This window comes from Typha angustifolia, chromosome 7, assembly GCF_048772165.1.
Source record: "Typha angustifolia cultivar Huaian chromosome 7, ASM4877216v1, whole genome shotgun sequence".
Classification (NCBI taxonomy): Eukaryota; Viridiplantae; Streptophyta; class Magnoliopsida; order Poales; family Typhaceae; genus Typha; species Typha angustifolia.
This window is the reverse complement of record NC_133245.1, coordinates 4,015,677-4,149,692: the sequence shown is the minus strand read 5'-3', so window position 1 is coordinate 4,149,692 and position 134,016 is coordinate 4,015,677. Positions and strand designations below refer to the sequence as shown.

The window sequence follows — 134,016 nt, the reverse complement described above, 5'->3', positions numbered from 1 at the left end:
TGGACAGTGGATGACTCAACAGTACTGTTGGTTTAGAAAAGCAACTTAACACTTAAAGCAATTGCCTCAACAAACATTTAGCTCGATGATGTATCCAGCTTGAAGTTTAAATTAGATGGCTATATTGATTAAAATTCGACGGAGTTTTAGTACATTTGTAGCCGGAGGAGAAGATTGACTCTGTTCAAATGATTAAAAAAGAAAAGAAAAAGAAAACTCATTACCGTCTTAATTACGAGTGCGTATAATTGGTAAGGAAACCAACAAGAAGCGGAGCGGTTTCGGATTCCAGAAGCTTTTTTTTCTCTCAATCTTGTTTTTCTCCCTCGTCTTTATCTGCGGAAGAATTACTATTAGCGTTTTATTCTCTTCTCTTGTCGCCTTCCCCAATTGGAGCAAACAAACCGTGATTCCTTCTAGGGTTTGGGATCCTCGCGCCATAGTGCGGCCATGGCGTCGTCGGCCCAGCTCCGCCTCATGTCAGATCTCAAGGCCATCAGAAACGAGCCCCCGGATGTTCGTATTATCCATCTCCGTGTTGGTTTGTCTGAATTGGATCGCTAGACGTGCGAATTGTTCTTCGTTTCTTTGGATTTTAGTGAGAAGTGCGAGTCTTATGGTATTGGTTGGTTGGAATGGTAGGGATGCAGTGCGAGCCCCTTGTCTGACGAGAATTTGTTCGTTTGGAGCGCGACTATCTTTGGCCCCGACGAAACCCCATGGGAAGGTACGATCTTTGTCGTGTTTTGATGTGTGTTTTTATATTTTTTTTTATTAAAGTTGGTGTATTTGGTTTGGGGAATTGAAGGTGGTGTTTATGGTCTTCGGTTGACGTTTGGAAACAATTACCCTGAGAAGCCTCCTCGCGTGCGTTTCACTTCCGAGATCTTTCACCCTAATGGTTAGTTTACTGAAACTATGAGAGACTTTTTAGTGGTATGGGATTGAGGTTCTGTTGCTTCTTAAATTTTTGGTGCTTTTGTTTCGGGTTGCTTTACTCCTCAATCACATACTTATTTTGATTTAAGAAAGCAGTATAATTACCTTGCAACTCAATCTTATTTCACTTTTTTTATTTTCCTTTTGTTAAGTAATTTTGTTTACAGAAAATGTGTGATGGTTGTGCCTGTCTAGGATTAGATAAACGAATGCAATTTTATCAAAGAAAAAAAAAAGATAAACGAATGCAATAATGTAGATAATTCTGCTGACCAACTGGCTTCCGTATTACCTGATTTGGCTGCGGATACAAATCAGATGCCAATTTAGAGGGTGTTGATTTAATGTTTGACAATTAGTCGTAAGAATCTGTTCAGCTTTTTTGGAGTCTTCTCGTTTTGAGTGAAGCTCAGTGGTGAGCATAAAGATGGGTTGGTAATCATGTTGTATATTGCAAGATCCTTGGCTGTATTTACTAGGAGGATAGAACTGGTTTATTCCCATTTATTACCCATAGCATCTTACCAAATTGGTTATGGCTAATCCAATATATATGGAGAGAAATGGTGGGTTTGAGAAAAGTTAAAAGTGCTTTCGTCTCTCTGTTATAGGACAGGGGCAGAACTATTATTCTGCCACATTCCAACAAATTCTTCCATCTGCTGCTGCACTAGATGGCTAGAATAACCAGAGCAAAAAATTTTTATATAATCCTGTTTAGAGACAAGTTATACAACCCTAGAGGAATATTTTTTAATTTCAACTTTCAAGAGCTTTCTGATGCTAATGGATGTTCCTACCTCTAGCTCATTGTAAAATCAGTTAACACAGTTTGATAGGGAGATATTTTCTAAACAATTATAATATTAGCCTAATGTGTAGGGGATGTCAACATGATTTTGCTTAGCCATTGCATCGGTTATTGGACTAGGTAGTCATTTCAGACTACATTAGGTTGGTGGGTTGCCTCAACCCTTTGAGAATCCTCAAAAAGAAAATAATAATTTCTTTTCAACCTTTGGACTTTCCCAATGTAACTCATTAACTTCTTAAATCTTTAGATTTTTTTCAAAATAAATTTTGGACTTCCTAACATAACTCCTCAACTTCTTAACCTTTGAACCTCTTAAAGAAGATTTTTGGTCTTCCCCCTCTTCTTTGTGAGGTTTCTAAGGGTGTTTTTGTTTGCTAGATAGTTAAGCTTATAAAATGCCCCACTTTAGTGAAGTAACTTTTTTCTTTCAATAAAGGAAGTCAAAGTGAAGCTATTTTCGGTAGGTAAAGAAGTCATTTTTTTAAATTTATTTTTGTAACCAAATATAAAAGAATAGAAAAATTCTTGAAAATGAGCACTTTTTTCCCTCCACTTTTTAACAACTAAACATCCTTTAAAGGGGAATTATTTTGGAAGGTTATCAAACACTTTCATTACCACATAGATCTCTCTTTACTCTTCATTCTACTCTACCCCCATCCATAATCCTTGTGGGTCTTCACTTTTTATCTCCTCTCCTCACTCCACTATGCCCCCTCCCCTTTTATCTCCTCTCTACAAACCTCCTATAATCTTTTGGGTTTTTATCAATACACCTTACCACTCTCTTTGTTTCTATGTATTTACTGTTGTCTTAAGAAATTTTCAGCAATAGAATGAAGGTTATTGGTGATCAGAGTTGAAGTCGATGGTAGGCTAAACAATATTCCTCACATCGGATAGGGTGAGATCCAACAATACTCTGCTACTATTTATACCTTATTGTGGTCTTAAATCCTATAATCAGCTATGAGTTCTGCAAACCATAGTTCGAAATTTCGGTTTTGGTTTTGGTCAAGTACACTTTTGGTTTCATTGTATTTGTGTCATACTTCTTTTGCTAAATAGTTTTCTTTAGCTTATTTCTTGATGCATCACACAAAATATAATAACATTTAAGTAATGAGGTTGATATTGAGTTAGGTACAAATTGGATTCAAGTAAAATCCAACTTAGAATTAAAATAATACATTAAATAAATTGTTATTAGAGTTTTTTCGGTTGGATGCTAGTTTTGGGGGGCATTTTTTGGATTGGATGGCTCAAGAAGCAAAACGTTTAAATATCTCGGTTTCGGATGAAACTTCAAACCATGCTTCAAACCTAAACCTATTTTAGCCCATTTTGGTTGATCTATGTATAATTGTCGATCCGTTGTTCTCTTTGCCTATATATCTTTTGGTTATAAATTTCAGATTTGCTGGTTTGTTAAGTCAAGTTGAACTGAAATTCATCTTGCTTATATTTGAATAGGAGACTTTGTGATTGTTTGTTGCTTATGTTCTCTGTATCGTTGAATTATATATTCTCCAATATTTGTTCACAATTTTGAGTTGCACTAAATTGGTTTCAGAGCTACATTTATCCTTGGGTTTGTTTGCTTGTAGGCATAGTTTGCATGCAGTAGTTTTTCTTTTTGCATCAAATTGCACAACAGATCCCTGCTCTACATCTAAGTACAAGCATATTCATATGCTTAAATATATTTTACTTGAAATCATTCAATAGGTCTATAGGTTAGTTCAACATCAATTGAGAACATGTGTGGTACAAACTCTAACCTAGTAAATATTGTAGTCTAGTTATAATAATCCCTAATGTTTTAGGATTTAAGGGGTCCTTGGCCCCTTAGGGTAAACGTCGCTTCACCTTTGATCCTTGTAGAAGATACTATTGGGGATGTAGAAGGCCAATTTCTACTCATGCATCGGATCATGTATGTAACCCAGAAAGCATCATCTGAGGACTTGTGACTTAGGTGCAGTCTTTTCTGCACCACATGCATTTAGATGGGAAATTATGTTCAGTCATCATTGATAGCGGAAGCATTAAGAACTTCATGTCACAATAAATGGTGGACAAACTTAAATTGAAAATTAAGAAAGTGAATAATCCCTATAAATTAGCATCATTTTAAGGTTGAGGGCAAGATCTTGGCGGCTAATTAATGTCTAGTGGAAAATTATTTAGAAAGTCAGACATTTCATGATAACAAACACTTACACTTTCACTAAGAACTAACTGAGAATCATTTTGCAAAACTAGAGTCGTTGGCAACTATCCGTTGAGTCCATTTGAGCAGGAACTATATTGATACGTTATTTGATTTGTTGGCAAAATGGTACATTACGAAATATCTAAGTCCACTTGCCGTGCCAGCTCTCTTGACACCAAAGAAATATGGGTCTTGGGAGAATGTGCATTGATAGTTGTGCTATTAATAAGATTGCTATCAACTATATGTTTCCTATACCTAGGCTTGATGACATGTTAGATATGTTTGAGTGGCGCGAAAACCTTTTCCAAAGTAGATTTCAAAAGGGGATATCATTAAATTAGAATACAATCTAGAGATGAATGGAAAGCAACTTTAAGACTAGGGAAGAATTATATGAATGATTTGTTATGCTATTTGGTATGTCAAGTGCCTTTAGTTTTAAGGTTCCAAAACTTGGTATTAGGATTGGCCGTTCGGAAAATCGATGTGTATCGGCCATCTTAGCTGTTCATATCGGATTAGACTATTTTTTAATTACGTAAAATTCTAAATATTATTTAAAAATAACAATTACTCATATATGAAATCTAAAAGCTAAAAAATGTATTAAGTTACTTAATTTTGATAAATATTGAATTGGCTCTCTTTCTCTTTCCCTCTCCGTTATTGCCAAGATAAATTTTTTTCCTTCCCCTTTCTCTTTACTGCAGCAAGCCAATTTTTTTTTTCATTTCTTCTCTCTCCCTCCTCTTCTCTCTCTCTTCCTCCCTTTCTGTCTTACTACCGCAAGGCAATTTTTTTCTTTGAATTTTTTAATTTCTTCCCTCCTATCTCTTTTCCTCTCTTCCTCCTTCTCTCCCTGCTCTCTCTATCTTTTGGAGGAAAGAGAGAAAGAAAGAGAGAGGGAGGGCTAGAGAAAAGAGAGATAAAGATAAGAAAGTGAAAAAAATAAAAAATACTAACCTGAGGTCGCCGAAGGTCGAGATTGCTGAATCTTGGTTGTATTATATTGTTGGACGTCGAGGTTGTTGGGATATGTGTTGGTTGCCGCCGGTAGGGAGAGAGAGAGAGAGAGAGAGAGAGAGAGAGAGAGAGAGAGAGAGAGAGAGAGGGGGGGGGGGGGGGGGGAGCCGGAACATCGAATAATTGATGTCCTCAAGTTAGATTTTGATCGGATCTGAGAACAGATATAAACTGTTTTAAAAAGTTGGGGGCCATGGATCAGAATCGACTGAAACTTAAAACTATGCTTAGTATCTTTATGCACACAATGAACCAAATCCTTGGACCTTTCATTAGAAAGTTTGTTGTTGTATATGACATTTTGATCTACAACACTTGTCCCCTAAATCACTTGAGGGAAATATTATATACCTTGAGAACAAATCAACTATATGTCAACCTAAGGAAGTGTACTTTTCAGATTGATAGTCTCATCTTCCTTGGATACATAGTATGAGTAGAGGGTATCAAGGTTGGTCCTTGCTAAGGTGGAAGCTATTAAAACTTGGCCAACTCCGAAAACATCATTGATGTTCAAAGTTTTCAGGGATTAGCTTCCTTTTATCAATGATTCATTCATAATTTAGCTCTGTGATAGCTCTTGCGGCTGACTGTTTGAAGGCTAGCATATTATAATTAATTCTCAGATAACAAGAGCGTTTAACCTGTGAAGGCTAACATGACAAGTGCTTGTGTCCTAGGCTCTTAGCACCTCTTGACTTCAGAAATGTTTTGGAAGTCAATTGTGATACCTCCAACATAGGCATAGGTACAGTCCTTAGCCAGGAAGGATGACATATAGCGTTTTTTAGTGAGAAACTAAATGATGCTGAAAAAGATATTTCACTTTTGATCTTGAATTCTATGCCATTGTTCAAGCATTGAGACATTTGAGACATTACTTGATTCAGCGAGATGTCATACTTAATTCTGACTATGAAGCCTTGCACTAGATAAATTCACAAAGAAACCTTAATAAGTGACATGTAAAATGGACAGCTTTCTTGCAATACACTTTTCATCTGAGACACCATCCCATTGTAATTAATGAAGTAACAGATACTTTGAGCCATCAATCTCATTTGTTAGTCAAGATGTGAATATAAGGATGATCCATATATTGGACTTATATTAGAGTCATGTCAGATTGATGAGGTAGATCCAACTGCTGAATTCGTTGTCTAGGAGGGGTACTTGTTTAGAGGCATATGATTATGTATTTTTGTTGGATCACTGAGAGAGTTTGGTTCATAAATTACACAGTGGAGGTTTAGGAGGTTATTTTGGCAAACGTAAGATGCTCGCTTTAGATCGAGAGAGATACTTTTGGTCAAAAATGCGTAGAGATGTGGAACAATCTGTAAAAGGTCACTTGGTCAATCTTTCAAAAGACACAAAGAAAACACTAGTTTGTACACCTGTCCCTACAGCCCTTTGGGAATACATCACCATGGATTTTGTGCTTGGATTGCCCCGAACTGTTCGTAGAGTTGATTATGTGTCTGTAGTTGTGAATCAGTTCAAGAAATAGCTCATTTCATTGCATGCCAAGAGACATCCGATGCACTCTTTTAGCAAACTTATATTTTAAGTAAATTGCTCGTTTGCATGTCATTCCAAAATCATTCACATTAGATATAGATACTAAATTTTTGAGTCATCTTTGGAGGATATTTTGGTCAAGGTTATGGATTAAATTGCAATTCAGAGAGTTACTCTTTCACAGTTTGATGGCCTTATGCATTTTCCAATCAAGTTGGGTTTCTTTACATGTTGCTTGTCTCTGATTTTATGTTAGACTATTTTCACTAGGATCTCAGTTATTCTTATTCAATGAAGGTAACAATTTTTACAAATAGGATGACAATAATAGTGAATGTCCACATAATCTTGAACAGCAAAAGTTGCCAAGGATTAGGTACCATTTATTTCGCTCTCTTTAATGTAGGAAAATGCATAAGTAGATGTTTATGTTGAGTTCTGGCATAACCTCATAATCTTCAACTTTGACAGTTTATAATGATGGCACGCTTTGCATGGATATCATTCAGGATGCATGGTCTCCCTGTCACAATGTCTGTACAATATTGACATCTATCCAGGTTGGTCTCTTATACCTTGCAACTCATGTAAACTCGTCACTCTGTTTCTATGCATGTTATATGTGTCTGTTCATGTATTGAATTCGTGCTTGCATGCTTCTGTTTGGGTCTGCACCTGAACGCATACTTATGTGTGGAAATGCTTGTGCTTGTGTTATGTGTGTACGCACTGGTGAGTGGGGCATTTCTGTGGTTGGTAAAAGAGTTTTTGACTGGTAATTTCTGCAGTCACTTCTAACTGACCCAAATCCTGCAAGCCCTGCAAATTCTGAGGCTGCTCACATGTTTCAGCATGATATTCAGGCCTACAACAAGTATGTGAAACAATAATTTTTTTAGTAATGTTTGACATAAAATTTAAAGATTACGTAAAATTGCTTATATCTTTGGATTCTAATTCATATTCTTTCAGGAGAGTCCGGCGATGTGCCCGTAAATCAATTGAATCTACATAGTTTCAGGTTCTGCAGTAATTATCTCATGCTACAGAGAGTTCTGTTGTTTTCATTTTACTGTTGTCATCAAATATTCTTGTCGTGTATCGCATCAAGGGCATCGTCTCCCTGATAATATGACGATATTGGTCTATTTGGAGTCTTATAGTAACAAATTTGTGTCTTCAGATGTTCACCAGGAGACTGTTGTATCAGTAATCACATTAGCTGGTTATTTTCTTGACTAAAAGAAGTACAAGATGTTTGGACTTAATGCTGATTGCCTCGTGTGATATAATATGTATAATTTCTTCTATTGTTGTTTGTAACACATTTAACGTGATATGATTTGTACCACTGACACTTCAGGTGAACGCATTTCTCCAATTCTATGGCTAATGCTCTAGCATATATAATTCTTAGCCATATTCATTCGGCTATATTTTTGCAGTCATTTCTGTCTCACAGCAGCACATATTCCTTTTCACTATCAATTTCTTCTATCTTAGAACATTGTCACACCCACTCGATCCATGTATCAAAAGGATGGCCCTCTCTTGCCTCGGATTTTGAGACTAATTTTTTCTCCTCTCTTGTCTTACATTGGATCTTCAATTACCTCATGAACGTAACGAGGCTGTTTCGTCTTCTATAATGTTGTTTACTTGTGTTTCCTTGGTTTCACTATCCAAGTGCACTTCCCCTTTTTTGGTGTATGTCTGCAGGTCTGAATCGTCTGATTACTTCTCTCTGGTTGCTGCATAAACTTCACATCTAGTAGAATTATTGCTTCGATTTTTACAATTAATTTCATGTCAGCAGCTTTGGTGAAAAAAATGCGTCAGGTTACTAATTCAACAATCAAATACATCCCAGTTTCTGCCAAACAGAAATCTCTGCAATACCAATTAACTAGAGGTAGCATTACCAAGTTTCTTTACATAACTGGAAAAAAAAAGGAGTGTAATTAGTACTGAAGAAGAAATATGACACGTCACTGTGAGCACTCATATCGACTATATGTACTCCCATCTGCACCTTGGAGCTTCTAACCTAGCTAGCCATGGCAGCAAACACATCACGGGCCAAAGCGATACATACCGTTACTTGTAAACTGCCCTTCCATTAGGAAAGTGGCAGTACTTGGTGGATGGAAGCTATCCATCACAACAAATTGCATGTCTTCTGATGGTTTCCAATGCCGCTTCCTCTGGTTTATGAACCAGTTGTTGATCTGCTTCTGGTCAAGGCCTGTGGTTTCTGCCAGTGCTACCTTCTCTGTTTCCTGCTTGGCAAAATAGACGTGTTAAGCCAGGTCTTTAAATAGAATCCTAGTGCCACAAGGAAGACAATTATGAATACATTGTTGGTTCGATTACCCAACAACTTGACTTTCTAGTTCGTCTTGTTATTTAACATAATATCAGGGCATCAGTTCAAACCACAATTAATCCCCTATAGCCACGTCTTCTTAATGTATCTATCATATGCCAACAAGCTGTGTACAGAAACCTCATGTGAAGGAGCATATTTAGTTTATGACATAGCTGTTATCTTAAAAACTTTTTTGGATAACTTGATCATATAACAAAACGAAGTCCTTAAAAAAAAACTACTGCTAATATGTCGATATGTTCGACAGATTATAAACATGAATCTTTTCTTATCCAATCTCTTGCTAGGGTGGGTGATCAACTCGGCCTGCAAATTTATTGATCTCTCAAAGAAAGATGAAAGCTGCAAGTTGTTAAGTAATTTGAAATGGTTACACAAAGGGACATAACGCAATCTGACAGAAATACTGTACTTTCTGTAACTAGATTTATATCTAAGGTGCTTAAATCTTGTCCTCAGTAGATCTTACATTTGTGGAGTATTATCCACTAGGATGCCTTTAGTTATAGTAGTAATGCCATACTACCAGGTAGTACCTCATAACAAACTCAATATCCCAACAAGCTCTTGCACAAACTCACTTACAAAGGAAAAAAAAAAGGATTTTGTTCCCGAAGCCTTCCTGCCTTCATCAAAGAGGTCATCCTTACATGACCAAAAGATTCATATCTAATTAGCCCTAGACCTTAGACACCTTATATGAGCAAAGAGGAGATATATCTTTTTAGAGAGAGTGAGAAATGGGAACTTAATGATGTCCCAATTAAACCAATGTTGCTAGAATTTAAACCTAGAGATACTCTAAAACATAAGCACCCACAAGCTAAGTTCTATCCCATTGGCGAGCAAAGAGATAAAGAAATTGTCAAAACTATCTATCATACCGATGGATATGGCCATTTGTAGTGCAGCTCCCACCAGCTGAGTAGCTTCTGCCTGGCCTCTCTTGGTAACTTTCCTTTCTTCTTCTTCTTGGAGAGCTCTTGCCTAAGGCTGCCTAAGTAGCCACTGTACTTCTTCAGAAGGTGGTGCTTTAGCTCTTTCTCTTCTGTGCGAGGATCGATATCCAGGAGTTCGCCTTCTCCTCCACTTGCTTCTTGGTCCTCTTTAGATGAACCAACAACTTCGCATTTCTCGTCTGCAGGTTCCACAGGAAAATATCTAAAATGTTACAGGATGAATGAAAGATTAAAGTTGGATGCATTTGCCCTAGAGTTAGCTCTAAAATAAGCTTAATACTAAAATTTTGGCAAGAATAGTAAGTATAATGTAGATTTCACGCTTCTTCTCATTGCAAACAGACATACATCAAGTAAGCAGCTTTATTCGTTGAGAATAAACAAGGCGAGAGAAACTAGTTTAAGCAGCAAATCCATGGAATTCAGTGTAAGTTGTTCATCCTATTTCTGACTGAATCTTTAGGATATATTCACTAGCTTGAATCATTTCGAGATTATTCTTAGGGATAATCACGACAGACTATGCTTAACATTAGTCTGTATGAAGATTTTAATGCATGAATCGAAATACTCCACTTTGCTGAAGTGCATTACATGGTGAAAACCCTTGTCCATTTATGAAAACTACCTCACTTAATTTACATGGTACCTTCATTTACAAATAAGGCAGTATCTGGAAAGTACCTTTCATATCAGAAATAGTTTGAACATTAACATTTGAGTAGATATAAATTTTTGTATAGATGAAGGGAGAAAAGGAATCGAAAAGAGCAAACTACTAGCTACACCCTTACCTAAATTACAAATGCTAAGCTGAAAGCTTTTAGAAATGTCTTTATAAATAGTTGAGACTCAAGGCTTCAATGATTCTGGTTGTTTTTTAGTATCTAGTTGTTATCGGCGTGTTCTCATGTGTTTGGGTTCTTTTGCCTAATAGAGGGATCGATATTTTTATCTTCTTCGTGATATCATTCAGAATTTGATATCCATGGTGATAATGCTGAATGCAATCAGGAAAACAATCCAAGGGCAGCATTATCTAACATAGTACCACAGTTGGTAGAAGTAAAGATTCCCAAACAGTAGAGAAGACTCTGATACTTCTAATTGACTAAAACCCTATAGTTGGAAATCAAAACCCAACAATATATATAACAAAATAAGGTCTCTTAATACCTATGATGTTATTACCACGGCTCCACTATGCTCGTGCTGTGCATATCTCCCCAAGCACTACAGCATGTCTCTTTTTGAGGGGATCTAGCCCAGAAATAGTACACTATATATGCTACTAGTGGAAGTAGCTATATAAACTGTTCCCTTATGGGGTAACACTAGATATGTAAGAACAGCATCTCGTGACTTTATATATATAGACTTGTATTAATTATAAATCTACTATGATCTATGTGGTGTAGAGAGAGAAGAGGGTGATAACAATACCATATTAAGAAAACAAAGCTAAGAATGGTACAATTATTCTCGAGGTAGGACTCTCCTTGGAACCCTAAAAATGTCGCTTAGTGATCATCTGTCAGCACCGAAACCGTTAGCTTATTGCGCACCATTCTTTCTTATATAGAATTGAATGCTGTAATTAAGATTGTGTCCTAAGCCATTTGCCTAGTGAAAATGTTTCAGATATTGAAAGAAACTAAAATAAACTAATCAAGTAAGGAAATTAATGAACAAGAGGTAGATATATATATATATATATATATAAATTAGTGTTAACTGTAGCCTCGTGATAAGTATTATAGTACTGGGCTACTATTGTCCCACCCATACATCCTATCATCATGTCATCATATAGTAGTAACAAAGCAAAGGAATGTCTCTATAGTAAAAGAAGGTAAGATCTAAAGCAGTCAAGGCTTTCTTTTCTTTCCATTCTCGTAACATTATATACATACGTACTTGCTTGACGACTACCATTTTCTAGCTATATCAGAACCCTAACACCACTGCCAGTCAGAAATATCCTACATCTTTTATGTAGATATTTACAAGCTCAAAAATTAACGTAACTAGTGCGATAAGTTAAAGTTCAAAAGTAAAATCTGAGGTAAAGAATAGATTAGAAGTACCACTAGTGAGAGAACCGAGTTGGGTCTCCACCCTTTTGAAGAAATCAGCTGCCTCTTGGATAGGCCTCGTTAACTCTTCTTGGTACTTCACCAGCATATCACAGTATGCCTCCTATATCACAATTAACATGTATCCACATTAGCCATGACACAGTATAAGAGACCAAGATGGTTAATTATATATGTATAAGAGCACCATGAATCGATCAAGCTCAGGGTCAGATGAAGACTCGTGTCGGTGGCTACATGGATGCGAATCGAGTTCTCGGGCGATGGTGGAGAACCGATCGACGACCGCCGGTGGCGCTCCAATCTAGAGAGATGCTAAATTTTTGTTACTACTAGGAGAAGAAAGTTAGAAAATTTGAGAGGTGGAATAAATTGTGTAACCTTTTGGCAGTCCATGTAGGCTCCGAGAAGGGTGGGATACTTAGGGTGAGACATGATCTTCGCCTTGATTGCATCGAAATCTTCGCGTTGTATTGCTTGCCTTTGAGGTAGGTATTGAGAAGATCCAGCCTCAGATTTAAGTACTGGCTGAGTTAAGAAGCTGTGCTGATTATAGTACTTAACCTGTGGAGAATTTGGACCACTTGGATTGCTGCTACTGCCCAGATGGGATAACTCCTCCATATGTTATCCTTGTTAAGAATAACAAAGCCCAGGATTATTCAGAGTTGGAGGAGATCAGAGAGTAGTAAATGGAATATGGGGCGATGAGAGAAGGGAAGAACTCTATAATACGAAATAGACCCAAGACCAATGAAGAGAAGGAGATGCAAGGGGAAAGGGAACGTCTCTGGTGGATTTCCTTTTCCATGTCAAATCAAGTAGATGGAGGAGATAGGTATTACTGGAGGTGAAGTTACTGATCAAAACCAACAATTAATTCTAAAGAAACCCCCCTTGTAAGATTTATTTTATTTATTTTATTTTTTGACTTAGAGCTGAGATCACAGTTGTACAAGATCAAGAAATACTAAACTATACAAGATTCATGTATTTTTTTGTTTCGTTTAATCGATATCTGCTTGGCATTTCTTTCTCTCCTTTTTTGGGTGGAAATATCATTGGGAAAGTAGAAGCTTTCAGTGCTATTTGGTATTTAGCAATTATGAGATTAAGGTTTGGCTGATGGAGTACTAAAATGACTAGTGATCCTAGGACACAACTATAGTGATGCAAGCTAGTACTTGGAGGGCATATGGAAATGTTATGCAAATAGTATGACTCTATATCTCTTAGCGGCATAGTTGATATGGAGTACGTATCCTGGTTCTCCTTTTTGATGTTCTACATGATGCCAAATTAATTCACATGAAGGTTCTTAATGCAATGATCATATTGGTGGAGTGAAAGAATACCTAAATTAGGTGTCACCATCCCACTAGAATTGTATCCTAACAAAACTATAGTTTGATATATACATGTAATTTCAATTCAATTGGACCTTACAGTTTGACATCTAATAAATTAATCTAGAAATTTAAGTTGATAGAGAACAGTAATTTTAACAAACCCATGCTATGTGAGTGAATTTTCTAGTCATTTCCACTTGGTTTTGAGTTGATATCAAACATATGAGCTAGTTATACTTCGCAATATGTGCTCCAAAATATTTTGACATCTATTCTCATTGGCAAACCATGGGTTAATCGAGAGTAACACCTAACGTATATGGCCATAGGACATAGGCTGGGCTACTTTCTTTCCTCTCTATATATATTCACAATACTGTTGACTATGCTTGAGATTCCTCTCCTAATTTAAAAAAAAAAAAAAAAAAAAAAAACTCTGCACCTCTAACCGGTGATATGGACACAAGATTCTCTTGTATTAAGACTAGACTGTTAGGATTGAAATGCCAAAGGAATAGATAGAATGCATTATGAACTGAGTTCTCGACTGATAGAATCAAATGCTGAAGAATAAAGCTTCAGGTAAATCAATGGGGTTTGAGACAACTAGATGCAGTTAACAACTTGGATGCGTACATGATCAAAATGTATAGGATTAATAAATAATATAGCCTGAAACCCTTCCCTATCAACAGTACAAAGATACGTCTATATATGTCTGCTTGTGATCTATACTTACTTTTAAGAAACTAGATATTTGAGAAAGATTATTTACTGACCGTAGCGTAGGCATGAAGAAGCCAGTCCTTTTTCTTTTTTTATCATCTGTACGAAAGAAGTATATCTAATGAATGCAAAAGAGACGATAGGGTAAGGGGTGTCTTCTTTTTTATCATTTGCTCGAGAAGCCACGCGTGGCATGTCAACTCCACCTTTAAAGTTCATCCTTCAAACCAAAACCAGTTTGCGAGAGAAGAGAGGAAAGGAAAAGCAGCCTGAGAGCGGGGTTTTGATCGCGTGATTCGCGGGAGTTCTGTTCGTCGGGTCGCTCGCCAATCAAATCCGAATGTTTTCTTTTCTTCTTTTCTTCGTGGCTTCTGCTGCAAAGAGACCCACTAAGAACGCTGCAGCACACAATACGTACCAAAAGAGACCATGGAATGGAGCAAGTCTACTCACCTATCAACTGAGGTTTTCTTTTTTCTGGGAGACTATTGGAGGTCTTTTCACACCAAATGTTGTACTGGATTGGACTCGTCTCTCTTACCTTGGCACCTGGCCATGTTTTGGCACCAAAAAGTCTTATGCCGGATTCGGGAGGGCATCGGACAAGTAATAGACAGAGTGAACACCTCTTACGTTCTAATAGTTATTTCTTATGTTCTATTTAAACCTTAAATAAGCTTAAACTTGGAGAGTGAGTCTAATAAAATGACTCTGCTTCTTAGGTTATTTAAACCCGATCATTCCAATTTGTGCTTGGGCAGTTTCAGGTATGATTCGGCTTTTCTTATCAGCTCTTGTTTTATATCATATTAAACTACGTTCGCCTTATTTATAGATTTTTATTTGTGAGATAAATCTTATTTATAGATATGTAACCACAACATGGATCTCTGTTAGAAAAGTGAAACGGCATGAAGTGATTCTATGCAAGGTGAAAACCACAAGGATTGATTTTATCATTTTACCTTGAACCTAATTTCTTCTTCTTTTCCTAAGACCTCAAGTAGACTTTTTTTGTTTGTAGCTTAAAGGGCATGTCATTTTCCTCCCAGAAGGTGGCTTTCATCTGGGACCCTTTTGAATATGGTGGGACTTGTGTTCTTAATGTCATTCTTTCAACTGAAAAGTGGGATAATTTAACCTCAACCAATTCCCTTAATTAGCAGGTTAATTTTTAATATATATAGGATAAATTTGGAGGATTAAAAAATAGTTCCACCTTGTCGGTGTGCACAGTGGAGGCTTTAAACGCAATGAAGGAACTTCTGTAAGGTTATTCACGTAAAATAAAAAAATTGAGAAGTGCATACACATGAGTATTTGAGCAAACACATTTAAAATCCTCAACTTTTGTATCACAAAAAAAATAAGGGTACGAAACTGTCGAACGCAGATGATTAGTATGAATATTGTAACCGACAAGCATTTGATTGTGGAATAATTAAGCATCATTAGTTTTACTCTTGAAAGGACACAATTTTTATAATCAGATATTAAAAGATATATTTTAAATTTATTATTTTTATATCATATTAAATATAATTATTATAATCTACTATATAAGTTTATATCTAATTGCTCGACCTAATCAATCTGAGTAGAGCCGGCACCAACTTATATCGACTTATAAAACCCACATCATATGCATAGATGGGAGCATCTACACGTGTGTATGTCCGAGGGTAAAAACAAAGGAATAGTTACACTACTATACTAGTTTAAATTCGAGCTGCCGATAGAACCAGCACCTACTTGTGTCGACTCGTATGTCCCACACCATGGATGCAATTGGGAGCACGTACACTTTGTGGGTCGAACGAACTAATTAGTGGCGGTCAAATCAGTGGGAAAGTTGATTGGGATCACAGGAGGAGGAGGAGCAGAAGTGTAAGGCCATGCATGTTTGGGAGAGGACGGCAGGGCCACGTTTCGTTTCGTCAAAGGGTGGCCGAGTACGATGATTTATAGGGCGTCTGAACTATGAGATGGCTGCTTCAGTATCAGAACTTATCCAGTATAAAGTGGCAAAGTTGTGGTGCTTCTGCTTCAACTCCCTTTTTTTTTTTAGAATTTTTATTTAGTTCTTCTTTTATATAGTATTGGTGTTGAGAAAAGTTTGTACAAAAAGGATATGTAACGTAAGATGGGGATAATGATGCAATGCGAATAATATAGAGTCTATTTAATTAGCTCATTTAGTCTGTGAGTTCGAATGAATTAAAAAACGAATATGTCAACAACAACAATAAAACATCTCAGTGTTAATGTTCCCAGCTTTTCTTTTGTTATGCCAAGAATGGGCCCTTTTCTTTTGTTTTTGTTTTCCTTACAGGCCGGCCTTCCTTTCTTAACACCCATCGGCCCCCCTTCATAAATGAATCCATCCAAATGGGTAATCTACCATTAATTTGAAGGTAGGGTTTGTATTGTAGTAAGCCAAAGAGGAGGAGGAAAGTGAGGGAAATTACTTCGATGGTCATATCATTTGCAAATCTAATTACGAGAGACATAACCACACTGCTATGCCTAGGCATGACACGAAGCTAAGCGGAGACAGTGATGCAGGATAGAGAATATCCTTTCCCAATCAAATCCAACTTTAGGAATCGTCAAAGAAGATAGGGATAAGATTTGGCTTCCTAAAGAAGAAAAGTGAGTAGATTACATGCTATATTCTTAGGAGTGGGTGGAAGTCTCCATGAGTGTAGAGCTAGCCCACGTAGCTACCTAGGAGGAGATCTAGTGGGGATGGACCCATTAGTTATGTCTTAGAGAGACATAACGTGAGCGTGATGTTCCATGATGTCATTATCATTCCTTTCTTGATCCATACGAGCCTCATTATTTTCCTCAGATCTTCTAAATTCTTTGTTCTTTTCCTCTCCCTTTTTTTTTTCCTTCTTTCTTTTCTTAATAGAAAAAAGAAATGGTTCTATTGACCTATCACCATGATAGATCTATTTGGTTTTTGCTTGCAAATCCTAGCAAAGGAAAAAAAGAGGACTTCCACGGAAATTAAACATCTAAGATAATGTATTAATAATTGACGTCCATGCAGCTGCAATGCTGCATGCATGCAGGACAAACAAAAGGCCTTTAATTAGTTCCATATGTGAGAAAAGAAATACATATTATGCATGCAATTGCATAGCGATATGCATATAACCTTGTAGATAGATATATTATAACATATATATGAGTGTTCCGTCCTTAGAAAAGATCCATTTTCTTTGGTTTCCCATCAAGGGTAACATTCTACAGAAAGAAGTATATATAACTGGGCTTAGTGCATGCATTCTTCTGCTTAGTGTTACTTCTTCAAATTATAGTACAGTGTAGATAACGGTATTCGATCATCATACTTCAACTGGCGTGGGAACTTCTAGTTCTTGAAAAGGCTTCTAGAATCACTTTACCTTCCAAAATGCGGGGCGGAAATGGCAAATTTAAAGGAGAAACAGGAGCAAAAGAGAGATAAGGGTGCCATGTTGATACGATATATCTCCACAATAATTAATGATACAATATATATACATGATGCTTACGTAAATATCTAAAAAGGAGAAAAGCAATTAGATACCCAATTAGCAGTAATATTTGGATAGATTCTAAGTAACTCGATCTTAAGAGGAGGTTAAGTAAAACACCATGATTTTATTTTTATCTTTTGCGGAAGTATTGGGATTGGATTATATCATGAGTAAAATTCTCATTTGATGCTCTTAATGAAATGATTCTTATGGGAAGTTAAATTATGTGTTTCAATCGTGAATAACATCTAACAGCACACAATATTGATCAAATAAGTTTCTCAAATACTATCAACTAAACCATCTGAAGGGAAATTATATGTATCTTTTCCATTTGCCATACAGAAATGATCAAGCAAACCTAGTAGCACTATGTGAGTAAGTCTGCAAATCTAATAAGTTGTAAGTTTCCTTTTGTACATCAAACAAAATATAGACTATAAAGTCTCTGAATTATCGTCTAATAATCTTAAAAACCATGGACATACATATAAGCTCCCAATCACTAGGTTAGAAAAGTGAGGTATAGGGTATAAAGAAGGTCCCCTTCTTAGCATGCTGCTGAGTTAGTAGTACTGATGATATTAAACTCACTAGGGCTTGGTGCCACCATGAAACCGCCGCCGCCGCCTCCGCCGCCCTTCGGTTCATCGCCTACGGCAGTGATCCTCTTACACGATGGACACATTCTAAGGGTCGGCGGCGGGAGCTGCATATGTAACAGCGACGATGTAGATTTGAACCCCTTCAGCTCTTGCAGCTCTTTATGCAGTCTCTTGTTCTCACTGTGAAGTGTCTCACACCACTTCCTAAGAAACTCATAGTCAACTTCTATCTGCTTGAGCTTAGTCCTGTGATCCAATACAAGTGGTGTTCATGGTTAATTATATATATAACGTTCTTATATATATGTTAGATATAAGAATTACAAGAACTAAAACTGATCATGCATTAATTTACCTTGCTCTCCTATTTTGGAACCAAACTTCCACTTGCCTTGGCCGTAGGTTCAATTTGTTTGCTAAGTCCTCCTTCTGCTTCTGCTAGTAGAAATTAAGCAACGAAAGGAACATGAATTAGAACTTTTTTTATCTTATACTTGATCGACGATCAAAACAAAATAAAATCAAACATGTATAAGAAATTTAAGGATACAAACCGGATTAAGAGTAATTTGCTCCCTGAAACTACTTTCTAGTAGGGCAGTCTGCTCCTTTGATAACCGTAGCTTCTTCCTAGCACCAGCCTCCTCCTCCTCCTCCTCGGCTTCCTCGCTCCTCGCTTCGTTCTCGCTCTTGGTCGGCGAGACTGTTCGACGTGGAGAAGGTTGCTGCGCCGCCAAACTTATGTCGGCGGGGGGATCTATCGCCTTCTCCGATCCGCATGCGGCATCGGAGAGACTTAGGGTTAGAGAGGGCTCAAGAGGCATCAAGCTTGAGGGTGAAAGATGAAGTTGACATGACATATATCTTCTTCCCTGGTAGTTCAATCCAAGAACAAGGCTAGTTTCATGATCATCAACAGAAGTCTCCATGGTCGCTAATTCGATGATCTCCGAGTGATTTGAGGTGGGAATAATATTGGAAGAATTAGAGAGAGGTGGTAGAGGGAAGGGAAGGGAAGGGAAGGGAAGGGCAGGGAAGGGAAGGGGTTAAGTGAGGTGAATTAAGATTGATATGACATATAAACTGACGATTGTTGGCAAGAAATTAAGTGTAAACCACGTGTTAGGACGGCTAAAGAGAGATTAATTACCAAGATTATTCACTTAGTCCGCGGACAGAATCTAAGAGAAAATATTTGACTACGTGGATTCACATAAAATACAAATCAAAGGGATTTTTTTTGCCTAATTCAAATCCCACCTAACTCTTTTATATTAATTCCCTAGGTAACTTTATCTGTGGTAACTTGGACCATATGAGTGTAATTAGCTCTTTATAGCCTCTTTTGAATTGATAAAATGCCATTTGTATGCTTTTCTTTTTTCTTCTCATATTGCAGGATTACCTATTTTTTTTAATTTTATTTATTTTACACAACTAATCGAATATATTAATCAATACCTCATCAAATTAATTACTACTGTTGTATGCATATATAAATTTCTTATTTATTATGTACTGATTTCTTAAAGTGGACAAAGGAATGTGATCAACACTTGGAATGTTTATTATCATAATACTCTTTGGTTAGGTGTGTGGAGATACGCATTGACTTGATCACATGATCACTATAAGACAAAATCTAGTGTCATGCATGATTAGATGTAGATTATAACTAGTTAACCAACGAGATAGAATACAAATTAATGAAATAGTAAACTAGCTAATCAAGAAACGGTTTCAATTAATTTTAACTAGTTAACCTCCAAAATCTATACATATGCATCATTTTCCATTATCTAATACTAGAAATTATTAATGGAGTTATTGCGAGTTAATTATGACTAGTATAAATTATTCTTAGGTAGGACATGGTGTATGACGTCGCAGAAGGGAATGTCTTGCACGAATGGCCCACTAATGATTTGCTTCCTTGGAACAAACTTTTTGAAGAAGCTGAAAAGTGCAATAGTTAATTATTGGGTTTTTTAATCCTTTGTATCTTCAATCAAGCAACATTTATTCATATTTTTTTTTATTAATAGAAATAATGCAACACTAATTTGAATAGTCATTGGAAACAACTTAACTTATAAGCAACTAAATTTTTTTTCTTAAAAAAAAAAGGTGTTCATCATACTTTTAAGTAGGAACATGCAAAATAATGAATAATTTCTCAATAGATTGATCTTTTTACAAACATAATATATATGAGATAGAGTAAAAGAAAAAAGAATATTTTAATATGGCAGTCTTGCTGGTCTTTGAGTTATGATATATCTCTCAATATTCCAACATCCATGTCAAAGCAAACCTCTTTGCTTGTCTTCTTGTCCTCCTCATGTTATACAACCATATCTTGACTCATGAGATTATGATCTTTCTTAATAGTGGTGATAAGTTGTTAAAATTAATATGATTGGGAATGGAAATGATTGAGCCATTGTTTTATATTATGGTTGGATCGCTAAAAGCCACCGACTTTTAAAAAGCTAGGGGGGCTAGAAGGGCCTCCATTGATTTGGAACATTCTTCTTTCTTCTTCTTCTTTTATAATTAAAGAAGTTTATAGATAATAATTTAGATATTGTGTTAATTAACGTTTATTCCTATCTTGAGATGGAGCTTTCATAATCTGATCTTTTGACTCTCTCTTCTCAGTATATCTTAGTGAAAGTTATTGTAGATATGAGTAAAAAGGGGCAGAGATTCGGTGTAAGCTGATTCGTCTGAGTAAGTCCGAGCATGTTGTTGGATGCTTGATAATGCATTAGTTGTACGCAACTAATGATTATGACCGTGCCTAAAATTGAATACGAGGGGCCGATATAGAGTATATACTTTTAGAACCGTTGAATGCATTTAATCAATGCGTTGATGCGTACCTAATAATATATCCAGATTAAAATTAGCTTGCAATATTAAATCTTGATCATCAGTTAAAATAACTCCTCACTTATAAAATAATCGAAGTACTCCTTGAGTTAAATATCCAAATAAATAAATTAGATATAATTAGGAGCATGAAGATATTTTTTGGAATTTCATATTTATTGAATTTTTAATCTTGTAGAGAAAGCTCTTCTTTCATATTCTTTTTTTTTAAACTTTCTCATCCAACGCTCTTCTAGAATTACTATGAATTTCCATCAGCATTCTTGACCTTTAACAAACAAGCAAAGAAAAAAAAATAAAACAAAAAATTACACACACACATATACACACAATCCTTTGAATACCTTATATTTAATTAGAAAGGTCAAGTTTCCAACCAAACTTTATCCCTTATTCTTTTCTTGTCAGTGATCAATGCAAATTTTTCTTTCTTCTTCTTCTTCTTCTTCTACTATGTTCTTTCTTTAAGCTTGTCGTTCTCATCTTTGTATTACTTTAGCTTACATTTATATTTATTGCCCCCACTTTAGTTTTTCACCTTTGATTATGATTCTTTCACCAAAGGAGGATTCATTCTTAATTCCAAATCTTTAAATTGCGTGTGCAATTTACTCCTTTGGGCTAAGTAATGGAGCTTTTTTCTAATATAAAAAAAGGTGTGCATAAAATATTATTTATCTGAATGGCCCACTAACAAAATTTATTACTAAAAAATCTATTTTATTTAGCTTAACTATTATATCATAAGTCAATAATAAAATTAATAAATTATTTAATAATTTACTTAGAAAATAAACCGTTGAATAGATCGACAAATTAACGGTTCATAAAATGCTGAGCAGTCTAGCGACATATAAAGTATTTAACACGTAACAAATAAACTACTCAATCATATTATGCAAAAAAGATAGATTATTATTTTTTTTTAATAAAATACTGAATTATTAGCATTTTATAAGTAATGAAACCCTGGAACAGTTCAACATTTTTTTTAAAAAAAAATCTTTAAATAATGAAAACTTTATAAACACTCCTTTTGTAAATAATTTATAAAATTGAAAGTGTTGGTAAGTATAGCATCATTCTTTAGTTATGCATCAAATCAGAGATGGGTTAATGAAGCGTCACTTTAGTATTTATTGAGTTACCCAAATGTCAAATATGCAAAAAGCCAACTAATTGGCTTTGCCAAAAGGAGAGACCGAAAATGACAAATGAGTTATTGACTTCCTTCTTGCGTTCCATCACTTTTATTGCTACGTTTCCTATTCAGAGGCCAATCAGCTCTCCCATGGTGATAACAAAACTCCTCAAGAATTGTTTGTGAATCAATACATATATATATATATATATATATATATATATATATATATATATAATTTAAGAGTCAATTATAGTTTACTCCTATGTGATTAGGCCTAAATTTACTTTGTAGTCTCATTTGTATCATCTTACATTCTTATTGTAATATTTCAATTGAAATCATTATTTATTCTATTATAATTGGCTAATTTTTTTATTAAAAAAAAGCTAATCTATGAGTTGAATTTGAAGATACTTATTAGAGATAAAATTATACATAATTAGATAAATTTTTCAGCATAATTAAAATAATACCGATAAGATTTTAGATGACAAATATACGATTAAAATATATATCTTTATTGTCTGAAATCGGACTAATATTATTTTAAAATGTGTTGGAAATTTTGTTTAATTCTTTAAATTTGATCCGTAGATTAGCCAAATACGATTGAATTAAGAGTACTTTTAAATATAATTATAAAACGATAAAGTAATACAAATAAAATTATAAAGGGATAGAAATAAATTTAGACAATGAAGGTAAAAATAACCCTAATTTAAATCATATATATGGTAGATTGTTTTTAAGATAATAAAAGTAAAAATACAGTAACAGAATGATAAAAACACATATTATAGGGAACTAAGGATAATGAAAGCAAAAGGTATGCTATTTTCCTTTTTGTTTGTAAATTTCTTGCAATCTTCCTACTTAGTGTGATGTGAAAGAGATTCACATCCCATTCCATTATGGCATGCAATACTCATCACTGCCCATCTCCATCATCAAATCTCCAAATCTTCTGATGGCCCCTCTGTTAATGTGCTCTTTAGGCCTTAATTATCGCCAATACTCATCACTTGCCAATGCTAAGAGTCAAGTCCAAACTCTTTAAGAACATTTTGAATTCTTAAGAGTTCTTTAGTGAACTTAGTTGGTGAGAGGTTAAGCTGCAGAATTCCTTCGTAGATCTAGTTAAATAAACCATAGTTTAAGATTAAGGTTAATTAATCAAGGTAATAATATGGTAGTGTGGTATGAAAAGTAATAATCAAAGAATTAGTATGCTTAAATTATGTGATCATCCATGATATCATCATTCTTTTATTCGGATGGCAGAGTTGGTAGAATTTATTTATTGCTTTAGTTAGCTTGAAGTTAGATTGTAATTGTAGGGAGTAAAGTCAACCATAAGGTTGCTGAAATATAATTAGACCAGCAAGGAATTAAATGAGCAAGTTTAGCACGCTAAGATGTTTTTTCTTGATTAGTTTAGGGCGACTATCAACATTCAACGGTTGATTTAGATCAACTAACTTATAAATAACTTCATCTGATTAATCTCTTTCCTATTAAGAAAAACAATCATTTTTTCACCTACCTTCTTTAAACTATTTTAATTACCGCCAAATCGATTAAATCAGACTAATCACGATTAAAACTACACTTAGATAAGTAAAAGACTATTTTTTTTTCCTTGTATAGATTGCTTAAAGAAATTTTAAAGTTATATAATGTTACTAATATCATAGTAGAAGAACAGAAAACTTAAATTTGTTGTAAGAAAAATATCTGTGATAAATATTTTATACTTTAACTTTAAAAAAAAGAAGAACATTTGGTTATGTATGTGTGTTATTTTTAACAAAATTATGTGAACAGTATATCAAAAATTAACCATAACGATAATTTTGAAACGGTTAAAAGATTTTAATTGGTAAATATGATATTTAGAAAATATATAGTTGACAACTATGATATTTTAAAAGTTTTCAGTGACAATTATGCACAAAAAAAAAAAAAAAAACTTTCTTTGGAAATATGATATGCAAAATGATAATGTAAAAAAAATGGTTAGTTTGGAAAACAACCAATGCCTATAATTTCATGATTGATTGTGAAACATGTTAAGTTGAATTACAAAATGATCCCATTCTCGAGAGTTTATGTAGTATTATGTTGCTAGATGCCTCGTACCACTTCACCATCCTCTGAGGGGACTAGCCCTACTAGTTCACAACTCCTTTATATATATATATATATATATATATATAAACTCTTTTCATAATGGCCACCGAGGTCGAGCAAGTGCTATTCAAGAAGAGAATGATAGAGGCTTGCTTGCTGCAGCATGGGAGCCCGCCATGGTTGGTCCTACTAGCTGAGGCTTGGGCGGTGGACTAGGGGTTCTTTTAGCAAAAGAACACTCTAAGGTGGCGATAGTAGTTAACTCTATTGAGTTTGTTAGGATTCTTAAGGTCTAAAGATTTTGACATTTGAGGCTAAGAAATTTTATTGAGGAAATTTTTAGTCTCTATTTTTGTTTTGAGATTGTAATTTTTCTCATATTTATAAGGAATGTAACTTTGCTACATCTCTATCTCAATTATTTAATATCTCGCACCTCTCGGTAGTAATAAAAAATAAGTATTTTACCCTTATTTTTTTCTCTTAAAATTTTGAATAAAACGGTTGTAGATGGTCTAAAATTGACCGTGTGACATTTTTTAGTGAAAAAAAATATATAAGGAATAATAATATAAGAGACATTTGTTATATACTTAAGAAAGATAACATATCACAAAATATAAATAAGAGATTATATATGAAAATGGGCAATAGTAAACAGGTTAAGGTGTAATTAGCGAACCCAATAGTGTCCGAAATGGACAAGGGCTTCAGCTAATCCAGACCATATAAGGGGGTAAGCCCATTTTAAATTTAGAAGCCCATGAGATCTTAGACGGTGGTAGATCGCCTGCATTTAAGATTGTAGGAATTCACTATGTCATCCCATCAATGGGCTTGGAGTTGGCTGATTATCCATCCATTGCAAGGTCGCCACGTGTATGATCTGAAGAACATCCTCCATTTAGGCACTTCCGCGTTTCAGACTACCTTTTTAACTCGCCTTATTCAGTTATTCCTATTTCCCTCTCTATTCCCAATTCGAAGAATAAACCGGGAAGTTATGCGGCTCCCTATTCTAATCCTCTCCTTGTGCCTTTCTCTCTCCGCCGCCTCTCCCCACCCTTCTCCTCGCTCAAAGAAGCCCCAATTCCTGGGCTCCTTCGCACAATCCAAGCCCAATAAGGATTCGGCGCCGTATTCCTACGAGACGCGCTACTTCCGGCAACGGCTCGACCACTTCAGCTTCGTCGACTCGCCGGACTTTGAGCAGAGATACCTCGTGGGCCGGGCCGATGAGTGGGGCCGGTCGGGGCCTATATTCTTCTACTGCGGCAACGAGGGCGACATCGAGTGGTTCGCCGCCAACACTGGATTCGTCTGGGAGATAGCGCCCCGCTTCTCCGCCCTCGTCGTCTTCGCCGAGGTAATCTTCCAACGTGTCGTTTTTCGTAAGAAGCCTAGTAATGATTTTTAGTACTTGAACAACTTGACTAGGCCAAGGTAAGCAAGATCTTTGTTGTAGCTAAGATTTATGCATAAAATTTTCCATTTTCCTTAAAGTAGCAAGCTTTAAGCATTTTCTCTAAAGAATCATGAAATGGCAAACTTTTCTTTGTTTCTATTAAGGTCCTGGCTGGTACAGCCAATTGAATTTTCAAGATTTGTATACAAAGATTCCTGGAATTATGCCATTGGATTGGGAATTTGCAGGCATTATGTAATGTATAGAGAATATGAGCTGGTTACTTGTCTATTACACTTACATGTTTACAAGGGGAAGAAGCTATACGCTGCTCAAATAACGTCTCAGCGATTAGGTGATCTTTCTATCAAATGAAGAAAAATTATTTTTTCTAATTACATGTCTGGGTAATGAAAATAAGTAACATCTTTTAGAGATCCACCTACTTGTCGACTTTTTTTGGAAATGGTGGACCGAAAAATATTTTTGTATACAATAAAAAGTTATCTCATGAAGAGCAGTATAGTTATGGGGTTTATACCAATATAAGAAAAAGGTTCATGTTTACAATGAACTGAAAAATCGTACAAAAGCTCTTGAAATAAAAAGTGTTTGTTATTCTTAATATGCTCAGGAAAAAGGGCCAAGAATGTATTGGCATTTGCTGAGGTGCCCCCTTTTTCTTCCAGATATTCATTATTACTGTAATTTGTTGCTGGCAGCATAGGTACTATGGCAAGTCCATGCCTTTTGGTAGCACAGAGAAAGCATATAACAATTCTGAGTCCTTAGCATACCTCACTGCCGAGCAAGCACTTGCTGACTATGCAATACTTCTTACCGAGCTTAAGAGGAACTTGTCATCAGAAGACAGTCCTGTTGTGCTTTTTGGAGGCTCTTATGGTGGAAGTAAGAATATTAACACTGCATTTTATTTCCTAGTGGAGTGGTTGGGTCTGTGGAGGGGAAGAGTTCTTTTTCATTATCTTTCTTGATTCGTGAGAGCTATTGAGTCCGTGGATTTTAAACCTAAGCTTCCTAACATGGAAACAGTGTTGGCTGCTTGGATGAGATTGAAATATCCTCATATTGCTATTGGGGCTCTTGCCTCCTCTGCTCCCATTCTGCAATTTGAAGATATCGTCCCACCTGAAACTTTTTATGACATTGTGTCAAATGATTTCAGGGTCAGTATATTCAGCATCTTGTACTTGCGTGCACATAGTTTAGTTTATACTTGCTATCTTTTTTCATCAATGTCTGTAGTATTATGATTACATTGTTCACCTGGTTCCAGCGAGAAAGTGAGAGCTGCTTTAAGACCATAAAGGATTCTTGGGATGTATTGGAATCTCAAGGGAAGGGTCGCGATGGGCTTGTCAGCCTGAGTACAACCTTCCGCATGTGTCGGTAAAATCAGTCATTTACTTATCTTCTGTATGAAGTTGATATTTCCTCCTTTTATGACTAGTAGGGAATGATGGGTTGCAGGAATTTGAACAATACAGAAGAACTTTCGGACTGGTTAAACTCTGCTTACAGCTATCTGGCTATGGTAGATTATCCATATGCTTCTGACTTTCTAATGCCTTTGCCTGCAAACCCGATAAAGGAGGTTAGCCATCTGGATAACTGCAAGAGCTGGCTTAAGCATTCTTTGCATTTGTTAAAGACTTAAAAGTTCAATAGAGTTAAATTTGTCCATTTCAACAAAAATGAAGAATAAGACGGACGATAGATTATTTCTGTCTTCTATGAAACATAATAGAAAAGCAAGGACCTAAATCTTATGGGATTATATGTTTTGGATTTTGAGAAAGCGTTATATTGCAAAATATCGAAACATTGCTTTAGGACTACCATTTTTTCTCTCTTGTTTAATAAAGGCCTCTAAGCAAATGACTTTTGGTTTACTTCTTATATTTTCTAGATTTCATGCATCTCTTGTTTTGATGCATCACTATATACTTTTGCTTTAGGAACCTTGTCTCTAAGTCTTAACTACTTTGCCCTACTCCTGAAGAAGTGATGCCACATAAGCAGGAATGCTTCTCCAAAGGATAGTAGCATGATAAAAACCATGGTTCGAAGTATTGGACGATATTGATATTATCAATTAGGGGTGCCAACAGGTTCTTTGACTCGTGAACCATTTAAGCTCAACTGAATATTAGCTCGAGCTCTAAATGAGCCAAGATTGAGCTCAAATTTTGTGTTCATCAAATAAAAGAACCGAGCTCGAGTTGGCTCTGGCTTAGCTTGTATATATGACATAACATATATTTATAGGAAAATTCGTATTTAACATCCTATCTTTTAACTTATTTGTGGTTTTACACCCTCTATTTTCAATATGTGCAAATTGAGCTGTATATTTAATAAAAAAATGTGTAGAGAACACTCAGCTGTTAGATCTGTTAGCTAAACTTTACTAACCCTTTAGATTAAGTTAACTATACTAAAAGAATTATGAAAAAAATCATCATCCAAGGTATACTCAATCTTACCCAAGCTATATCCAACCTTACCCAAACTATACCTAATCTTATATAAGCTAATTTGCTCTCTTTCTCTTGCCTTGGGTTATCTTGTCTAAAGAAGAAGAACCAATTTAGTACCCTAAAAGAAAGAAGAAGGAAGCAAGAGCATTTTAGTCTAATTTGCTCTCTTTCTGTTGCTTTGGGGTCTTTTGTTTAAGGAAGATGCAATCCCATGCCCTAAAGGAAAGAAAAAGAGAAAGAAGGATATTTTAGTTATTTTAGGAAAAAATATCTGTAGTTGGTGGAATATTCTCTTCTTATGTCATTTGCCCAAACGATATTAGTGTTAATCTTACCTAGGATATTTTCTGTAAATATTTAATAAAATATAGAGCTTGATATGTAAATATTGAAATTGAGGTTGTCAGTTGCAAATAAGTTTAAAGATAGAGTGTTAAATATAATTTTTTCTATTCTATATATCTAACTTTGTTTCTTATGTAACCTCTATTTATCATCGTCAGCATTCTCGCTGATGATGATCTCCTCGTGCAATTCGGAAGTGTTTCGGTGTTCGTAGGGCACTCGATACACTATGAGGTGCGGTGTTAAATCTAGAAGGTGGGACGTCCATACACTAGGACCTTTGGTTTTGATACCAAAACTGATGCAGAATGATAGTATCAACGGAGGAGAAGAAGACAAACCCACGGAATCCACTAATGGGCTATTAGAATCAAGGTTTTGAAACTAAGTATCGGGATCAAGATTGGCTGTTAGAGAAAACAATATGTATCGACCGTAACAGCTGTATCGGTTGTATTGGTCACCCGTATCGAATCAGAATATTTTTATTTACGTAAAATTCTAAATACTATTTAAAATGCAAAAAAATATATATATAAAATAATAGAAAAATAAGAAATAAGAATTAGTCACATATGAACTCTAAAAACTAAAGAAAAAAATTTACTCAATACTATAATAAATTTTGACTTGAATTAGACAAATTTTTATACTTATAGATTATTACTACGAGAGATCTCTCTTCACTGAAGTTCTATGGCAGTAAACAAAAGAGGAGTTAAAAAGTGAGTGAGAAAGAAGGGAAAAAAATGAGAAAAGAAAATTTTATCTGAGTTCACCAAAGTGTGAACTAACCAGAGGCTTACTAGAACGGCCGCCAAATGGACTTAGTGAAGTGTGAGAGTGAGAGAAGAGTGTGTGTGAGAGATAGAGAGTAAAAACTGAAAATTTGAAAAGAAAGCAGTTGATGATATCAATTTTTAATGCATCCTGGGTTAGATATATCTTAGATTCAACATGAATCTTAAAAAAAAAAAAGTTCAGCTAATAGTGTTGTTTTCAGCTGATACGGTTGAGTTTCAACTGATTCGGCCAATACGACCTAGACAGATCGACCGAAATTGGCCGATACTGGTCGAAACTGGTCTGATCGAGATTGGTTATGGCTGATCTGACCTGAGATCGGCTGATTTTAAGATCCATGGTTGGAATCCACTAACAAAAGATAAAGAAAAGTATATAATATCAAACTATTAAAATGTTCATTAATTCCAAATGATAATATAACAAGCCATTATATAGGAAAATCCTAAAAATGACAAAAGGCTAAAAGGCCCATCAAGCAAAAAACTAAAATATCCTCATGGAAGAATCTCTTCCTCACGACTCGTGGTGACCAAGCGTCACCGGATGGGTTGCCTTTCTGTATCCGCGTGAGTACACATGCCTGAATGTGGTGTTCGCACCGTAGACTATGTAAAAATCTGATTAGAATGAATGATATCTCTCGTCTATATGCTGCTATATATATATTGCAGCCTAAAGTAAAATATGTTTAACTTCATTATCATACCTTTTCAGCTTTGATGAAATTTACCTGTTCAGAATAACATGCAGTTATCCAAGTGAATGGCATTTACCGCAGTATCCTCATATGCCCTTAATACATGTATCTCTTGAAGTTTTATGGGATCAAAGTTCTTTCTGGCCCTATCTCAATATTCCATCATTTTGTTCAGGTCTGCAGAAAGATTGACAGTTATGCTGATGGGCGAAATATAATGGAGAGTATTTATGCAGGAGTAAACATCTACTACAACTACACAGGAACTGTTGATTGCTTTGATTTGAACGATGATCCTCATGGAATGAGTGGTTGGGGTTGGCAGGTCTGTGTTTACAAAGAAAATCAAATTAAAACATACTGACATATTTGAATCTCGTCTGAAAATCACCTAATCATCTAATATGAATGATGTATGATGTATATTTTGTTTAAAAAGAACATGATGTATTTTTCTCATACAGGCCTGTACTGAGATGGTTATGCCTATGTCTTCCAGCCTAGAGAATAGCATGTTTCCTCCATTTAAGTTTGATCCTGCTGCTTATCAAGATGACTGCGTTCAAAGCTATGGTGTCAGGCCAAGACCTCAATGGATTACAACTGAGTTTGGGGGCCATGTAAGTGATATATATTCAATGCCTGTTGTCAATCCTAGATCTGGCTTTTCCATTTATTCTTTGACTTAGAAATTGAACTTTTCTATAACTAGTTAATTTTTAATTTGGGGAAAATCCTGAACTCCATTTGAGACAGTAGCTTGCCATATTCACAGAAAAAATTATCAGAAGATTGACTGAAGTAGATCATAACTCCAATTTGAAGCAACTTTTTCTCGATTGTTCTAAGCTATGCTGTGAGTCTGCAGCTGCAAAGCGGGTTTATGGTTTCATCCTTGTATGAATTATTTTTGGAATCAGTTTAGTATTGTTTGATATTTGAAAAATCGTTGGATTTTTCATATCTATATCCTGAGGACAATCACTTACAGTAGTTGATCCGGAAAAGTTTTTGTACTCAGATGTATGTCTTTCAGTTTAGAGGAGTTTAGGTCCTTAAGAGAAATAATTTATGCTAGTTGGATTAACCCAACTCGAGCACCACCTTAACTGCAAAGCATATATCTCCAAAAGTCAACAAGATTATTCCAATTGACTTCTTTTTAGTTGTGGTGGAAAGAATCTAAGATGATTTTGCGGAATAAGTATTAGCACTGTTGGTATCATCCATGCCTTTCTGACCGAAAGGAACCAACAGATGCAACCAGTTTCTTGATTGCTGTAGTACTAACTCAACTACAATGCACATGTAGATTGCGATTGAAAAGTATATCAGTGAAATATAGCTCCCTTCCCCGAATCATGCCATCTCATTTTATATCATAGATCTGTCGACAATAGTGCCACCCAGCTACTGCTAGAATAAAGAAATGCCCATAACAAAGTTCTGGCTTTGCATGTGCTTGAATATCTCTCAGTTTTTTGTATGCTTCTCACATATGCAAGTAGCTACTCTTTGGCAAACTTGGAAGGCAATAATTTTGTTCTTTTAATTTGTGAAGGACATTAATACAGCATTGAAGAACTTTGGCAGTAACATCATATTCTCTAATGGACTCCTAGATCCTTGGAGCGGTGGAAGGTAAAGTTCTACTGCTACAGGTTGCTTCTTTTGTTTTTACTTCGTATCTCACTTTTGAATGTTCGGAGAATCATACCATTCTCAATATTTATTCCAGTGTCCTGCAGAACATTTCTAAGAGTGTTATCGCGCTCGTAACTCCACTAGGTACTTTATTTATACTTATCTATGTTCTACGATGATCATACTGCTTTCAAAATTTTATAACATATTCAATTTCCGTATTAATAATATTATTATCTTTTGGCAGGAGCACACCACATTGACCTGCGTCCTGCGACCAAAGAAGATCCTGATTGGTTGGTAAAACAGAGAGAAACAGAAATTCATCTTATAAGAGGTTGGATATCTGATTACTATCAGAGATTGCCTCGTTCATCAATGTAATTTTGAGAGTTGGTCTCATACCTTGTGTGATGAAAAATTAATGAATGGTTATCCACAAACTTGAATGCTAGAAGCACAAGGAAATATCTTACATGCTCTAATGTTAGTATATCCACTTTGATCTACTGCAGCCTGCAGGTCAGTTATATATATTTTTTGTCAGGTTATTTGGAAAAAATATTATAGGATAACACCAATAAGAAGCAGCCAAATGTCTTTTGAAGTAGGACCCACTTTACTACATCTACAGTTCCTTTTTTTTTTTTTGCATAGATAAAAGTTATTCTCTTTGGATACCTTTTGCATCGATGGATAGATTCTTTCTGGATAATCCTATTCTATGAATAGTGGATATATTATAGGATAACTACGCTTCAAAATTCAAACAAGATACATCCTTCATTACCATTATATTTTTCTACACTCATCCAGATAACATATTGCTCATCCCACCATTATTAAAAGGCCATAAGAGTCTGAATAATTTCTCATTTCAAATCATTCAGACAGACCATTGTCTCTACTCTCGTAGAAGAGTCTCAGCCGGATAAGAGAAGTAACAGAGCACCCATGCCCATTTCTTTAGTCACTGGAATCTGACAGTAAACACCAACCAAGAATGGTCTTGTCAGCTTTGGGCCCAATGGAACACTGACAGGACCATGTTAGGGCTGAGTTGTTAACTGCTGGAGGAAATCAAACCCTAACTGTCCAACTGTCGGCTGTAAGCTAATTACATACCAGTCGTTTACTAGCATAAATCCAAAGTGCAAGAATTAATGTAACTCTGCAGCGTGTAATTAAGTATTAATTTTTTTTTGTAGGAATTTTGACTGCTGGATTATTTGGCAGCTAACTACCAAGTACTCTTATCTGTAGTAGATTCCTGCATGCAACCAGGAATGTAGCTTATGATAAATACTCGGGTTAATTACATTTAGACCCTACCACCAAACTACTGCCTATTTTTATATATAGTCTCAACTATTTAATCTCTCACATTGTCAATATGCCACGAAAAATAGACAATAATTCAGTAAGTCTACATATAATTATCCTTAAAAAGATCTTTGCTTGATGTAATTAACAAAGCCAACATTATTCTAAACCCATGTTTCCATTTTCTGAGCTTCTCTGTTGAACATAACAATTAACAACAGAAGACAACCACGGGATGCATGATGCGTTGATGCATGCAAATTTAACCCACTTAATTAAAACGACAAGGAATTAGTGAGATAAAATGGATGAATTAATCCATATAACTAATAGGGCCGTTGGCCAATTATATTCCCAGGGGGATCGTAGTTACAGGTGACAAAGATATCGCCGTCGTCGCACCTCACACGCGCGCACCCCACGCGCGTCGACTCCCTCCACACGACCTGGGTGTAGTGCCCGCACGCCTCCCCGTCCTCGCACGTGTTGCCGCGGTAGTCGTAGTACGGGCGCTCGGACACCCAGTCGTCCACGGCTTCCGAGGCGGTGAAGTCGGCGCCGGATCCCCAGAACAAGTTCTCGCCGTAGGGCCCGTCCGAGTGGACGAGCCGGCAGTCGGATCTCCGCACGCTGGCGTAGTACCGGGCGTACTCGGCGACGGCGTTGCTCCAGCGGAGTGGGGCGACGCCGACGTCGGCCCGGGCTTCGTTGTGCGCGTCGAGGATGGCTTGGTGGGAGTTCTGGGCGTTGGTGGTGTGGGGGGTTGATAGGATAAGTGCGCAGATAAGTGGTAAGGATAGGATGGGTAGGCCCATATCCTCCGGATATATTATCAAGTGCTATCTACGTCTCTCTCGTTCTTTCTCTAGCAGTGAAGAGAGAGAGAGAGCTATGGGCTTGTGGGCATTGGGTATATATAAAGATGGAATGAGATGCTAAAAGGACATTAATAATTTGTGACCATGCATGAGTAGAAAAATGCGGAATTTTCATATAACGCCCTACATTTTGTCAACTTTCGTGCTTAACACCCTGGCTAAGTTATTTATATAATCCAACTCCACCTTTCTACCTATAATTTTTTCATATGGCACCTTATAATATCTTATATAACCTAAAAGAACACCGGAAAAATGATTTCGAAACATTTTAGAATTTATTAGGCCTCCATGGGTTTGTTTGTGTATAATTTTTTTTTTAATTTTATGTGTACATTTTAAATACAAATTAAGTACCTTTATAATCTTACTTTTTGTTGTTTGATAGTAAAAAAAATAGATAAAATTATAACGATTACTTTGAATAAGTCTATGTAATAATTAATATTAATTATTAAATTATAAATAAGTATATTTAATAATATAATTTTAAGATTGAAAAGACTAAAAACCCCTCATAAAGATTGTATCTTATAGAAGTGACGAGGGCATCAGATGGAGAAAGATTTCTTGATTATTTTGCTCACAGAAATCTAATTTAGAAAACAGGAATAATTTTATTTATAAAATATATTTAAGATAGATTTAATTTATGAATAAGTAGATCTTATACTAACGAAATATTTTTTTTTATTTTGTTAGAAATTTGTTAGTTTAAATAAACTCCGAGTATCATTAAACAATAAGTTATAGGGAGAATAAGAGGGATCAGATTATAAATAACTCAAAAATTAAGTGTTAAATCGTTTGATAATTACATCAGAAATTGCCAAACAAAACAGGCAGGAGATATTAATTGGCATCCAAGGCATAGGATGTCTTCATGAAATTATGATCACATGGAAAATGTCGATTCAGTCCAAATCAAATTAGGTCTTTTTGGATGTATAACTTTCTAGAGCGTCCACTTCTCCCAAGTTGATATTTGTACTTAAAATGCTCCTAAAATCTAATTAAATATTAAAATTTCATCATTCCTCTGGGCTGAAGAAATCGATGTGTCTTCTCATCCGTTGAATTGCTAAGATTATATATTATAATTGATAAAAAAATAACTTGACAGTATGTACATCAAAACTATAGTTTGTGAAGAATATATACGTGAATATAAAATCTAGAAGGACATACATACATACATACATACAGGAGATACACCCAAAAGAAAAAACCCATAAAATTATGTGGAAAGCTGGTGTTAGATAGTTAATAAATGAATGCTTATATTTCTCCTTGATATTATATTTTTTTTGTTTGGTTTTTAATTTTGGATGATAATTGCAACTTATATGACAACTGTTCGATTGCAGTCACAGCCGTCGTGCTCTTCAATTATTAAAAAGGCTTCCAAATCTAATTGGATAATAATCCACTTTATTACCTCTCTAACTCTAACTCTTAACTCAAATTCATCACTAATACACTCTTAACACCGGCACGTGAAAAAGCCTCCTCTGTTATACTGGCTTCAGGTAATCTTACCTCGTCTTTTAGTCTTGGAGTTGGAATTTAAAAATACAAAAAGAGAGGCATTTATATATAAAAAAGAGAGTAATAGTTTCATAGATCTGATTATAATTAATTTACAAAACTCTATTGTTTTAAATTAATTACAAGTTTTTAATTGTCCGAATTACAAGATCGCTGACAAATTTTTTGATTTAATTAGTATCAATTAAACCCTTAATCCCCGCACCATTCCAAAGCAAGAAAGATACGGAGGTAACCACACCGGCGGTTACGCCTTCAGACATTGGAAGGGAAAGTGGAGTCCAAATCGAGCCTTCCGTCTATCCGCAGTAATCCTTCCTCTCCCTTTCAAAATTCTCTCCCTCTTCCGCTCCTCGCTCCGTAGTAAAAAAAGTCGACTCCTTTACAAGAAGAAAGAGAAAAGAGGAAAAGAGAGAAACCCCCACTTTCCGAAAGTTGAAAGCAGCGGCCAAAGCCGAGCCCGAGTCCATCTCCCTCGCACTTCCCCTCTCGCTCGTCTCGCCGATCTAGGGTACCGGCTAGGAGATGGCGAGCCCGCGGCCGAGGGCTGCGATGGTGGCCGTTAACGGCAGCGCTGAACCCTCGGCGTCGCTGGACGAGGCGATCTGGAAGCGCCTCAGGGAGGCAGGGTTCGACGAGGAGTCGGTGAAGAGGAGGGACAAGGCCGCGCTAATTGCTTACATCACCAAGCTCGAATCCGAGGTTTCTTTTCGATTTCTTGCTTCTTGTGTGTAATCTTTACCTTTTTATTGTCGCTCTTCTTTGGTTTCTAGGGTTTCTACTAGCTCTATGGAGATATTATGAATTCGAGATATAGCTGGGGTTTAAGAGAGATATTTGGAAATATCTGAAATTCTCGTGCTGCACTGGCTAAATCAGTTGCTTAGAATACTGTTACTAGCAAGTAGATTGTAGCGAATTAGGATTTCGTGATAATGGAGAAAAAGTGTTTTCCTTGTCCCACAATTATATAACATTCTACTACCTAGGGCAAACCATGTTTTTACATTTCATTTCGTATTTCATTTCGTATTGCAAATTTCTCTGCATTAGGCAGTACATGATCTCTTTTAGCTATTGCTTTCTTTGTTCAAGGACATTGTTTGCTATGCGACCTTAGGACTCTATCAAATTTTTATGTGTTATTTTACGTTATATTATAAGAACTTTGGTAATAATACAATTGTTTACGGTGTAGTTAGGTGCTAGAAATTGATTGCTCTATAAATGAAGTTATTATAGTGCTAATGTTCTTTTGCGATGCAAGCTTTATTATATAAAGCTCATTCACCTTATCTTCGAATATAGCATAGTGGAGATCATGGATTAAAGTTTCAGCCGATCTTGATATGGATCGAGATGGGCATCATCGACTGGTTTCAGGTCAGTTTCAGCCGAAACAGATCTTTGTCAAGCGTTTTGGGCTGAAGCAGCCCATTAAGAATTGATCAGATATAGGGGATCCAACCTAGATCCGACTCGAGGACCCAGACCTCCTTCCCAAGCCATTTCACTTTCCTCTCTCTATTTCTCTTTTTTCTCATTCTTTCTCCCAAGCTTCTTTGATGACAGATCCGACGAAGTTGACTTGCGGTGAGCTCCTCTGACAAATTCAGCACACCAAACGCCGTCGGCCTCCGGTGAGCAAATTTTCTTTATCTTTTGCTTCTTCTTTTTTTCTTTTGTCCTCTCCATCCGTCCGACGAGCTCCTTGCCTCTTCTCTTTTTGAAGAAATCGTACACATAAAAAACCCTCTCTTTCCCTATAACCGTTCTCTCTATCAACGATTGCCACAGGCACAGACCGTGCCGATCGTTGGTACGTACCGCGGCACTTGCCGGTTGTGCCGTAAGAGAAGAAGAGAAAAAAAGTAAGGGATACTCACCTTTGCCTTCGCCACCGCTATCATTGATTGCAACTCACCTTTACTGTCGCCATCGCTCGTGCTTGCGTTAGGTGCCTCAGCCCGAGGGAGGAAGAAAGATCGAGAGAGAGAGAGAGAGAGAGAGAGAGGATTCGCAACTTAAGTTTTAACCAATAATCCTCTCTCTCTCTCTCTCTATTTTCCTTCTCCCTCGGGCTAGGGCACCTAATGCGAGCTTGGGCGACGACGGGTAGCTCGACAACAAAGTCAATGGCGAGCAGCGAAGCTATTAGGAGGGGTGTTGTGCAGCACCCCTCGTGTCACATGTCAGTACGCTGCCAGCAGGGCAAGTGACGACCGACACGTCCCGTGCCGGTCAACACGGTCATCCATGCTCTCTATCACTTCTTCTTTTGTCTCCTAACCTTCTCTCTTTCTCTTGATCTCTCTCGCACTCTCTTCTATCTACTGCCCTCTCTTTCTCCCCTTCTTTATTTGTCGTTGCAGCCATAGAGAGAAGAGAGAGAGATGGCTCTTGCTGCAACCACAACAAGATAGAAGTAATTAGAGAAAGAGGGAGAGGGTTGTTGTAGCAGCAACAATAGCACACAAAAAGGGAGTGATTAGTGAAAGACGAAGAGAGCATAGAGTATAGCAATATATTGAAAGGCGGCCATGGACTGCGAGCGATCATTCCAATGCCTAGTGCCTAGATGGAAGGCAGAAGCCAAGGTAGTCTAGCAATTTTAATATATTAAAAATAAAAAAATAATTATACATGATATTATATACTAATATAGCATTTATAAAATCTTAATAGTGCAATTACAACCATAAAAACAACAGATTATAAATTTATAATTCATAAGTATGTATACATATTTCATTAACATCGTAATAGTAAATTATCACGATTTGAAATAATATTAATAGTTGGTTGTTTGAAAATCGAAATGCATCAATAATTAGTGGTTTCCAATGTTAACCACGTGGCGTTTTCCCCACTGATTAAAGCTCTTTCCCACCGGTTAAAGTACAGAGAAAGAAAAAGAAAAAAAAAGTTTGGTCTCCAACGCCAGTGAGAAAAAAGAAGAAAAGGAAAAAGAGGAGGAGAAAGAAAAGAAGAAGAAAAAGAAGACGAGAAATAAAAGAAGAAAAAGAAGAAGACGAGGAGGAGAGATGAGGCAATTCACAGCTTCAACAAAAAGCTCTTGACGCTGCCGCTCGACACATTCGCTTGCCGCTACTGCTTGGCTTCAAGCCTTTGGTTGCTGTCACCGCTCGACGTCTTTGCTTGATGTTGCCGTTTGCTGCCTCCACTAGCCACCACATGAGAGAATCGTTTTGAGAGTGACAGTAGCGAAAGGGTTTGTTTTTTTTTATATAGTGGGCTAGTGGTTAGTTATTAAACCCGATCCGCATTCGATCCACTTCCGTCCTGCTTCGATAGTTGGCGGGCTGCCCACCATTGGCCGGTGCCAATCGACTTAGCGAGTTGCCGTTGAGTCACCTCGCTATTGGAACCGTCTTTTCCGCCATTCAAAACGCTGGAGTATAGAGAAAGGGAGAGTCTTGCGAGATAGATAGAGTTTCGACTTCAGAGAAGTAGAGATTATAGTTTCTAGTTTCATTTTTGTCAATTTTTTTTTAAATTTTAGGGTTTTCCTTGCATTTTAAAATAATTTTTAAAATTTTATGTAATTAAAAATGTCTGATAAAAATAACATTTTATCTATATGAAACACATTCAAATTTTTTAATTAATATGAAACATATTCAAAGTATTCTATATATGCTCCCGTTTTGTAAAGTTGCCACATTTTCACTTTCTATACTCTAGTGTTTTGCAATGTCAACCATATTTGGGATAAGTGGGGCCATGTGGAGTTGATAAGAGATTAAAGAGGAGGACAAATTACATAAATTAAGGAAGCCAAATTATAAGATGAAGATGATTTCTTCACACAGTTCAGTTACTTTTAGCCATTGATCAGTTCACTACTAATAAGATATTTGATATAGTGAAGGCATCTTTCACCAGTATTCTTACCTCCAAAATGTATGAACCACAGAAGCATATCATTTTAGGCTCCTTTTTCTATGATGTTAGTATGTTCAACTTCTTTGTCATTTCGTTCTTTGTGGTACTTTTGAAGCTGCCTTCAATAGAATAATAAGACCTTGTCTAAGGGCTTTTTGTTCCCTTTAAAATAATGTAGATGACAAGGAAAAAAAAGATATTTTTGGATCTCCTTTCAACTCCACCTGATGCTGAATCATCTTCATTTTTCTTGTAAACTATCATCTTGGAGTTAGTCAAATTTTGATGTAAAGACTAAAGAGTTGCTTTTCATTATATTTCATGGATTTTTTTCCAAATATAAACATAGCGCAGATATATATCTGTTATAATTTATAACATACACTTTGAGTTTCTTTATATGTATCATTGATCGTATGCCCGTGCTATGTTTTGACATCATTTGGTTGTTTTCAATTTTTATTTTCACATTTAGAAAATCAAGTACTTAGTTAAAAGCTTACATGAGTCTCTTTAAGTTTTATATTTTGTATAGTAAATAAATGTACATATGAACAATTTCTTGATACTATTCTCTCAGTTAAGTAGGGAAGTTGTAATACTAGTTATTAGACAACCAGAAAAAGAAGAAAGATCTTCAATATTTCAGTTAAAAAATTTTGAATTATGTGTCAAAGCTGATAAATTTTTCTGTAGATCTATGACTATCAACACCACATGGGGCTCCTCATACTGGAGAGGAAGGAGTGGGCATCTAAATATGAAAAAGTTAAAGTATCTGCTGAATCTTCAGAGGTTACATACAAACGTGAACGAGCTGCCCAGTTATCCGCTCTAGCTGAAGCAAGAAAACGCGAAGAAAGCCTAAAGAAAGCTTTAGGCATTGAGAAAGAGTGCGTAGCAAATGTAAGATATCTTACTTGAATATTGGCTTCCATTTCCTTATTAACTTTTGTTGTTTTACTTTTTACTGATTTATCTAGAGTTTTCACTGAATTTTTGTATGAAAAGAAAAGCTGATTTTTTAATATTGCTAAATGCTAATCCTATTTACTAAAAGAAGACAGTTTGTCAAGAGTAATAGAGTTTAGGTCAAGGGAACATTGAATAGAGTAAAGCAGTTCTCTATCTGTGTGTTGACCGCAATATGGGAGTAAATGGCAAATTTTCTTTGCAAGAAAGCTTGGCAAGGCTGAAGGCTGTAATACTTGACTTGTAATAGTGATTAGTGATTAATATTATTCCATGCTACTGATTCAATGTAGATTGAGAAGGCTTTGCATGATATCCGTGCTGAATCAGCTGAAACAAAGATAGCATATGAGAACAAGCTGGCTGAAGCTCGTCACATGATGGAAGCTGCACAAATGAAACTTGACGAGGCAGAAGAAAAGTTGCTTGCAGCAAAATCTTTGGAGACCAATTCTGTCCAGACTCGTGCTTCTGCACTAAGAAGTTTACAGGACATTGAAGCTCGTGAAGATGAACTAAGAAGGCGTCTAAGTTCTTTCGAAACTGAGTAAGTTATTAGTTAATTTCTGTTCTCTACCTCAGATCTTTCATTTGTGCTAATATTTCTTCAGGAATTTTAACTCTACGGAGTTTCCAAGTCAAAGATGTGATTTTCTTGAGTTGCATTTTGAGAGAAACATGCTCGTCTTTGTGTATGCTTTCTCTGTTTGCAATTTGCCGTTTTGAAAATTTTGGAACTTATTATAGTCTTTTGTGGAGAATATTTTTCTTGTAGAGCTCTTCTGATTTATTACGTGTATGAGATGATTCTCCATATATTATAAGTCATTTTCACCTATTTATTAATTTGTTATAATAAAGTATTCAATATACCATATACGTAAATTATATAGTAGTTGTTTTAATAATCAATTTTACTGCTAGATTGCAGATGCATTATATAAAAGCTATTTTTAATAATGTTTTGCTAGATCACATGTGCGCCCGCATGTGCACCGATGTAAAGTACATGCACCCGCATATACTTATGCAGTGGCTTGACCGCTGCGTAATGCAGGTACTTTTCACAATGTTTATCCCCCAGAACTCTTGAAGAGCACCAATTTTATTCGTGAACTGAATTCTGCATTAAAATAAGCATGTCTTTATATAGACTATAGATCATAATCTTTATAGACTAACAATTCTAATCCAAAAGGCAGGACAACGTTGAAAACTTTAGGAATTATGAATTTTAATCCTAAAGAACTAGGACAAAAATCTAAACCAATAGAACTATGACTTCTATTCCTACAAGGCCAAGGAAATGTTGGTTTTGTAACTCCTTTCTTATTTCTATTTTTTGTAACTCCTTAATGAACTAGGATTCACAGTCAATAGGAATTTCATCCTGTATCATTTTCTTCATTTTTTTTTTGCAACAATTTTGAAGTCAATATTCTTACAGATGCAATGCCAAGGAAAATGAAATTAGCCTTCAGAGGAGATCTCTGAATGACAGTCAGAAAATTTTGCATGAAGCAGAAGAGAGGTTAGTGGAAAAGCAAGCTCTTTTGAATCAGAGAGATGAATACATCTTTGATAGAATGGAAAATCTAAGCCTTCTTGAGAAAAAGTTGGAGGATGAAAAATCATTGATTGAGGGAGAAAACAAGGCTTTAAAGGAAGAGAGAATCAATTTGGATCTAGAAATAGCTGTGCTTGCAACCAGAGAAGAAGTATGTCCTATTTCTGTTTTTCAAGTTAATTTGTTTTCTAATTAGCACTTAAGCATGTAAAATATCTCCTTATGTTTTCCTCCCTTTTATAGGCTATCATTAAGAGGGAATCTTTGCTTGATAAAAGAGAACGTGAGTTGCTCATTTTGCAAGAAACCATTGCGTGCAAAGAACATGTAAGATTCTTTGACCTGTTCTCATAATGGAGTTGTTTAACTTTTCATAATCTTCGAAACTTTTACTGACTGTCTTTCTTGTTTGTTTATTCTGTAGGCTGAAACTCGTAGACTTACTGATGAACTAGAGTCTGTTTTGGCAAAGAGAAGAAGCGAATTTGAATGTGAAATGGAGAAGAGACGCATGCTATTGGAGGATGAGATGGAGGCAAAAAGAACTTTTCTGGTTGATAGGGAGGTTCATCTCATTGAAAGAGAAAAATCTATTCATGAAAAAGAAGAAGCTGTCAAGCTTCAACTTATTGAGCTAGCAGAGAAGCAAGAAGACGTAGCTAAGAGTTCAAAACAATTACAGGAGGAAGAACAGAACCTACACTCTACCAAGAAAGCAGTAGAAGTTGAGCTCAAAAATATGCAGAGAGAAAGGGATGATATTGCAAGTATTATAGTGGACTTGGAGAAGAAAAGAGCTAAACTTGAGGATGAAAAACTAGAAATTACGCATGCACAAGAAAACCTGGAACTCACACTTGAAGAGAGAGATGCTCTGCTTATTCTGGAAACAAAACTTAAAGAGGAAATAGATAGTTTCAGGGCACAAAAGTTGGAACTTTCGACTGAAGGTGATAGATTGCAAGCTGAGAAGGAGAGGTTTGAGATCGAATGGGAGCTAATTGATGAAAAGAAAGAAGAATTGCAGAAAGAATCAGAACAGCTTGCTGAAGAAAGAAAAGTAGTATCGCAGTACCTTAAGAATGAGCATGATAATATTAAACAAGAGAAGGAAAATTTGCATAGGCAATTCTTGAGTAATGTTGAATCCTTGTCTCGTGAACGTGAGGAATTTATGGCTAATATGCAGTGTGAGCATGCAAATTGGTTCAGCAAGATTCAGCAAGAAAGGGAAGATTTTACGAGGGACATTCACATCCAGAAAAAAGAGTTAGAAAATTCTGTTCAGGAAAGGCGGGCGGAGATAGAAGCTTATTTAAGGGAAAGAGAGGAAGCATTTAGGCAAGAAAAAGCTAAAGAACTCCAATTTATAAATTCTCAAAAGGAGATCATCACGATGCAGTTAGAACATGTTGCATCTGAAATGCAGAAACTCAATAATGAGCGGAAGGAGATTGCTCTGGAACGTGAACAGAGAGAAAAAGAATTGTCTGAGATAAAGAGCTCCATTGAGATCCTTAATGTTCAAAGGGAGAAGCTGCAGAAGCAAAGGGAATTGCTGCATGCTGATCGAGAAGTAATTAATCAACAAATTCAGCGTCTTGAAGAATTGGAAAATTCGAATATTGAATCTGAAAATAGGGCACTCCAAATTGTACATGCTTATAAGGTGAGGCTGCCATTGACAACAAATGTGAGTAGCAATGATGTTGCAAAGGAGATCAATGAAGTACAGAAAACTGATTCTAAGCATGGGTCTATGCTTAAGTTCCTCCCTGAGAAGACTCCAGGTTCTTCACCTCAAGCATCAACTCCTATTTCCTGGGTCAGAAAATGTGCTTCAGTGATATTCAAGCGCACTCCAGAGAAAAGTACTGATTCTGGTCCTGAAAAATATGAGCAAAAAACTTTTGGAAAGCTTGGGAAAGTGATTCGGGAAAATTTTTTTAGATCTCCACAGTCAGATTCCAAGGAGAATATGGGCTCCGTAGTCTGTAATGGAAATTTGTCTGAGTTAGCAAAGCCTCAATATCCAGTTGCATCTACAAGCATGAAATCAGGACATGGGAAATCCAGGAAGAAGGAAACACAGGATGGAACTACGAACACGATATCTCATGGTTTCTCATTGACTGAAAATGTTGAAAATACATTTGAGGCGGAAGATCAGAGTGGTACGAGAATTGGTACAACTTTGTTGGGAAGAAAGAGACAGAATGACATGATATCTCATGATCATGCTGATATGCAATTAGAGCCAAGTTGGAAGCAGCAGAAAAGAGATAATGATGGGTAAGAAATAATTTCCAACTAAATAGTACTTCCCCCTCTCTAAATCATGCTTATTACTTGTTAGTAATTCATTTGCTGTTATATTTCTGGAGTTTTCAAGTGTCTTAATGTTTCTCTACTTACACCCGCTATTGCCAGTCTCATGATGGAAGCACCATGTTCAAATCATGGCTGTGATGCAGCCGCAATCAGCCAGAACTTGGGATGCCCAAATATACTGGATGGCTTCAAGGATCAAGAATTTGGAAACCACGCAGTTGCAAATTTGACAATGACGGAAGTTTTGCAGCACACAGCAGCGCCACATCTTGACGATGAAAGATCACACAGTTCATCAAGTTCCTTACATATTGGTGATGATATCCCCTTGTCTAGTTCGTGTTTGAATGGAACAATGAAAACCCAGAAGCAGATTAGAGAGAGAAGCTCTTTGGATGATGAAGTGTCACTAAATAAGGCTTCTCTGGTAACTACTATTCTAATTTCCTCTAAGTGGATCTTAAGAAGATAATGCGTTTTAATCTTTTGATTAAGTGTTGCATCTTTGAAGGCTTTGGGGCCTTTTCAGATAGTATTTCGGGCAATTTGTTAAGTTGCTTAACAATTTATTTATTTAGTCTGCATTAGCATAGGTTAATGTTCCTGTACTTAGCAACTTAGCATCAGTGTGTCACATTGGGATCTGTTTTGATGCTGGAGTAACGATTTGGATGATCAAGTAAGGAGTAGATTGTTTTTGGTGAGATCACAGAATCCAGCATGTTCATATCTCTATTTTTCCTTGGCGGTGGCCGGTGTTCAGTGCGTTCCTGTCTGTTTTGATAATTTAACTAAAAAAGAACTAGGGTAGAGGACTATTTTTGTACTAAAATCCACTTCTGCATCTTCGCATAAAACATCTAGTATGCATATTTTATTTGTGTATAAGCTATTTAGACTGTCCAGATATAATCTGAGTTTCTATCTCTGGTTTATTTATACTTCTAATTCTCTTCTTTCAATTATACTTGTAGCATGTCTTGTGATTTTGCATGGATTGAGCATTTATATTGCTATTTGTTTTTATTCCATCATTTGTCTAGCATGTTTTTATTCTTTCATGTTTTTGTGTCTGTCATCCCAGTCTGCAGCTGAACAAATTGGTGGTGATGGTCTTAATCTAAAAGAGCAAGATGGACTTGATCAAGATTCCGATGATGAAGTTGATGACGAGGATGAGGGAAGCTTGTCTGTAAAGGAGAAGCTGTGGAAATTCCTCATTACATGATTGCTTAGGCACTTGTATCATATAGGTTTAGATGTTTAGTTGCTTTATCATTGTACTTTCTGCAGCATTGCTGCATTCTTCCCTTTTGGCTGCTTGATGATGATTCCCCGTGAGAGTTCAAATCGATGAATTATGTCGATTCGATTTGGTCTCTTGATTGTGCAATTAACTATGAGTAGTAGTTGTGATTCCCTTTTTGGCTTCTTTTTTTATCTTCTTTTTACCCTTTCTTTTTCATGGTTCTCAGTCAGAACCCAAACATGTAAAGTGATGATAGTGTGCAGAATCTGTAAACACAGTGCTATGTAAGGAAGCTTTGTGTCAGGCATTATGCTTGTACCTCACCGTTTTCTTTTAGTTTTCATGGTTTTGTGAATCATTAGATGAGTACTCCGCTATTTTCTCTGTAAATATGTTTCTCATAATTCTTGTTCTCTTTCGAAGGCTCAGGCATGTAGTTATCAAAATCAGATTAACCGGTGATGAACTGACCATCAAATAGGTTCAGTTTTATCATCAGATCAACTAACTCCGTGATTGAGTAACTTAGTTATTTTTGACAAATTAGTAAGATCTCTTACTTTTACAAAATTATCTAATTATTTTTAATATTTAGTTATTTTATTTATTTATTTTAAGAGTGTTTTTCCCTTAAAAGTTTTAAAAATATGTAGTTAATAATATATTTGTGTTTTAAAATTTTATGATTATTAATCTATCAAAAGTAATTAACTTTTATAGTTCTATTTAATTTCATGCTTCTTGCAAATAAACTGTATTTATAGTTTGAAAATGTTTAGTTAATAAAAATACTGTTATGTTACTATTCAGGAAGTGATCATTCTGTTATTAATTGTGCTATGCTAAACATAAAGATTAGTAAAAATATCCCTGGCCGAGTGATGTTCTATATCCCGAGACAACAATAATGACGGATTAACCTCTCATTAACGACAGATTAGCACAGTATCTCTCTAAGATCTTCTAAAGCAAATATCCTTTTCTTCCGCCGTGTTGAGTACGTTTCTTTCCACCTAACGTACTCTAGAACAAGGAAAAGAATAACCTCCCAAATCCCAGTAAAGAGCTCCGATTGAGGAGTCCAAACCGAACTTCTCTTATTTATTATTATTATTATTATTTTTAAAACATTCTTCGTTCTTCTTTTTCCATCACCATTATTGTGGTTAATAACTTTGCAGTGCAGTAACCAAACTCTGACGAAGCTTATCCACAACATAGGAATACTCGAAATCTATGGTTTTTTTAAACGATCTGTAAACCTTTCAAAGACGAGCCATCATTGTATGAGCACGCGAGAGAGAGAGAGAGAGAGAGGAAGACGTTTCCACCTTGGCATCTAATTAGAAATTAAATGAGTTTTACTACGGAAAATAATTTATGTGTATATCAATTTGTTACATAAACTGCTAAGTAAAATTACTGAACAAGAGAGGAAATAAAAACTGATGAAGAATGTAAGTTTTATATAAATGTGGACACAATTAGTAATTTACTAAGGAAAAAAAACCACTGTTCTCTTCACCAGTTTTGCTAAGTTGAATCCAAATTGAACCAGACGAGTAAAAAGAAATATGCGATAGACTTAGTACGTGTCAAAAACTCGCATTCCGAGGTATAGTAATTAAACTGGAATTACGAGAACTAGGATTAGTGGAGCTGGTTTACTTAACCTGGAGTTAAACTATGAATCATTAAACCAATATGCAACAAGTTCCAACACATTCCACAATAGAGGAGGAAATAGTCTACGTGTGAGAAGTTGACACCTGGTGGCCGAGTTTAATCCCTCATTAGCTGATGGATTGCTTGGTTAAGTATCCAATCTTCTATTAGTAGACAGATTAATGATAAAATGAAACAAGAGGATGCATCACTCTTCTCGAAGAGATCTTGTCAGATTACTACTCTCAGCTCAACTGGAAGTACTTTCTTTGTAGCAAGAGGAACAAGAGATACAAGGATGCTGCTGATATTTCTCTTGCTGTGATATGATCCTTTGCTAAGAAGACCATCACTCTACTTGTGATTTAATCATAGAATCAAGCATCTAAACACCCTTCAAGTAAACTATTTGAAATGAAAAACTAAAATCACTTTTTATTCCATCCCTTCAAGTGCAGTGCCTGACTTGATAATTAAAAAAGAAAAGAAGAAGAGAAGGCTAGTGACATGTTAAACTAAGTTAGGTATAAAATAACACAACTAATAATACGAATTTGCCATAAGATACACATAATTAAATATATAGTCACTAGTGGACCAAATCTAGCTACCAACTTGGTCGCACCATCATCATCGGCGTGTCTTAATTTCCCTTGTAAACAGTGAAATAGAAGAGCCTACCTTGACTTTGGTGGCTGCCGACCACCAACTTTTAGTTGCTCCAATCAACTGCCTTTAGCTGACTAAGATCACTCCACATAACATGCATGAACCAATTGACCCATCTCTTAGCATTACAAAAGTCAAGCACATGAGAGCCCCCAAATCTCTTTGTTTGAAGTAGGAGGATGCCATTGGAGAGAGAAGCTTCTAAGGAAGCTCATCTCTAAGGAAAAAAAGAAACAAAAAACCAAACTGGTGACATGATACTTGGCAATTGAAGTTGGTCTCCTCACCTGGGTCAGGACTAGCTCCCGGGACCCAGTCAACAACAATTCAGAGACATGAGTCAATTAAAATCTTATATCGTAGTGTCTGGTTTTATATGGCATTGATGGAGCTATAGGGCATCCACTCTCCTTTACATGTCTTTCTCTGAAGCCTCCTGCAGTGCTTCACTGTAGTTCTGCCGTTTATGGCCAAGATTTAGAGCCTTGTTTTCAAAATCGTTCCCATTTGTAATAGTGCTTATAATTGGTGTTTCTCACGCTCTTCCTCCTCTTTACTTTATATATCAGGTTGTAGTTGTTACTTAAGGCTTAATGAATTATTAGTTTACAAACCTTTTCTAACAAGAAAACTTAGATTTATTTTTTGTTTATTAATGGATAATCCTAGCTAATCCTTTTTAAGAAATAGGTGGCATCATAGTTGAATATTTCTCCAAATATTAGCCTAATAATAATGAGCTGACAAACACGACCATTGGGCTACAGTGATAATAATATAATTAAAATCCCAACCGGTAGTTAGCCTTAATTAACATGATTGATTAATTAATTAATTAGTTAATTAGTGGCTAACAATTGTGGCCCCACGAGAAGCACGTGGTGGGTGCAACGCCTTGAGCTACCTGATCCACCCAATTAGTCTCGCAAAGATATTGTTACAATGATTAATTAGGGGTAAGTGTCACCCAAATTGTACCATTAGTATTTTAATGACACTTCTCGTTATGCTACGACGCAGTAGAATTAGGATGACTTGTGATAACTAAGTAACGTGGAAGTCTTTTAATATGAAGATTTATACGAATAAAATCAAAGTCTTACATCACAGGTAATGTTGATTTCGATATTTTTCTTAAACTAAGTTTTAGCTGAAAGATCGAGACTGCATCTGCATCTAATGAAGTGTATTCGGTTGAGAGGGAATTGCTCTCACGATCAGCATACATTGGCTCGAGTTTTCTTCGGTTGCATTAACTGATGCATACGGAGATGCTGACTTTGAGAACTAATCGTTTTCACCGGGAGCAGTTCAGACAGATTGGTAATCTGAAAAGTTTGAAAACTCATCTAATTCCTTCAATGACAAACAAACAAACAAACAAATATAGTTGTACGCTCTCCCCCGGATGAGCCGGCTGGCTCGATCAAGCTCGGCCTGAAATTGAGTTTATTTATTGAATTTGACTCGAAATTGATGCCGAATAGATAAGCTCGGATGGATAAGACTCGAGAATAATAATGTAATATTTAAAAATTATAATATATATAATAAATATAGAATTTTAGATTAAGATCTAGAAGCTCGCAAGTTTAGGTTTTCGAATTCTCTGTTTTTGTAGTTCAAATTATTTGTATATAAATTAAAGTTTAAATCAAACTCTCGGCTCATTTTAGGCTTAAATTGAATAAGTTTAAAATTGCAATATAATCGATCTGCTCTTTTCAACTCGAACTTGAAATTGAAATTAAATCATTTCCAACTTAATTCAAAATTTTGGCTCAAAATTATTTTGGAATCAAGTTTTATTATAGCTTGAGTAAATTACAACCCTAATACAAATAACTCTGACATGGTTTTTTTCTCGATGTCTCTGGTATGGTTTGGCTGCCATCCTCCTCTCCCTCCTCCCCTCATGAGAAGGGTCTTCTCGCAGCTGGTTTCTCCCTTCCCTCCCCTCCCCTTCTCTAGCCGAGTGCTAAGAAGGGAGGTTCTTCTCCATAGAGGTTCATTTTTCATTGTTCCCTTTTTTTCTTCCTCTTCCTACCTTATTTTCTCTCTTCTCTTTATCCCCTTTATCGTTGCTGGTTAGGGCTCATTGGCCTCCTAGCATAGTCAGGAGTAAGGGTGGTGGAGCTATGCACTAACATGGTTAGGCTCCGCCACCATCTAAAACCTAACCCCTATACTCTCCTACTCTTGTTTCCATCTTCTTCGGACCTCCACTCTCCTCCTCTCGATCATGTCTTCACCTTCTCCTTTCAATTGGTAGTGTCACCACCAACTAGCCATCCTCCTCTCCGACCCCATAATTGGTTACATTTTTGCCCCTTGTCTTAGCCTTTCTTATTGCTTTCGCCCCCATCCACTCACTTTGCCTCCACCTCCTTCTACTACGGTGATCAACGCTGACTCCTCCAATCTGCCTAGGAGCAAGCCAATAACAACAAACGGTATTCTTCCTACTAGTCGCCCTGCTGCCCATTGCTTTGCCTCCTTGTCAGGTCTTCTATGCTACGCCCTGTTGCCCGATTGCGGATCTACCACTGTAGTCAAGGGCTAGCCGCCCATATTGCTCTATTGTGGATCTACTAATGTGACCAGATACAGTCGTGTTGAGTCGACCCCTCTAAAGTTCCTTAAGGTGGCTTGCCCTAAAGTTAACTAATGTCTATACATGTTGGCCCTAGTTTGGATTGGATGAGCCATAGGATGGTGACCCTTTATGAGATGCACTCTAAGTTCAAATCTCTTGTATTCAGGTTTTTTTAATTATGCTGACTCTATAGACTAAATGAGATGTTTAGTTTAGGGCCGATGTTCTATCCCCTCTATTTTATTTTTATTATTTAGACACATATTTTATTACATGTTGAAGATGTCATTGTTATTTCAAATTTAAATAAATTATTTGTCTATATAATTTTCATTAAAAAAAATATTTTCACATATATATATATATATAATTTTATCACTGTATCTTTCTGCACGTACAAGTACTAGTACTAAATACCTTAAAATAGTATCATGAGTCACGACAACATACAACCCAGGGAAACAAAGCTAAGTGGTGGACCCAAGCTGCGACGGCTACGTGATAGAGATTCTACTCCAGCAAAGACAAAGAGAAACAAACCCAAATCCTCCTCCCCCCCTCCACCAAACTTATTCAATTCTCTCTCTCTCTCTCTCCACTTTCCAACCCTTCGTAATAAATAAACAATCCACACTCTTAAACCCTCCTCCTCACCACACCACACCACACCACATCCATCCACCGCTCGATCCTTAACCAAGAAGAAGACACCAAGAAATCCAAAGCAAGGCCACCATCGCCATGGGAAGAGCTCCTTGCTGTGACAAAGCCAACGTCAAGAAAGGCCCGTGGTCGCCTGATGAGGATGCTAAGCTCAAGTCCTACATCGAGGAGCACGGCACCGGAGGTAACTGGATCGCTCTTCCTCAAAAGATTGGTACGTACGTGTTCGTTGATTTATATCTAGCTAGCTATATATATGTGTGTTTGTGTGTGGACGTTGCACTGCTGCTCGTGAAGGATTTTGATTAATTTTTTAGGGTATTTGTGCAAATTTAGGTCTCAAGAGATGTGGGAAGAGTTGCCGTCTTCGATGGCTAAACTACCTTCGTCCCAACCTAAAGCATGGTGGCTTTTCTGAAGAAGAGGATAGCCTCATATGTAGCCTATATATTAATATAGGAAGCAGGTGAGAAACTTAATCTCTCTCTCTCTCTCTCTCTCTCTCTCTCTCTCTCTCTCTCTCTCTCGGTAGATATAAATTGAGTTATATGCTTATATGTATGGATGGATGTACATATATCTGTATCTAGGTGGTCTATAATAGCTGCACAATTGCCCGGGAGGACGGATAATGATATCAAGAACTATTGGAACACAAGGTTGAAAAAGAAGCTACTAGGGAAGCAAAGGAAGGATCACCAACCTAAGGGACGTCGCACCGCCTCTGGCGGTGGGGATCACGAGGCTAAGAGGGATGAGATTGAAAACTTTGCTACTACATCTGATACGTATTGGCCCGTGCCAACCGTTTCGGTACACCTGAATACTGGTGTGCAGTCCTCGTCGTTGCAACCGCCGCCGCCGCCGCCACTCGCTTACGACGAATCTAATTCTACTAGTTTGGTCACGCCATCGACGCATTTCACTACTTTTGGTGATGGATTGGCAATGGAGCTTGATGAGATTTTCCATTTTAATCAGGTGAAGTTGGAAGGATTGGATGGATTCTATGAGGAAGGTGATTTAGTTGATGAAGTCTATAGGAGGAGGAGTAGTAGTAGTACTAGTGCTACATTCGGGAGCATGAATTGGAGTGAGGTAAGTCCTTTGATGTACCCAAATATGGTCACAAGCTTTGAAGGGATGAAACAGTGTCTTTTTGAGGAAACAATGCTCCTTGGCAAGCAGTGATAGGTAGACGCAAGATGAGTGGTGTAAATTTGTAGCATTGGTGGATTGTGGTGGTGTTGAATTTCTTGGATAAACCCTAATAAACTGAGTCTTTTGAAGGGATACTTGGTTTGATTTTTGTAATTAAGTTGAATGGATTTGTTGGTATGTTTAATTTTATGGGGCTTTGCCAGTAATGCTTTTATTTTTTCCAAGCTAGCCCTTGACTAGCTAATGTGCAGTTTCATCTCAAGGCTTCTTAATTTTGGTATATAATTCATAGGCTGTCCTCTTTATATACAATTGGATGTTGTCCATGTAGTACCCTCATCCACATGAAAAGGTAGGTGACTTTTGCTTTACACGGAAGTCATAAAGTTCTTCTGAAACACCTGCATTTAGAGGGAGAGAATAAAGTAGATGGAGGCTTTGACTATTTGGATCAAGATGCTAACCTTTTCTCCATTTCAAACTTTTTGTTCAATTTAGAGTGTGTTACAGTTTCTCATTCTTAGATATTTTGCTCCTTCCTGGAAGTGCTAGCTAGTAGAAGATGGAAGAGCTCTACCCACAATACTAAAACAGATAAAGCTGGCAAAGCTCTTCTTCATTCTATATATATTTACATAAAGTAGAAACTTTCACTGAATCTGGATGTATATCATGCAATTGTGATTGAAGTATTTGATTAGAAGAGAGAATATTTGAGAAGGTTAATTGTTTGCACGCAGGAGCTTGCACACTTTCTTACCTTTCTATGAATACAGTAATCATGTTCTCCTACTGCAAATGTTTTTTTTTTAATTTTAATTCTCGCCAAGAGATAGTTCTATAAAGGACTATTAGTAAATATGCCTTCATTTTATGAATATAACCCACAGTCAATTAGCTATTCACTTTATATGAAGAAACAATGCAACACTATTATAACCGTTGAATTAAATCTTTCATCTGGAACGAAGAGTTCTGCGTAGATTTGGTCAACTCACCTAGAAGATGCATCATGCATATATACAACTATTACTTTCTGTCATTGAGAAAGATTCAATTTCTATCAAAAGAAAATTCTTTACTGTGAAAATAGTATTCACCATTAGCAGAGATGCTTAGACTAGCTGTTTCCCTGGAACCTTGTTGTCTCTCTCTCTCTTTTGTCACATCGAAATTTTTTACCATAGTCCATAGACAAGTAGATATGAAAAGAGAAATCTATGTAAAAATCCTTTGTTTGCTTTCAATACCCGCTTAGAGTGATATTTCCATGCATATCTTTCAAAACACAGTTTCTGCATGTATACACTTTCAAATCTTTATTTAAAATTAAACTAACCATTAAAATTTGAATACTCTAGACATTAATAGACAAAAATATCTTTGTTCTAATTTTCATAAATTTCTCCTAGTTAAGGGTATGTTTATTTTTTCTATTAAATTACTGAAACTTAACTTAAAACATAACCAGGTGAGTATTTATGCAAATAATATATGTCCAAAGAGGTATACATACAAGCAAATAAGGGATTTTGTAAGGGTATAGATTCAAAAAGTCCTATATGTATATAAATGACCTTAAAATTGATGTAGGTTTATGTCCAGCAGAGATCTGAGATTAAGAAAAAAATTGATTTTTTTTATAAAAAATAGAACAAATTGCAACTCTTCCAGGATGAAGACAGTGCAGTATATTAACAATTTCATATATCCTCTTATACAAATTTCAAGTTCCTGGGAGTAGCTCAAATAGTAGAAAGATGATAGCAATATATGAACCATTCAATCTACCAAATAATGGTTAATTAACACTATATCAAACATTAAATTTTCCTCAACATGGAGACAGAGGTCAAGGGTCAAATCTTAATCAATATTTGGTTGAGGACAAAGGATAAGTGCAAAAATAGCAAATTTTATTAAAGAATACAGCATTTGCTACTGAATTCCAATTATTTTTTTTATGAATTATTGACCTCTTACTTCTGAAACAGCTGGTTAGTTGAGAGATCCAATCATAATAATTAATTAACTACCGTTTCAGACCAAAAAAAGACAATCTTGTTACTTTACTTCCACAATCCAAGCCTTCGATTTGTACTTAAATCGATATCATATACTTCTATATTCAGCTTAATCCATGATCAATTTGTCTATAATTCTTCGCAAATAATCTTTCATTTTTTTCTCCTTTCCACATTAGAACGTAATTCAACTCAGGAGATAGTCTTCTTTTAGGGCGTACCTAACCCTACATTTTGGAAATGAGGAAGGCATTGAAATTTCTTCAGGAACTATTGTACTATTTCATCTGAAACATAGCCTTAACTTTAGAAAAATAGAGCATAGTGCTACAGAGGGTCTAATTATATATCTCTATAGGTCAGCAGTGACATCAACAGAAGGAAAGCAACTGACTTGCTTTTGATCACATTTCTCAGAACTAGCAATAAACAATCGATAGGTTTACATATCTATCATTGATCGCCAGATTAGAATATTTATTAAGTCATCTATGTTTCTACTCTTCTGAACTTATCTGGTCAAATACCATCAAAGCTGCATTCGGAAAAATTAACTTCCTGTAGTATGAAAGTTTCAAATACCTTCTTCTTCAAAGGCAGATTAAGGTTAGGCTAGCATTAGTTAGCACCATCTTTTGTCATAAATAATATCTTCAATCCATGATGGTCTTCAAAAAGTCTTGAAATTTCTTATATATGACTATTGGACTTGATCATAGAAAGATAAGAACTCTAACAAGCAAAGACTAGTATTCTCTAATACTCTAGTTGTATTATAAAAGTTCTAGAGAGCTTTAATTGAAGAATAGTATGAACTTATAGCAGCCACACAAGACTTCCAATCAGTTGTAATGCGGGAATTAAGAAGTAATCTTCTTCTTTATATTATGATAATTACACCAATAAATTAATTCTTACAGACCCATGAGCATGAGTGTTAAGAGTGTAAAGTGCTTGAGAATATCCCACACCAACTAGTGTTTTGGGGGAAAGAGACCCCAGCAAAACGTCAAACTTTCACCACTTGATGGCACATGCTGTCAACCTAAGTGCATAAAACACCAAAGCCAAATTCAAGACAAAAACTAAGCAACCGACCTCTAGATGTTATAGTATTCATGTCCGACCAGAAGACCCAATAGATTATTCCATGACAGAGATAGTCACCGAAGAAAACTATACTTTGCTTAACTTTATCTTAGCTAAGGCACAAGTATTAGTTAGCCCACATAGATTCTATTGCTCCTAATCATATCTCCAACACCAAACTACTTGATTGCAAAAGGAGGTAAAAAGAGATGTAGTTAGCTTCCTTTTCTTTTGAAAGAGATGCTGTTAAGCCAAGTATCTTCTCCTTCTTCTTGTCTTTGTATGCGGATCAATTATATGAATTGTTATTGTTGTTCCACGTTGTTACGTGCAAATGAAATAATCGCTTTAGACGAGTAGAATGAGGTGTTAATATTAGAGTTCAATTCTTACATCACACTGGGAGAAAAGCAAAGAGTAAGATATCGACACATAATGGCGTGAAAGCAACGAGGATTTAGTGAAAATTAATTAATATGATATTAGTCACGTTAGAAGAGATTTGATCGAATTTTATTTATTTATTTATTTATTTTTTTCAATCAGCACGAGTTACACATGGAAGACCTACAAATGGCTGCATGAAAGCTGCGTAGGGTGATGATGCCAGGATTGATGGATGGGGTTTCATTTTATCGTGTAATCGTGAATATTATATGATTAAATACACCTATACTTATTCGCTGATCATATTTTGCCTCCTTTTTAGTCTATCTAATATCTCTCTAGCTCTTCGACAATGTGGACCCAAAAAATAATTGATTCAAATGACCATCTCACCCCCTAAATTCTCCTTTTCTTTTCTCTAAAATAATAGTAAAATAATAGTTTAGGGGAACCTAAAGTTGATCCAATAATATTTGTTTAACAAAACAAGTATCTAGTAAATAACTATCCGAAAGAGCGCTTTGAAAGTAAAAATGGACAATAGTTCAACTGGTTTCCATGTAATTATATCTAAATAAAAATGAAATGAGGGCAGCACTGCACTATACAAAAAGAATTTTATATTGATAAGCTCCTTTTCTGTAACGTGACAATCATACTCAGAAATTTCACAGCTTTTTGTAGCCTAACCACTGGAAGTGTACCGAGTGTTGGGTGTTGAGAGGAATCATCTTTTGAATCCTGCGAGCGAGCATTGTTATCGATTTCGATTGAACTACTATGACCTTCAACTTCACCCTCGCATTTATCCCCCGGTGGGGATTTATCTTGAGCATCTGTTGGGAACTGGCAGTAAGCCAAAATAAGCTGTTCACGAATCTGATCCATTCTTCCAGACTGTTCATCTTCCCTATCCATGTCAATTAAATCCTGCCAAAATGTAAAAGATATATTTATATTGATCACTAAAACAAAACTCTGATCCCTACGAGTAAGTTATTTAATGAAGCACCTACCAAATTTTCAGGTTATGAAACTGAGCAAGCTATTCATAACTCTAAGATGAAAACTTGTACCAACCTGTGCAGAAAAGCTCTTGAACAAGGGATGAAAACGTTTCCTGCAGTACTCATTGAATAGTAGCGTAAAGATCACAAGAGGAATCATGAAGCCTGCAGCTACCGGTGATTCCTTTAGCCCAAATACTCCAAGGGCAATGATCTGTGTCAGGACAAGAGAGAAGACCGTCGTATTGTGCACAATGGGCCACATTGAACCCCCAGTTTCGTATCTTGAGCAGTAAACATTAAGAATCTGCCGATTAAGAGTACAGTATCTGTTCATTAGTACATGAAGATAGCTTGATATTGCCATAAGCTGCAATCAATCGTCAAAATTAGCTCTTCAATAACTAATTTCTTTAGCATGTAAACTTTATTTCATCAAATCTTCATAACGTTCCGTATTACTCAAAAGCTACTGCACTAAGCACATTAGTACGGAACCTATAAATGCAGAGTACTCCTTTTGAATTAGGAATTTCCATGGTGTTGATTATGCCAGCACAGAAGCAATTCAACAGCATTAGATCACAGGTTAGGCATAAATATTGGTGTATAAACCAAAAAAAAAGATCACAGAACTATTGTTTGAGAGATGAGAAAAACAAAATTAATCATAAAAGTACAGGTCCATGAATTCTCAACACATCTACAGAGCAACTACTTTTATGATTAAAAGAATTCCGCAAACCCCTTTCTCCATTTCGTTAAAAAGATATTTATGTACAGCACATCAGATGCAACACCTTCTGCTTATTTCATTTTTTACGTAAATTAAACACCGGAAACTTAATTTTTTTCTGGTTCATCAATATTATGATCAGATAGGCATTTTGTCCAGCTAGGAAATATTCGAGCAATCAACCATATTATGTTCAAAATTCCTACACAGAATTTGTGCCTTCACTACATAAGTTCCCAACTTATACATGCTTGATGAGAGAGCATATCAAAGATGACTATGGTTTCATGCACCGGCATTCAAGTTTTATAAAAATGGTCTCCTGTCTTCGGTATACAATGTGTATAAAATATATTCCTTGCAAAACATAGCTGACTATGATCAAATATTTCTGGTAAGGTATGAACAAGTTCTCACCTGATTGCGATACACAATGTAACCAAGAAAATAGTACACCAGCAAGAAGGGCAATATTAAAGGTGCCAATATGGAACAGGTGAAGCCAAGCAGTCCAAACAATAGAAGTTTTGGTATTTCAGTGTGATATGGGAAGGACGGAACAGAAGTTGGATCTTCTGTCTTTCTAAATATATACTTTCTTATGATGTTCCATATAAGGGAAAACAGTTGCATTACTTCAGAGGACAAACTTGCCCAGCCTGAAGTCAAAACATAAGTAATGAAAAAAGTAGCCTGCAACCACAACAAAATAAAAACTAATCAATCCAAATATCGTCAAAAGTGGGAAAGAACAGTACACTTAAGTTAGTCCAAAATTTGAAGTATAAAAAGAAATTAAAAATATTTTAAAAATACCAACTGCAAAAGACTGGCATCCAAACTAGTTTTTCAACAAAAAAAAGCTTCTTCAAACCAATGAGGCTTGACGCAAACAGAAATTTATTTCCAACTTGTATGTAGTAAGAACAGAAACTTTTAATAAATTCTCAAATGGCACTATGGACTTCCCAATGATAAAAATGCTGAAGCTAAGATATTACCTGCCTTGGTACAGCTTTAGCAAGCTGGGAGGGAATATCTTTCGGACTAGATAGCACATTAATCTGGCTGATGACAGATCCAGATAGAACATTGACAAAGAAGACATTCCAGATGGTGAAGTACAAAACTTTGTAACAAGCACTCTTTTTCCTTCCACTGTGAGATATAGGTCCTTCCACAGCAGAGAATATCATCATTGTTGGAGGAATAGTATAGAGAAATAACTGCAAGACTACACTAGGAAGGTATCCTGTTACAAGCTGGCTTACGAAGGGCCTGCATGAGAAATTGTCATGACTAAACAGGTTGATTCATAATACAAATGTCAGATTAGTTATGTTACTTATGTATGAACCTTACAATACTTGCTGGCAAAATTACGTTGACAAACATAAAAAAGCTTTTACATACAAACTCAAGTTTTAACCAAAGAATGAAAAGAAACGAAGATAGGCTTGGTTGGGATCGTCATCAATTGTCATAAAGTTAAGTGGAATATGGCCATTACACAGAAAATGGATTGTCTAAGTCAAAAACTTTAAGTGGGGATAAAAACCAGCTTACAAGTGCATGAATCTATCTCCATCATTCAACTCCACATAAAATCCTCCAAAACTAGGAAGGTTAACACATTTTCTCATTGCCTCTGTCCGAGTTTTGGTCTGCCTCTTCCTAATGTGCCACATCCAATTTGGACCTCCAAGTGCACATTACTCTATAGAGTGTATCAAGTTTACACTAATTGCACTTTCCACCCTTTATTTTTTAAAATTGCAATAGTTGACAGTCTCCAGTAACTCATAATCTGTTCAACTAGTTATCCATCAGTTGCAATGTTCCTCAAGAGAAATGCATTAGAAAGATTTCAGGTAGCATCAGGAAAGCTTTGGGAAGAACTGGCTGGATGTTGTAGGCATATATCGAAGGAGGTCGATGAACTTCAAGTACACAGATTGCAAAGAAATGAATCAAGTGACTTCACAACTTTGGCATCCGTAAAGAAAATCAAGTATGAAGAAAAAATTACTTGAGCTGAGATAATTATTTCAAATTCTAGTTATTTCTGGTTTCTTTCTGATATAAACCTTGGCCAACAGTAAGTCTACAAGTCATCAAATTTTCTTTATAGTCATATTCCATAAGGACCATAGCCAAGATTTTTGAAACTCGGAAAGGGATCGGCCGCTAGAAAGAATAATACATATTGGTTGTATCAAGCACCTGTATTGGATCAGACAATCTTTTTAAGCCCCTCTTTTTTTTTTCTATACTCGTAAATTACTATTGCACTCTCTTCTCACTGTTGCTCTATAGTAGTATGCAAATGGGAGTTAAAAATGTGTGAGAATGAGAGAGAAGAGAAATAAGGAAAAAAAAGAGAGAGAAAAACAACACTCACTCAAGTACACTAAAATACCGAGTAGTCAGAGGGGCTTACGGGATTAGCCACCGGATAAACTCAGTGAAGTATAAAGGGTAGGAGAGTATGTGTGTGAGAGAGAGATAAAGCCTAAAAACTAAAAACTTAAAAAACTTGCAGTTGAGGACATCAATTACTAATATCTCCTAGGTCAAATCCATTTTAGATTCAACCTGAATCTTTAAAAAAATCAGTTTCAGCTGAATTTCTGTAGATCCAACTAATATGGTAGAGATGGATTAGCCGGTCAATCCAAAACTAGCCAATCCTAGATAAAAACTAGTTAGGATCGGATTGGCTGATTTTAAGAACCATGACCATAACTGTCTTTTTATTATTAATCACTCCAAGTAAATTATGCAAAATCTTATATAGAAAGAGCTTGATGAGAAGAGAACAGAAGATGAATCCATACATAGATCCATTCAAGATGTTTAAATTAATGCTGATTATCTCAAATTGTAACAGTGAATAATTGCCTACCATGCGAATTCTATTTTCAGTAGTCTTATATTTAGCACTTTGTTGCTAAAACTAATATTTCTAAATACCAAAAATTCATATTGAACTGGGAGGCAAATTTGCATCAATAAGCTTAGAAGAGGATTTAGAGAACCTTTGATATACCAAACCACAATAATAAATCAAAGAATAATTACACTTAGACCACTTGAATTATTACCTTTTCTTATGTAACCTTGAACTATTACCTTTTTTTATGTAACCCCCTTGAACTTTTTGTGTGATATTAAATCTCCCCTAAACAATTGAAAATGCCTTAACCCTAATATAGTAGATGAAAAATATGAAAAGATCAAAATGCCTCTAATTGAGGTGAAATTTCTCTCTCATTTTTTTTATCCAAAACATAGCGATAAATATGTCATATAGTTATTCACATGATTTGCACGTGACAATTTATGGATGGAAAATGTAACATGAACCCAACAAAAATGGTGTTTGAGATATTTTCAATAGTTCAAGAAATCTATATGTCACAAAAAAATGTTTAGGAAGTTATGTGGAAAACGGATGATAGTTCAAGAATTCTAATGAATTATCCTTAAATCAATTCTATTAAGTGCAAAAGGTTTAAAATTTAAATAAGTGTATCGAGGCCATTGTTCGCTCACTTGATATGTTGGGATAGTTTTGTGGAAATTGTGGATATGTTGTTAGCAAAAGATTCCTTTTATTGGCTGATAATTACTTAGCAAGAGTATGCAAATTAATAAAAATTTCTAATAAAATGCAAATAACTTGAAAAGTCAATTCCCTTTCACATAACGCTAGATATATCTACATAAAACAAGTGAAAATGGCATATCAATACTCAGAAAACTTCTACTTGTAATGATACTTAGTTACTTACTTCTTCAGTATACCGTTCAGAAAAGGAAGCCTCTGCTGTAATGTATCTAGTTGAGATAAACCTTGCACAAATGTGACAGGTATCAGAAACAAAAACATCAAAACAATGCTAGCCAAAAGAGTAGCGATTCGACGAATCCAAAGCTGCCTGTAAGGTAGCCAAAGATTTGACCAATAGACATCATCTGGTTCTGGAGCCATGTCAGTCACCCATAACATAGGATTTGATGTCTGAAGTACTTCTGAAGAAACAAGTGCTGCATACCGTGTTTTGAAAAAAACAAACGCAGAAGCACATTCCTGTATCAAATATTAGCACAATTAAGTGAAATTTCAAAGTGCTTGTAGTTTAAGATTCTTGAATACCGACTGAAATGAAGCTAGATTAGATATCATATTTAGATAAAAAGGAGAATTTTCCTATGGCACAAAACATAAAAGATTCTGTGTATAAAAAGACAAAAAAAATTGTCCAACCATAGTTTGGTAAACTATTTTCTACTCTACGGTAGTAAAGTTTCTTGTGCTGATTTAACATTTACTACAAAGAAGAGAAAAAACTCATGATCAAGGCAAATAATTTCTCCCTGACACTAGTCTATTGCAAAGATAAAAGAAGAATAACAGGGTATAATAACAGGATGCAAGGGCATAAAGAACAAGTGAAAAGATAGAACACTCTCTTCCAGCCATCTAGCCTCCTCAAAAAAGGAAAGCAAGGCAAGAAAATTTCTGAACAAACAGGTACCTGCCAAAAGGTATAACCAAATAGTAACAACTTCCCACATCTAGATATAAATAAATCCTTAATAAGCATCTTTGCCTTATCAGAACTTATATTTTGTACTGAGACTTGAGTTTTTTTTTTAAATTTACATCAGGTATCCATTCAATTCTCATAAGAAACACCAAAGTCTGTTGAACATCTCTCCACAAAATCAAGGATGTTGCAATGCCACTTAGATGCCTGCAGGTCAGCTAGATTTGGTGGCGAAAAGAGAAGATATAGGATCAAAGAATAAGAAGCGATTAAAGATTTTCTTTCCAATTACCTCTATCATATGCTATAAATCCCTTCGGTTTAAGACATGCTGATACTTAGAGATGTCAACCTATTTATGTTGATGCATTGTCAAAAGGATAGTGCAACTGATGAGAAATGAACTCTGTCATCGACTATGATGACTAGTGAGAACAATTAGACAAATAATCTATCAGAGACTGAGGCAATGGAAGGACATAGGATAATTCCCCAACTGAGACCTAGGGAATATTCAAAAGATCCTCTAATCAGAAATTTTGTGAAATTTTTTGGAATAATTAGCAAGTTAGTGTTTCTCATTATTCACTATGCAAATTTAATAAAGTAATAAGCTAATAACCAACAAACATGTTACAATCGGCAACAATGGGTACTCCTTACTGTATGGATAAATAGAACATCCTGAACAAGTGACAGAAGTTCGGATATATTCAAGTAAAAGAAAGTGTTATTTATAATTTGCCTTTATTGAACAATTGAATATGTATATCACAGAATATTTCACAATCGCAAATTTCATCCTAAGAACTGTCATGCCAATGGCACGTACAGTTCCAGTACACTGTCACTGTGGCACATGTTGATCGGCACAGGCATGCTAGTAGCACACTAGCACACCCATTGACACGCCTCTAATAAATTTTTAAATCTTCTATACATGATTTTGATTTAAATACATGTATTAATTATTAGACCCTACACTAGAGTTTTTTATATCTACATAATGTAAATGACTTATTCTGTTAAAAATATAGCAAGAGTTAGGTAGAAATATGATTCAACATATAAGATGATTGAGCTAAATATTATAAAAAAATTGGGTTCAAACCAACTCATATGGAATTACTCTAATATATATTCATACACCAATTTTAATCAAATTGAATAAATTTGACATGCTAATTAAGGATGTTTTGAAATTTAATCTCCAATCGGTTTAGAAAAAACTTTCACTTTGTTTTGGAAAAGGAAAACTTAATCAAGAATAACAATTATATATAAAATAGCCCTATTCTAGAATACAAACATTGTTTATTAAAATTACATCTTATACTACATACTAACGTAATTACTAACTTACTTTTGATTTAACTATAAGTTCTGATGTAGGACAATGATAGGAGAACAAAATAGCAAACTCGCGAAATCCACCAAAGTAACAAGCAGATAAAATAATCTATAACATAAATAAAATATATATTTTTTTGTCAATAAAATTTTATTGTCGACTATAAAAAATAATAATACTTAAAATATCTTTTTGTCATAAGCACTAAATATGTAGAATTAAATGTAAAAAAGGATAAATATTAATGAACCAACATTTTATAAAATTAAAATATATTTAAATTATAATAATATATTTTTATAAGTATTGCATACTTATTTCTCAAACATTGCACATCTACCTTTCAAGCATTACATACCTACTTTCATAGCAAAATTTAAGTAGAAATATAATTCAACATATTATATAACTGAGCTAAAAATTATAAAAAATTTAGGTTCAAACCAATTCATATGGAGCTAGTCTAATAAATTCATACATCAATTTTGATCTAACTTGAATGAATTTGACATGTTAATTAAGGATGTTTTGAAATTTCTAGAAACATTTGGAAGACATCAAGTTTCTCTTTTGATTCTTATTTTTAAAGAGTACTTTTTATACATCTATACTCAAATACTTGATCTATGTAGAGAGACTCTAAGAAATAATAGATCTAGTAAAATTAAGCTAGATTTATCATTTGTACATTCCAAATTAGTTTTATAAGTGTAAAACAAAGGAAATACTTAAAAGAATGAAAGAAATATTTACCTTTTGATGGAATTTAAGAAGAAATTTTAAATATCTCCTTAATCTCCTCTCAATCTTCTTTTATAATTTCTACCTTCTCTATTTGGGAAAGTGGCTGCAATAGAGATCCAATTACTTGCCCATAAAGGATTTTGAACAACACCCATTGTGTCCCACCCGAAACCCTACTCATGTCTGTCGACACCAACAGCATGGGACAGCACGGCATGGGCAAGCATGGGATTATACAAGCGACAAACCCTATACCAAGTATCGGTATCCCACGGGCATGGCCATATTACCAAAAGGCAATTCTCAAACACAGTACTGTTTTTTGGCGATAGTATCCTCCTCTTCCCTTCTATAAAGTAATAGATCCGCCGGATTAATTTACACACTTAGTATCGGCAAAGTTGCATTCCATGTGTTCTTCATTACCCACTTTTGCAATCCAAATCCTTTCCTCCCTAAATCGAATTCAAGAGTTTATCCTCATTATAAACTTGGCAACTATAATGATATCAATAGCAAAAAATAAGTTCCATACCACCCCCATTTTAAACACTTTTCATTCTCTTACATTTGTTAGGTTCCGTTGATACGGGCAGGGAACAAAGATCCAACATGAAAATAATTCACAAATGCACCCAAATAAAGTCTTTGACTATTGTTGATATGTATAGCTGCCCCTCACGCTATGATTTAGTATGGTAGGATTGTGAAATTGCAAGAATCTACTAAACCAAACCCAAGCATAATTACCTAGTGGAAATTATCAACCATTGCTGACATCTATTCTCACATAACAATACTAGTTTTGACATTAACTTCTATGGCCATTCTCTACATAGGGAACAACCTCTCAACCAAAATATTCTTCCTCTTTAATACAGAAGTTATATAGCCTCTCATATAGTCATATAGATGTACTACAATCGTTCTTGTGAGAACCAGAAGAAAAAAAAAAAAGGGTCGCACAGTGATTGTACGTGCAACACCCCGCCTCACTTCTTCGTAGTTACGCGATGGAGGAGCGGCCGAAATCCCAAATCCGAATCTAATCTCAGATATAGGTTTAAAAAACATATCCTATAAATTAAAACTCTAACCTAGTTTATGGGCTCTCTCTCTCTCTCTCATTCTCGTCGGAGTACCCATCGTCAAATCGGATCGCCAGAGCACTGCCGGAGTGATCAAAGACCACTCAACGACTCACAGGTCAGCCCTTCATAATTAATTTAAGTTTAATAAGTTAGAATAAAAATACTTATTTTTTGGGCAAAGCGGCATCGTTGGTAAATCGAGTCGGTCAGCAGCTTCAGGTCACTAACACTCGTGTGCCGAAGTGTCGCGTCGTAGCCTTGTGTTGTAGGCGTGCTTCCTTGGAGCGTTGGTCGTCGTTGGCAGCCTTTCCTCCACCTCGTATGGTTGTCGTGGCCGTGATCGTGGCGGGAAGCTTAGGGTGTGGCTGATGACTGTCGACGACAACGGTCGTCGGTGGACTCTCTTCCTCTTTTTCTCTCTCTCTCTCTTCCTCGCGTTGACCCTCTCGAGTTAGACCAAGCTAACCCCACCCTTTCATTTTTTTTTTAAAGTTGTGGGTTCGGGTTGGATTTCGAATCCAAGACCCAACCCAAACCGAATTAGCAAATGATGAGCTGTGGGCTAACCCGTAGCCCAGCCCATTACTAATGTATTTGTTGGGCCTTAGCCCAGCCAGTTTAATTGAAATCTTATACGGCCCAACCGTAGCCCAGCCCAATCCAATGGGCTTAAATCAACACATTTTAGCTATGTTTACATTATATGAACTTATGAACTTACACAATGATGTATGCATTAAAAGGAAAACCAAAGTATGCACCGAGGATTGTAAGATAACCTCATCTCTTGCATTTGGATCTGAATGGTCATCAATTTCTTTTCCACTAACTTCAAGTTCATCATGATATAACTGGAAAGAATTAGATGGTCCTCCACAAAGACAACATCTGTATACACTTGGTCTGCACCTCTGATCAACAACATTATCCTTCAAATGTGCACACTTGTTATAAGCGTTCTTTGCACTACTCTGTAGATAAAAGGACTATGTATCATTAGAAAGAGGAGAAATAAAAAATAATTTAAGATGCAGTTGCAAACATATCCATGTATTATAAGAATTAGCAAAGATATTTCATCAGTAGTTCCCATCAACATTTATATCCTAGTCAAATGCACCTGTAATGAAGCTTCAAACCCATCAGATGCCTTAATGGGTTGAAAAGCATAAGAAAATACAACGAAGATGAGGGACATAGATATCCTCATATCTAATCCATCTAAAAATCAACTGCTCAAAGATCTAACCAAGCATTTGTAACACTAAGCTATTCATAAATATCACCAAATAGCATCAAGTTGCAGAAAATCCCTTAAAAGAAAATCCTCAATTCCCAAAACAACATGGAAAGTCAGCTGAATTATATCCACATAAACTAAACATTATGCACAAAGTTTTCTTTACCATAATTTTCTGAACTTTTCCAACTTTATAAACCATCTGATGTGACAGATAACTTGATGCATGATACTTTGTGAAGAAAGTCTGAACAGCATCATGGAATGGTTGTTCAGTTGATTTTGGGATACCACGAACAAGAACAGTAAAATGGCTGGGACTGAGAGGTGATCGCGTAACATGAACTAGTCTCATCCTAGCAATATTTTTATATTCCTGAATCCAGAAGTACAGATCATCAATAAATAAAAGCAACTAAATCTATGGAGAATTTAAGAGAATAAGATTTATTCTTACAAAGTAAAGAAGAATGCAGGCAGAGAAAGATATGATATAAAGTGCAACACAATGGACCCAAAGCCTGCAATACCATTGAATAAAACGTCTGTTAAATAATAATATCTTCATAAGAGAACATCTTAACAGTATGGAAAACGACTAGAATTTTTTTTAAAAAAAAAAAGCATTCTCGAGATACAACACATTTCAAGGGTCCAAAATATCATGATCAGTCGTCCGAAAAAATGATACATACCGGTTGGACCAATCACCAGTATCAGATTTTGGTATCAAACTATTTTTTAATTACATAAAATTTCTAAAAATTATTTTAAATAATTGAAAATTTCTAGAACTTAAAAATAATAATAGATTAATACGATTTATCTCCATATAAATATTAAATAAACATTCTCAATTTCTCTCCATCTCTTCCACTCACTCTTTCTTTTCCTCTCTGACAAATAAAAATCTCTCTCTTCTCCCAATCTGCCACATCTCTCTCTCTGGTGCTCTAGCAGAGAGAGAGAGAGAGGTGTTGAGAGAGAGCGAGATAGAGAAGCTCGTTAGAGCAAGGAGAAGTGAGGTCATCAGAGAGAGATGAGGAAAGGAGAAAAAAAAAGGCAAAAAGAAAGAATGAGAACTTATCAAAGAGGTGTCAATGGATCTGCATCAAAGGACTTCATCAAGTGAAATATGGGGGAGAGAGAAGGTAGATGGCACCTTGGTAAAGGGATGACACAAGGATGTTAGCTTCCAGATGATCCAACCCATTTCAGGTAGTTCTAGTCAATCTGGCCGAAACAGGAGCAACTGATATCCTACCAAAACCAATCTATTGGCCAAGGATCGCCTTGTAGTTGGCATGTGTCATGCCGAACAGAGATCGGCATGTGCCGCAGCATGGTCGACATGGCAAACAGCAAGAAAAAGGAAAATAGAAGGATAGGAAGATGGAGGATGAAAGAAATTACATGCATTGCCTGTTCAATTCCATCGCCATTGTTGTATCTCTTGGTTCATTACATGCCGACATGCCCTAATTTGCTGGAGAAGAACAACTTCACTCAATGGAGTAGAACGGATTGTGAAATACATGATCTGATTCACTTCAGGGACTATTTATAAGAGTAGATCCGCCTAGAGCAGATCTAACTTATGATGATCCAATCGAAGTGAATCGTAATTAATTGATTATCCGTTTCAACCGAATCATCTTCCCCAACATGGAAGGCAGAGGGAATTGCTGCTTTCCTTCCCCAACTCCGGAGAGAAGCCTCAAATAGGCCTCCTACGGCCGTAACAGGCTATTACAAGTCCATTCACAGTCGGGAAAGTCAGCACAAGACTTTTAGGGGTGGCATCAGCAATCAGCACCACCTCATGCCACACGCTGACTTAGCATTAGCATGGCAATCCCTGTTGTTTACTAGTTTCAAGGTGGGATTGAGATCGACCAAAACTAGAAACCTTGATTTTATTTTTTATAGCATTGAACTTGTACAATCGTCCAATCGTATATATAAGCGAGCATGCCAATAAACATATTCAACATAAGCTTATATAATAGATTAATAGGTTAAAATACAATAATCCAATTGTATGTATAAGTATATTGGAAAACACCAAAAAGCATCACATAGCAAATCTAAAGAGTAGAGACAACCACTTCTTCTCAAATTGCACCAACTTTTTTCAGCAAATTGGTTGCTAATGTGTGAGTAATATAATCAAGCATTTTGACTGCTAGCAAGATAAGAGTACAAAAAAAGATCATCTTACTAAGAGACTAGAAGGACACAATCATTGTGTGAACATATCAAGGAACAACGGAAAGAAAATTTTAGAGATATTGGAACAAAGAGAAAAGGACCAAAAACCTGATTCTAACCATGCTCTTGAAAAATAGCTTCACATATCATAAGCCTAAGGGCCCGTTCAGTAGCAGAAGAAGAAAAAAATTAAAATTAAGATAAAATGAGGTCTTATTCTAGAATAAAGGAATTTTTCCAATTTGGTATTTAGTTGCAAAAGGAACGATAAATGCCGGAATAAAAATTTGGGATAAGATGGTATTTTGTGATAGTTGAGATAAGGGATATAATCAGATTAACCTTATTGTTATTTTCCTAGTTTAATTTAAATAGATATTTCTTATTTCTTCCTTTTCTTGTGAGAAAGATAATAAGCTGGTTTAAAATTATATATAAATTATAATTTTATTTTATAACTATTATATTATCTTCTCATGGTTATTTTTAGTTTTCAAAATTCTTGGGCAAAATATATTTTAATTCATCAATCATCAGAATTTACACAATATAAATAACATCACAAATAGCATCATAAATGGATATCTCATATCAAAACATTTTTCACTGCAAATATTTTCTAAAATTGTGGATTAGTACTGAAGAGAACAAATATGGTAATTTGCATTTTGGAATAGGTGGGTGAATTACTTCAAAAAATTTCAAACCCCGATAAAAACCTAGAATAAAGATATCTGAAATAAGAGAGTTTATTCTACTTTCCCATTTCAAAACTTTATATCCCTTATTTAGCATATTTTTTTTTTTTTGTGGAAGAAGGGAGTTTATTCCTAAACAGCAGACATTCCATCGAACCAAACAGGGCCTAAGGGAAAAAATCACATAGCAATGATCTAATGAGCATACGCCTAGACTAGGCGTATCCTAACTAACATCACAGAAAAGTTATAATAGAATATAATTCCAAAACAGAAAAGAAAAACAGTTCTGAAACTAGTAGCTATCAACTTAGATACCAAAGAGGCACAATAACTCAGAAATTTAGAACACCCAACATTTCATAATTTTCAAATAATTTAATCTATCATTTACTAGAGTCCTGTTATAGTGTTATTTGTATATCAAGTGGAAAAAAAACTCTCAAGTACATTGACAAAGTTAGCAAAGTTTCTTCAAGCCAATACAAGAAAAGATATTATCTACCTCAAACAATGCATAATCATCAGAACAAGATGCCCCGAGTCTGGCAAAAGAATGCTTCAATTGTCTCATCTATTTGGGGGATTATCTTCTAAATAGCTCCTTTATGAAAAATAAAAATTGAAATAGTATAGACATCTCATTGCTCCCTATGCTCCACGTCATCTACTTGTATCTCTCCTCTATTAATTTCCCTTCTCAAACCCCTCTTACTGTTGACAGAATGAGGTTCCCCTCAAGGAAGGAAGAGGATAGGCTTCTTGCCTCAAAAGAAAGGAGGGCTCTAGGACACAGAGGATGATTAGGCTGTTGTGGACTGCTAGGATGTCCTCCCCATTTTGATCAATGATGATGGCAAGGGCTAGGGGTGCTCAATATACGAGGGAAAGAAGCATGTCTCCTCTTGAACGCCTTCATCCCAACCTCCAATCCAAGCCCCCTTCTCTTCTCCCCCAAAACCCACTTATCAGTCTTCTCAAATCCCACCAAACCATAGTCCCATCTCCCTCTCGATTCCCTCTTTATTTGCATGTTTTCTCTCTCTGTCTCCACCCATTCAAAGATTCATTCTGCAACAATGACGCCCCCATAGCTACAAGCAAGACCTTGTGTGGCAGTTGCCTTCTTTCTTCCTCTATTAATCCTTACTGAGATTGTCAAGACATCAACCTTGTCATATACAGCCACATTGTTTTTGACATGGAGCATCACCTCAATGTCATCTCCAGCACCCTCAGCGAGATGTTCGAGAGTGGCAAGGAGGAAAACAAAGAAATGAGAAGAAGAAAATGACAATGAGATAGCATGAAATCCCCATTGTGATATGGCGAGAAAGGAAGATATGTGTTTATAGTCTACACCAAAGTTGGTCTCATAAATAATTTGAAACTAATTATATTTCAATGATTGTCTCATAACTATTTTTTTAAGAGACATTACTTTAAAATAGAAAGCCTTCTATTTGCTGGCCAATCTTGTGTAAATCTAAGAACCAAAAGAATCACCATGGAGACAAGTATTAAGGGAACACATTTTTCCATGGAATTATTTCCTAGGATTTATTTCTATTTATAGCAGCCGGTGAACTAAGGTATAGTAGCAGCTAGCAAACACTTTCCCACTATAATGGGATCCATATTATCATTACATGTGAGTATATGTACCAACACTTCAGAAGGAAAGCTCTTTACATGACACCAACTCATTTCAAAGGATAAAAAACATGTCATATACTGATATATATATATATATATATATATATATATATATATATATATATATATATATATATTGATGGTTTAAACAAGCTAGTAAACCAGAGCACCAATGAACAAGCAACAACCTTGATCATAACCATTACAAAATCAACTTATTAGTAGTTTGAGGTCTCACCATTTTGATCTTTGTTCGACATTTCCAATAGTAAATACATCTAATGATGTTGAAGGAATCTGCCCATGAGGAATATCTTGTCCAAAATAATTCAGTGGCAGTACTGCAAATATGCACACAATGGCAGCTATGGAGAATATACGAATGCTGAGGAAATAATATATATATTCAAGTGAGTATTTAAATAAATCTTGAGAGCATGGACTAAAAATAATGGAAAAGATGTATGGAGGACAAACCAAAGAATACGATCTTAGAAATTGTTACTTAGTATCTCTGATTGCAACTAGGCAAGTAGCATCGCATATATACTTCAGCTCAAAGCAAACAAAAAAAAAAAGTTTCTCAATGGCAGATTATGTAAATGGGTTATTAAATTGCCCCTTGAAGACCTCAGAATAATCTATCATGAATTTCCAATTTATGCATATGCAGCACTAGCCCCTTTTAATGCCATGTAGGAGAGCCACCTTAATCGTGCCCAACTATGTCAGTCCCATGGCCTCGATAAATCATGCATAGAAATTCAATACATGGTTCAAAAACAAATTGAAAGTTCTTATCTCCCTAATGTAGGCATCAATGCATGACTTAGATTTGATTTAGCTATATTTTGATTTAGTTTGCCAGAAATTTATATAATTGGACTAACCCACTATTGGCTCGGGTTAGCCTAGATAAGGGGTTGCACAGATCGACCCCAATTAGTTGTTAGAATTTGTAATTCATTTTCGGGTTAGAGTTTCTAGTGAAGTTTCCATCACATCACTTTCTCCACTGCATGTATGTTATGTCAAACCTCCAAACAATATCTCCTGTAGATATGATGATACCGATTAAGCTTAATCCAGAAGTATATAATCGATGTTAGTGCTAACATATAAAATATGCCACTATGTCAACCACAATTGGTTATTTGGGAGCATTCCTTAGAATTAGAAAGGAAAGCTAGCCTTGACTTTGATATATTTTCCTATGAAAATGTTTCTCCATGCAACCATATTGCATGTTAGATGGTGAGAGGAGATTTGACTAAATTAGATCAACCATAATTGAAAGGAAACTACAAATTCCAGGGCAATTACTGCAAATTTGAGCAACAGAGCTGACTAAAGTAGAGATTGCACAATCAGAAAATATGCAGTCCATCACCAGAAGCACCAACCTGCGGATAGACAATAATATAACAGAATGACATACCTGAAGACAAGTATCCTAAGAAATACGACAGCATCTAATCCAGCAATATCCAGAATTTCTTCTTCCTTATACTGCAAGGCCTTCATTATCCAGCTGGGAGATGGTACAAACCTCTCCAAGATAAATGAATCCCGCAGCCTGCTATGCTCTTGAGCAAGCCGCCGCCCAAAGTAGACATTGACATTCCCCGGCTGCTTCCTCAAAATCGAATACAGTGACAAGAGCAACGCGCACAAACCAATGTTAATGCCTGCGGAGGTGAGCAGAGCAGATAATTTCATCTCTGTCTTCCGCTAATGTGTGAACCTTGCATCACCTAGATATCTAGAATGGCACAATAATTCCCTAGTTAACCAGGAAACATACTAAATACAGTAGAAAGATATATATGAAATATTTTAGTAAAGAGTGTGATGAGTCCAAGCCCACCAAGAAGTTTACTACTCTAGCAACAAGATCAAGAGATCAACAATATCATCATACCGCCCAATAACCAAAAGAAAGAACGAAAGCAAGAAAGCTGGGTCTTAATCGACAAACTTTGCATCATCTAACTATTGAGATTGGCCATCAATTGATTCATCGATATCCAGCAATACTGCTTACATCTAATAGCAATCCTACTAAATAGTAAATCCAGTAAAAAAACGAAAAATCCAAAAAAGCTCTCAAAGTTAGATACCAAATAGCGCGGAGATATTGATAGAAACAAGTAAAAGAATCAACTTTCTTAACAGGCCTCCAGAATCGAATATTGCCAAGAAAAACCGGATCAAAGATTGCAACGGAGAAGGGAAACTATTTCCAAGACCAGAACCCACGCTTCTTTCCTATATCAGATTGAACGGTAAGAGACTAAGAGGCCAACAAGACGAACCCTAAATGCGCGCCGGAATATGGATAATTAAATCGGGATCTTTTCGGATCGCCAGCCTCGAGCGTAGCGGGGAAGTGGGCGAAGAGTTGATGAGAAGTGTCGAGAGAGGAGAAGAAAAGGAGGGCGGGGGTGGTGACGGAAGGAGGGAAAGCAAGGCTAGGCAGGGGTAAGGCAGGGTGGAACAATGACACGTGGGGGTAAACCAGTGGTTGCAATCGCTGCGGCGTGGGAAAGCGTGAACGTGGAGGAAGGATACAGGTGTGGGCGGTGGCGGTCGGAGCGGAGTGGTTGGGCGTCTGCGTACCCCAACTTCTTCTTTTCATACGGAATTTTATGAGCATTTTATGACAAAAATATTGGAAAAATAATATTAAGCCCACTCGAGTTCTATTGCGAGTCCTTTTCTCAAAACTAGTGGCTTATCAACGAGATGAAGTAAAAAATATTCGTATTTCACACCCCTGAGTAGCCTACATTACCTATTTTCTTTCTCATTTTTTCTTCTTTTTTTTTACTTTAAAACTTCCTTTTTTATGAAATGAAACTTCGCCTGAAATTTAAAAAAAAATTTAGTAAATTTCTGACTTGCTTTGGCTATAATACTATGGTAATGGACTAATAGTATATATATATATATATATATATATATATATATAATTATCACATCAGTGATATGATTCTGTTACTGTATTAATTCATAACGTGGGAGCTATGTAGCGACTCATATCCTTTTCATATGCTTGTCATCCTTTGGTGTTACATTCCAAGTTGGCAGTCGGCAAGTTATATTATATGGATATGATTTAGTTTACCAGTTGACTTCGTCCAGCCGTTTGAAGCATCAGAGAACACTTATATTAAAAAAAAAAAAATTCCTTTGGTTAGCATATACTTATGTAAAATAAGACATCATGGTTCTTGGGAAAAATAAACCCAAAAAAAATAATAATAAATGGTTGCCTTACGGCACGAATCTTGATGACCGGTAGCACGATCATAAAAGCCATAAGCACGGTGAGATCTCTGAGTTCTTTTAAAAGGTCAAAGGTGCCTTTTTTTTAATAAAATGATTTAGAGCATGTGATTGATGGTCAAAGACTGCAAGTTTATTCCAAGGAAAAAAAAAAGGAATTCAGAATCACTAAGTAGGAATAGTACTAGTAGATTAGTAGTGATACATCCAGAGCTGTAAAGGCTAATGTTGGCAATTAGCCCGGATCATGATAAATGGTTAAAAATTTTAGATTCGAATACAATTTTGTTTATTAAATTTACATAGATTAAACAAATTATTAAGTAATATAAAATATTTAAATTTAAATAAGTTATTCGGATTATAAATAGACTTATTTATGTTTTACAAGTAGAGTTTTTTTCTTGTTAAACTGGTTATTCAAATGATAAAAAGATTATTTGGGTCATAAAAATAGATTGTTATGTTATAAATATATTATTTTATAATTAAACTTAATAATTGAGTTAGACGACTCAATCTGTTTATGATTCAAACCTGACTTAAATTCATCTCAAGCATTAGATCCCTATCATAGTTAATTTATAGAAGGATAATTTGCATGTTACGAAACTTTCTATAGCTTATTTGAGTGCACTCAAGCCCAAGCATATTGTACTATAAATAATTTGATTGCTTGAGCATTGAGAAAGCTAGAGCAAATAAGAAATCAACATAGCATGACCTTTAGACAACATTTGCAGCAAGGTCTAAAGAAACAACAGATCTTATGAGATGTTCTTGTTTTTGTGAAAAAAGGTAGCAAATTTAGCATTAATGGAACACAGTTTAGCATCCATTTGGAATAATTGCTAATAATCGACAAACCGCAACAACTACAATTAAGGACTTAATGGAGGTGAGTCATGCTACAGGTGCAAACATCTCCTCATAATTAGTATCATATTTTTGGGTAATTAAAGCCCCCTCGGACATCAATCCATTTGAGTCTTGGTTTGTAAATCCATATATGTTCTAATATATATATATATATATCCTAACATATTTAAAATCCCTAGTGGACATGTTATAACTTGTTTCTTAAGATAATTTATTTAAGAAATCAAATATGATATCTAAATGTCTTTCAGCATCACTAAAAAATAAAATCAAAATCAAAATGCCCTGGAAATATCAGGGTGCAGCTAGCTGGAGGGCTCTAGCCAACGACATCACAGAGATAAACTCCAATAGCACTTTCTCTTCCCACAACTGTACCTCTCTTCCTGAGAAACTATCACCATTTCTACTACTTTACCTTCTTCTTCAAGTCAGAGGCTAAGGCTCTTAAAGTAACCTTGCTCAAAACAAAAGAATGCAACCTACCCAAGGTTACAATTGCAGTGGACTCTAAAAGTCCCCTCCAACATCCTCAACCAGCACATTCCTTATCCTCAGTGTCTAAAGCAAATTCTTTGGAATTTGTTCCATTTAAGTTCCTGTTTCTTCTATGCTCCTATTCACTCATCATCACCCTTGCTTAGCTATAAATTGTACAGGAATACACCAGGTATCTCATCAGATAGTTGATGTATGTTTACATCATTTTTCAAAAGAGAAATTAAAAATATATTTTTTATTTAATTATGCAAGTTATGGATCGACACCAGCTGGGCACGTGTGTTAACGGAAAGGTGCATGTTTGAAAGGTGGCAAAGATAAGAAGACGTTACGAACGAAAGGCTATGGGAAAAGAGAAAGCCACGTCATGCTGTAATCGCTGTAACCAACTTTGGGTAACTTCCTAACTACTCACTCCGGAGTCCGGGCCTTTTCTCACATGAACACCGCGTACGAACGAAGCTCTTTTCGCTCATGCTTCGGCTTCGCATCCATCTTTACTAGTAATTATGTTGTGGAAATGGCAATTAATATTGAATTAAAGGTTTAGTAACTATTATTTATTAGCCTAAGAATCAATCAATAGATTATTATTAATCCTGCCACCTAAGAAGAATCGATCAATAGAGTTATAATCCCACGGTGTAGGGAACGCCACCATGTAAAGGATGTTTCTAGTAATTTCGCTTCCCAATGCTACTCTAAAGAATAAAATTTCCAACTACACACACCCTATATTTTAGCTAAACCCCTCTTCTCTCGTGCTTAAATTTTAGTCCGACGGGCTCGGGCTCGCGAGAGGAAGGAAGGAAATAGGAAGCGTGGGATTCGCGAGAAAGTTGCGGTGTTGGATGGCGGTGGAGTACCGCTGCTGCGAGGCGAGCTTCTTTATACACATCGGGATCATAGTGTTACTGGTTCTCTTCGCCGGTCTCATGTCGGGACTCACTTTGGGTCTCATGTCGCTTAGCCTCGTCGACCTCGAAGTCCTTGCTAAGTCCGGCACTCCGCAAGATCGCAAGCACGCAGGTGTGTCGAATAATCTAGTTGGTCGCTTGTAATTGCTATCCAATTGCAAGATAAAGGCTGGGATTTCATGATTGTCATGCACTTTTACTTTTTTGTGTGCCGATTTTGATTGCCGGGAAGTAAATTTGATGGAATTTGGCTTAAGGTAGGGTAGATTAGATGAAAAAATGTGTTTCTTTTTTGTGTTTGAAAAAGAAATCCTTTTAAGTCATATAGGAGTTAATTGATGCAATATCTAGTTGTATAAGCTGTAATTTGTATAGGGTTATTCTTGTTTCTTGGGCAGCGAAAATATTGCCTGTTGTGAAGAAACAGCATCTGCTGCTATGCACTCTTCTTATATGCAATGCTGCTAGTATGGAGGTAAATTGTCTTTCTAGTACTCTTTTTGTGAATTATTTTCTAATCCTTCTGTGGGAAAATTTTCTAGCTGAAAGATGTTTCTTTCTTGCTTCAGGCTCTGCCCATTTTCCTTGATAGTTTGGTTACGGCTTGGGGTGCTATATTAATCTCTGTGACTTTGATTCTTCTATTTGGGGAGGTGAATTTTTGAATGCTTAGGGAAGTTGCAACAAGTAGAATATCTAGGAATGCTTACATGTGTTCTATATAAACAGATTATTCCTCAGTCGGTATGTTCTCGTTATGGTTTAGCAATTGGGGCAGCAGTAGCTCCAGTCGTTCGTGTGCTCGTCTGGATCTGTTTTCCAGTTGCATACCCAATCAGCAAGGTTAAGTTATTACTTAATTAGACATTTTGGACTAGTGTATATTTGATAAGAGCTAAATCCTATTTATGGTCAATTCATAGCTGATGACATTCTGAACCAGAGCTATTATATGCTTTCAGTTATTGGACCTTTTGCTGGGAGATGGTCATGAAGCTCTCTTCCGCAGAGCTGAACTGAAAACACTTGTAACTTTGCATGGAAATGAAGTGAGTTTTCTAGACTACCTATTGACGATGCCTTTTGCCCATTCGCATCATGTTTTCTAGACTACACTTAGCTTCATGTGCTTAGTTGGTTACAGGAATCAGGATATTGGAAGCTACTCTTTATTCTGTGCACATAGAGTACCTTAATGGGTTTGATAAAATGTTTTACTTACTTATTTCTTTGCTAGAATACTTAATTGAAATGAAAAACCTGGGGCATGCTTGACTTACATTTATTAGACTCTTCTTTATTGTACCTATCACTTTCGTATAATTGGCTGTGTGAAAGTGAGTCCATTTACTGACTTGCAAACAGGCAGGGAAGGGGGGAGAGTTAACCCATGATGAAACAACCATCATTGCTGGTGCGCTTGAACTCAGTGAGAAGAAAGTTAGGGATGCCATGACTCCTCTATCTAAAACATTTGCTATTGATATCAATGCAAAACTTGATAGGTTCTTATCCTCGTTTGGCTATGACTAAAGTTTATGTGGTTTTTCCAAGTTCCATGCTGACATGATTCTTATTTTGATTCTCTTATGCAGGAAATTGATGCAGGAGATTTTGGACAAGGGTCATAGCAGGGTGCCAGTTTATTATGAGGAAAAGACGAATATAATTGGACTTATCCTAGTAATGTTCCCCACTTTTTTCTATAAGCTTATCCTCTTCCTCTATCCTGTTCAATATCACTGAGTATGTGACTTTTCAAGTTAAATGACTTGTTTAAATGGGTTGAAAATTTTAGATAATTTGTTGCATATGTCTTGAAGATATATATCACACTCCCGATGAGGGTAGACCAGACATTTTTAGTGTATTTGTCAGCCAATCGATTCTTGATTTGTACCCATCAATCAGTCAATGTATGTCATGAACTTCAGATAGTCTATAACTCTGTATACTCGGTAAATGTTACTATTGTTATGGAGCTTGGTTCTGCATTTGTTATGCTGAATGAATAACTATATTTTTTAATCTTCTGAAATGTCCTCATCAAATTGTAGGTGAAGAACTTATTATCAATACACCCTGATGATGAAATTCCTGTCAAGAATGTCACAATCCGCAAGATCCCAAGGTATATTAGGAGTTCAAAGACAACAAAGTTTTCTTAGTATGTACTTGCATAAAGTGAATTTTGCATACATATACCCACTTGTAAGTTGTAATCCGTTCAAAGTCCAATATGTGACCCCTTTAAGCTTGAAATTTGTGTGTGTATGTTCCTAGGATTAGATAGCATCATCAGAGAGGGTGTCCATGCAATCATCACTATTGTAGGGTAATGCCGATAAGGATATTTTGAGTGGCATCTATGCAAGAGAAGCATTTTATGAATTGTGCTAATTCAATATCGTATTAAGTCATTTGTAACAAGAAAAGGCAGAATTAGTTCCTTCTTGCTGAACCAGCAGAGACGCATGATCTGATATAGTTTGTTAAGTTTGACATACGGACTTTCGAATTGATTTAGTTTGGTATCATTTTAATTTTACTGTCAGATGTACTTAATTGATGTGTAGCCAACAAATATTGTGCATGTTAGGGTCCCGGGAGATATGCCTCTCTATGACATTCTGAATGAGTTTCAAAAGGGACACAGCCACATGGCAGTTGTCATAAAACAAAGCAACCTCATTCAGCAAACTAGCAACAATGTGGATGGTGGTAACCTCTCCAAGAGAACCTTGGTCCTCAATATTTTTTCTGCTACAAGTTTAACTTACAAAATGCTTGTGTTCTAATGTTTCTGGAATGCCGTTTTCATGGAAAAGTAGATCTAAGGCTAGACATCGATAGTCAGAAGACTAATGAAGGCAGCATGAAAACTACCAATCCGATACGCAGGTGGAAGAGCTACCCTGATTCCCAAAATACTTACAGGAGCAGTAGCAGAGGTAAGAAATGGTCGAGAGATGCTGAAGCTAGCGTCCTCCAGATACATGACGCACCCCTGCCCAAGCTTAATGAAGATGAAGAGGCCATTGGAATAATAACAATGGAAGACGTTATCGAGGAACTACTGCAGGTAATTGAGATGAAAATACTCCTCTTTATTAATTAATGCTCAACCAAAATTACTTCTATGTCTGTTTTATCTCGATGCCACCATTCTTCTACTCTGTGCTGATGCTTTCTTCTCTTGTCATGCAGGAAGAGATATATGATGAGACAGATGTTCAGGAGGATCAATAGTATGATGTCATCACAAGGATCAGGAATATATATAGTAGTGTTCTCCAAACTTGTTCCTTATTCGAATTTTCTTGAGATAGAGAGATATATAGATAAGACTAATGTGACCGCAAAGAGACTAGATAAGCCTGAGTCTCCCAGCTGGAGTTGTTTAGCCTTTGCGCACAGAGATACTTGAGATTTAATGGTGAAAATGAGTACTCATTCTACTTCTGTAATTGATTACATATGCAAAAGAGAGAGAATTCTGGTGCGTTCTTGTGTTAGATTGCTAATGATTTCAGACAGTGTTTTCCAATGCTGTTATTGACTGCATTGTTTATGTAGACTGCATCAAATACTTACTCTCTTTTTTTAAAGATAGGTTCGTAGGCAAACAGATTTTGCAAAGCTTAACACATTAAAAGATAGGAGATATGTTGAAACAGCCTCATTACACAACATAATAAGAAGAAATAAGAAATAATCATCAAACTCGGGCGAACAAGATCAATATAAAATGATCCCAAAAACCATCATCAAATGCTTGGTTCATGGTTTAATTAACACTCAGGTTAAGAGAATTCAAATTGCAAATCAAGAGAAGCTAAATGTTCTATTAGTGCAATCCTTAATTTTGCGTTAAATTAAGTTAAGTGGGAAATTAATTCTTACAAAATCTAAGAGCAAGCACATGATTTCATTATACTTAAATCCAACCAAGTACTAGATTCCAATTTGGAAGTTTCCATTGAACCCCAGTCCATTCTGATAAGAATACAGCGGATAAGTGCTTTATCCGCTCGCTTGTTGAAGTTATTCTATCAGTTATGCGACCAATTACAGCAACTTATCGGTAATCTATAAACAAGAACGAATAATTACACTCTCGTTTCCTTCTCGTCTCCATGGCCTCTCCCATTTCGAGCTCTGCTCGAGGGAAGCCTATTCCGCTAAACCGTGGGAAGAATAGCGAACCCAATCCGTGGGAAGAGAGGGATTACGGCGCTTTGCAATTTGGGGTTCTCCTCTTCGGTCTTATTGGCGCCAGCGCCGCCACCGTTGCGGTAACGCTTTCCCTTCTTGCATCCATCGGATTTATGTCATCTTCTTGTCCTATTACGCTGCAAGTCGGGATCTTTTTTGAAAGTCCAAGTACTTCCATCCAATTCTTTCGTGATTTCGAGGCTTATTTTGTTGGTTTCAAATCGAAATCTCGAAAGGATTGCGTTTGTTGACCGATAGGTAATAGGAGAAATTACAAAGGCTCCCTTGATGAAATCTTTCACATTATCCAAATCACAAAGGTTGGCCAGTAGGAGAAAATTGTGTTTGTCGGCTGAGACAATAAGAAGAGAGCTACTATGTGATCACATTGTGCAATCAAATGAAGCTGTGTGTGCTTGCCCCAAGAGGTTAATTTGAGCTGGTCAAGGAGATTGCCAGCAATATGCAAAAGAAAAAGAATGCAAGAAAAGATGGATTTGATCCTTTCTTATTTTTACGTGTCAAAAAGTTCTGTTATCAGTAACATATCTCCATTGCTATCATTTGTTTTCCTTCATTAAGTTCCAGTAATGCTCCTCTATTTTTTATTTTTTTGGTCGAACACAACCTTACCTAATTCTGGTATTGTTTGGCAACTTGGTCAGTTGCGCAGGACCGTAAATGGATTCTCCTCTCAGGTACGCATAGAATGCTCAATTAATCCATTCTTATTTGATCATGGCAATTGGTACCTGTTATGTACTAGCCTGTTCTATGATGTTGTAAGGAAGAAATCTTATCTCAGCTTCATGGCAAATTTTGTCCTGGACTAATAACTTTCTGATTCCTTGTACTGATACATATTATTAGTGATTTTAGGTGTTAAATGACTTACATGTTATATGATGACATATTGGAGCACTTGAGATGCTAAATGCTAGATAACCCTTTTTTTTTTGGGTTAAGCAAATAGATTACCTACTGACCTGAATTTTGCTCTGGGTTCAAGACATGGATTATGTTTCATTTTTTTAAGAACAAGATAACATGACGCTGATAAGCAAATGTGAATAAATCTTATGAATCTTGAGATTGAGTTGGATGTCTGAATCAAGTCTTAAATAAGATTTCATATTATCTAATCTGTTATTCTTAAAATAAACTAAATTTGTGCTTTATCTCTGATAAGGATTGTACGAATGAAGAATGATAAGGATGGTAAGAATTGTCTAAAGCATCCCTCTGTTATACTTTATGCCTTTGGGCCAATCCTTTTTATGTCAAGCCCTGTATACAGCACTGTGATAGTGGCAAATGATTAAGCTTATTGTTCGACAATCTTTTATCCGATTATGTCCACTTGATAGAAAGTTACTTTCACAACATTGTAACACTGTAAACCCTTGGAAAGTCCATGGCCATTAATGACTTCTGCTAAGACGTTGTAATTGTGACATATTATATTACTATGTATTTCAATTAGAGTTTGCCAGTATGTCGATATAGTCAACTTCTTTTAGATGACAAAACAGTCCCACCTGACCTATTGAAACAAAGTAAAGGAATTTCAGATATCTTGGCCAAACATCATATTTTTTCCCAGAATCCCAAATGATCCAACTAGTCATCTTTTATTAGGTGTATGTTGCTACTTGTCTAGCTGTGATATCATATGAACATAATTGCTGATACAGAAATAAAAAGTTAATTGGGCGTATTCAAAGGACCCACGGTTGAAATCTTATTTATTGGCCTATTCAAGCATGACAAGGGAGTTGCCTAATCCGTTCCAAATGCCATCCATCCAAGTCTAAGTCTGAATAAGTTTCTCCCACTTTCCTATGAAGTTTTTTCCTCTTGAAGATTTTTATTTGATTTAGGATTTGATTACTTTCCTAATTGGTTAGCATGATGGAAAGGCTACTTATATTCTGTTTTGATTCTGTATTGGGATGAATTATGTTGTTTATGAAAAAAACCCTAGTTGCTTGGAAAAGTTTCTTGATATCAGGTGTGTTTCTTCCTGTGATTGTTTTGATATGTATCTCTGTGTGACCTTTGTGAGTGGTGAATGAGGAGTCGTTTGGTATCTCGCAAGTATCTATAGCGGTGATCGTGTATCTTATAGCTTTGTCGGCAGTAATCTTCTTCCCGTAGAAGTTCTGGCATCAATTGCACCTTGATTTAGAGGAACAGCATATTAGTTTTTAATTGATGATATTCAATAGCAGTTTTCATGACAATTTTTCGTTTCTTGAAGTTTAACAGGTCAGAATCATATTCATCATGGGGAGGTGCAACCTGCAGCTCAAATCGCAGGCATCAAGCTTGGAATAGATGTAACCGTCGTGTTCAAGAAGAGTATGATTATGAAATGGAAAGAGTGGTGAGAGCTCATTTATCAATGTCTTTTCAACAAATGATTTTTCTACTACTTTGAATCATTGCTTTCATCATCATCATCCCCTTGAACATTTTATCACCACCTTTATTCTCTACAACTTGTTCAACCTTTGCATTCCTCATCTTACCTTTGTGCTGTTGCCACATAATTTAAGTTCCTGAAGTGGTTGAAGTACCACAGAACAAAAATAACAAGAGTAGCAGAAAATTAAAGGTTATAGCTAACAAAAAAATACTAAACTGGTAAATAGATGCATCTAATAATTTCTGAACTGGTTATCCTAGTTGAGAACAACATCCATAAGTTTCTTCTAAGGTTGTGATCTTCCTGTTAGAAGTATCGATTCTTTATTTTTAAAATGAGCAGTAATGATATAATGATATTAATCTGCTGCTTTCACCTGATAAATGGAGTCTTTCTATAAGATAGGGACCGCTCTGGTGTATGTAGAGTTGGACTACAATCTTTATGTTAAAACTTTGGAAAAAGTTTTTTTTTTTAAGTTGACTGTGCCTTGAGATTATCTCAACTTGGAGAAGAGTTTTGCGATTTTTTCCTTTTTCTTACCTTGGAATATTATTCTGGGTCTTGACTCTCGAGGTGTACTTGATGGCATCTGTGCAAAAAGGTTAAACATTTGTTTTCCAATCATAAGGCATAACTGCATAACCAATGGTTCTAAAGGTTTTAAGACTTTGGAAATTTTTTCTAGTTACAAGAAGGAAATGTGTGTGTAGTCTTGTTGTTGGAAGTCCTACAATGACAAATGAGACTAAACTTGATAATGTTTGAGAACCTTAAAAGATGATTGAATTGGATGGATCAACCAAAGAGCAGATTGTTAACAATGTCATTGCCGATCTAATCTTTGGATGAATAATCACACATTCAGATTTTATTGGACATCCTACTTTTGTTTATCATAGATGGCAAAATGGAAGAAATGATAATAGGCATGCGGAGCTCTAGCCATAAGCTATGGCAATTCCAGCTTACACCCACTCGGCCTGCCCTGCAAGGCCAGAGTGAGCTCAGCAGTCAGCCTCTGATGTTGAAATTAGGGAGGCAAGTTTTGTAATCCTTCGGCTATCATGAGTGCCTATTTCAAAGAAACATCAGGTTTCAGTTTCTTAAGCTTAAACTCATGATCACTATAACTTGCAGTAGGGAAGAAGACATTGCTCATTAATGCAAATGCATGGACTTGTCCATTGTCCTTCCAACACATAATATATCTTCCCACTTTCTTGCAAATAATGACAAGATGAACAACTCTCTCTCTCTAGTCCACATGGAAGGTGAATTAGATAACATTGTGACATACATGTTGACAAAGTTATAATCCACTGTCTAGTCTCATCTTTGCAGCCCGGTTATGTGTTTTTATCATTGTTCGTCCCGGGCAGAGCTAAGTTGTTTGATATTCTGTGATCTCTGTTTCACCTACTTTAATTCCCTTCTCTTTGTTTTATGTTATCCCTGCTCTAGTTTGCAAGCATTTGCACTGTCATCTGATTTTCATGAGTTGTCCTTTATGCAAGATAACTTTCTTTTGATGATTTATCTAGTTCAATTCATCTGCACCTTTACTAGTGCCTTTTATAGGAGCATATAAGACGCGTGCAAAGTGTATTTAACAGAGAGAGAAGTAAATCTAAGAAGGGTTATGGGACCTGGAAAGATCATGGTCCTGGTGCTTATCAACATTTTCCAAGAGAAGGCTTGTATTGGAAGACAGAGGAATATTACAAGGATCAAAGAACAAATTTCAGATCAAGCTTCAACGAAAATGCAAACTGCGTAATGTCATATCATTATTCAGTGTTGGGCCTTAACAGGTATGCCATATGTGTATATATGGAAACAGTGTTTTCTTTAAGTGAATTATAAGTTGTTATGCCTAAAATCAAATTATCCCTTAAACTTCCATTTGTACCAGTTTGCTCTCTCTGGTTTAGGCCAAAATGAAAAACTAATCGTATTGATAATACCCAAGCACACTTCCACGCTGTGTCACATCAAATGAATTTCTTTGCTCATGCACATTTCCCTTGGGAAAAAGAAAGTCTTCTTGAGGTTTTGTCCAATTTGCTTAGAGTGGAAATCAATTGATTCAAAAGTCAAATGTTCGTGCACATTTATCCTGCCATAGTCCCTCTTCCTTCAAAGCATGCACACAGAAATTAGAGGTTGGTAGCTGATGACTCCTCTTACTCGTAAATCTTAAACCGCCACCAACCATGCCCTTCTGTTTATTTTTATATGTTTTTACATGTTCTAGGTCTTTTAGCAACTTCTTAGCAAACTGTGTATTTTAAGTTTAAAAGATTGTTAGCATTTTGTTCTAGGAGAAAAGTATCAGAGTAAATACGATTTGTTCATGGAAGAAAATGTTGAAATTTCAGTATATCTATGGGAATGAAATGGAAATTTTAAGTCCATGAAGAATAGTATGGAGAGGACCTGGATTTCACTTGCATGCTGAACTGCTGGAATTAAAAGATTTTGACTTGCGATGCTTCAATAAAATCACAGGGTACTTAAAAGGTCCAGGTTTTACTGATATTGCAGAAACTCTTTCCTCTATCAATGTCTAGTTGGTATGAAGTTGCAAACTGATCCTCTCATCTTAGGCCATGTTGGGATAGGCAGAAAATAAGCTGATCTAAACAAATAGTGCAGGTTTCTAAACCCTTGTTCGAGCTCAAGCCCAGCCTAGTTCCTGCTCAGGTCTGCTAATGTGCAATATAGCCAACTAACCAACATAAGCGTGAAAGGAGCAGTACCTACTAAAATTTCAGACTGTCAACTTTTCAATCCTCTCTTTAAGGCTAATCATCAAATATTCAGATGATGTTTTGTAGTGCCATCTTGATGGGTTCATGGGCCAATAATGATGCACAAGGTCCAGATATAGAGGTGTAGCAAGCTGATTGAATAGGTCTACTTTTATTTGCTCTTTTAGGCTGACCAAGGTAATATAGATGTTATTCAAATGTTCAGGTGATATCGAGTCTCAAAGATAATGATCATCTTGTGAACTTGTGGTCATATAATCTACGAGTCCAACTTCAGATATAAAGATTTGGCATGATGCATCTCCAGATTGCTGAGCATGCTTCTCTCAAATTAGCAGTGGAAACTAATGAAGGCACTATATCTTATAAGAAGCAATAGAGGATAGTTGGTAATAGACAATAGATTCTTGTAATGTCAGACAATGATGAATTTGCTGGCTAATCTCGATCCCTATCTTTAATTATCAATCAAAAAGGTCTCTCTATAATGTTGCACTTTTATTTGTATTGTTAAAAGATGCCCAAATAAGACATGCAATAGTATTTGTTTGTGATATAAAGAAACATGTATTAGGCTTTCGGTTATATGCTTTATTTTGTTCTGCTTCATTTCTGTAGGTCAAGGTCAGTGCCATACTCAGATGCTGAGATTAAGGTATGGTTTCTTTTTAATTCCTCAAGGCATTAGTTGATTTCTTTATGAAACTTCCAGGCAAAGTAGAGGTCTAATTTGTAGAGGGTTATATGTAAAAGCATAACACTGAGGCAATTAGAGTAAACCTTTTACTTATCTTAGTAATATGAATGTCGTTAATATGCATTGTAGACTGCTTTCAGAACAAAAGCAATGGAGTACCATCCAGATCAAAACCAGAAGAATAAAAGTGAGTACTAATCTGTCCTCATTCTGCTATTGCTTGCGGGGGGTGGAAATCATTATTCTTCACTAATATTCTTCTGCACTCCACTACAAATGGCTTCTTAATTTGTTTTCCTGATAACATATATTCTTCCAATGCAGAGGCTGCAGAGGCTAAGTTTAAAGAAGTAATGGTTTCTTATGAAGCAATCAAGTTAGAAAGAAGTGGAAGAAGCTGCTGAGCGAAATCTCTTTTCCGGTTGTTGTAAATGCCACATGGTAGTAGAAATACATGGCAATAATGGATAGTGCAACTCTTCTCATCGTCCTCTCTCCCTTCCTTTTTTCCGTACTTAAACTAGTCGAGATGATGATTGTCAAGGAATCTGGCATAACTTCTTTTGTACTTTAAAGATGAGTCCTCTGCTCATGAGATGCTCCTCTTTTAAATCATGTCGTGTCCACTGCTGTATTCAGAGGTTAAAGAGTCCGCTTAAAGACGAGGGCGAGTCATGAGCATGTCAAGAAGAAAAATTCTTCTACTCTCATATGAATTTGCTTGTTTTAATATCTTCTGAAATTTTTTACTGTAAGTATGTTGGAATTACGATTTTAGGAACTCTTTACACACTTGCATCTACTCATATAACTGTACTATAAATTAGTTCAGAGAGTTTGAACTTCAAACTATATATATGTATATATATATAATATATCTCATCTCTCTATCCAGACGTCTTGTAAGTATGCTTTTGCTCGGTCAAAAAGTCAGAAGAAGACGCTCATCGCGTGTCAACGAAGCAAAAACAGCTCAAACTCACCCACCTCCCCACTCTGCCACCTCCTCCTCTTCCTTACACCGAGTCAAAACTGAGTTGGCGAATGCCACGTGGGATGTATTAGTTATTACAACGTCGCATGTTCAAATAACTACAAAAGCACACGGTTAATGAGAGTTTTAAGTCTACTAACATGGAGTCAAAAAGTGACGTCGAGATCTAGGAGACATAATTACACTTAAATTTTGATCCTGTAGGGTTTTTGTAATGGGTACGAGTGGAAGCTTCCTAAAAGTTGGATTGAGATAAAAGTTTTTTTTATGTATATGGCTCACAGCTATGAGGGTTGAAGCTGTCACACAACTACTGGGTGTGATCTGATGTTGATGATGATGATGATGATGATGCAAACTTAATTTACGTACATCTCTCTACCCACCTCAATTGTGATCCAGGTTGGAGTTTTTATCCACGTAGCTAACAAGTGTCAACTGTTGGGTTGACTACTATATATTTCGCCCTTCTACTAGAAGTTCTTATCTAGTTGCAACCCACGTTCAAAAGGTAAGTGGAAGGTGATCATTTACTAGTTGTGGCTTACTCGTCTTGGGCTTGGGAACAAAAACTTTATATATATATATGTACGAATTCTATGGACAGTAGAATGGTACATAAAGAATTCACACATACGGTAATAATAATAGTATGGTGACATATCTTTGAACTGATGGTTGTTTACTCATGGAACAAGTTTTATATTATTTGATGTAATATAAAATTAAACTAATAATTTAGCAAATAATTAAAATACTATATATAATAGATAGATGGGGAAAGATGAGGAATGAGGGAAGAGGAAGACAAAAAAAAAAAATATATATATATATAATTAAAATAATAATTTTTTAATAATAAAGAATAATTAGTAAACTAGAATTAACACTAAATATAAAAAATTTATTGTCCCAATAAGTAAACAAAAACAATGAGGAATTAATGAGAAAAGAATTAAAGCGGATGTGATTGCGGCATTGTGGTCATGCTTTTATAATGAAATAAATTACAGGCAAAGGAAGTAAAATCAAAAGTAAAAAAAAGTAGAAGAACATCCTTGTCCTTTATCAGGGTAGGATGTAAATAAAGGTAAATGGTAAGGTCGTTTTCGGTACCCAAAACCTGGCAAGAATTCAAACTTACGTACGGGTAAACAAAACCCAAAGGCAGAAGACGCTGACACCACTTCACCACTTCAAGTGCGTGACTCCATAAAGACAAACAAACGCTGGACTTTTTCAAACGAATTTCTTACTCTACCCCTCCAGGGGTCGGAATGCGAAATTTCCTCCCACATAGAAATGCGTGACCTATATATATATATATATATATATATATATATATATAATAAAAGTAGGAAATGGCCAAAAAGTAGTGGGAGGGACTAAAATATAAATAGTCAAAAGTATAAGGGGGCGAGATGACGTGGGAGGCCGAAGATTACGCCCAGACTCGGGGGCACGACATCCCGATGGCCGACCGTCGTGGCGAGATCTAGGCGCCGCTGATTGACACGTGTCTGCAGAAGAGAAGCTGGCAGCTAAGACATTATATGTCTTCCAGATGAGGAATTTTACGAGTAAATATATTCAGCATAGTAAAACAAAAGGTACTCTGTGGTAAGGTAATTGTATTAAAACCTCGATAAGGTTACATGTGATTGAATTAGGCTGACTCATTTGGCGGGTTCTACTGCCACCTGCATTATTGGAAGCAGTACCACAGCGTGAGTGAGGCCACTCGGCTTGGCTCGAGCTTTAAATGAGCTGAGCCTAGTTGATACATTAGGCTCGAATGTATTATCAAATTCAAGTTGAGTCGGAGCTAGTTTGCTCAAACCTGGCTCGATATATATAACAGATGAATTCTTAAACATTAGATCGATTAATTAAGCTCTTGTGACCCCCTCATCTTCTCTTCCTTCACCCTCTTGTCTCTTACCTTAATTCTTTCTTATATCGTTGACGGTTAGTTATCGTCTTTGTCCATCTCCATGACTTCACCCTCCCTATCATTCATTGAGCCCTAGCCAATGGGACATCCATCGTCGTCCTCACTATTGACAACCATTTCGTCAGCAAGATCTTTATTTTTCGTCCTTGCCTCCTTTTGCAGTTAATGCTTGAAATGGTGAAGTAAAGCTCAAGAGGAGCCTAAGCAACTAACGAGCAAGTCTCTTCACGTTCATCTGACCTTCTTCGTCTCTAGTTCACCGACATCACCTCCGCCCGCCATGTAGGACATCACTAGCACCATTGCTAAGGCCTTCTCTTTCAAGCTCTCTGCTTGATTCTTCTGACGAGGCCAAAATGAAAAGGGAGATGACACCAAGGCCCTTCATTGCCCTACTTTCCAACAGTTCGCTCCACCATTAATCGATAAAGGCTCATCGATGCTAATGCCGAGCCGAGCTTAGCCCTTAAGGTGGGGTTGGGTGGGCTGGTTTACACCCCTATCCACTTCTTAATCATTTTCCTTTTTAGTTTTTATTTAGGAAGTCTATTCTCATTTCAAGACGTCCGCTAAGGGTACATTAGACCAAAAACCGAAAACATTTTTTATAATTTAAATGTACTTAAATTATAAGCCAGACAGTGAGACCATTCCTTTTTATTTAGGCTGAATAATTAAATCAACCTTCTCGTAAGAGAGACCAACAATAAGTATAATTTGTCCTCCCAAATATTTAAACTTATAATCTTTTGTTTGAGAACCATTTTGCCATGGTTGAGCCTAAAAGATAAGAAATTGGTTAAAAAAAAATTGGTACTAGATTGATCTCGCTAATAAATTATTAGCATAATATCATAAATTCTTACAGGTTCATAAAATAAATATGAATATATCTGATATTCAATCTATAGTTGTGTATACTTGGAACTACGAACATCACTAAGAGATTCTAAGATGATCTAAATAATCTTATATTCTACTAATCTAATATCTATCGAGACAGAAAGTGTAAAAGGATTTGGTCTGAATCCCCTTCTTTATTCACATTTTAACAACTAAACTCATTTACTCTCCCTAGTTATTTATAATTACACATCCTATGTTTAGCATTGCAATCAAACACAAAAACTATAAATAAGAGCAGCTTCCTCTAGAACATGATAACATTAGCCATGGATTACCCTTATTATTCTTCAACCATACAAAAGGATTCGCTGTTCGTGTTAGGGGAAATCGCGTTTCCCAACAAGATTAACTGATTAATCCCGTTTCCCAATTATGACTCGGTCTTAATTGCCAACGGAAAACGAAAATTACGCCATGGATACGATTCGATTTTCTATCTACCGAAAGAAAAAGAAACGAAAGTCTCCTCGCGTCCTCGACCGCACTTCAAATCTGGACCAAGTTTTACGACCTTACCTGCCTAAGATGACGTGGCACGCTTCTCGAATCGCAGGCGCCGACACCCGAAGGGTGACCTTATCTTGACAGCTGGACGTACGAGTAATAAGACATATGGTCCGTCGCTTGTCTTATATACCCTCGTGCTTTTCTCCTGGAACTTTTGCACTTTACTGCCTACATTTGAAAAATATGCGAAAAGCCTCCTCCATTGAAGAAGAAAAAGTTAATTAATTATCACACTGAGTTTTAAGGAATATTAACTGAATATTCTGTCTTAAAAACAATGCATTCATGTGGTCCACGATGAGAACATATAGAGGAGAAGAAGGGCACATATTCGAAAGGATATATTTTTAAAACGAGGATGTTTCTGCAATAATATTGATATAGAGGTGGTGAGTTGTAAAATGTTTTTTTTTCCTTTTAAAAGAAGAGGATGGTGAGCGAGGAAGGAAGAAAGAAGCAACCTTTCACCCAATAAGAAAAGAAATAATCCATAGAATTCCCACCGAAACGTGACCTTTCTTGTTCAAACCCATTGATCTGTATTCCAAGCCGCGTAATAGTAAAAAGATATCCAACCATTGTTGTGCGAAGGAATCTACTCTATTCCATCCTCATCCCCATCTCCAGCTGGAAATTTTTTGTTCTTTTTTTAAGTGTCAGGTGATTAATTACTTCTGATCAAGGATCCAAGCTTCTCTACGAGTCTCAGCAGTAATCATAAGGTAGAGATAAATAATAAAGAAGGGAACTTTCTCTTTCTTCTTTTTTGTTTTAAAAAGAATTTCCTTCTCTCTTCTAGATCGCGAGACGTGTTGAGCTGTTCTTATTCCTTGTGGGCTATGGGTCTTTGTCGTGCGTTCCCCTTCTTATTATTGCGAGCGGTTCATCTCTAAAGCTGTAATCCATGGGGGAGCTGCGATGAGACAAGGACAGGCCTATTTCTTTGTCGTTTCGGCCTCTTCTTCCCCTAAGCTTCTTCCCTAAAGACCTCGGAACTGCTCGTAGATTCTAAATCCTTTTTTACCGAAATCCTAGAAACCCATCAAGGAATCGTGGGTTATAACCCCTTGGTGGAGGAGAGGCGACGTCTTGGTGTTCTGGTTATGGATTATTCTTCCTTTTGTCCCTGAAGGACCCGGCATTGCTCGTAGATTCTGAATCCATTCGAGAAAAGCTTCAAGACCCATCTGGGATTCGTGGGCTCCTAGGCATTTGTGGAAGAAAGGCAACATCTTGGTTGGAGAGAGCTTGGATTTTGATCTCCCCTGCTGTGGACTAATGGCGCCATTGTTCGACTGGTGGGGCAAGGACACCCACCGCGGCACACCGGTCATCGTCAAGATGGAGAACCCAAACTGGTCGATCGCCGAGATCTCTTCGCCGGACGACGAGGACTACGTCGCCGGAGAGGGAAATGAGATCCCAGCAAGAACAAGGAAGGGAGGAAGGGGGAAGAACGCGAAGCAAATCACGTGGGTCTTGCTCCTGAAGGCCCACCGTGCCGCCGGTTGCCTCACCAACCTCGCTTCCGCCACCTTCGGCCTCGCCGCCGCCGTCCGCCGACGCGTCGCCTCCGGAAGGACGGACTCCGACGTCTCTTCCTCGCCGGAGGAGAGCCCTGTGCTAAGGACTCGCTTCTACTCCTTTATCAAGGCGTTTCTTTTCCTCTCCGTTTTGCTCCTTGGCTTCGAGGTCGCTGCTTACTTTAAGGGATGGCATCTCACCACTCCTGACCTCCAAATCTTCGTGCTCCCTTCCTTTGGAGTTCACGGCATCTTCGAATCTATCTATTCCGGTTGGGTTCAGGTCAGGGCCGAGTACATCGCTCCTCCGCTCCAGTTCTTAGCAAATGCTTGTGTCGTCCTCTTCCTCGTCCAGAGCGCTGACCGGTTAATCCTTTGCCTTGGTTGCTTCTGGATTCGATTCAAGGGGATTAAGCCTGTGGCCAAGGTAGCCAATGCCACCGCCGACCCCGAATCAGGCGGAGAGCATTTCCCCATGGTCTTAGTCCAAATACCCATGTGCAATGAGAGAGAGGTAAGCTTGGGTATGATCAAAAGATTGGATTTTTTGAATTGTAATTGCGAGTTCTTATCCAAACTTCGGCATCTTGCAGGTTTACCAGCAATCCATCGCAGCTGTTTGTAATCTGGACTGGCCGAGGTCCAACTTCTTGGTGCAGGTGCTGGATGACTCCAGTGACCCAACGACGCAAGCGTTGATCAAGGAGGAAGTGGAGAAATGGCAGCAGAACGGAGCCCGGATTGTGTACCGGCACCGCGTATTGCGCGAGGGATACAAGGCAGGGAACCTCAAGTCAGCTATGACTTGTAGCTATGTCAAGGACTACGAATTTGTTGCAATCTTTGACGCAGATTTCCAGCCAATGCCCGACTTCTTGAAGAGAACTGTGCCACATTTCAAGGTTTGTTTGTTTGAAATTTTCATAATATGAATTAATTTTACGGTGGCTGTCGAGTTTAGAATTAGATTATAATGACATTGAGATTTTTGTGGAAATTTCAGGGCAATGAGGAGGTTGGACTTGTGCAAGCAAGATGGTCCTTTGTGAACAAGGACGAGAACTTGCTCACCCGGCTGCAGAACATTAATCTGTGCTTCCACTTCGAGGTGGAGCAGCAGGTGAATAGTGTGTTCATTAACTTCTTTGGATTCAACGGGACGGCAGGAGTCTGGAGGATTAGGGCACTAGAGGATTCAGGAGGTTGGATGGATAGAACCACTGTGGAGGACATGGACATTGCCGTCCGAGCTCATCTCAAAGGATGGAAGTTTGTCTTTCTCAATGATGTAGAGGTATACAAACACTTTCAAATTAGCAGGGTACTTCAGTGTATTGATGGAATATGTGGAATTAAATTGCCATTTTTCGTTGTATCTGACAGTGCCAATGCGAATTACCGGAGTCATATGAGACCTACGTGAAGCAACAGCATCGATGGCATTCAGGTCCAATGCAGTTGTTTAGGCTCTGCTTGCCAGACATAATCAGATCAAAGGTAAAAACCTGCAGCTTCTTTTCTCATCTCGATGCTAACGATGTTCTTATCTCTGGATAGAAACTTAGATCATAACTGGAAATAGTCTTCATACAATGCAGCATATTGTAGTTCATTTTAATATTTGTAAGGTAGCTAACGACTCAATTTGTTAGGTCAACCGAATGAAATCTGGCATCTAACGTCAAAAGAAATGACACAATATAAAAGCTAATAAAATAAAATAGTTACATTAACTAATTATAAACTTTATATAATTAAGTATCGCTAAGTTAAACTAATTATGGATTTTATATCCTAGTCAAAGAGCAAGTTGATGTACACTTTTACAATTATCCTATCCTTAACCCACATTTTTTAGATTCCACATCCTAGAACCTGTGTGTTACAATGTGCTTATCTGCCTTTTTGTGAAAATCCTTTTTGCTTGACAACTAAAATCAGTGCAATTTGGCAAAATGGCAGAGATGGTTTTAATTTATTATCGCATTACTCTTTTCAAAATGTAAATCAACTCCCTTTGTTCTAAATTCTAATGCATACTATGTTCTGCATATTTTGCAGATTGGTTTCTGGAAGAAGTTCAATTTGATTTTCCTTTTCTTCCTCCTCCGTAAGCTCATCCTTCCTTTCTACTCCTTCACCCTTTTCTGCATCATCCTCCCTATGACGATGTTTGTCCCGGAAGCCGAGCTTCCAGCTTGGGTGGTGTGCTACATTCCTGCCACCATGTCCTTCCTTAACATTCTCCCAGCTCTGAGATCCTTCCCATTCATTGTTCCCTATCTTCTCTTCGAGAACACCATGTCTGTGACAAAGTTCAATGCCATGATCTCGGGCCTGTTTCAGCTTGGCAGTGCCTACGAGTGGGTTGTCACCAAGAAATCGGGCCGTTCTTCTGAAGGTGATCTATATTCCTTAAGCGAGAAAGAGCCTAAGCAACAAAAGAGTGGTTCTGCACCTAACCTAGACTCCATGGCAAAGGAAGAATCACGCCCCAAGAAGCAAACCATGAAGAAGCATAACAGAATCTACAGGAAGGAATTAGCACTCGCATTCCTTCTCCTAACGGCAGCTGCTCGAAGCTTGCTCTCCGCCCAGGGCATACACTTCTATTTCCTTCTCTTCCAAGGGATCTCGTTCTTGCTGGTTGGTCTCGACCTGATCGGCGAGCAGATTGAATAAGAACAGAAAGGATACTCGTAGCTGATAATACGAAGGACCATGCAAATATCGCCGGATCTCTTTGGTGAGGGAAGGCTGCATAGCTTGATGCTCCATCCCAGAAAGTTGTAATCCCTCTTCTGGGATGCTTTAAGTTAAAGTTTCTCACTGTAGAGGTGTAGATAGCTCTATTCCCAGCCTGTCAGATGCTTCATTCTTTCAGGCCTACAATTCTTTTATAAGATATTTTTGATGTTCACATGGAATTTTACTTACAGTTCTACATACTTTTACAACTGCCAGTGTCTTCAAAATGGCATAGGTTAATTTAGTGAATTGCATTATGTAAGTATGACGAGTTCCCACAAAAGTCTTTCTTTACTCTTTGAGCTAAAGAATGGTAGAGTGTCCTGGAGGAGTTGAATTGGTCATCTATAATGGATATATGTACAGGATTATACTGTCAACAAGGTTGAGCATTTGGGACATCCTAAATGTCATGTTCCCGTTGCTTTTATTTATCTCATTTGAGTGACAGACTAAATATAAAAAAAAATCTACAGCATATGAAATTGGTTGCATTTGAACATCATGGTCAGCTTGGTTTCGTGTATAGTTTAGATCTAAATGAGAGAAGAATATGAGCAAAAATTTTAGATCCTTACCTTTTCTTTCTAGCCAAATATCGAGAAATCATGTCAAAGATAATGCACATAGACTTAATTTTTCATATTATACTTGGATCCATAGATGCAGTTTCTTTCAAAAGCATAATATCAAATGGCCCTGTGCTAGAGTTTAGAAGACAAACTAATGGTATTAATAACCAGAAAAAAATTCTTACTAATGATCAAAGAGACCACATAAGTAAGACCTCCTGTTTCGAGGGAGAATTTTGAAGCAAACCTTCTAACAAAGACAAATAGCCAACAACAAAACTTTGGAACCAATATTGATAATCAAAGTTTCTTATGTTGTATGAAAATAACAACAAATAAAACTACCAACTGAATAAGCTTTTGTGACAATATTTTTAGTTTTGCAAGTTTCATATAGCTTTCTTCTAAAGATTAGAGCAAATTGTTGGTCAAACTCTACAACGAAGTGGTTTTCCTCAGTAGCATAATCTTAAGAATAAAACAGAAAGAAAAGAAGAAATCCAGATTTAAGCATATTTTCCAACACTCACCACCTAGATAGATTAGGAACTTTATAAGATTTGACCTGTTATTCTACAGGTGGAGAAAAAAAAAAACCCAAGAGGCAGGAAAAGTGAACCTTTCACCAGAGCACAAAGGAGACAAAGAAGAAGAAAGGAATCCAATCCAATCAGTTTAATAGCTAGAAACTTTTACCAGCAAAAGCAATCTGATTCTTTCCCCATTCTTCTCAGAGACGAGAAGAGAGATTGGTGTGAATTTCTTCAACATATGACTCCATAATCCATATCAGCCAAACTAGAATCACACCCTTTTTTGGGGTGGTGGAAAAGCAAGGGAGGAAGAAGACTAACTCAAATGAAGGGTGCAGTTATCAAATATATGAAAACTACAGGGCTCAAACCACAAAAAAACCTTATGCTGATTGCTGAGTGGCATGGAAATATTCATTTAACACCCTCCGCAAACCTCATAATTTCTTATCCAAACCAAACCTCTTCGCGAAGAACCAATCCCGAACCGGAAGCGGCGACCACGCCAGCACAGCAAACAGCGCCGTCATGTGCCCGAACGCGATCTCCCTTGGCGGCCTGGGGCTCATCACCCTCTTCGCCACGTGGCGCGCGAAGAGTCCCGCATCCATCGGCTTCCCCACCTGCGACGCACGTGCCCTCTCCTCGATCGCCTTCTCGAACCCCTTGTAGAGACGCCACTCCTTCCCGCCGATCCGGTCCGAGTTGGACCGGCCGATATTGGACCGGACCGCCCCGGGCAACACCTTGATCACGTGCACGCCGAACGGCTTCAGCTCGAGCCGCAGCGCGTCCGTGGCGGCGTGGGCGGCCGCCTTCGTAGCGCAGTACGATCCGGCCCAAGGAGTCGCTGCCCGGCCCACTACGCTGCCTATATTGACTACACGTCCCGCTCGGCGCGCCGCCATATGGGGAGCCACGGCTTGGATCATCCTAAGCTGGCCGAGCGTGTTCACTTCAAAGGCCCAACGGATGTCGTCCAGGCCCATCTCGGCTAGCGGGCCGGTACTGCCGACGCCGGCGTTGTTCACGAGGACGTCGATGCGGCCGTGCGACGAGAGAATTTGGGACGTGGCGGATGCGACGCAGTCGTCCGACGTGACGTCGAGGGCAAGCGGCTCGATGGAGTCTACGGAGAGAGAGGAGAGTTCGGGGAGGCGGTCGGAGAGGTCGGTAGCGATGACGTGGCAACCGAGGGCGGCGAAGGCCTTGCAGTACTCGTAGCCGATGCCGCCCTTGGCGCAGCCGGTGATTATCACCACCTTTTTATTGTTGACATCCATTTTGCTATAATTCTCCGGAAAGATCTCAACCTTTTGTTTAGTTTAGTTTTTATTTTTATGGACGTTAAAAGTTTGGGTGTTATGCGTGCATATATATATATATATGTATATTTATATTGTAGTAGTATAGGGAGGAAAAGGGGACAGACAGTGGGAGCTCCGCCAACTTAGAGTTGTGGTTCGTAGTCTGTGATTGAGATGAGAATATGCAATGAGGGATATGCGTTGATAGTTATGTCTCGTAGCGAAGTGGATGAAAACTATGGGAAGTTGATGGATATACTCTTAATATTATACTCCTATTCGTGAGCTCTTATGCTCCCTTTAGTTTGGTCCAACTTTGCCATTAACTATTGCCAAGAATACTAAATACTATCCTTCACCGATTAGAGTGCGACTATGGGAAGGTAAGAGAAAATAAGATGTGCAGGAATTGCTATGACACTCTTGTATTATTATGGCTTAAGTACACAGAAATTGGTGTGACTTACAACGAGGGAGACATCCTTTTTTTTTTTTTTTATAGAGGAGAAAGTGGTATATGTTACAATAGAATGTCCAACATAGGGTGTGCCATCAGAACTCCATGGGCTGCCGAAAATTCTGCACCTCTGTCCATGGCTGCTCTATGTACAAAGGAGTGGAAGATTAATTGTAAATCCTAAGAAAGGGGTTCGCACTCATGGCCCACAGAACTTATGTGTTTCTGAGAGTTGTTACATCTCCACACAAAAAAAATGAAAAAGAAAAGGTTAGTGGGTACTCAAACAAAGAGACCATGAGATAAGATTCCAATCCCAAACAATATCATAACCCATCCAAATTTGTCCCCAACCCACCAACTGTTAAAGGTTTCAATGAGGTTCTTGTACTGCCACATGTCCACTGCCCTTTCCCAGTTGAACTCATCACATGTTTACATTGCATCAGGCATTCAGTGGTCAGTAAAATTCCATTGCATCAAGTATTCAGTGGTTAATGGGTGTGTCTAAGACAAACCTCTTTGTCAATGGCGATAGTTAAGATCACAGGGGCAAGTTGCAACTCTCCTCTTCTATGTCCTCATGGCAAAGTTTGAGGCAAACCAAATGGATTTTGAGGTCAGGACAGGTGCAAATTGCCTAATTCCTTGACTACTGAAAAGAGCTCATTTGTGGATGCTTGCAAACCAGTCTTTTGTGTATATAGCACTACTTCTCTGTAAATGAAAATGATGTGTATAATTATATTTTATGTGACAAAATTAAAATTAGGATTTGACAAATGATTAAAATACATTTCGTAATGAATGTGGATGAAATAAGACAGATGATAGAGAGTGTAATTGAAATAATAGTTAATCAAAGTGATATTCTTTTCAAATATATATTAGTAATCAGCAAATAGAAAAAAAATATTAAAAAAAGATAAAAGAAAATTAAATATTAATAAACTAATATTGAGTGAATATTTACTTGTTATACTACTATGACAAAGCTTATTCGAGATTAAAAGTTTTCTTATTCTATACATGTGAACGTAGCCTTCAATCTTAAGCAGAAACAGAGAATTGTTGAATTGTGCCATGCTGGCCACTTCTCTAGGTTTAAAGAATCAAATAACTTTCTTCCAGTATAAAGATTTGCTATGTTTACAAATTAGAAGACCTAGATAATAAAGAAATTCAAGTCCATTACACAAACAAACTTTAAGGCCTTGTTTGTTTTAAAGCTATTTTTAGTCTTAATTTTTGAAGAGTTAACTAAGTTAGATATGAAAAAGATAAAAAAATATTTAGTTACTGAATCAAATTAGAAGTTCTGAATCAGTTCAAGAGAGATCTAAAAATTCAAAACAAACAAAGCTAAATATAAAGAAACTGCATCATGAGTTCATTCATGGCAGAACAGCAAACTATTACTGGTCATATCAACAGATCACAGTAGTATACAACAGGAAAAGAATTCACTGAGCCAAAAATATTGCTATTAACCCCAGGAAAGCCAATAAACTCGAGTACGAGTAAAATATTCTTACATCTTAGGACTTTTTTTTTCTTTTGATTGAAAGGAGCTCATTAATCAGCTAGACTTACACATCGGTTTACAAAGGAACCCCTGCTATCCTGATTTACAAAGGATTGAAGCTCAATTGGCAGTGGGTTGAGGCCTCCCCAAACCATCTCTCTACTCACTTGCCTGCCCCACTTGAACATCTTAGGAGTTTTTGGTGCTCATATTCGATGGGTGTAAAGGAATCTGTCATGCCAATGTCATTAGCATTCAGAACGAGGAATGAATGATTTTATGATCATCTCATGAATCATATACAGCAAAGAAGATACCATACTCAATCATAAACCTAAATTATCCACTAACTTACCATAAATTTTCAACATCCTAAGTTGTAGAAAGATAAAAAAGCATCGTCTTCCATTATTGATAGAAAAAAGTTACCATACAAAGAAAAGGGGCAATCAGTAAAGTAGAATATCTCATCATCTTCAAATTCATACAACAATAACTTAAACTACTTCAATCTAAAAAGATGTAGAATAAAAACATCAACCTCTGATATCATTATAATTTTCTGGAGGAAATCCAACAGCATAAGCTTGCTTTGCTGGAGTCGATTCATGGATGTCACAGCAGTAGCAAAGAGTTAATTACATAACTATGAAAGAACATACATAGGCATACAGAACAACAAACTATTATAATCAAAACAAGAGTTAATAACATAAATATGATTCAGTAAAAAAAGATATGAATCTAACATGAAGAAACTGTATCATAACAGAACAACAAACTATTATTGGTCATAATATGAAAGCACCACGCAAAAGTATATATAAAGAAGAAGCAAATGTAGTATAAATACAAGAATAACATATCTGTATGCTGATAGAAGAAAACTGCGAAAAATCTGGAAAAAGTCAATAAACCTAAAACATAGTCATTAACCCAAAGAAAAACAATAGATTCGATTCAGAATAAGATCTTTTTACTCCTGAGAAGTATTCATTTGGTGCTCATATTCTATGGGTGTAAAGGAGTCTGTCATGCCAATGGCATTAGCAATCAGAACGAGGAATGATTTTATAATCATCGCACCAATAATATACGGTAAGAAGATACCATACTCGAGCATAAACCCAAGTATCATCTCCCCAAGTTATAAATAAAACAAAACCAAAAAACTTTATACAAGAAGCAATACATTAAAACAGATAAAATTCAATGGTGCTCATATTCTATGGGTGTATCAAGAGTCTATCATGCCATGTTCAAAAGAACTCTGACCGAGGAATGACTTTTTATAATCACAGCACCATAAATCACAACCCCAGTGTTCCAAACACAACTTCAATAGAAAAATTAGCCGAGAAAACGATAAAGATCCGAACTTTAGGATACAAACTTTGGCTCAGACACGCACAAATAAGGTCATCAGGAATTGGTCACTAAATTCAAATAACATCAGCATCGAGAAATGAGATCTGTCATCACCGCCATGACTCAATGCTCAACGAAACAAAGTAACCAAAATCCAAATTTTGGGAGGAAAACGAGAGAAAATTTAGAGGCGAGCGTAACCCAAAAACCCATTATTTTGATCTTATAGATTAGGGCTTTAAACGCCTCGCATCGTTATCGGGAGCACTTCGGAGAGCCCAAGCTATCGATTTGAGAAGCGATAGTTGAACATATCGGAATCCAGCTCCCAAATAAACCCTTAAGGATCTAAATCAATCAAAAAATTGGAGTAAGGCAGGAAGATTTGAAACACCGGAAAGAGAAACGAGCCATCTGGTTGTTTATATAGTGAAGCCCTAAACCAAACCCTAGATTGGTTCGGTTTGCGGCTGTGGCGATACACAGATTTGGAGCGGCGACGTGTTTCTCCGTGATTGGGTGGAACTCGGCCTTTTAGATCTTGGTTAGTATGTGATGATACTTGGGCCGAAATATATATATCTAACAGTGGGTTGGGCTCCTTTCTATGAATCCTCGAAGATCACAACTACGAGAATACTTATATTTATTAAATAAATTATACGGATCATAAATAGTTATCATATTACACAAATTATTTAACTAATAAATTAGTTATAAATTAAAATTAAAATTAAAATAAATTGATATTTAATAATTAAGTAATCAACTCATTTATGAAACAAACTATATTATTTTAAAATCTAAACATGTTTAAAAGTCATTCCCGGCAAAAATTGCTACCCGGCATCAAGACCACCTAGAAAATTAAGCTCTTTTTTTTAAAAAAAAATTAATAAAGGGATTTTTCTCACCTTATGTTCCAATTATATTATAAATAAAGCTATCGCTTAGGGTGTTGCTCGATACTTTATTTATAAAATAATGAACCAGAATTCCACACGTAGACGCGTAGTAGTATATATATTATATAGTTACCATATGACAATTCAAAGATTGCTCTTGGAATCTTATTCCTTTCTCAAATATCCTTCTCCTTTACTTGATGTTAAGACTCTCTGTTTCTTTGCTGACCAAGTGTTTCTTCCACATATTAAACATCACCTTAATTAGATGACGATGAGTGCTAATATTCGTAAAACTAAGAAAGAAAGCAAGTTTGACTGCCCAATTAGAAGGCAAATCTCATTAATTCCTTGAGTCAAGCTCTAGATTTGACGAGTCCAAATCTGTGGGTTTCTTGTTTGCATTTATCCCCTTCTAGATCTCTTATTTTATGTGTAGGGCCCTCTAAAGTTGATATTTAGGTAATTTTGCTTTTATTATGACCCCTGCATGCATGACTTAAATACACTATGAATTAGTACACCCTAAAAGCAACTAAGGTGTACAAGAATATCTAATATAAACTCTTGTTTTGGCCTATCTACCTATGAAAATTAACCAATAATTAAATTTCAATCCCCCTTTTGTGAGCATTGTTCTCAAGTAAAGAAATTTCATTATTTTATCTATTAAATATTTCGAGTTTAACATATAGCTACGTAAAAGTAAGTAAAAGCTTTTAAAAGTGGTATACGAATAGATAAGTAGCTTTTATAAAAGGGGGTATAGATGCAAAAAAGACCCTTTAATCTCAGTCAATAGTTCTATGCAACTTTTTCCCACTAAGACTCCTCTTTTAACAGATGTAGTATCAAATATCAACCACGAAGTTTCCTTAATATTCCTCTAATCCATAAATGACGACCACGCTAATACAAAGCAAACGTCGCGTCCACGCCTAATATCTTTAGGTCTTTTTTTTTGTTTATAGAATTGCCGGTGAATTTTTCTTAAAATATCATAATTAGCATTGAAATTATTGAACTCTATTAAGGGGTGTTTGGTTGACTAATAGACTCTCAAAGTTCCAACCTTTAGCCTTCCACTCTTTGGGTTTCCCACTTCTCAAAATAACTGCCGAGAACCGTTACAGAGCATGCTTGAGACCTTCTTCTCCTCTTCTAATTCCTTAAACCTCTCCTCCTAACACCAGCCAAGTTGGGGGAAGTAAAGAGAAAAGAATCCGAAGGATGAATCACCAAAAGTCCATCTCCTTGGGAGGAAGAGTTCCCTTCTCATGGGAGAATCAGCCAGGCATATCCAAGGTCACCCCTCACGTAGAAGAGAGTAGCCCTACGCTTCCACCTCCACCTGTCTCCTCTGAGACACCAAGGGCTTTGAGCCATGGGTTGTATGTTCCGCTGCCGCCGTGCCCGTTCCAGCCGCCGCAGAGGAGAGGCGGCGGCAAGAGGGACCAGGAGGATGATCCGTTCTTCGCTGCCATGGTGGAGTGCACCAAGAGTGTGAAGAGAGGGGGGAGGAAGAGAGATGGGTGGCTTGGATTTGGGTTTCTATCTTGTAAGAGTAGTTTTGGGGTGAGGGAGAAGAACAGCTTGGTGAGGATGTCACAGCTCCCTGAGTTTGATCCAAAGGAGAAATAATTTTTGTTTTTGTTTTAATTGTGATGCATTAAACTTGGTTGATATGAATGTTTGGTGTGATTCTTCTCTTCCTATTTTTGAAAATTATCCTCATAATTTAGTTTCCAAACGCGTGAACTCGAACTATAGTTTGGTGGACCTTGACTACTTGTTAGCTTTGACTCTTCTGATGCCAATTGCATGCATGCTTATTGCATGCATGACTTGGAAGCTTATCAAAATGGCTTATTGTGCTTGGCATACTTATCTTGTTAATTAATCTAATGGAGGACATTATTATCTTTTATATTAATGTTCTTAGGTATGAGGAATGTCAGTGTCATGGGCGGCCGAAAATTAAAACCTGATGGTTGGCATTCATAGTGTGAATAATTAATAGAAAATAAAACACTGCTACCCTTTCTCTGTATACCTTTTAATAAATATAATAATTGAAAAGACAAGACTACTCTTAACTAAAAGAAATATGTAAAAATTAGAATAATGATATCTTCACATTTTTATATTAAAATTGTTTAAAATTTAAAAACAGCTAGTTAACTTCTGTAGGTATCCATGTAAATATATATATATATATATAGTGTGTTTTGAGGGTTATCCATCCAAATATCAATGAGAATTTTTTTAGAAGGCTATGCATCTAAAAGAGAAAAAAAATATAATATGAGTTAATTTTAGGGGAATAGAAATTCATTTTATGTTCGCCTAAACGTAATATGAAGTGTTTATTTCTAAAAGAAAGAAAGAAGGAGAAAGATACATGGGTTCATTTTAATAAAACTTATAATGACGTTTATGAATTTCTATGTGATAAGATTAAAAATATAACTTATATCTTTTCATATATTATATTTTTTGACTACAAGTCAAACTATGATTTCATTACAGTTTGATTAATTAATGGATGTATCGTGAAACTAGCTTGATCAAGCTATTAGGGTAACCATACGGCGACTAGGTAGGTTGAGATAATTAAGTATATCTTTTGATTCTAAACTCAAACACTTAGCTTTGTTTAAGAGAACAAATGACATAATATTAATCTTAATATATAATGACCAAGAAGCCTTTTTTGTTTTACATCAACTAATTAGAAAAGTAACTTTTTGTGAAAATATATATCTTGTTGTCTTATGCTTCTATCATCTTAATCTATATTTTTTTTTTTTACATTTTAGACTAAACTACAAAAATTTTAAAATGGTCAAAAGTCTAACACAGAGTTACTTTTACCGTTAGTTTTGAAAGAAAAACTACAAAAGATGTGGTGAAGTGACACAAATAAGAATGAGTAGCCCAACAATGAGAAGAAGCCCAAACAAATCTATACCTCCACCCAGTCCCAAATGTGGGGTTAAATAGTAAAATAGGTACGTTGGATCCAAGCCCAACATTAGTCTTTCAGTGGAGTAGGTTTGAGAGGAGAGGGAGAACAAAATGGTTTCCACAGTTTAAGATTGAAGGTAAGACAAACACAGGATACACCTTCGAAGAATCCAATGCTAATTTTTAATATGCACATGAATCCATGGGTTCGGTTCTTTGTATCAAGAACTTGTGAGCATCTCTTTAACTTGTGAGCATCTCTTTTTGTCAGCTACCATTTAATGGTTCTTAATTACTCTATGTATTCCTTGTCTGTTTTTTTAGGTCCTCAATTAATGGAGCTTTGAGGGCCCAGACAAATTTTTGTGGTCCTAATTTGATCAAATTTGTGAGAATTATAGCATGTAATTTACTGTTTGGACCCAAGTAATTAAACTTCATGGATGTTATTTAATTTATAGGTTTACAATGGCGATGGAGTTGGACCTTTATTTAGTAGTAAAGAGTTGGTACAACTAGCTTGAGATTTGACTTTGATTCTCTCTGCCTAATTGCATCTGAGCAGTTTAGGTTAGGAAGAGTTTTAATTGTACAGCTACCTAGGTTGGCTACTTTACCAAAGTAACTCTTGCCTTAGAAGTAAAGCAATGCCTTCCATTTGCATTCTTTTAGCTTTTGAAGTGATATTAGTAATGTAGAGTTTAAGTGTCAATTTGAGAATTTTTAAGAATGTTCCAGCTAGTTAAAAGTAGATAGTAGCAAACATTGCATCAAGACTATATGCCAAACTAATGGTGATGGACTTGGTTTTCATGATGAAACATCTGACTAATCTTGTAACAATGATTGCATTTAAATCTGTTGATAAATATAAGCTATCTCGTTTCCATGTGGAAAGATTGCAGACAGTACCAGTTGGTTGTCTTGATAGTCTTGTAGCACCTGAAATCTGCTTGTAACTTTGTACAGGGCATGGTTTCTTTCAGCTTTTTGATTTGTTTTGGCCATTCAAAAAGACCGGTGCTGTGGAGGATGGGATTCGTGCATGTTCTCAGATCTGTTTCAAGGTATATTTACTGTCTCCTGCATACTATTCGACGAAAAGTCTGAAAGAGATGGCACTAGATCTTCATTTATACTCTTCGGGGTGATCTTTTACAAGACCAAATCTTTATTCAGTATTGTCTTTTACCCCTTTTTGTGTGCACCATCAATTTTTTGAGTAATACTGCTCCTACCCTGGCCTTATGCATTCTTGTATGATAGTAGAGAGGGAACACATCTCTGGCAAAGTGTATGCCTTTTGAATTCTGGTAACAAGACAACAATCACGTTGCTCATTTTTCCTCCATTTGTTCAGTCGTCTCTTTCTTGTTTGTTTCTCTATTTCACTTTTTCTATCTTGATGGATTGTATGTTTGAGAATCTTACTAATTAGTTATCTAACTCAGCTCGTACATAAGTGTACTGTGTACTCGTTCGCTTTCTTCTTGGCATTAGACTAAGATTAGCTTGTACATACTTGTGTCTAACTTGTCTTAAGACTTTCTTGATTCCTCCAACATTCTAGCTTAGTCAAATGGCCTACGCCATGTGCAGAGGAGGAGATGATATATTTTTATGAAGGCAATAAGCATGGTCGATCTACTTGGAAAAGGATTGCTAGCTTTGCATAATAAAACCTTTTCTCATTTGTCCTTTGCGATGCACGTGCGACAGACTAGATAACAGAAGCTTGCAAAGTATCCGAGGTGTTGATAAGCACTGTCTTTGTCTTTTGCAGTTAAGTGCTGTTCTAATATTAAGCAGAAGGATCAAGGCTGGGCTAAGAAGTTGACTGATAGAGTAACAACAACAGTTACACAATAATAATTTGACTCTGAATCACTTATATTAAGTCTTTGTCCTTTCTTGAATAGTTTAGAGTCAGTTTACACTTAATTTACTGGCAAATCTCAAGGTCTGAAATATCTTACTTACATTTTTTTCCTGGCTGTGGTATGGCCAATGCTCCCTCTCCAATTTACAAATGCCTTCAATGCTCGAGATGTGCAAATTCTCCTTCATTTGCATGTGTTTAGAGTTGCACAGTGAACAGTAAAAAGTCCATTGAAATTTCATGGCTTCCTGTATAACATTAACTATGTCAGTTGTTGCTGTTCAATTTGTTAGTATAGTAACTCAAGTTATATGCACAACTCTTAGTATTGATGCATTTCCAATCTTTGATACTTGAATTTTTTTTTCCAGTAACGAGTCCTCAAAAACTTTTAGTATTGATGCGTTCCAACCTTCGATACTTGAAATTTTTTCCAGTAACTAGTCCTCAAAGACTCATATGTGTGATTATGTATGACCCTCAAAATTGTGATGCATGGACTCATAGCATAACTTAGGAAGCACAATAGATAAGATGATAACACTTCATAGGAAATGCAGGTGGAGATAGCTTAAGGTAGCACAATCTCTATATCATCTCTCCTCTGTGGTGGTGGTTGAAGGTATCAACATCATCCTGCAACCTTCATGGATCATGTGTCATTAATATGCACATGGTATGGTTGCATGAAGGACTGCGACAGCTCTATATTACGCCGTTCCACCAATCCTCATTACAAGTACAGGTTTATATACAGAAGCTCAAATATATTCTCTTTAATTAAATATATTTATTTTTCTCTCAACCAAAAATTTCTTTGCTTCTTTTGTGATGTCTTTTTTTTTTTTTTTTAAAAAAAAAAAAGGATTTTGGAGGGGAAGCAGTAAAGCAACATAGAGCCAAGGAGGGTCATGGCTTCTTCTCTTCCCAGTTGAGACATTATAATGTTAAACTAGAGGTCCTCCTTTTCTATTCAGAGCTGCATAAATGAAGCACTAGCAATCAAGTATGGATTGGCCATTGAGTAAGCCTTTAATTGTGAAAGGTAAGGAAATTTTGGGAGCAGAGGGAGTTACATCAACTCAATTCCATATTGCAAAGTCAGATACTCTTTGTTGGTTTACAATGTCAACTTGCCATGCAATATGTGATAAAGAAAGGGTATTTTTTTTTTTTACCTTTTGGCACTTAAACCAAATGGAGTTTGCGGTAAATTTCTGAATTCTATCTTGTGGAGAATCCACTTGCTTTGTATTTATTTTTTACAGTCAAAATTAACTTATCTAGCCTTATCTGGTTCAAGTTTAATCAATTAACTTTGTCCCCTTCTCTAGCTGTGTGGGGGTATCCTGAAAGAAGTACCAGCTGCCATCTTCTCTGCATTTGTAACCATGGCTAACCTGAAATAAAATTAGGGCATGGCAAGCACTTCAGCCCTATAGTTTAGTGTCATTGGATACTAGATGAATCCAAAACTTGTTGGTAGCTTGTAAAAAATTAAGTACAAACACCTTTGACTTCTAAGTTAATCCAACTAAAACAACCACAACATTTTGTCTTCTTCCTTTGCTATTATAATTATACTAAACTACTATCTAACCTAGTACCCAATAAAGAGAAGACAAAAGAACTTGGCTAATAGAAAGAACTAACTTTCATAATGTAGTAGTTATTAAGATCTACAAGTTTTTAATGTACAATGAGAGCTTAGAATGTCCATTACTGCCTCCCTCCTGATATCTTCAAAGATTTGAGTCTCTATCTCCATTCCAATCTCTTTCCTCTCTGACTGGAATTGCCTCCACTCTCTGCTAGGTCTTGAGAAATCTAAATGTATCAAATGGGTTAGTTTAGCTATGTCTCCTCTCAGCTTCTCCCATGAGATGATCTGCTCCTCAATGAGCTTGCCAGTCCTCTGGGGGCTCAAACATTCATGGGAGTCCCAGATCATCTCTTCCACTTCTTTTACACATTCTGATAGAAGCTGGCCTGATTGATTTATCTTGCAATTGTGAGGAACAGGAGAGGTAGATCCAATAATCTCCTCAAAATCTAGCCAAGAAGCTTGAGCAGTCTGTTTTGGTGAACTACCTGAGGTTGATGGCTTCTCATCCTTAACTGCAAATTAAGAAGGAGAAAGAAACAAACATAAGCATAATTCATGTATGTTGGTAAATAAACTTAGATAGTTATGAGTAGAGGAACCTTGATCAGAATGCATATCAAGAACTGATACAGGACTGAGTTGCCTGGAATCCTCCATTGCCTTCCATGGGAAATCTCCATCTGATTCGCCTTCGTCGATGTCGCAAGAGCTAGAAAGGCGCCGGAATTCCGGCAAATTGGGCTTTCCCCCCATCTCACAGAAGCAGCTAAAGACTTGCATTGTTCTCTTCTTAATCACCTTCTGATACACAAAATTAACCAATGCATACCTCAGAACACCACCTCTTCTCTTGAAGCCATATCTGCAGAGCCTCAATAGCCGACTGCAAGCACTCAGAGAGCAGCATCTGCCAACTGATGGAGACTTCAGTGCCCTGCTAGAATACCCATTCTCCAGAAGGTAGACATCCAGCAAGAAAGGCTCTTGCTGCTCCTGTAGCAGCTCAGATAGCCTCCTTCCATACTGCATTTGTTTGGGAACTTTGGAGAGAGAGGCCATTGATCTGAACTAAGAGGAAGATGAGGAAATGTGGCTCAAAGATGGACTAATAACTAAGTAACAGAGAACAAATATCCATTTTCCTCAAAATGCAAAGCCAAGACACCCTTGAGCCCACCCATACATGGAAAGAATCACTGGGCTGTTTGTTAGCCTTTTGCTTGATGGGAGCTCACCATGCTCATAATAAGCAAATCATTCCTCTTCATCAACACCACCATATTGGTAGAGAAATGGGGATGTGGGTCTAAGTAAGATGGATGGCTAGGATACACCATCATGCGTACCAAAGACTGGCCAAAAGAAAAGTTTTGGCAAGTATCTTATGGTCCCCTCCTGGTTGTTGGGTAGTGGAGGAAAAGGCATGAGCCCATGACAACAGAGAATGGCAGTGGAAAAGATTGAGCTGATTTGTTGTTGGGATTTGGTTGAGTGTAGTGGCTAATTTCATGCCCAAATGCTCCAAAAATTTACAAGATTTTACCAAAACCATCATATATATTTGTAGTGCTAATTTTTAATGCTTCGAGAGTGGCACTGATAGAATACAATGTCAGAATATTTTTGAGGCATTAAAAAGCAAAATGCATATATGATTATAAAAAACAGAATGTGGTGTATTGTTTTTAAATATATTTTCCTAAGATTTGAACTTTCCCTTATGCTCCCAAAGCCTAAGGCATGTGTTAAGGCCTCAAAACTCTCCTCCCTGCTCCTCTTCCGGTGGACAATCCAAGCCACTTTAGGATTTATTTCTCCATGCCTCTCCACCCAAGAAAGGCTACAAGACATGGACAACATGACTCTCTCCTTAGCTCTTGCATGCTTTAGAGTCAAGATGCTTGTGAATTTGCTCACAGAGGTGGCCCCACTCGCCACCTCAACTCAGAGAGCTTTAGATGCAAACTTTGGGCAAGTCACAAGTACACAAATAAAAGCAAAGATAATGGATCTGCTCTCATAGATTGATGGGCCTCAGAGGTTACCAGAAAAATAAAATACGGTAGCTCTCTGCTATGAATGATTCAAAATTTGGCCTGGCCCATGGAGGAAACTGTCCTGCGCCTTGCACCAAATTTTGTCAACCTGCAACCCCACCAATGACAAGAAATCAATTTCTCGTCAAATATGAGTATTTGATCCAAGTGGAGTACGAGTAGGTGCCTCTGCAAGTATATATATATATATATATATATCTATCTTTTCTCTCGTTTTGAGCATCAAAGTGTTTACGAACAACTCCTAGTTTTGAGCGATTGAGTTGAGTCCTTCTTGATCAGCCACCTTTTCTGATGTAAAACAGTCGTTTGCCTGGCCTGTCATGTATTAAACCATCACTTTAATTTACTTCGAGAGAAAAGGCCTCTCAAAAGAATTGAATCATGCACAGGAGTCTCTGCGTGCCAAAGCATATACATAAAGACTGATAGGGCATGTCATGTGATGCAGATTATATTTGCTAACTAATGACTATAATTAAGATATATGGTGCATGAGTGGAAGTTGCAATTTTATTGCACTAGCAGGGTACTAAACTTTTCTCCTTGTTTCCCCTTTTCTCTGCTGCTTTTTTCTTTTCTTTTTTCTGTTCAGTTGATATCCCTCTTGAATTTACTAGGGTTAATTATGCTTGGATTATTCCTCATTTTCATATAAATCTTTTTTTGTTGATATTTTGACTCCATCAATTATCTAATGTATCCTATCCTCTCTCTCTCAAAGGATCACTCGCCGCCGATGAGATCCCCCGTCTCCCTCTCCTCACCTCTTCCTTCTCTTTCTCCTATAAAGCTTTCCTCATCTTCCTTTCCTCTTTCTTTCGAAAGTTTTTTTTCTTTTTCTCTATGTTCTTTTCCACCCTCACCAGTTTCGTCCACTTGTGTTTTTTTCTCTCTCTCCACCATGTTTTCACATCGTCATCGCTGTTAGTCGGGCGTTGTCCACTTCCAGTTCCTCCTTATCAGTGCTCCCCCTCCCATTTCTTATCCATTGTCTTTGTTCCCACTTGCCGTCCACTATAGTTGTCTTCCATTTTATTGTCTGCAACTGCCCTCTACCTCGCCTGTTGTCAGTGGCCCCCTCCCTTGTCACTACTATACACCTTATAACCACTTGCAACCGCCTTCATCTCGTCTCTATCTGACCCAGTCTCGCCCTGCCCTACTTTGGCCATGGGCATTAGTCCCTTTTGTATTACGACTTGTTTGTATATCTTCTTGTTATTTTGTTCATGTTAAAGGTTGGAGTTTCTTCTCCAGCATTTTGGAGATCCATAGAGTTGTGCTTCTATATTTGTCGGATTGTGACAAAGCAGCAGGCTGATATTAAGTCTTTTGCGTCTATGTATCTTCTATGTTTGTTCTTCTTGATATATATATATATATATATTATTGTTTGTGCCCTAAGGTTTGATATCTTATTTTCTTTGTTAGGATGTTTATTGTTATAACAATATTTAAGTGAGATGCTTTTGTTAAATAAAATTATTATTTTCTAATAGTTTTTAAGCTTTTAGAGAAGTTGGTTGGTTGATACAATATCATTATCCTGAGTTTGAAATCTTTACTTTGAAAACTCAATCCTTAAGTTAAAAATAAAAAGAATAGAAGAAAAGATGGCAAAAAAAAAAAACTAGTTAAATTTTACCAAGGCAAGAGCAAATCAGCAAGTACCATGCAGTAAATATTTTTTCTATCTTCGTATGATATAGTACTTTAGGTTTATGTTGTTTTTAAATTATATGCCTCTATGACCAACCCTTTTTTTATGAAGTTAAAAGCTGGATATAGGTCGGATAAATGACCAACCTCTTTAGATAAAGACACTTAGGCTTCACAAAGCTTTTAGCTAATATGGTAAGTTGCATAATCTAGGCTTTAAGCCATGTGCATTGCTGAATAATTGTTTCGAATCAAACGTCATCGAGGCTTACTGCAAACCGTCGCGTTATTGAGCTCTCTTCCAAGTCAACAGCACTGTCAAGCCGTTAATCAAGTTATCAAACCACCAAACAATTTTTTCTATAAGAGTATTTGGAGTTAGAGTTAAATAAATGATCTCTTTAGTTATGAAAAAAATACCTATCAACTTTACTGAGTTGTTGTTCACTATAAATAACCCCCTTTTCCTTTCTGCTGCCAAAAATGTTACACATGAGGCTGCACCTAATGATGTTTGTAAGAATGTCTCAGAACTTAAACAATAAGCATGGCGAAAAGTAAGTATTAAATGCTACTGCGAACAAGAGTAGGTTTGCAATGAATAGAGGCAGTTGGTAATACTTTGACAAGATAAATAGGATAACTATTTATCCTTCTCCATATCTCGGCAATGACTCATACTATCAAAGAGCTACTACAAACTCTCAAACAATGAGAGATGCCTCAAATTTATCTACAACCACAGACAACCTAATTTTTGCACCGAGAAACAATAATAATAATAATAATAATAATAATAAAATGTTAGGCTTTGATATATCGAAATCCTAATTGTGATTTGATTAGCTATATGATCATCAATGGATTCAGATAATCTGACTGCAGGAAATGCCAAATTCACAGACAAGAATTGAAGAGTTAGGTAAGAGGGGGAGTGGGAGGAAAGAAACAACCATTTAGTTTTAATTATATATATATATATATTATACTTTTTAATTACCAAAGTCAAGTGGTAATATTGCATCCAGTGTGACATCGCATTCCAAATTTCCAATCCTGCCGTCATTGAGAGGTACGTTGATGCAAACATGCACTATAAGAAACCCATCTACCCACTAAACATAATTCCAAGCATCGAAGGGCAAAATCGTCATTTAGATTAGGCGTCGCTCTCATTTCGACGTGGCGATCGTGACATGCGATTGACAAAATTTGGAATGATCGTTACGTGATGGATATAAAAGTTAGCCCATAAAGCTAACTAATTAGTTAATTAATGGGAGCATTCCAAGGTATAATTGGGCCATAAAGACACTTTATTTGTATTATTAATTGCTCCATGAAGTGGCAACCACACATAATTTCTACTATTTGGTTAAAACATCACACCTGACGCAAATCTCGATGCAGCGTGTTAGTAGTAGACTCAGGAGCAGGAGCAGGAGGAGGAGAGCAGTTCAATCTTAGCGTGAGTAATTTACGTTCCCATGTTGGTGACGTGAGTTTTGAGATTATTTAGACGCAAACAAAAACGAATAAAAGGAGTGATTTTAACCTTAATTACGATATTTTTACAATCTTTCCTTCTTTAGTTAAAAAATGACAGAAGAAAAAGACCGTTATGTCCTCGTCATCAGCGGTTCAAAATTTCCCCCAAATAGTTTTTTTTAAGTAGTTGTGCTTGTACTACGCGATTAGGGACGCTAGGGTTTGCTCGAATCCCGAGGACGATGACATCATCAGACGGTGGAGCTGCCGCAATACGAGGACCCTACGGGCCTCGGATAGCCGCCGCCGTAGGTAAGCGGATTCGGATCGGATCCGGTCGTTGTCTCGGCGGACGAGGAGGCAGCGTTGGACGACGGCGCCGACCCGGCCCGTTAGTTCTCTGTTCTCGGATCGGAGCCGGGTGAGTTGGGTCCGGAGCTCCTCTAGGCGGCGCTGCTTCCGCATGCGGGAGCGGCGTGCGGACTCGCGGTTCGAGATCATGCGGCGGAGCCGCCGCTGCTCTGCCGGGGAGAGGGACCGGTCCGGTTCGTCGGAACAGGGCGGATCGGATTCTGGGGTTGGGATCGCATCCGGGATCTCCCATGGGGTCAACCCGAACCCGAAATCGAAGTCGGGGTCGGGGAGGGAGAAGGGGAAGGGTACGGCGAGGGCTTCGTCGAAGGACAGCATGGTCATCACATCCACTATAACGAGGGGTAGAAAGGAGAGTAGGAGAAAAGGGAAGAACGATGAGGAAGGGAGGGCTATTTATAGGGCTGGAGGAGGTTGGGTTAGGGGTACCCGTCGTTAATTGGAGGAGCTTGCGTGGCAAGGGGAGTTTGTAGATTTTGGAATCTCAAAGGGCTTGTCTGCAAAAAATCGACGGTGGATTCGAAGTCGCGCATAAAATATTCTATAGGCCCGAGGATCTTTTTGACACTAGTGGTTAAGATTCGGTGAGTGGGACATCCCGGGCCCCACGAGAAATTTAGCTTAAGCACGAAGTAACGGCGAGCGAAATAACACCTAGCTGATACGTGTCGGTTGCTGACTGGATCGATACTGTGAACGTGGAGGCTTCAGTCTTGATGGAGAAGTTTACTGCAGGCTGGACACTTGGCGGCACCGAACTGGCCGATATCTCTGATAAATTGAAGAAATCTTCTGCAAAGATTCCCTTAGAATACGAAGAATATTCAATCATACACCAAATGTTAAAACTAAAGCTTTGATTTGATATCACTCCATTAGAATGAACTGGAAACTCTAGCTACCGCTTGGTAAATTATATATCTATCAATTAGAAAAAAAATCTGCACAACAACAGCCGCCATCGATCGAATCAAACTATTAAATCGACCAACTAAGCTACCGAATAATTTTCTCTATACTAATTATTTAAAATTAAAGATGATTCTATAACCTATCATTGGTCTTATTGAATAGTATCTACCAACTATCCACATTTATAACGCTTACTACTGTGATGGTAAAATTAACAAATTTTTTTTTTTGAAATAATATAATATTCATTCAGCAAGCCGGATCCGGGCTAGCAGGCTAACCCGGATTGTCCAAGCACAAGATGGTACAAAGATCCGAGGGAAGAGGCCTGGCTAGGTCCAGCCCACCCGGGGCCCCTGCCACCTTCCCCCGGCAAGCCGCCCAGTCGGCCACCCTATTTGCCTCTCTGAAAACAGCTACTACAGTCCACTCCCTACACTCACTAAGTAGGCCATGGCATTCGTCCATGATGTTTCTAATGCACCACGGAGGAGCTTTCTCTCTCCGCAGGATTCCAGCGAGCTCCCGGGAGTCGACTTCCAGCGCTAACCGGCTCATCTTGCCCACCGAGATGGTAAAATTAACAAGTCCACGGGGTGGTATTAAAGGTGCCTCCTTTTTGGCTAACGATTTGGTCGATGGTGGGTTGCACGAGATGAGCATGAAAGGTTCGGTGCACACCAAAAACAATGGAGATTTTCTTAGTCTTTGTTTATATTTTTCTCATGAGCCAACCCCCAAAGCTGTTGCTTTTCTATGAATAGACGTTAGCAAACTACAACAAGTTAGCAACATGATTACAAGAGAATAAAATAGATCTAGGAGGCATTGCACCAATTTGATACACTTACAATGATCAATAATTTATATCGTATGTATGTTAGGTGACAGGTCCACCCAAAAGCTTAGTTATATTATATTAAGTAACCAAACAAACCAACCCTGACATATAGTAGATAATCAATTAATTAACTTAAAAACTTATATTATTAGATAACAAACTGACATATAAAAAAATAACATGATGCGCCCAACACTAGAAATTAGAAATAACAACTAATTAATCATGTTTGAACTTATCAGTTAGAGAGAAAAATCTAACTGACATGATGCGCGCAACACTAAAAATTAGAAAATAACAACTAGCTCATGAGATATAAGCCTAGCGACTTCTAGAAAAAAAATTAGCTATATTACTATAATTATTAATGAACGATCAATAATATATATCATACTTTAATAAAATAGTGATCAGATAGCTAAAGAAACTCGTAGTGTATGAGTGTTTTTGACTTCAAATTTAATAGCATCGATTTAACTGAAAAACCTTTAAGATAAGATATATTATTCTTTTTAACACTTGAAAATTGCAATGCTAATAAATATCAAAAGTTCGAGGATAAAGAGAAGGATATATATATATATAAGAGGGACCTTTGGGACACATGGGCTGCTTGCATAGTAGGGAATAAAGCCATACCTTTGGACTTAAGAAAAGTTGGGAGTTTGCAGGCAATTGTTCCAACTATGTGGTCTTCTTGAATGTTTCCAGGTCTTGCAGAAGAAGGGAGTAGAAGAAAGAGACGTGGCTAATTAAAGCACTACACTCTTTCTGTCCCAATTCTTTCCTTTCCTTTACTTCTTTCCTTTAGGTTGAGAAAGAGATCATATTGCAAAGCTAATTGACACTGGCAGTTGCTAAAAGGAAAAGATATGGCCCTCCAAAATGGGCAGATGGTGGCCTATGGGGATAGGTCAAGTGTGCGCATTGGGCTCATTGAATTGGATATGGGGTTATATATATATAATTACATATAAAACTACCCTCTTAGATGTGCCTAAGAGATGGATGGTTGCATGACATATTCTTTTGTTTTATTTTATTATCAGCTAATTGCTCATTTACATATCATATTGGCCTTTTTAACTATCGAAAACTTTCAAAATATCACTTTCATCAGTTATTATTAGATTTTTTTTTAAAATTAATTGAGAGTAAATTGGTCCGTCAAAAGAATAGATATTTTTTTTATAGTTTAAGAGATAAATGTGTACTACAAAAAAAATGTACGTTAAAATGAGCAATAATTCATAGGCTTAAATTTTGAATAAACTTTTTTTTTTTTGTTTGCTTCTCGATATAGTTAATAATAATACTCGTATATTATGAACCTTTCCGCTGGACAACTATGTTTAAACGTTGCTTGATGAGTTTTATTATTCACAGCTACTGGTTCAAAGACATGGCTGCTTTGATTCACAAATCATAGGAGCTTCTTAAATATTTAGAGAAGCAGATTGTACATTTATTTCTTTAGTCAAAGAATTAAACTATTTGTAATGAACTATAGTCGGTCTGAATCATTGAAGATATTCCAAACACCTCTTAAGTTAGGTTTTTACTATCTTTTTTATCAATAAATTATCACTTATTTACCCTTATATATATATATATTTTGGATGAAGAAAAAAAAAATCCAGTTTATTATCTTCCTAGGGTATATTTTGGTATATTTTTTTTACTATGTCTATGATGTCAGAAAGTTGAGAAACAAAAAAGATGACGATAGTTTTGTATTTATCTCTTTAAATTATACTACGTGCATGTATTTGATATTAGAGTCTATATATATATTATCTCCCAAGGGTGCATATTCTAGAACTGAACAACCCAAAAGATATCCACGTCTGTGGTGGGTCTGCTGCATTAAATGATATGCTCGACAAGCTTTTCTTTCGTCAAAAGATGTAAAAGTAAAGTTAAAATAAGAAGGAAAAAAAAAATAAAGAAATCCTTTTCCTTTTCTTCTTCTTTCAGGTGGATATAAGTCCTAAGATTTCCGCAATCTCCTTTTCCAAATCATACATCCAAATGATAAGGTTGGTCAGAAATAATAGTCTTTTTTTTAGAAGAATAATCTTTTTTGAGTTTGTTGATTGCTTGAGTTGGTAGAGTATACAATCATATGTCAAATCTCAACATAGTTTGAGGAAATAATTTTTGTATAAAATATAAAATTTACTTTGTATGTAATAACCCTATAAACGGCATGGCAAGCTTGTATATTAAATTTAATAGGGTTATAAAAGATTAATAAATATAAAAGTATAGCCTAAAAATATATATATAATTATAGGCGCATTGTGTCGTGCAAACAATCTGAAAGAGGGGAGGATAGCGAAAGCGATGCTCAATCATCCACGATACAATCCAATTGAAATAGTAATAAATTAGGGTTAATCAAATATTAGCTAAGTTAATATTAATAAAAAAATAAAAATCTATAATTAAGATGCTAGGTGTAGAGAACTTCTAATATCTAAGTTAATCACAAATAAAAAATTCTAAATATATATAAATCACAAAAAAGAGAGAATAAGAGACGAGATTTACGTAATTCGGTAATGTGCCTATATTCACGGGCGATGCAAAATTTTAATCTACTAATAGAGATGCAAATACAAGTGTTTATAAGCTTTAATATCTCTTAATATAATAGAGGAGTGCCTTCTCACAAAGTCTTCTTATGTTGCAAAACCCTCTTTATTTCTCTATTTATTTTTCTCCTAAAATCCAACAAAAAATATTTATAGAGTGACTTATTCGAATGCTGATTGCAAACATATTTTACAGACTATTCGAATAGATGAACAAAATTTAATCGCCCGTGCATCATTGGTAACACGTTCTAATATATTTTAAATACTGGGCTCATCCAAACTCTCATATAATTCAACGTCGAAAAGAAAATTTAGAATGCCAGCAATATACAATAAACTTGTTGATAAGTTCGAATGGTTTTCTTGAATAGAGTTCAATTTTTAATAATATTGTGTATAATTTGGAGGTTAATTGAAGACATATATCACATAAACAAGAAAAGTTTGGTGGATGTCACGTCTCAATATTAGATGACAATGAGGTTGATGTAATTCATAGTCAAATGAGCATAAATATTATATGATTTTAAGTGGAGTAAAGCATTTGGCAGCCATTAGATATTTGATTACGAGATATTAATTAACTTAGACCAGATTGACATAACTTATGATTACATACAAAGCTCCAAAAGCTCCTAAGCGTCTTCAATTGCATATGAGAGAATGGAAAACAAATTAACAATATTAAATTTAGGAAAAGGGATAAGAATCCTGATCGTTTATGATATGTTTAGTTGCTATAAAATAACATTTAAGAAAAATAACTAATTTTAATAAAATGACTTTCTCCATTAAGAAAAAAAATAGATCTACTTTTAATAGATACAAAAGTTATTTTTTAAAAACAATTTTTGCAATCAAATATTGAATGTAGAGAAATTTTAAAATAATTATTTCTTCCCTTATTTTCTAGTAACTAAATATCCCATTGCTTAATTCACTTAATTAGAAGTTCACCGACATTAATAATTATTCATGTCAGTCTCAAATCTGCTTTAATTTTAAAAATAAATTAAAAATATGGTTAATTACAGTAAGTCCTCGAAGCTATAGCCCACTTTCATATCCACTTTCTCATTTATTTATTGTTATACTTCGACCACTTTAACTACTTAATACTTTTTAAATATTAATAAAAAAAATCAAATAACTATCATAAGTTTCACTCTAATTTTTTTTTTTGAAAAAATAGGAGTAAAATAGTTCCTAAATTGCTTAAAATGAATCACTGGACAGTGTGATATTTTTAATTAAAAGAATTTAATGAATAACTAACATGAAAGTATTTTAGAGGTTTTACACAGTTAAGAAACTCAACATATCATGAAAAATAATGTGGGATTCTTATGAAAATAAATAATAGTTCAAACGAGTTTAGATATAATTATTCCTATTAAGTATATAGAAATTTATATTAATCTTATTCTAATTTTCCTATCTAAATAAATTGTAATATTTATTTAAGAAGTCTTTCACCTCTTCTGTGAGTTTTCACATATGCTAGACCATCCGTAATGTAGGTTAGCTATTAGATAGCAAAAATAGTGGTTTTAGGGAGATTAATAATTAATAACTACATAGAAAACAGAGAGAGAAAAAAAAACCTAAAGACAACTTTCAATGGTTCTCTTACTCTACTAGTGAAGATAATAACGATAACTTTATTTTGAAAAACTTTGGTTTATATATATATATAGTTTCTTTAAAAAATATTGTTTAGTTTTAGATTATAATTCCTCAATATGAAATTCAATTAAACTATCTCAAGTAATGCTCCCTTAGATCAATATTAGAGGAGTTTGTAAAAATGGCGAGCTTGATCGAGCTTGGGTTATGATTGAGGTTAGTTTGAAAGTAATTTTGAGTCTAAATTTAATCTACAAACTCAACTTGGTGGAAGTCTAACCAAGCTTAAGTCGAGCTTGATCTAAGATCGAGCTTAAAGGACTCAATCGTTATGAATTTAAATTCAAGCCTGGTTCAAATGGTAATCAAGTTATCTCAAATTTGATTTGAGTACGGATTAATCGATTAGTTGTTAATATGTATTCTAACTATTGGTGTAGTATGTGGTGGTTGGACACATAAATCCATTAACTTTAAATAAGCTTTAAACGAGTTACTAAAGCTGAGCTATTAATTAGTTAGTTGAGTTAAATTGAGTTGAGTTTTAAATAAGCTCGTCTTAATTACCTCACCAAGCTAAACTCATTAAACACGATTCTAATTATTTTCTAATTGAGCATGAGTTTAAATGTTTAACTCAATTTTTAGCTTGTGTTCGAGTTTGATAACATTATAGTGTTTGACTAGTTGACAACCCTAATTTGTAATACATTCTTCAATAAGCTTCTCTATCTCACAAAACTTGGCAATGTACTAAAATGAAAAGATTTTAATAATAATTTTGATATAAATTTTTTTAGCGATATATATATATATATGTATATGTGTGTGTGTGTGTGTAATTAATTGTCTAACTAAGCTTTCAACCTCTTCCACGTCCAGGTTTAATTTTTGCTATCCACCTTCTTTCCCTGATAAGGGATCGAAAAGTTGGATAACTACGTACCCATAATAAAATCGAGAATAACGTTTCTCCCTTATCCAACATAAGAAAAAGGTGCAAGATATATAAGTAGAAGGAAAGAATATATGCATGACAAGCTGAAAAAGAATAGAATATAAAAAAGTTATAAACCACAAATGAAACCAAACTCAAAGGCAAGAGCCAAGATACATAACAATCATACATTAATACAACCATGGAAGAATAAAAGATATATATAATAGCATTAATATTACACTAATTCCATTTTTGTTAAGAGAAAAAGAAGAAGAAGAAGAAGTAGTAGAAAGTCTTCTATTTATCATCCATGAAATCCTCAAAACACCCTCCGCTTCTCCTCTTCACCCTCCCCCTCCTATTCCTCACCTGGCCTCTCCAACGGCCGCCGCCGACCCGAGCATTGCCGTCGTCGTAGATCAACGGCAACTCCGGCAGCTCGTCGCGATCGTCGTCGTCATCGGTGCTAATGTTGATGCACGAGCACCGCTCCAACGACGCGAAGAAGGCGGCGGCGACGCCGTTGCCGACCCACGTGGCGACCCGGTCGAGCCGCCCGCACATGGACAGGCCGTGCTCCGGCGGCAACTGGCGAGCCCGGGGCTCGCCGGAGCCGCCCCTTAGGGTGAAGAAGTTGGCGCTTCTCGGATTGGAGGTGGTTAAGGTAGGCATATGAGCTCAGGATCCAAAGGTTTGGAGCAACAGAAAGCTTCCTTTGTGGTTCCTTAAAGAAGCCCACTTGAGGTCTATTATACCAGCTGAAAAAGGAGCTGCCTTTTTCCAATTCTACCCTCGTATGTTCTCATATTTACTAATGTACCTTAACTGAATCCTAGCATGTCCTTTTGTTGTGTGTTACTTATGAAGTAAAAAAGAAAATAATAATAATAATAACCCTATGTTTTATTTTTATTATTAGTTGCAGCTATCGTATTAAATTTAACTCAAAATGATAAAAAAAAAAAAAAGCTTAGATTTGCAAGGTAAAATAGAAATAAAATCCATACTTAATTTGGTCCATTTTTAACCTACACCTATCTAGATTGGTCATTAGTGATCTAAAAGGGGTGCAAGATTCCTGCCTCCAATTGCAATAATTTCTATTGGGTGGTCATAGAATACCCTCTTAAAAGTTAGCATGCGTGAAGAGTTTAAGCATCTCAAAATAGGAGTGTCATATGATAAAATTAATTAAACTTTGATTAGAATAGTGTAGGTGATCAATAATTATGGACTTGGAATAAAGAATCACATGATGCCACCCAATGGTGGAGGCCAGTGCTCCCCATCATGGGCTATTAGAACAATCGAGTAGTCTCATCTCACCACCCTGATCATGAGTGTCTCTCCCTTTTTCCTAAACAACCAAAAAAGTAATCCAAGTTTTGAATTAGTTTAGTTGAGTTAGTCTGTGATGTCTCACTGTTGTCAAAGGACCTTTGTAAGATACTAATTTAAGTTTTTTTAATCTTATCTTGAAATGGAGAGGATAGGATGGAGACCGAGATGGAATTGCAAGTGGAAGCAGTAGCTACTGATTTGATCTTTTTCATTACTCCATTGTTGATCAAATTTGAAGGAAATAATTGGAGAAGAAGTTTTTAGCTTTGGGGAGGAGAGGAGAGGAGAGGAGAGGACGAGAAAGATGGGCGGCTCTCAAGAGCTCAAAAGCCCATTCCAACACAAGCTAGATTTCTCGGGCCAAAATCATATATAATTCGGGTCCGAAGCCTATTTGGTTGGTACCGGATTTATCTCTTTATGACCTAGTTTGAGACCCTATTTCTCTTTACCTCTTGTTTTGGCCCTCCTCTTTGTCTTCTACTTCTCCCTCTTATGTCACGACGGCCTATGTTGCATTGGTTTCCTCATCTTTGCCATCCCCAATAAATAGAACCCAAAACTTTTAATTTAGATCTTGACCGAAGAGTCTACAGATTCAACGCAGATTATGCTCACTCGAAAATCGACTTTTTTTTTCTTTTTTCCTTCAACATCTAGCTTGGATTAACCTATGTGTGTACCGTTCTTTTCGAATATCATTACGAGGGAAATCATTCACATTCTATTTGATAAATTTCTTATTGACATACTGACATCTGATATAGCAGGATAAAAATATAAAAAACTCTCGTATGTATGTGTGACGTGGCGAGAGGCCCTTAATATTCACGTGATCAGCTCATGCCAACCATGCCTGGATGCCCTAATGTAGCCGATTCACTACATGCCCAATTTTGGTTTAATACTCGTTGTCAAATTCCCTATCATTGATCTCCATATCAACTACATGGATATTGGAAAGAGTGAAAGGATCACTTGATTAAGAGATCTAAAAAGTTATTAATTCACCGTTTAAAAGCATCTGGTTGAGCCTCTACAACCATATCAACTTTTGAGAAAGGTTTTGAGGTTTGGATGTCCTCCAATATTATCTTAGTCTACATAATATTTTTATTTTGTTATCGCATTGAGAAGCAAATTAACGTAATAATAATGTATGAAATACTTTAAAAGCTTAAGCTAATAAAAAAATTTGATAAAAGTATCATAGTTTAGGATCTTAGTTTAAATTATCTAAAACGTGTCAATCTTCATCTATTTTTTAAATACAAATTAACTTGTTACACTTTATATGATACTAGTAGAGAAGTGAATAATACTATATAGCCTATTGACTCAATTTTGACTTTGATCTATGAACACAAAGCTCGAGGAATTTGGAGATATTCACATTTTGTCAATGCCTACACAAAGGAGCAAGATTAAAAAAAAAACTGTGTCTTATTACCCTTAATCAATTTTCAACACCCTAATAAAAATTATAATGATATTTGTTCTAGATAAGGGACTAAAAAGAAGACGACATTGTTATATTTACTTTAATATTAATGAAGAGAAAACCCTAAAAAACTTTCATGAATGGAAGCTTCATGTGAATAGCAACTAAGGAATAATTAAACATCTATCTCAACATCTCCATACATAATGTTAGGTTAATAAGTCAAAAAATGTATGCTAAGATAACTTGTTTAATTTCTTTACACTACTATTGTAGAACCTATGTGGGCTTGTTTATATATATATATATTGTTAGTCCTATGACATTAGAGCTACTTTTTCTGAAAGTCATTAGTTTAAAATTTTATTAGCATATTATTAGTCCATTACTTAATAAATTAAGCCCTTGAATCAGCTAACTATTTAACAACACTATCTAGCAAAGTATTGTTAATGACTAAACTATTCTGAGAGAAGAAGCTACATTGAAATTAAACTTTACTTAGAGTCTAAGGCCCATGATTAGATGTAATCATTGAATTGAAATATATAGAGAGAAATAGGGCTTGCAATTAAAATTAAAAGGGATGTATTAAAAGTAAAATATAAGAGTGGAACCATAAACAAAAATAGGGTGTATTTGATAAATGTGTCTTAATAAAGACAATGAAAGGTATTACACTATAATAAACATAAAATACAGGGTGCTATATATAAATTTGCTAATATTCTAAAACCCTAATCCCGATTCCCGATGCAGCAGAGCCGCAAATCTGACGAGTTTTCCGGGCGATACCAACGAGGGATTTACTCCGATGGCAATAAGGAGGGGTTAAAAGGAAAGCAAATAATTGCACATTAAATGCGAATATGGTATGCTCGAATCCTCTCTCTCTCTCTCTCTCTCTCTCTCTCTCTCTCTCTCTCTCTCTCTCTCTCTCTCTCTCTCTCTTTCCATCTTACCAACTATTTAAACCTCTCTTACGCACCTCTCCTCCAATTCACCGAAGAAAGTTTTCCTTCAGCCCAAACCATCAACAATGTCCAAGAAAATAACCCTTTTGTTCATAATAGCCCTCCTCCTCTTTGTTTCCCTCACCCAGGCTGCCAGAATTGAACCAAAGGAACCCAAGAAGAGCTCTCTTGAGGTAACATTCCAAAGTCTAGCGTTTAGTTTATATGCATGTCTATGTACTCTTAGTTCTTTTTTAGTTTGTGATATGTTAAGTGAGCTTCTTCTTGTAGGGTGTTGAAGAGGGGGCTTCTGATAGAGTTGAAGGATGTGAGGGAGAAGGAGAGGAGGAGTGCTTGATGAGGAGGACTCTTAATGCCCACATTGACTACATCTACACCCAGGGGAAGCATGGCTAGTGGGGTTTAGATTTGTGGGCTTTGTTACTAATTAATAAAGGTGTTTATCTTCTGTAATCCTACCTATGCTATCTGAATGGTACTATGAACTAGAATAAGAATTCTATAGAAACTTATTTGATTTCGAATTTGGTTGGTTTTAAAGGGTTGATCTCTTTTGTATTAGTTTCTTTGTTTGGTTTTGTTTTTGTTTGTTTTGCATGCATGCATGCAATCTCTCCCCTCGATTAGAAACTTTTTAGGGGTGGATATAATTTAATACACTAATTCCTAAGTTAATGCCTGGCTGAACTATATAACTACGTAATAATAATACTACCTGTGATAAGATTCCGCATAAGTAGTAATTGATATTTAATAGAATTTTTCTTGAAGCAGTATATATATATATATATTATGACTCATGAGTTGGCTTCCTTTGGTTCATGTATAAAGTCTTTTAAGAATAATTTTTAAATTAGATAATTAGTCAATCCTTAAACGAAAAGAGTCATAGCACTCAAATAAGAGTAAGGTATATTTGATATAGCAAGACTTTTGGTGATCGTCGTTACATAGTTGAGAGAGTTAAAATGTGTAGCAGAAATTTAAGAATTAGCAATAGATTAGGGAATTACTATAAACTTAATCACACCTGGAAACCTAACAACATTCGAAGTGTTCGATCTGAAAATTGCAATGTGTGAAATGTAAATCCATCTAAATGTAAGGTGTTAAATGCATAATTATTCACCTAATCTTATGCCGCTTTAGTATTCCCGCCAAATATCACCGATTCCACCGCCCTCGGCCTTCCCGCACTTTACCCAATCCGGACAACAAAACGAGTCTCTTCAGTCTTCAAATCCGGACCGGGGAATCGAGGAGGAGACGGAGTTAGGGGTAATCGATGGGGAATCGCCATCACAGGAGGAGATACTGGCTCCTAAAGACGGAGCCAAAGGAGTGGTCATGGGAGGACCAGCGATCCAACGGCGGGATCTCGCAGTGGGACGGCGTCCGCAACCGCCAAGCCATCAACCACATGAAGTCCATGGCCCCCGGCGACCGCTGTTTCTTCTACCACTCCGGCGCCGGCGCCGTCGGCCGCCGGATCGTCGGCGTCGTCGAGGTCGTCAAGCCTTGGTACGCCACCGATGATGGCGGGAAGGAGGGGGCGGTGGACGTCCGGGAGATCGGCGAGATGCGGCGTCCCGTCGAACTCGAGGAGATCAAGGAAGCGGCGAGGGAGAAGGAGATGAAGGGGTTCGCGCTGCTACGGCAGCCGCGGCTTTCGGTGGTGCCGGTGTCGGATGAGATCTGGGAAAGGATCTGCGAGATGGGAGGAGGATTTCGGGAAGAGGAAGAAGAGGGGTAGGGTTTCGAGGATAGGAGGAGGTAATTAAGCTTACCGCTTGGTTTCCTTTACCTTAAATTTAAGTTGTAGATAGAATTGGAGTGCTTAGTGTCGTGAAATGAATAGGGTTTGTTCCACATTCTGCAGGTTGAAGATTAGAAGACGAGCCAAGCCATCAACTTTGGAGAGCAAGGAAGTGATAAATATATCATCCGTCTTCTACTCTTTTGTTTTACTTGGATATCGCCATGTAATTAATGGTAGTAGGTAGCTAGCAATTTTGGCTTTCCTTTGTGCTCTTTGCTGGCTTTAATTTTGATGGTCGGTCTATACGACCATCTTTTGTTTAAAGTAAAACGTGTCTGCGAAATAAATTCTCTTCCCTTGCCATTTTGTCTCCATTTCCATTTCCACGGATTCCTTTCCTGGAACACTTTGCAAAGATGGCGAAAACCCAAAATTTGTCCATGAAGCAGGTAAAATGAAAGACAAAACTTAGATGATCAGATGCAGAAGGCTAGGATTAATCAAGATTTAGCTTCCAGGTTCCAACCATGATAGATGAAGATAACATCAAATTAATGTAGAACAATGCATAATAGCATAACTAAACAGATGACATGCCAAAAGAGAGACGGACTTGAGTAAAATATAAATAAACAGATAGACTTGCAGGTTAAATTTCAGAAGGGCATCTTCTTTCAACTAATGTAGCTACATATGTGCGCGATAGATGACAATGTTAAGAAATACATGTTACCTGTCATTGCAATTGAAATTACTATACAAAAAGGTTATATATATTAGTATTAGATTTTGGTGAATGCAAGTCTATATATGTAGTCTGTATATGACTAGAAGTAAACTTCTTCTAAGGGGCTAAGTGATCACACAGACGGGAAACAACCGCAAGATCTCATTGTTGAAGCTAACATTCAGTTCTGAGGGAAGTGTTCCATAAATACTATGACTCAGAGAATCATTTATACCACCAACCAAAATATAAAGTAGTCAGCAGATCAGGAAACAAACACTAGATAATAGCAAAAGATTGTGCAGCTAACTCAGTTAATCTCTATCCATATCGACAAACCAATTTATAAGAAAACTAATCACGATGAACATGACAGGTGCTCACTCTTGTAAATCATTATACATTACCAAGGATAGTTTGAAATACAAGTTCAGGTTCTCTAGAACTAAAAATACTATAAGAAACAGAATTAAGTCAAGACTTACATAGATAAATGATAGTGAAAATTTTCAATAGCACACAAAATATAGTTAGAGCCCTCAATAAGAATGAGGTGCTGAGGTTCAAGCCTTAGTGTGGTGCTCATTTTCAGGAAAGCTGATATTTCTCTCCATTGCAGTCTTCAACTGCTCGTGGATGGTTATCTTGTCTTTGGCAACCACTAGTGGATGGTATGGAGCTAAAAGTGCCTCGTGTTTCAAGCGTTAGCCCATAATCCAATCTATGGGCTCACAAATAATCAGAGAAAGAAAGACTAAAAAGAACAGATTTTCTGCAAACAGTAAAGATAACAGAGATACTCCATACAAAATTTCAGCTGACAAATTTGCTTGTGCAAGTAGCAGCTTTACAAGAAACATAGTATATAAGAGATAAAGGGACATGTAGACACTCCAATAACTCATAAGCAAACACCCATACAGCATTTAGTACTTATTTGGCCCCCAAAATGTCATCATAAAATTTTGCTAAATGCGTACCAAGAGAAGTTTCTGGAATCAATAAATTGAAACAAATATGGATGGAAAGGCAATAGTAAATTCTCTTCACCCTTTGATACCAAAGGATGATCCCTAAAAAAGATTATATTAAACCAGATTCAATAAGACTACATCACCAATCTTCCAAAAGCCTATCATATATCATCTTCAATTAAGCCTTATAGTAGAGGAACATTAGCAGAATGACAACTTTATGTTTCCTAAGGCAGCAATATGAGAGCATGTGATGATATTATAGATTCTTATGAAGAGAAAGGAAAATTGCTAAAATTGCCAGAATGGTGCATTTCACTCAGTATTAGCAGGCCAGAGCAGCAAATGCTAGTCCTTGATTCCAGAGGAACTCTCACTCTGCTGATCAAAAGGATTTCTCATACACCAATGCAATGTCTTGTACAAGGTGTGACTCAGTACTTAGAACAGGCTAGGATGAACTAAAAGTACAGTCCTCTGAAATCATTTGATCTTGCAATTAGAAAGTTGGATCAATAACTGAATAACCTCACGAGCGTAGAATCCATCAGCTTAAGCATATTCTCTGCACTGTCTTTGATAAGGAAGATGGAAATTACTTTTCCATTAAGATGTTCATCAGATATTTGCCAAACGATATACTAAGTGGTTCAGTTAATTCCAAGGTTTGTAATTACTAAAATGGTAATATTGGTTACCATCTAAATTGCTTTGACCAGAGGACTAATGAGCAAGATTTTCCTTTTTTTTTCTTGAGAATAGGCAAACTATTGACCTCGATGTTAATCTGGCATCTCTTCCAAACAAACTTATGGACATGATAGATTGGACAGAATTTGTAGGTAGATCCTCATGAAAGTCATCTCAAAGCTAAAATTACGGGCACATCTGATGCCTCATGAATTTCTTGATGGTTTCATCATTTAATCAAATTCAACCTATTCCCTAGTGATCACTTTGAGAAGATGTTCCCCTCAGGAATGCATGTATCACACAATCAAGTGTCTCCCCAAATAAATTTTCATACTGTACAAGAAAATGAAGAACATATTTCTCACAACAACTGAAGGTTGAGACCAAAATACATGGAGAAAATAGTGGGAAACAACTACATCATGAAGAGAACGGAATCTTGACTAACATAGCACAAATAGGCCATGAAGCCAATTCCCTTATCTCTGTGCATCACATATGCAACACTAAGTGTTTATGTCTTAAACATATTAAAAGAACATATGTTCAGCATTCAAGGGGAAAGAACTGACATAAAACAACAAATTACAGACTAATGAATAGAATCAAAGGTATGCAAATACCATAAGAGGAGATGCTTACTAAATTTCACTATAAATAACTATACATACAACAGGATATACTGTCTAGAGACCTATCTTTTGCCTTCTACAGACCACCTAGCATAGATGTTTGACCAAAAATTTAATGACTGTTTGCACCGTGTATTTCTAAATGATGACTTGCTAATTATCGTACTATGATTAAAAATAGTTCAACAGATAAAAGACGGCCATATTGCTTAGTGAAAGAATATAATACTCAACCACCATACTACTTGCAGAACCATAATAAGAACACATGACTTGAATATGACAATGGACACTAATCATACATCGGAAAAGACAGAAAATAAAATAAAAGGGTAAGACGAGATAAGATATAAGAAAATAAAGGTAAGTATATCTAACTATAAATTCTCCTCTGCAGGAATATGACAAGTTTACAATCATTCTTCATGCATTATATTCATGTTCACGTTACTTTTATGAGAGAAAACAGGATTGCCGTTTCGTTTACATGTACAAACAGTATGTTCCCATGTAACTTCATACTTGAAGATCTTTGGAATGTTTAGGTCACCATCTTCATATTGTAGAAAGAAGATGGCTCTTTTGGAAGAGTAAAGGTAAGAATTCTTACACGATCAGAGGATTCCATTTCAAGCTTGTAGATCCCATAATCAACTTACGCCAGCATTATAACGTTCGCCCCAGTTGACAATTGCAAGCACAAGGTGAAGCATATTGTAACGATAACCATAGATTTTGCAGTTATGTATCTCATCACTTCCAATCCCCTTTCGATCACCTCATTGTAAACAGCAGTAACACCCCTCTTAGTACCATCGTAAAGCTTCCACAACAGGAATTCAAGGAAAGACCTCACTGTCTCAAAAGTTACCCTTCCCGTGACATCAAGAACGAATTTCCGGTTGCTTGGCACCGCCAATGTCGACGAAACTGTATCAATCCACCTGCCACCACTCTTACTGCTAGTCCGACCTATAGGCTTGCTATCGCAAGCAACATCCTGTTCCCGCTCTTGCTCGTCTCCTTTGACTACATTCTCTGCGGTGCTCGAATTTTGGCCGCTGAGCACGTGATGGGAAGTCTTGACGAGGGTCTCGACAGCACCATTGCACACGCCAACTAACATGTCCTTCACCTTGGTCTCGTGCTTTGGGTTCGTGAGCCCAGAAAAGAGCTCATCGTAGGTATTAATATCCATTGTCTTGTCGAGGTACACCGCGACAGCCGTGCTCACGAACCGCTCGATGCAATGAGCCAACAAGTCCTTCGACTTATCGCTGCAGATCACCTCGACCCATTGTTCCGAGCTGCTTCCGCCGTTGGCTCCACCATCTGATCCATTCTCATAAAAGCCGATCACCAGATTCTTCGCGAAGCTTCCCGCCACCGTGGAGGCGAATCCGGACCCAGGAGCAGAGAATAGCTTATCGAGAAGCCGATCGGAGAAGTTAGACCCGCCCGTTTCTTGAATCGCTCCTCCGGAACCAGAGCCGGAGCGGTATCCACGGGCGACGCCACGGGTTAGGGCTTCAAGAATCCTAGAAAGGGAGCCGGAGAACTCATCAGACCTCACGATCTTTGAGATTTGCTTCAAGCTATGGGGAATCTCATCAGAGTCGGAGTGGAGGAATCGGCTGAGGTCGCAGGAGACGAGGGCAGCGGTCTCCGCAGTGGACGCGGCGGCGTCGGCGACGGCGCCAAGGGTTCCCGCTATCCTGGATAAGCTCCGCCGCTTACTGGCTACGGAGGGGAGGTGATAGATCTTGTAGGCGCCGTAACCGCCGGCGGTGGCGACGGCGAGGAGGAGCAGAAGCCTACGCCGCCGACGGGAGAACTCAATTACGTCCATGGGAGATAGGAATCGATCGAGATGCATCGATTGCGGTTAGGGTTTCGGGGATCGGGAGGAAGGAGGAGAAGGCGTTAGGGGGGATTTAATGGGGGCCACGTAGGGACTAGTAAACGTCGACCAGGGATTTTCTTTTATTATTAGGACATTTTTGGAATTAAAAAGAAAATAAGTGGCCACGAAATATAGCTTGCGGTGGTCGCCGAGGAGATCGAGGAGAAGGGGAGGGATGGAGACCGATTACTTCGCGCGAAGAAGACAAGAGGTAGGGGCAGTTTGGGGATAAAGAAAAAATGGGAGGGATAGAATAATATATAATACGAGGGATAATTGGATAAATGATACACACACACACACGCGCGCGATAGGGAGGTATCACACGAAAAAGGAAGACAGAAGGCGAGGTTTAACGACTTTAAAAGGCGAATAGGATAAGGCTCGTCTTTCTAGTTTCGACCCCTGCGAGGGGTTATCCGCGAATAGTGAAATCTATCCAGATTCCGGAGGAGACTTATTCTAAATTTGGCAACCATTAACTACCACCTAATTTAGAGAGAGTAAAAAGAGAGGAGAGGCTTGGTGGATCTTTTGGGGATAATTGTATCTAAATCTCTGTATTATTTGTCTCATTAGTTGTTTGTTTGATTTTATTTTTTTCAAAAAAATGATGTGATTAAATTTAAATGCTTTGAAAACTGTTTTAAAAAAAAAATTAAAATGATCATATAATATTCTTCATTTAATCACAATCTAGTTTATTTTATGCTAGATTGGCTTTGCATTTTTTTTTCACTTACTTGTAATACAATGAGGAGGGAATAAATTAACTTCAGGGTTTCTACTCATAGAAAGCATGCAGGTTAATTGATGAGTGAAAACAAATCTGAAGCTAAATTGGCCCAGCCCAAAGGATTTAATGGCAGTTCTATGCCCAGTATCATATATTCATATGGAGTGGACTGTGAGCTTGGACTGGGCCAGAATAGTGAGCCCTTAGAGGAGAGGATAAAAGAAAGGAAAAGAAAAAGGAGAAAGGAGTTTCAAATTAAGCACTTAATCACCAGTCATCCACTCCAATTTTGTAACTATTACATACTTAGCTGTTACTGGAGATGTCAAAATATCAGGGGAAAAATATAAAAAGCAATCCAGGTTTTTGCCTTTGTTATCATTCACACTAGTAAATATCGATATTTATCATTTATCATACAGATATAGATGTAGAATAACCTTACGATGCTTGGTAAATTTTTTAAGATTAAGGCGAATTTAATGTGAACCAAATTATATTTTATGTTTAAAAAAGATTGTTAGTTGAAACTTAATTCAAGATGTTTTTTATGCGTTAAAAATGAAATATAGAGTTCGAATAATAAATATTATAAAGTAGAGTGTGAATAATAATAATAATAATAATAATAATAATAATAATAATAATAATAATAATAATAAAGTTAAGTGTAAGGATTTTTTTTTCTAAATTTCCTAAGTATCAAATTCTTGGAGATAACTATAATTTCCCAAGATCATAACTGGGCAGTCTGGGCATATCCCTTCTTGCCTCATGGTTGCAAGGGAAGCCTTTTATTTATTTATTTATTTCTTTAATGGAGGATGCTTCTCGATGATTGAAAAGAATTAAATTATTCCTATCCTATCATCATAAAATCAAACTTTATTTCTACAAAGATAATTAAGCCTTTAACTGAGACTAGGTGTTTAAATTTAATATATAGGAGGGTAAATTAAATTGAGTCATACCCATGATGATGCTGTGTCTCCTTCAGCATGCATGTTTATACTCTTGGATTGGCACTACAATATATATATATATTCTCTATTGAGAACTTTCAACTTGTCTTGTTCTTCTCCAAAGGAGTAGTGAACTTCAGACCAAATTATACCTCTTCTTTTTACCCTAAATTTAATATCAAATTTTTTTAATTTCATTATAGTCTTAAATAAAATATTTAACTACTAAACGTTTTACCCAACCAAAAGTAATATGTTGATAAAATCAACATATTTTTTAAAATATAATCAGTATTTTTTAAAATAAAAATATTAAATATTTCAGCAATAGAATGTAACATAAAACGCTAAAATATTAAGTGCTTTATTATTATAAAAAAAATATGTCTATCTTTTCCAAGTTTTTTTTTGCTTAAACATTCAATTCTTCAATAATTTATAAACACAACATTTTTATTTAAAAGTAAAATGCTGAATTTATTTAGAACTACAGTGCTATTGACCCATTTTGCCATTAAATTAAATAAATAAAATATAAAAGATGGCTAGTTTGGTAAAAGAACTCAAGAGTAGTCAGGTGAACAAGATTCGTGTTGCTTTCAGTAGTCACCTTCCATGGACCATCATTAAAATAGATGCTCAGAATTCTTCATCGTGATCATGTACTTTTTGAAGTGCACACTACTTCCCCCTAGTACTATCTTCAGGTGTAAGAATTAAAAAGGATTGAGATCACCAGAACTTTTGTGATAGGTCAAAACTAAGGGAACCATCAGCCATGTAGTTAATTCTGCATAGCGAAACTTGTTGTATATGTTTATACTACAAGATAAAGGCTTGAAACCATTTCATCTACTAGATCATGTAGTGACAT

The 134,016-nt window shown here is 36.5% G+C and overlaps 16 protein-coding genes, 1 long non-coding RNA gene and 4 other non-coding genes across 28 annotated transcripts; 9 read left to right on the top strand and 12 right to left on the bottom strand.

The window, feature by feature from the left end:
* The first annotated feature begins 285 nt into the window (after window positions 1-285).
* On the top strand, window positions 286-7,783 carry LOC140763722 (ubiquitin-conjugating enzyme E2 2-like). Its single transcript, XM_073102037.1, has 6 exons — window positions 286-516; window positions 643-727; window positions 809-901; window positions 6,987-7,075; window positions 7,304-7,389; window positions 7,488-7,783. The coding sequence occupies exons 1-6, from the start codon at window positions 451-453 to the stop codon at window positions 7,528-7,530; spliced, it is 462 nt and encodes a 153-aa protein (XP_072958138.1). The 5' UTR covers window positions 286-450; the 3' UTR covers window positions 7,531-7,783.
* Window positions 7,784-8,349: 566 nt separating this feature from the next.
* LOC140763353 (homeobox protein knotted-1-like 2) lies at window positions 8,350-12,785 on the bottom strand. Its single transcript, XM_073101506.1, has 5 exons — window positions 12,341-12,785; window positions 12,147-12,263; window positions 11,951-12,062; window positions 9,789-10,042; window positions 8,350-8,794 (listed from the first exon to the last, which is right to left on the bottom strand). The coding sequence occupies exons 1-5, from the start codon at window positions 12,581-12,583 to the stop codon at window positions 8,588-8,590; spliced, it is 933 nt and encodes a 310-aa protein (XP_072957607.1). The 5' UTR covers window positions 12,584-12,785; the 3' UTR covers window positions 8,350-8,587.
* A 5,095-nt stretch (window positions 12,786-17,880) lies between these two features.
* LOC140763965 (homeobox-leucine zipper protein HAT22-like) lies at window positions 17,881-19,199 on the bottom strand. The gene is made up of 3 exons (XM_073102364.1): window positions 18,724-19,199; window positions 18,525-18,604; window positions 17,881-18,415 (listed from the first exon to the last, which is right to left on the bottom strand). Exons 1-3 carry the CDS (start codon window positions 19,096-19,098, stop codon window positions 18,115-18,117), a joined length of 756 nt encoding a protein of 251 aa, XP_072958465.1. The 5' UTR covers window positions 19,099-19,199; the 3' UTR covers window positions 17,881-18,114.
* A 6,100-nt stretch (window positions 19,200-25,299) lies between these two features.
* Window positions 25,300-32,244, top strand: LOC140763964 (uncharacterized). The gene is made up of 10 exons (XM_073102363.1): window positions 25,300-25,704; window positions 26,466-26,652; window positions 26,797-26,930; window positions 27,041-27,153; window positions 27,235-27,358; window positions 30,269-30,418; window positions 30,558-30,713; window positions 31,655-31,734; window positions 31,832-31,881; window positions 31,985-32,244. The coding sequence occupies exons 1-10, from the start codon at window positions 25,342-25,344 to the stop codon at window positions 32,119-32,121; spliced, it is 1,494 nt and encodes a 497-aa protein (XP_072958464.1). The 5' UTR covers window positions 25,300-25,341; the 3' UTR covers window positions 32,122-32,244.
* Window positions 32,245-33,210: 966 nt separating this feature from the next.
* On the bottom strand, window positions 33,211-33,943 carry LOC140763299 (pathogenesis-related protein 1B-like). The gene has a single exon (XM_073101425.1). It carries the CDS (start codon window positions 33,873-33,875, stop codon window positions 33,387-33,389), a length of 489 nt encoding a protein of 162 aa, XP_072957526.1. The 5' UTR covers window positions 33,876-33,943; the 3' UTR covers window positions 33,211-33,386.
* A 1,857-nt stretch (window positions 33,944-35,800) lies between these two features.
* On the top strand, window positions 35,801-45,854 carry LOC140762399 (nuclear matrix constituent protein 1b-like). Of its 2 annotated transcripts, none has more exons than XM_073100173.1 (8): window positions 35,801-36,188; window positions 40,089-40,298; window positions 40,658-40,911; window positions 41,812-42,082; window positions 42,175-42,258; window positions 42,356-44,223; window positions 44,362-44,689; window positions 45,347-45,854. In XM_073100173.1, exons 1-8 carry the CDS (start codon window positions 36,012-36,014, stop codon window positions 45,488-45,490), a joined length of 3,336 nt encoding a protein of 1,111 aa, XP_072956274.1. In that variant the 5' UTR covers window positions 35,801-36,011; the 3' UTR covers window positions 45,491-45,854. The 2 variants fall into 2 exon arrangements, with proteins under 2 accessions (XP_072956274.1, XP_072956275.1); XM_073100174.1 differs by lacking the exon at window positions 35,801-36,188 and adding an exon at window positions 36,893-37,126.
* A 5,215-nt stretch (window positions 45,855-51,069) lies between these two features.
* Window positions 51,070-52,505, top strand: LOC140763178 (uncharacterized). Its single transcript, XM_073101256.1, has 3 exons — window positions 51,070-51,318; window positions 51,441-51,570; window positions 51,695-52,505. Exons 1-3 carry the CDS (start codon window positions 51,183-51,185, stop codon window positions 52,293-52,295), a joined length of 867 nt encoding a protein of 288 aa, XP_072957357.1. The 5' UTR covers window positions 51,070-51,182; the 3' UTR covers window positions 52,296-52,505.
* Window positions 52,506-56,370: 3,865 nt separating this feature from the next.
* On the bottom strand, window positions 56,371-73,656 carry LOC140762229 (CSC1-like protein RXW8). 4 transcript variants are annotated; one of them, XM_073099886.1, is made up of 11 exons: window positions 73,368-73,655; window positions 72,491-72,814; window positions 71,291-71,437; window positions 66,945-67,008; window positions 66,654-66,863; window positions 66,027-66,218; window positions 61,303-61,601; window positions 58,510-58,786; window positions 57,926-58,201; window positions 56,846-57,079; window positions 56,371-56,695 (listed from the first exon to the last, which is right to left on the bottom strand). In XM_073099886.1, exons 2-11 carry the CDS (start codon window positions 72,769-72,771, stop codon window positions 56,384-56,386), a joined length of 2,292 nt encoding a protein of 763 aa, XP_072955987.1. In that variant the 5' UTR covers window positions 72,772-72,814; window positions 73,368-73,655; the 3' UTR covers window positions 56,371-56,383. The 4 variants fall into 4 exon arrangements, with proteins under 4 accessions (XP_072955987.1, XP_072955989.1, XP_072955991.1 ...); XM_073099888.1 differs by having other exon boundaries at window positions 72,491-72,740; window positions 73,368-73,654; XM_073099890.1 differs by having other exon boundaries at window positions 71,291-71,393; window positions 72,491-72,740; window positions 73,368-73,654.
* A 2,790-nt stretch (window positions 73,657-76,446) lies between these two features.
* Window positions 76,447-80,139, top strand: LOC140763941 (DUF21 domain-containing protein At2g14520). 3 transcript variants are annotated; one of them, XM_073102330.1, is made up of 11 exons: window positions 76,447-76,749; window positions 77,036-77,112; window positions 77,207-77,290; window positions 77,367-77,480; window positions 77,600-77,686; window positions 78,003-78,142; window positions 78,233-78,320; window positions 78,695-78,768; window positions 79,237-79,355; window positions 79,469-79,719; window positions 79,845-80,139. In XM_073102330.1, exons 1-11 carry the CDS (start codon window positions 76,572-76,574, stop codon window positions 79,884-79,886), a joined length of 1,254 nt encoding a protein of 417 aa, XP_072958431.1. In that variant the 5' UTR covers window positions 76,447-76,571; the 3' UTR covers window positions 79,887-80,139. The 3 variants fall into 3 exon arrangements, with proteins under 3 accessions (XP_072958431.1, XP_072958428.1, XP_072958430.1); XM_073102327.1 differs by having other exon boundaries at window positions 79,237-79,358; window positions 79,466-79,719; XM_073102329.1 differs by having other exon boundaries at window positions 76,448-76,749; window positions 79,237-79,358.
* A 557-nt stretch (window positions 80,140-80,696) lies between these two features.
* LOC140763968 (uncharacterized) lies at window positions 80,697-87,563 on the top strand. 2 transcript variants are annotated; one of them, XM_073102367.1, is made up of 7 exons: window positions 80,697-80,932; window positions 81,518-81,550; window positions 83,113-83,238; window positions 84,862-85,094; window positions 86,673-86,709; window positions 86,881-86,938; window positions 87,076-87,561. In XM_073102367.1, the coding sequence occupies exons 1-7, from the start codon at window positions 80,774-80,776 to the stop codon at window positions 87,153-87,155; spliced, it is 726 nt and encodes a 241-aa protein (XP_072958468.1). In that variant the 5' UTR covers window positions 80,697-80,773; the 3' UTR covers window positions 87,156-87,561. The 2 variants fall into 2 exon arrangements, with proteins under 2 accessions (XP_072958468.1, XP_072958469.1); XM_073102368.1 differs by having other exon boundaries at window positions 80,791-80,932; window positions 83,121-83,238; window positions 87,076-87,563.
* Window positions 87,564-90,999: 3,436 nt separating this feature from the next.
* On the bottom strand, window positions 91,000-98,035 carry LOC140762897 (short-chain dehydrogenase ptmH-like). Its single transcript, XM_073100874.1, has 2 exons — window positions 96,652-98,035; window positions 91,000-91,306 (listed from the first exon to the last, which is right to left on the bottom strand). Exon 1 carries the CDS (start codon window positions 97,769-97,771, stop codon window positions 96,926-96,928), a length of 846 nt encoding a protein of 281 aa, XP_072956975.1. The 5' UTR covers window positions 97,772-98,035; the 3' UTR covers window positions 91,000-91,306; window positions 96,652-96,925.
* On the top strand, window positions 91,618-95,538 carry LOC140762896 (probable xyloglucan glycosyltransferase 9). The gene is made up of 6 exons (XM_073100873.1): window positions 91,618-91,834; window positions 91,912-93,149; window positions 93,229-93,537; window positions 93,639-93,929; window positions 94,019-94,132; window positions 94,697-95,538. The coding sequence occupies exons 2-6, from the start codon at window positions 92,391-92,393 to the stop codon at window positions 95,315-95,317; spliced, it is 2,094 nt and encodes a 697-aa protein (XP_072956974.1). The 5' UTR covers window positions 91,618-91,834; window positions 91,912-92,390; the 3' UTR covers window positions 95,318-95,538.
* Window positions 98,036-99,977: 1,942 nt separating the features above from the next.
* On the bottom strand, window positions 99,978-100,073 carry LOC140764104 (small nucleolar RNA snoR8a). Its single transcript, XR_012104979.1, has one exon. It is a non-coding gene; the product is annotated as a small nucleolar RNA snoR8a (small nucleolar RNA).
* A 702-nt stretch (window positions 100,074-100,775) lies between these two features.
* LOC140764101 (small nucleolar RNA snoR8a) lies at window positions 100,776-100,867 on the bottom strand. The gene has a single exon (XR_012104976.1). It is a non-coding gene; the product is annotated as a small nucleolar RNA snoR8a (small nucleolar RNA).
* Window positions 100,868-100,990: 123 nt separating this feature from the next.
* Window positions 100,991-101,085, bottom strand: LOC140764103 (small nucleolar RNA snoR8a). Its single transcript, XR_012104978.1, has one exon. It is a non-coding gene; the product is annotated as a small nucleolar RNA snoR8a (small nucleolar RNA).
* Window positions 101,086-101,171: 86 nt separating this feature from the next.
* Window positions 101,172-101,264, bottom strand: LOC140764113 (small nucleolar RNA snoR126). The gene has a single exon (XR_012104987.1). It is a non-coding gene; the product is annotated as a small nucleolar RNA snoR126 (small nucleolar RNA).
* Window positions 101,265-105,992: 4,728 nt separating this feature from the next.
* LOC140763913 (uncharacterized) lies at window positions 105,993-108,100 on the top strand. Its single transcript, XR_012104917.1, has 3 exons — window positions 105,993-106,084; window positions 107,457-107,641; window positions 107,762-108,100. It is a non-coding gene; the product is annotated as an uncharacterized lncRNA (long non-coding RNA).
* A 279-nt stretch (window positions 108,101-108,379) lies between these two features.
* Window positions 108,380-109,826, bottom strand: LOC140763503 (uncharacterized). Its single transcript, XM_073101719.1, has 2 exons — window positions 109,102-109,826; window positions 108,380-109,014 (listed from the first exon to the last, which is right to left on the bottom strand). The coding sequence occupies exons 1-2, from the start codon at window positions 109,559-109,561 to the stop codon at window positions 108,569-108,571; spliced, it is 906 nt and encodes a 301-aa protein (XP_072957820.1). The 5' UTR covers window positions 109,562-109,826; the 3' UTR covers window positions 108,380-108,568.
* Window positions 109,827-113,749: 3,923 nt separating this feature from the next.
* Window positions 113,750-114,462, bottom strand: LOC140763289 (basic leucine zipper 4-like). Its single transcript, XM_073101412.1, has one exon. The coding sequence runs from the start codon at window positions 114,403-114,405 to the stop codon at window positions 113,908-113,910; it is 498 nt and encodes a 165-aa protein (XP_072957513.1). The 5' UTR covers window positions 114,406-114,462; the 3' UTR covers window positions 113,750-113,907.
* An 11,172-nt stretch (window positions 114,463-125,634) lies between these two features.
* On the top strand, window positions 125,635-126,872 carry LOC140763347 (uncharacterized). Its single transcript, XM_073101496.1, has 2 exons — window positions 125,635-126,529; window positions 126,636-126,872. The coding sequence occupies exon 1, from the start codon at window positions 126,042-126,044 to the stop codon at window positions 126,507-126,509; it is 468 nt and encodes a 155-aa protein (XP_072957597.1). The 5' UTR covers window positions 125,635-126,041; the 3' UTR covers window positions 126,510-126,529; window positions 126,636-126,872.
* A 2,889-nt stretch (window positions 126,873-129,761) lies between these two features.
* On the bottom strand, window positions 129,762-131,668 carry LOC140763810 (protein PHLOEM PROTEIN 2-LIKE A10-like). The gene has a single exon (XM_073102165.1). The coding sequence runs from the start codon at window positions 131,415-131,417 to the stop codon at window positions 130,197-130,199; it is 1,221 nt and encodes a 406-aa protein (XP_072958266.1). The 5' UTR covers window positions 131,418-131,668; the 3' UTR covers window positions 129,762-130,196.
* Window positions 131,669-134,016: the final 2,348 nt, after the last annotated feature.

What these genes read in the sequence shown, in the direction of transcription:
- LOC140763722 (XM_073102037.1), top strand. Translation starts at nt 451, where the DNA reads ATGGCGTCGTCGGCCCAGCTCCGCCTCATGTCAGATCTCAAGGCCATC. An exon ending in TCAGAAACGAGCCCCCGGAT is followed by an intron (nt 517 to 642) that starts GTTCGTATTATC and finishes TTGGAATGGTAG; the next exon opens with GGATGCAGTGCGAGCCCCTT. An exon ending in CGACGAAACCCCATGGGAAG is followed by an intron (nt 728 to 808) that starts GTACGATCTTTG and finishes GGGGAATTGAAG; the next exon opens with GTGGTGTTTATGGTCTTCGG.
- LOC140763353 (XM_073101506.1), bottom strand. Translation starts at nt 12,583, where the DNA reads ATGGAGGAGTTATCCCATCTGGGCAGTAGCAGCAATCCAAGTGGTCCA. An exon ending in CTGAGCTTGATCGATTCATG is followed by an intron (nt 12,063 to 12,146) that starts GTGCTCTTATAC and finishes ATTGTGATATAG; the next exon opens with GAGGCATACTGTGATATGCT. An exon ending in ACAAATGGCCATATCCATCG is followed by an intron (nt 8,795 to 9,788) that starts GTATGATAGATA and finishes TTTGCCAAGCAG; the next exon opens with GAAACAGAGAAGGTAGCACT.
- LOC140763965 (XM_073102364.1), bottom strand. Translation starts at nt 19,098, where the DNA reads ATGGAGACTTCTGTTGATGATCATGAAACTAGCCTTGTTCTTGGATTG. An exon ending in AGCAAATTACTCTTAATCCG is followed by an intron (nt 18,605 to 18,723) that starts GTTTGTATCCTT and finishes TTCTACTAGCAG; the next exon opens with AAGCAGAAGGAGGACTTAGC. An exon ending in TTCCAAAATAGGAGAGCAAG is followed by an intron (nt 18,416 to 18,524) that starts GTAAATTAATGC and finishes ATTGGATCACAG; the next exon opens with GACTAAGCTCAAGCAGATAG.
- LOC140763964 (XM_073102363.1), top strand. Translation starts at nt 25,342, where the DNA reads ATGCGGCTCCCTATTCTAATCCTCTCCTTGTGCCTTTCTCTCTCCGCC. An exon ending in TGGAGGCTCTTATGGTGGAA is followed by an intron (nt 26,653 to 26,796) that starts GTAAGAATATTA and finishes ACATGGAAACAG; the next exon opens with TGTTGGCTGCTTGGATGAGA. An exon ending in CAACTGAGTTTGGGGGCCAT is followed by an intron (nt 30,714 to 31,654) that starts GTAAGTGATATA and finishes TAATTTGTGAAG; the next exon opens with GACATTAATACAGCATTGAA.
- LOC140763299 (XM_073101425.1), bottom strand. Translation starts at nt 33,875, where the DNA reads ATGGGCCTACCCATCCTATCCTTACCACTTATCTGCGCACTTATCCTA.
- LOC140762399 (XM_073100173.1), top strand. Translation starts at nt 36,012, where the DNA reads ATGGCGAGCCCGCGGCCGAGGGCTGCGATGGTGGCCGTTAACGGCAGC. An exon ending in TCACCAAGCTCGAATCCGAG is followed by an intron (nt 36,189 to 40,088) that starts GTTTCTTTTCGA and finishes ATTTTTCTGTAG; the next exon opens with ATCTATGACTATCAACACCA. An exon ending in CAGAAAAGAGATAATGATGG is followed by an intron (nt 44,224 to 44,361) that starts GTAAGAAATAAT and finishes CGCTATTGCCAG; the next exon opens with TCTCATGATGGAAGCACCAT.
- LOC140763178 (XM_073101256.1), top strand. Translation starts at nt 51,183, where the DNA reads ATGGGAAGAGCTCCTTGCTGTGACAAAGCCAACGTCAAGAAAGGCCCG. An exon ending in CGCTCTTCCTCAAAAGATTG is followed by an intron (nt 51,319 to 51,440) that starts GTACGTACGTGT and finishes GTGCAAATTTAG; the next exon opens with GTCTCAAGAGATGTGGGAAG. An exon ending in TATATTAATATAGGAAGCAG is followed by an intron (nt 51,571 to 51,694) that starts GTGAGAAACTTA and finishes ATCTGTATCTAG; the next exon opens with GTGGTCTATAATAGCTGCAC.
- LOC140762229 (XM_073099886.1), bottom strand. Translation starts at nt 72,771, where the DNA reads ATGAAATTATCTGCTCTGCTCACCTCCGCAGGCATTAACATTGGTTTG. An exon ending in ATCCAAATGCAAGAGATGAG is followed by an intron (nt 61,602 to 66,026) that starts GTTATCTTACAA and finishes TATTTGATACAG; the next exon opens with GAATGTGCTTCTGCGTTTGT. An exon ending in TCAAGAGCTTTTCTGCACAG is followed by an intron (nt 56,696 to 56,845) that starts GTTGGTACAAGT and finishes ACATTTTGGCAG; the next exon opens with GATTTAATTGACATGGATAG.
- LOC140763941 (XM_073102327.1), top strand. Translation starts at nt 76,572, where the DNA reads ATGGCGGTGGAGTACCGCTGCTGCGAGGCGAGCTTCTTTATACACATC. An exon ending in TGATTCTTCTATTTGGGGAG is followed by an intron (nt 77,291 to 77,366) that starts GTGAATTTTTGA and finishes CTATATAAACAG; the next exon opens with ATTATTCCTCAGTCGGTATG. An exon ending in ATATAATTGGACTTATCCTA is followed by an intron (nt 78,321 to 78,694) that starts GTAATGTTCCCC and finishes ATCAAATTGTAG; the next exon opens with GTGAAGAACTTATTATCAAT.
- LOC140763968 (XM_073102367.1), top strand. Translation starts at nt 80,774, where the DNA reads ATGGCCTCTCCCATTTCGAGCTCTGCTCGAGGGAAGCCTATTCCGCTA. An exon ending in CCAGCGCCGCCACCGTTGCG is followed by an intron (nt 80,933 to 81,517) that starts GTAACGCTTTCC and finishes CAACTTGGTCAG; the next exon opens with TTGCGCAGGACCGTAAATGG. An exon ending in TAAATGGATTCTCCTCTCAG is followed by an intron (nt 81,551 to 83,112) that starts GTACGCATAGAA and finishes CGTTTCTTGAAG; the next exon opens with TTTAACAGGTCAGAATCATA.
- LOC140762896 (XM_073100873.1), top strand. Translation starts at nt 92,391, where the DNA reads ATGGCGCCATTGTTCGACTGGTGGGGCAAGGACACCCACCGCGGCACA. An exon ending in TCTTTCTCAATGATGTAGAG is followed by an intron (nt 93,930 to 94,018) that starts GTATACAAACAC and finishes TGTATCTGACAG; the next exon opens with TGCCAATGCGAATTACCGGA. An exon ending in CAGACATAATCAGATCAAAG is followed by an intron (nt 94,133 to 94,696) that starts GTAAAAACCTGC and finishes CATATTTTGCAG; the next exon opens with ATTGGTTTCTGGAAGAAGTT.
- LOC140762897 (XM_073100874.1), bottom strand. Translation starts at nt 97,771, where the DNA reads ATGGATGTCAACAATAAAAAGGTGGTGATAATCACCGGCTGCGCCAAG.
- LOC140763503 (XM_073101719.1), bottom strand. Translation starts at nt 109,561, where the DNA reads ATGGCCTCTCTCTCCAAAGTTCCCAAACAAATGCAGTATGGAAGGAGG. An exon ending in TGATATGCATTCTGATCAAG is followed by an intron (nt 109,015 to 109,101) that starts GTTCCTCTACTC and finishes CTTAATTTGCAG; the next exon opens with TTAAGGATGAGAAGCCATCA.
- LOC140763289 (XM_073101412.1), bottom strand. Translation starts at nt 114,405, where the DNA reads ATGACCATGCTGTCCTTCGACGAAGCCCTCGCCGTACCCTTCCCCTTC.
- LOC140763347 (XM_073101496.1), top strand. Translation starts at nt 126,042, where the DNA reads ATGGGGAATCGCCATCACAGGAGGAGATACTGGCTCCTAAAGACGGAG.
- LOC140763810 (XM_073102165.1), bottom strand. Translation starts at nt 131,417, where the DNA reads ATGCATCTCGATCGATTCCTATCTCCCATGGACGTAATTGAGTTCTCC.